Source organism: Balearica regulorum, chromosome 3, assembly GCF_011004875.1.
Source record: "Balearica regulorum gibbericeps isolate bBalReg1 chromosome 3, bBalReg1.pri, whole genome shotgun sequence".
Taxonomy (NCBI): Eukaryota; Metazoa; Chordata; class Aves; order Gruiformes; family Gruidae; genus Balearica; species Balearica regulorum.
Window position 1 is genome coordinate 88,585,424 of NC_046186.1, and position 140,657 is coordinate 88,726,080.

A 140,657-nucleotide genomic window follows, 5' to 3' on the forward strand; every position below is an offset into this window, starting at 1 on the left:
TTCCTAAAGCATATGTAAGAACAGCTGATACCTAATTGTGCAGTCTCAGTTTTATTCCCAAGCACAACCTTTTCTGGATTCACTGGAACTGTCACTGTGACAGTGATGGAGGCATTGAGTTCATGTGCTTACAAGGTGTGGTTACTCATTTGTTCAGTTCTGATGGCTGAAGTACATATTTGTAGGTTATCCAGTTTGTAAAGGCTGCAGTTATTTATCATAGTCTAATTCTCCCCCTTTTTTCAGTTTGATAACATGTCTAATAAGCTACTGGGTAATGATGAAGAAACCCAGCCCAGTCTATTCATTTGGGTAAGTACTAATAACAAGATCTAGCGTTTGAAAATACAACATTTGATATGTTGCTGACTGTTGTTGCCTGTATGCCCTAACAGCCGTAACTAATAATCCGTGTGTAACAAAGCCTAAAACTAAGGAAGCCCAAGATTGATGCTGTAAAGAACAGTCACAGAAGAGAGGAAAGGGGAGGAACAGGAAAAAGAACTAAGAAATGTTTAATTTTAAGCTGTTTGTCATAAGTGGAGTGTTGGCTTAAAAGAAATTGAAAATAATGCCTATTCCATAAAACTTCAGTTTCTTCCCATCTATCTGCTCTTAAAAGAACTGGAAATAGTAGATCTGTCCTGCTGGTTCCTGCATTTGATGTGGTGTTCAATGTTCAGTGTTTCTAAACTTACTTCTCAAATTTCAGGTTTGAAAGGTTTGAAGTTCTAGCTGTATTTGCATCTACAGTTCTGGCACAGCTTGGTGCTCTTTTTATACTGAAAGAAAGGTAGGGATATGTACCATTTTCTTTAATTTTTTGTTAGGTATGAAGATATTCCAGATTGAGCAAAAGTATATGCATTCTACAAATGCGATCTGTAGAGAGATATTGTAGAAAAAAAACTTCAGATTTTTAAAAATATTGCTAAACCTTACTGCTCACTTCTATTGATTACGCTGCATGTAGGCTTTAGATGTAATGATAGAAATTGATATAAGTAATTAAACAGCTTTCAAGGAAAAGACTCAGTGTTCTTAAGAATCATGTTTTCCAGAAAGTTAGGTATTTCATTTAATGCATTTCCCTATGCATCTTGACTTTTTAAGTTCATTAATAAATAAAACTTTTTTTTTTTTCATCAGTTACTTCAAAAAGTAAAGCAACTTCTTAATATGTGAAGAATCTGAATGTGTAAACTGTCAACTTCATCAGTCCCTCAAAATTTGCTCAAGTATTAATTTGACATACCATCTATGCTTGGAAGGGTTTGTATTTCAGGAGGTTAGCCTAAAAAATTATTTTAGTCTTCAAAAATGAAGAGGAGTTTGTTAACATCTGGAATTTAAAACTGAGGCAGCGTACCTTCCATTTTTCTATTCAAGGGCTCTATTTTCTCTCTAAAGGGCTATGTTAACAACTTAGCAATTTTGTACTAGAGGTCGATTTGTTTTCTGACAATACACTGGAATGAATTCTAATAATGACACACTGTCAAAGCCTCCATGTATTCAAACATCAATTTTTAGGAAATTCCCAAAACTTATCATAGGTTTTTCTGTTACTGCTGAAGCTTATTTCTTATTTTACTGGTGGGTAAAACCAAGATTTGTATCTCCACCACACTATCCAACATCTACTTTATTTGTCCTTGCTTAGTGAGAGGCTGTAAGTTAGGGATTTCAGACATACTCTGTTGCAGTTCCCAACATCAGTGGTGGCCGTAGCAGTATTTTTTTGGCATGTTCATTTACAGGCATCTTTTTTATTGTGTAGGTAGTATTTGTGGTAGCTAGCACCGATGTGGCACAGTTTGTAAGCAGTTGGAAAATCTAAATTACACCCTGCTTCATTTCAATGTTAAATGCTTTCAGCACTTACAGAAACTGCTGTGCTTATTTAAGCAATTTGGGTTTTTGCAGTACTGTATCTGTCAGTTTTTCTTTATGAATGGCAGCTAATTCTTCAGAACTGAAAAACTGTGCTTCAGGTATAGAAGTTCTATTGTATGAATATAACTGAAATTTTCAATTATTTTGTAGTGCAGAGCGGTTTCTGGAACAACCTGAGATACACACGTAAGAAATTATTTTGATATGTAAAAAGAGTTTTTTCAGTTTCCCTTTGTTTTTCTAATTCTTAATCTAGCATGTATTAATTATGCAAGTACATTCAACACCAAATTGGGTTTGGTACTTTGGCATTTGTTTCAAACTCTATGCAAGCTATATTGCAAACAGTTTTTTCAAGGTGCAATTGAAATGTAATACACATGCTCTCTTAAATAATGATTTAACTATGTATTGCTAGTTTAGTTACTCTCATTTTTTTTATGGAGGCCTCTTAGGTGGCCTGATATGTGGGGGAGGAGGATGCTGTGATCATGAGGGAACTGGAGGTGTTGCAAAGATGATGAAGACCATAAAGAATACGGGGAAAGGAAAAATGTGTTATGGGCAAAAGAGTGGGACATGGGATGTATGGTGAAGTTGTCCTCCTAGGAAAGGGGAGGGGCATAGGGCATTGTTCCATAGGAAACTAAACTTTTCTGGTTCTACTGCTGAGGGGACAATGTATTTGTATCTTCAAAGGACAAACATGTATGCGTGTGCATATATGCAATTAGTTAAGAACGGCTATGAAACATTATGAAAATTATGTACAGCCTAATGTGGTAACACAAATGTATGAAGTTCAGTGATCTCATATAACCCTTAAAGTGATAATACACATTACACTAGTTTATCTTACTCTTGTTTTCAGTCTCAGTGAAAGACACCAAGCAAAGTATTTTGATACTGTTACTAGTAATTACAGTTTGATTTCATGTTTTGTGATGATGTGAAATTAAGATACTTTTTTTAATTTTTCCTCCATAGGGGGCGACTGCTGGTTGGTACTTTCGTGGCTCTCTTTTTCAACTTATTTACAATGCTTTCCATTAGGAATAAGCCTTTTGCTTATGTCTCTGAAGGTATGTGATAAATTAGTGTATAACAGGAATTGGGAAAAGATTTTAATGTTCCTAAATTGTTACCTGGGACTTTTTCACTGTGAAGTAGGCTTGCAATCGTTCCCTGTAAACTGTTTATAGTTATAAATATATATTATACTTTATATTATATTAAATGTAATTGTGATGGTTATAATCTGCAATTATATTTGTATTTAATCAGTTCAGATTGTTATGTGAGATGGGCATTTTACTGCCTGGAAAAGTCAGATTTTGGGTGTGTTTTTCAAGTGACAGTGAATCTGTTGAGATACATTTATGCATTCATAGCATATTGGGTTCTTCCTTTAAAATAAAACTTTAGGTGTACTTTAAAATGGATACCTTTACTCATAGTAATTTTATTACCTTCTTTCTTTTGCAGCGGCCAGCACAAGTTGGCTTCAGGAGCATGTTGCAGATCTTAGTAGAAGGTAAAGCTTTATAACATTTTTCAAAATTGTTAGCTTCTAGAAGGCAGTGTTGTTGTTTTGTGTATAATACACATTTGGTGATTTGGATGGGTATTGAGGCATAAACTATTGTGTGTTAGAGCTTTTAAAATAGCTTTACCTACTGTGGGTCTACTGTATGAACTCTAAGGCAAACATTGTCTCTCATATTTCCCAGATACATCAATTTAATAGAAATACATCTTTCTGCATAACTTTCCCCTTGAATGTGTTCAGTACATTATATGTAATTCTCCTTGGATGAGGTGAGGTAAACTAGCCTTGTCCTGTACAGACTTGAACTTTTTCAACAATTGTTACCTGAGTGATATATTTTGTAGTAATTTGTGTTTATTTGTGGGGTGGCCAAATGACTAGGATGGTGGCAGTTTAAATGTGATACATGAAACAGGTTACTCAATGAAGCATAGCTATGGAAACTCTGCACCTGTCCAGCAGGAAACTGGAAAGTCTTCCAAGGGTGGAAGCAGTGTTGCTTATTCATCTTGTGTGTTAACTCTCTTGCTTGTGTTGGATATATGAATGTGAGATAACATTGTTTACAAATAATTTTGTCAGATGTCAGAAATGTTTATTTTGAGCCATACATGTTCTTCCAAGCACTTATGCTGTCATTATCAAAATAAGAATGTTAAAACATATTGTATAACACATGAAATATGCTGCAGAGCCCATCTGTTTCTGCATGTTGTGATTTTTGTATACAGGTGAGGAAAGCAGAGAATGCTATCTTCTTAAATGGAGTAATTGATTTTATATGGGTATAAGGTATTACATCATCAGACCCAAATTCTGCAAAACAGCTTTGGAAGACTAATGATAGGATTGCCCAAGTACCCGGAGTTTCGGTGTAAAAAAACCAAATGTCGATAGCAATCACAGACACTAGCAGAGTTTTTCTTTAACAATGTGGTAACACAGTATTACGGGGAAGGACACAAATGGGTGACCTGAAGGGCTCCTAGATCAAGAAATTAGAGTTACTACTGGGTTTTGAGATAACCTGTACATAAGTATGCCAACAATTAATTTAATTTAAAAATTAATTTAATTAATTAATTTAAAAAATATTAAATTTAGTTAGTATGCATGCAGCTATTGCCGATGTTTTCTGTGAAGCAGGGCTGATTACAAAATATCTGCACCTGTATATAACTATACTGATTAAAATTCTTACAGGAGCAGACCAGCACATGATGTCTAAACATAGGTTGGTTCTAAACAGAGCAACAAAACGTTACATGTTGTCTTTTCCTTTAAATTTTCCAGTATGTGACATGCACTTCCATTCACTGGGAAGTACAGAAACCCTTTTCTCTCTTCATGCTCCCACTGATAGGAGATAACTATAAATAAATAACTTTTCCCAATGTTCCCTCATGGGTTTTTTTGGTCTCCTCTTACTCAGCTCGCTGGTCTCCTCCCTCTTTGCAGACTCCAGAAATTAGTTAGCTTTGGCTTTAGAACACTTTTGCGCACCAAGGTGGCAGATGGATTGAAGACTAGTGATATCTAAACCCCCCCCAAGACTTACGTATATGTAATAGCAATGTCTGAGCCTGTGAAGTACTTATGTTGTGTACAGCTGACACGACCAGCTATGTTACCAGAAAACAGAAAGTAGCACAAGATGTGTATTTTAACATGTAGAAAAACTGTATAAAGATTAGTGTAGTACAATGTTTTGTAGATGGGAAAATAGACTTAAAGCAAATTTAAGGTGTAAGAGGTAGGTATCATAGAATGGTTTGGGTTGGAAGGGACCTCAAAGATCATCTAGTTCCAACCCCCCTGCCGTGGGCAGGGACACCCTCCACTCAACCACGTTGCCCAAAGCCCCATCCAACCTGGTCTTAAACGCTTCCAGGGATGGGGCCTCCACAGCCTCTCTGGGCAACCTGTTCCAGTGCCTCACCACTCTAACAGTAAAGAATTTCTTTCTAACATCTAATCGAAATTGACCCTCCTTCAGCTTAAACCCATTACCCCTTGTCCTGTCACTACACTCCCTGATAAACAGTCCCTCACCATCTTTCCTGTAGGCCCCTTCAGGTACTGGTAAGCCGCAATTAGATCTCCCTGGAGCCTTCTCTTCTCCAGGCTGAACAACACCAACTCTCTCAGCCTGTCCTCACAGGAGAGGTGCTCCAGCCCTCTGATCAGCTTTGTGGCCCTCCTCTGGAATCGCTCCAACAGCTCAATGTCTTTCTTGTACTGGGGCCCCCAGAGCTGGATGCAGTACTCCATATGAGAGAGAATGTGATGTGGATCTAAACTTGATTAATTTTTGCTGACATCAGACTATTACAAAACTTTGAGCAGAATTCGAAGGGCTTTTACAGCCCGCAGAGACGTCATTTGTTGTGACTGCAAGGTGTATTTGAAGTCTAATGCTGAAATAGTGAGTGTAACTCTGGGATTTTGAAGTAATGATGAACAGCTACCTGACAACTGCTTTTTTTTGTTTTGTTCCAGTATTTGTGGAATCATCCCAGGATTGAGTAGCATCTTTCTGCCACGAATGAACCCTTTTGTCTTGATTGATATTGCTGGAGCTCTAGCTCTTTGCATTACATATATGCTTATTGAAATCAAGTACGTACAGTTGTTGTTTAAGCAAAGTAACTCTTTTTGTATCCAGTCTATGAGAAATTGCATTTTTTACGTAGAATCATAGAATCTTTAAAGTTGGAAAAGACCTCTAAGATCATCAAGTCCAACCATCAAATGGAAGGAATGATCTCATCAAAAGCTATACTTTGTATGAATGGGATTGCAAGTTCATGAATATATTCATCTTTTTTCAAAGATGTATAGTTCAGATGAGATTAGTATGTGTAATATTCTGTAGGTACATATAACTTTAAAAGAATGGAAAAGAGTCAAAAGAAAATTCTTATGCCTTTCAAAAATATAAATACCTGTTTTTCTTTAAAATTTCTCTTTTTCTCTAGCAATTATTTTGCTGTAGACACAGCCTCTGCTATAGCAATTGCTTTGATGACATTTGGTACCATGTATCCCATGAGTGTCTACAGTGGGAAAGTACTACTCCAGGTAAGGCAATGTCACAAAACAAGGGGTTTTGTGGTTTAAGTTTTGTTAAATGTCCTTATTTAATTAAAAAAAAAAAAAAAACAAACTAAAAAACAAACCAACAACATAAAATCTGTTATAAGTATTTGAACAGGAAGTGTTCCCAGGGGAATTTGTGCTGGAAGAATTCTAAGAGCAGTAGAAATATGCATCACAAAGTCACAACAATTTATTGTTTAATAATGCCATTGGTCTCTTGTGTAGGTAGACCAGACTTAAAAGACACTTACTTAAACAGGGCCAGTTAATCTTTTATAATAACGTTTTTCTTCTTTATTTTGTCCTTGTTCTTAAAGACAACCCCACCTCATGTGATTGGCCAGTTAGATAAACTTCTTAGAGAGGTAAGTCAGTGTATAATACATAACACAGTGTGCACAGCTAATGTTAAATGAACATTCAGGAATATGAAGAGTTTTTGTGAGTAGTCCAAGAAGACTGATAAAGAAATATTTTTTTAAATATTCTTTTTTAGCTGCATGTAGAAAATACGGATCTTGCTATCTAAGATGAATAGTGTTGTTCAGGTATCTGGAAGAAATCTGTTGAAGTAGCGCAGGCTGTTGTTTTTATTAACTAAATTGGAGCTACTGTTGCAGTGGTTTACAAATGTGAGTGGGGGGAGGAAAAGGAGTACAGGCGGCTGTTAACTTACAGCATATCAAGTTGAGAAACTACTGCAATTTGGCAGCAAGAGTTACTTGAAATCTTAAATACACTTTTTGATGGATTTAGATGTTTAAGGGTAGCAAAAGTACAGTAGATAAGCATTAGGGGCATCATTAACAGACATCATCCATTCTGTGTATGGAAGCTTTGATTTCGCTGCTGAAAATGCTGTATTATTCAGCTGTGTGTCAAAGTACATTTCTAAAAGGATTTGAAACTTTATTTCTAATTTATTTTCATATTTCTGGATGTTGTGTAAAATTAGGTTTCAACGTTGGATGGTGTCTTGGAAGTTCGAAATGAGCATTTCTGGACATTAGGGTTTGGCACTTTGGTAAGTTATGTCTATTGTCTTTTTAACCTTTAAAAAGAGTTGTCAGTTACTATTTTAAATTTTTTATTTAAATTAAAATAAGATATTTCTTCTGAAATCTTAAATATAAAAAAAATTTGATGGAGTCAGTACTCAGTCCTTGTGATTTATTGCAAAACTTTTCTTCCCCCATCCTTCATATTTTTTTTAAAGCTTTGTTATTGGTTAATGTTATTTACGTATATTGCAGCTCTGGATTAAAGCATGTATTTTGCAACTGTAGAATTTCGTTTGTATTTTGGCAGTGAAGAAAACCCCAAGTAATAGTAAAGACATTTTTCAAATTGTATATTAGTGTAAATTGTCTCAAAGGGGAGAAAAAGAAAGCTGTAAATCTTCAGGTACCATAGGTCTACAGTAGAATCGTGTTTTCAGCACTTCTGGGGGAGGGGGTGGAAGAAACCAGCTACAGTTGTATACTGATATTCTGTAAGCTGAAAGAACCAAAGGGGGTTTTTGTGATACAGACTGGTCGCACAGAACTCAGTTATTCCTAAGTTGATGCAGTATGTTGTGACAGCCAGAAAATTAAAACTTTTAGAGTTTTTCTCTACTTCTGAATTCTTCTGGTATGCTACCCTTCTTAAAAAAAAGAAAAAAGCAGCAGCTCTGACTTGCTGATGTGAAAAGAGCTTTCAGTTTACTGTTCTGCTGCCCAAAATACCAGGTCACAGCATTGTTGGATTGATCACAGATGTTTATAAAACCTTTGTATGAATATTTACCTATTGGCATCTTCTGAATTGTACTAGAAACTTCCTGAGACCTGGATATGTTTTCAGCTGTACCATCTGCTGTAAAAATGGCTTATATAGCATAAGCTGTGAACCCTGTTCTTTATTAAATATGAACTGAAAAATCATGGGAGGGGGTTCTGTTTTGTGTCTTGATCTGTTCTGCAGCAGTAGTTCAAGGTAAATGAGAGGGTGTTACTGAGAGGAAGGCAGGGGCAGCCCGCAGCTATATGAATGTCCAGGAGAAGCTCTTAGTCTGAGTTCCACAAGGAGCATTGCCTCTGTTCTTGCTAATGGGTCTGATTTGAGTGTGTCTGCCATGCGTGTTGTCCTCTTGCCTGCTCCAACAGCACACTGATGACACTTTTTCCTAAATTTGGCATATGGAGTTTGTACGCACTTTGTTCTTTTGGGCCACTTTTTTTCCCAGCTGTTGCCTTTCCTTTCCTGCCATCACATGTTGTATTTCATAGTTTGGTTGTAAGAGTCACTTTTCGTGAATGATGATCTTGATACATCTGTAAGAGATCAGTGCACTAGAAAAGATCAAAATGTATCCTAATTATGGAATTACTTAATAAGTTTCTCACTGTAGTCGATAGTCTCCACGGCAAGAGGTCTCTGCAGGATAATGTACGTCGTCTTGAATGCACATGGAGGATCTTTATTGAAGTAACAGTTAACAGCCAATTTATTTTTATCGCTTTCTAGGCTGGATCAGTACATGTCCGAATTCGGAGAGATGCAAATGAACAAATGGTACTTGCCCATGTCACTAACAGATTGTACACATTGGTCTCTACCTTGACTGTTCAGATTTTCAAAGATGACTGGATCAGACCTACCTTATCAGCTGTGCCTATCGCAAACAACATTCTGAACCTTTCGGATCATCATATTATTCCAATGCCATCTTTGAAAGCTGTTGATCATTTGAACCCTGCTACATCCACTCCAGCTAAGCCCAGCAGCCCACCGCCAGAATTTTCTTTCAATACACCAGGCAAAAATGTGAGTCCAGTCATCCTTTTAAACACTCAGACAAGGCCCTATGGATTGGGCTTTAATCATGGATCCGCACCCTATGGCAATGTACTCAATCAAGGATTTGGAATACCGGGAACAGGAGCAACTCAAGGATTCAGAACTGGTTTTACAAATGTCCCAAGCAGATATGGAACAAACACTCGTGGTCAACCCCGACCATAATAAACACTGTTATTTATTGTACTTAAGGGTATTGACTTAATTCTTTTATTACCCAATTTTTATAAACATTTGGAATGTCAGATCATTCTGAATGGCTGGGAACAAGTGCATTGTTCATATTCATGAAATGGTTAAATTGCAATTTTTTTCTTTGCATCAGCAGTAGCCCGTGTAATGCCACAAATGTTTTCCGGACTTATGATACTTTACAGGTAGTTTTTATAGAGTATCTATTTCTATTCAGCTTTTTATTCACTTTTCTTTATTTTTCCAAGAATGTATTGAGATATAGCACAACTCCATATGAGAGTAAAATTGTGACCAGGTAGCATTTTTTTTTTTTCTAATGAGTTTTACATAATGAATTACTGAATGCTCCATAGCTGAGAAAATAGGAAATTGCAGAAATACAAGTCCCAGTTTTTAGAGATGTTTTGATTGCTGTATACAGCCACCTTTTGGCAAAGTCGCAATTATTTTTTGGTTGCAAAGGTTCATCAATATCCATATTGTGGCCATCATGAAGACAATCTGGCATTTCAGATTCTAATTAATTTTATGAGACCGTGTTTTTACATTTTTACTGATGTTTTATAGAAATTCAGATGGTTCAGCAACCATTTTCTAGTTGTAAGTATTCCATATTCATCTCTGATATTTCTTCCCTTTTGGTTTAACTGCAAAATTATTTAGCAATATACTGGGAAATAAAATATTTCAATCTTAAGATTTTACAAGCACCTCTTTTTTTATGATTAACCCTATTTAAGATACAGAGCAGATGGCTGTATTGTTTCTGAAGCCAGTATTTCATTTTTGACTATGGAAGATATTCTCTGATTCCATTGTGACTTTGTATTTTTCCTCTTTGTATTTTTCTGGTAGTTTCAGGGGGGAAAGTATCTATTTATATTCCTGGTTTATATCCAGAGTACAGATCAGTAATTGCTGACAGTTCTTAGTCATTGCTAGAGTGCTTAACCTTTGGGGCATGCTTGGAACAAGACTGCCTAAATTGTCTCTGCTTTTGTATTATTGTTCTACTGTATGTCTAGAAGGCCGTATTTCTTCAGGGCCTTTCTCAGAGAGCTCTTCCCTCTGACCGCTGTCTTTTTCTTCACTGCTCTGATAACAGGGAAAGGCCTTTTAGAACTACTTACATTTTTTTCTCTTCTCCTGTGCAGTATGTATCTTACAATTCCCTAGCCAATACTTGCTCTGCACTTTCTTCTGCGTCTCTTGGCTGTTGAGGAATGGGTCGCCCGTTCCTATTGTTTCACTTGCAACTCAGGGTGCTATATATTGGCTTCCACCTTGTTAATCTGTATCTGAAGCCAGTCTCTCCATTTGTGTAAGGTGGTTATATGGAGCTGTAGTATCTCAGGGACTCCAAAGATATTATGTTACCTGAAGATAATGGGTTTGATAAATCTTTCTCCTGTAGAACTGAGTTGAGAAAACAGCCTTCATTTGAATTTGAAAGATCTGTGGCCTCTTCAGACTGGCTGAGGATTTCTTTTTCTGCGTAAGGACATGGCTTTCCTCTTTTTTTTCCTTCCTCCACTACCTGTGTTTCTCACGCCAATGTATGGAGGAGGGGGGCATCAGTCCTGCAAACAAAGCAAGGTGACATTCTGCATGATGGTATCTTGCTGGGATGTTTTAGACTGAGAGTAGTGTCCAGACTGCCGCTGGTATATGGTCCATGTAAGCCACAAGTAGGGAATCTAGCTCTGTACTTCATTTGCAGCAAGAGTAACAGTTTCATTGCTGTGTTACAAAATGTAATGACCTGGAAAACTTGCATTTAAAGATTACAGTGAATTTACAATGAGTGGCTGTGTTTATATGAGGTCAGTATTCGCTCAGTCATCACCTCTGTTTCATTACTCTGTCTTTATGTGCAGTCTATGACATGTGCCATTGCTGCATGGCAATTCACTAAAGTCAAGAACACTTGAACAGATTCTCCGTACCCCTTGGGTGCTGAACTAGACTGCAGTCCACAGCATCTGCAACACCTTAGAGCCAGCAGAATGTTTACAACATATTACTCTCGTGTGGCCTATTTGAGAATTGTTCCTTACTCCAGTTTCATAGCCAAACACTTGCCCTTTTTCTGACATTTTGAATACATTGTATTATATTGATTGCATGCCTACTTGTTTTTAACAGAAAATTAAAGCTCCATTTTATTAAAAAATGAAGCTGATCTTTGATTTAAAATGGGAAGGGAGAATGAGAATCCCAGAATTCTGAGTGCAATATAATCACTTTAACAAAATTATTTTTGAGTGATTGTTTACAGTATATCTCTTATGTGCAGATGATAAAGATTCTTTTAGAGATTAGAACAGCTTTTTAGCTGCTTTATTGTTATGAATATATTAAGAATATTTGTTAAATCAGCACAGAGTAAAATGTCTCCTTTTATACGAGGAAAATAAAATCAGTGTCATACTTAAATAAGGAAAAAGTGGTAATTTTGTGTACAAGATTTTATAGTTATCTTTTTATATAAATTGATTGTTTAAGTGATGCTCTCGGGTGATACTTCAATCTCAATGAGCAGATGTGTGAAACTTCAGAACTGTTTTGCTGGGTCTGCTACCGATGTAGACTGGGTCCTTGTAATAATTCTACAGAAAGCATTTTTACTGCGTTTTGTCTTTTCTAATTGTATTTTGCTGTTAGGTGGTCACAATCTAAATGTTTCTTTGAAATGTGGTGAATAAGAATTGCTAATTTGTATTGTCTTCATTCCTAGTTGTAGGAATGCTGCCTTGACTAGAGAAAAAAAGAGGACTGGTACTTGTTATCATTTCTGTCTACCAGAGGATTTGGCATTCTTACTCCCTTAACTTGTTCCAACTGTGATTGCATAGGATCGCTTCGTTTGTCAGTAAATGCATCAAGCTTTAGAGAGTTTGAGAGGCAGTTACCATTACTTAGGCTTAATATTCCTGGGAAAAACTGCATTGTCCTGATATAAAAGGAGCTACAGCACCTACTGCAATATGAACAACTAATGTAATATGAGGGGTTTTGTAGCTTTACCTAAACAGTTCTGTTCTGCATTCCCTTCACCCAGGTAATAGCCACATACACTTTTGGGAGGACTCTGACAAGCCAGTGACAGCCTCTCATGGGTGGTAGATTGATGGTTTTTATTTTTTCCCCCCCCTTGACTGAGATGTGACAAATCCTACTCAAGGAACCTGTATAGCGATTCTGCTGCTTTGTATAATTATTAAATTAGTTCAAGTCCCTCAGTTGATTTCTGTCCCCTGCTGCCACTATCCAGCCGGGACAGAGAAACTATCCAGGGACAGGTCCTTCAGCGTAAAGCCTGTCTCTGAATTCTGAAGTGATTATCTGTACTGTGCATGTCCAGATCCTACGGCTCTGGATACTTAGTGATATTCAGTGATGAAACTGAGAGTGGAAGAGATACCAGTCTTGGTCTTTTCACTTGTATTTTTTGTTTTCTGGGTATGTTTTCAAATGGCTAGACTTTCTCCTACCCGCTTGTTCTCCTCTGCCTTAGTAGCAGTGAGAACCCACCTTGCACCATGTCTTTGCTTTACTGACTACTTCAGGTTCTTGTGCTTTGGGGAGCTTAGATGCTTGGATTCATGTGGTTACTGGGCTGATGTTTTCCTTCCAGCAGTTATTTTTTTTAAATAAATGATGGATCATATAAATTGCTAAGTTGATGACCCTCCTATCTTTAAGTAAACCCTTTCCAGGGCTCATATGAGTTAAAAGATGGCCCTCTTTTCCTGTACCAAAAAAAAAAATCCCAAGAACCCAAGGAAAAAACCCAACCCTCTCCATGTTTTCTTCATGTTTTGAGACCTATTGAATCATATTACACCAACCTGTATCTCATTTCTTTGAACTGAGTAAACAACTTGAGAACTGCATGCTCAGACAGTGCGAAGTTGGTGACAAAATTGATGTGCCTGAGATTCGGTGTACTACATGGTTAAATTATGATTTCAGCTAACTCTTAATAGAGATTTTAAAAAAAACAGACTTTTCCTGGCTCTAACAACCTTCTGATCCCACATTTTCATAATGAAGCCTATTTTAAGTTAACTTCCAAATTCTTGAGGAAGTATGTTTAATATTTCTGTATATAGCCACTTTGTTAGCTTTTTTTTGCCACTTAAGAGGGTGCAGGAGGTGCCTTATACTGCTCAGAGTATTCAAACTTCAGAAGATTTAATTTAGATGTTTTGAATGTTTTCTCATGGGCTGAATTAGAGGAGAATATGATAGCAAAGAGTTCAAATAGCTTTGATGTATTTACACAGATGTACAGTAATATCTGAAAATAAACACATCTGTCCAATTTTTAGAATTTTCATTGTATTCTATTTCAGAAGTTGCATGCAAAATAGAAACATTTCTCACAAATGTTAAAGTGATGGGGAAAACATAAAATGCTTTTGTTTCATCTTGAGCAACAAAACCAGATTGAATTTCATTTTCAGGCTATCCTATAATAGTAACATTTACAAATTTGTATTGCTGTAAATATATATTTCTATTGCAACTCTAAAATACGTATGTAAAATATTGTCTTAGGTTTAGACATGATTGCTTTAGGAAAATGGTAAAATACAGGCCAAATCTGATATGCCTACAACCTCCATACCTTATTTCCTTTTTAAATCTCTGCCCAGGATAAAATTTTCTAATGGAAAAAGTTCAGAGCAGTAAAATACTGACTTGTTCATCTTCTGCCAGCTTGATTTTTTTTTTTTATTTTTATTTTTTTCTTCAAATGCTGTCCTCTTTTTCTCACCAGTGGAAACCATAATTCTGTAGGTAGTTTTTGAATACTGTTCTTCTAGCTTCTCCTATTGATTTCATTCCAGGCTAGATTTTTGCCAGAGTGCTATACTAAATTTATTGAATAATTCCAGTAAGGAATGTAAAAGCACAGAGTTGTTTAAACTGGTAAGTATCTCCTTCTGATACAGGCTATGGCTTGTCCTTACTTTTTGATGCTTCAACTGTCTTCTTGCTTTTGACTCATACTTACTTTACTCTTTATAGATAGCACTTTGCCTTTAAAATTATTTTTATATAAAACTATAGTTTCTAAAGTGATCACTTTCCTAGTATGATTACTTCTGATGTAATCTGTATTAGAAACAGCAGGGGTTTTTTAAATTTTGGGTCAAATTGTGAATGATTCTCACATGAACAAATGGCGTGTGCTGGGGGGTTGCTCCCACACACCACCTACTCTTCTGCTTATATCTCCTGTGTTGCGGTCACAGCACGATGGACACCCTGGCATACCTTCCTCTTAGCATCACTCCCCACCAACCTTCTCCATCAAAAAGTATCCAGCAGGGAGAAAATTGAATTTGGGTTATTTCTCTGTTTCCTGGTGGCCTGCTGTCTGTGGACAAAAGCCCTTTCAGCCCTCCTTGTAGGGGAAGGGGGGAGAGGGAGCAGAGAGGATTAAAAATCCTGTCTGTGTGTCAGGAGTTCTAGCAACTCATTTCAGGATGAGGTGGTTTAGTTCAACCCAAAGTACAAGTTTATTTTAGTGTGATTTTTCTTTTTTTCTTTTCTTTTTTTTGCCTCTTTTGGTAATGTATAAATTTCCATTGCTGAATGCTGCAAAAGTTGGTCACACCTTGTAAAAACAGTAGTTAACAATTAAGTTGGGAGGCATTCCCTCCTGAGATCTTAATAGGTGACATAAACTGGTGATAACAATCTGGAAAAATTCTGGGGTTTTTTATTCAGAGGTAAGACATGGAAAGATCAAATTCTTTCCAGGCTGAAACTAATTCTTATTTAATGCTATCTTGTTTGGCTATGTGGAGCATTGGGCCAGGAACAGCTGAATCAATAATCAGTCTAGCAAAAGCTATCATTATATTTTGCTTCGCTTTAGTGTTCTCCAATGCAATTAAACAGCAAACGTGAAGGTGGGCAAACAGTATTTAGAATGGAGTATGATTTGTTGCATTTTGCTGATCACAGGTTTAGATATTCCAGCACAAACACTTGCAGGATTTTGCTGAGATTGTCGACAGTGGTTTTGTCAAGGTTTTCTTCTGTGTCTTCCATGGTGTGCCATACTGCAGGAAAAGGGGATGGAATCAGATGTAGGACTGGAACTCCTATAAGGGGGAAAGTGAAATTTGAAGAAGAGTGGCGAAGTTCTGTTAAGCCAATCTATATGCTGCCATTTAGCAATAGAGTCAGGTAACTACTCAATAAGCGTACTTTAGAGAGGAGTGTGTCACACTTTTTTTTTTTTTTTTTTTTTTAAGCCTGTGGCTGCATCCCATCCGTTTCATTGTGTGTTTCCTAAAATTGGCACCTTCCTTTCCTTTGAGTACTTTTCCCTCTTTGTGTTTGGGTTGGGTTTTTTGTTGGTTTGGTTTTTTTAAGGCATCTGTAGCTAGTAGTTTTACTGTGATACTTGGGGGTTTTTTTCTGAGATCCTTTGCATTGTAGTTGTTGATACCATGTTTAGGAGAAACCACTGCAGCTCCCCAGACTGAAAACTGATTACAATGTTCTTGTGACAGTGTTAAGATTGAGCACTGTTTGAAGCATTTTTTTTTAGTCCTCTCCATAAATGGTAAAATAGGGTGTCTTTTACTCTGTAAAATAGAACCACTGTTATTTTCATATAAAAAAACCTTCCACTTGAAAGGATCTGTATCACTGCATATGTATACACATCAAGCCACCTATACGTACTGCAACTTTTAAGTAAAAGAGGAGTTAAATCAGTCTTCTGCTTCCTGATCACTTTTTGGGGGGAAGCAATGTTTCTCTCCAGTCTCTTTCCTGTTTTACTGCTTTTCCTCTCTCGTTTTTCAGCTGCATACCACTAGGGAATCTGTGTTTTTCACTACGTGTTAATTGTGTTACTAGAAAAGGTTTTGAGGTGTAGTCATTGTTTTCCCCTATCAGCTTCTCCCATGTAGGATTTTTTATATCCCTGGATGTGCATATGATGGCTGTGTTGGTTTTGTTGGACCTGGGCCCTACCTTGGTGTGAAAAGTGAAAGATTCATGGAGTTGAAGAGCCGTTGAGCAGGAGACAGTAAGCATAGCTCAGTGAAGAGAGCACTCGCTTAGAAGTGGAGCGGTGTAGCTGCTCACGTGCCTGCTTCGAGCTGTGTGTGCATATTACGTTACTCAGTAGTTAACAGAGCATAAGCTGGGGCTGGATATGAAGATACCTCCCTCCTTTCCTAGGTAGATACCCGCTTCATTGAACTAGTGTTACATCCCTTTTTGGTTAACCCTTCTCCAGCAGTATGACTATTGTAGCCCTCGTTGTACAGTGGAAAACTTCAATCAGAAGAGTTTACTAGATCTACTACCATTCTTTGGCCTCCCTTAGTTTTGAAGATACTCTGCTGAGTGCTTGAACTGAGAAGGACATTGAATCCACGTCTTGAACTTGGACAAGAACTTTAATCACTGACCAGTAGCTCAACAAGGTGGCAGCAGTAGTACAACTGTTTTCACTTTCTTTGATTGCATCCCAAAGGAAAAGAATGAACACAAGGTCTGGCTATGGTGTAGGTGTCTGCCAGGAGAAATGCTTAGCTAAGGAATCCCAGTTTTGGGTATGTATCTAATTCTAGGAGGGATTTCAGGCATATTGTGTCCTTTGCTATTTCTGCTGGCTGCTCTACGCACCTTTACCACCCCAGAAGCTGACAGCTGTGAAATCTCCATTTTTTTTTTTTTTTTTTTTTTTAGGGAACGAGGATGTCTAATTTGAGTATGTGAGTTTTTGCAGGACTCGGTGTGGGCAAATTTAAACAGGTAATAGCTAGCATTACTGTTAACTTTGACATCAGTTCTTCAGAGATTTTTTTGGTAGTCTTTGAAGATACAACCCTTGAATGTTTCACTGCTCCTAGAAACAGTAACTAGCTGGCTAGTGTGGTATGTAGTGATATCCCACTGGATAAGACTTGCTTATCTTTGTAGGACACTACTGCTGACAGAAATTTCCATTATATCTGTTCCATTGGAGCTGTGCTTATGCAAAATGATGATGGGTGTGTTTTAGCACTGCTTTTTTTCAAAGCTGTGACTGTGTAAAGTTGCATTTGGAAGCCTCAAGTTGGGGCAAATAAGCTTGGAAAAACAGGATCGTATGCACTTGCTCATTCACTAAATGATGCATTTGTTACTGAACTTGTACTTCAAAATAGAAGAGCTTCTGGTACCTCTTAATAAAAATGGAACGTGGTCGTCTTCAACCAAGCCTCGATGTAAAGTAGTCTGGAAATACTGCCTTTCAATAAGGTGATCCTTCAACAGATCCATGTTGTGTAGCTCTTGCTCTGTAATTCACAGTGAAAGTGATTATTACAGCTTTTGGATAATATGAGGCATGTTAGCATGTTTGAATTGGTTTTCCTCTCACTTTTTCCATCAAAGAAGAAAAAGGAGTTGGTGACTGTCTTTTGCATTTGTTTAGTACTTAGAAGACCCCAAGATTGGTGCTATTACCATCATTTTACAGAAGTGAGAACTAAAACAGAAGTGAAGCAGTTCCCAAGAGTCGCAGAGCGAAAATCGGTAATAGAATCTGTTTCATGGCTTCCGAGTGTCTGGAATATTCCTTGGTTATTTTATTAATTAAATATTAAAATCTTCATATAGGATTAAGATGCACCAAATTTAACATTTGCATTATTAAATATTATAACAGTAAACCAGAAAAGTAATCTAAAAATCTGATTTATAGGATTTAATACATACAGAAACTACACACTAAATTTTCAAATTCATCAAAAACTTATTCCCCTCTGCTTACCAATTGCTTGAAGCCTCTGAAACCATCGAATAGTGTTTGGGAAATAATTGGGAAAGACTGGGCTCGGTGCACCAATTAAATCCAGTAGTACAAGCAGGTCCTATAGAAGAAAGAATATTTAATACAGAATTCTTTATGTTACTACACCAGCAGCAGCAATGAAACCTCCTGGTTCCGTAAAGGTCATGACTAGGTCTTTGATAGGTCTGGCCAAAGATCTGGCTTTTCTACCATAGTGTGCCTGAGAAGGAATTGTGTTCTGCTAATGAGTTCAATCTGATGCATTTTGCTGTCTTTCAGAGGAGGAAACAGCCTAAAGCTGAAACAGACAGCATCTCTTTGTTTGCAGTTTGTGTGTTATATCCCTTTAAAAGAAAAAACTATGGTAGGTGGGGAGAAAGAAGAGGAAATTGCTTCTTCCCCAGAGAACAACAAAGTCTGTCAAGGGAAAGACATTTTATGAGTCACAAGATACAGTGACAGAAGAAAAGTGTCTCAGCAGTGAGTAGGGAAAATAGAAGGCAGTAGGGAGAAGGGAGCAGACAACCAGAATGTTAGTAGGATTCAAAGGGAAACAGAGTTTGCTGTAGCTTAGCTCTGAGCTGGGGGAGATTTGTTCATAGACCAATACTATGTCTGTGCTCTTTCCTAATCACTTTGAATTATCTCTTGAAGAAGGTGGGTATCCTAGTCCATATTCTAATAAATCTGTGTATTTACATGTTTCTATGACCTCTCATATTTGCATGGAGAAGGTCTAAGCAGATTCACCTGGAAAGCTCTTGCTACCTCTCATAAAATTTCCACAAGCTTGCTTTTTTCTTTAACTTTGGTGGGGTTCATGGTTTCTTGGGATTTGGCCAATTACTTACTAGTGAAATATTTTAAAAAATGTATTTTACTATTACTCATTAGGGAGGTGAAAGCCACTTACTATGCCCTGCAGCTGATTTGTGGTTGTTGAACCAGGCGGATGTGGAGTAGATACCATTTTTTGAGCTAAGTGTTGAGATCCATAGAGGGAATCGGAAGGGGACCACCGGACAAAGGCTTCTTCACCATCAAAAAAAATGAGCTGAAGTGAAAGGTCTGGTCTTGATGTTGAGCTGGTCTGTTGGAGGAAATTAAAAGTAACGTAACTGATTCTGGCCAGAACATTAAATAAAGGACAAATACTGTAGTCATATAAGCAACATCAGTAGGGGTATATTTTCAAGGTACCCTATGCAAACCTTCCTATAGCTGTTAAACACATGTTATGGTGTAATAGTGTAGTGATCAGTCATTACTATTTATCTAGCACAGTGACATGTTCTCCAGTCTGGTATCATTTTGGTTCTGGTTAAAAGTTTCATTTCTTACTTTAGCGGACATGAGCCAAGTATGTTGAGACAGGTCTGCAAAACCAGGTAGCAGAAACATCATCTCAAATAATGAAGAGACATGTCAGTAACAACACCTGATGTGAGTGCTAATATTATTACTTGATAGTGTCACAAAGGAGTGATATCTCTGCTACAGTTGTACATCAGTGGAGGTGAATTACGTCTTTGTAAGATTGATGGCTCTTTGAGGGACAAAGAGCAGTCAGTCATGACGAGAAAGACCATTTCTTTTCCTTCAGGGGGACTTGCAACCATCCAGGTAACTTTACCCTAAAACCAAAGCACAGGAGTGGAGTAGATACACCCTTTGCTTTCAACAACCAAAAATATCACAGCAGTAAAACTGAGAATATATATAATTAATGTATTTAAGGTCACAAAGGAGACATCAGTGTGAAATTTCTTCCCAAGGTACAAGGAGCCTTTTTTTTTCTCTGTTTACTAACTGAAGCCTTGTTTGCACTGGCAGTGTTTCCTAATAACCTACAACATGGCTAAACTCAGCTTGGTTCCACTATATGAGCAATTTTGGGAACTGTAGTCTCAGCAGTTGCTATAAGTATTTTAACCCCTCTATGAATTAATGCTACTTCAAGTGAAATTGCATGATGTGGTTAAAAAGGTGGGGTCACTGGCAACAGTCATGTCCTGTATGGGCTACAGCTCCCAACTAGCTGGAGCTGATCCAGTATAAACAGTAGTGGAAAACTTTTATAAAATGTAGCTCATGCAGACAAGAGTCTATTGATTATGCTCACAGTGATATATGGATTTCTCTAATGGCAATGCTTTGCTGCCCTTTGTCCTTTGCATAGGACAGAGCTCTCTTGATAGCAGTCATTTTGCATTACGTTCTGGAGGAAACTATTAATGCCATTTGAATTTTATAAAGTAGTATTTGTATTATTACTGTTTAACACATTCCCAGGTCTGAATAACGTAAAGAGATGTCTTTGCCCTGTAATTTTAAACTTACTCTATATAACTGGAGCAACATCAAGATAAAAATCAGCTTCAAGTCAAAGTATAAATAGATTTGGCTGAAAACATAACAAAGTCTGTTATGCTACTATGAGCAGAGCAAAAAAGGTCATAGCTAATGTATTAAGCAGATGGATCCCAAAGTATATTTTGTTAACAGACTGTACAAACGGTAGCCTGTGAAAAGTAATCATATTGCCTTTTTGTCAAATACTGTCATCTAACATGATAAAACAATTTAATCAAAAAACGATGTATTACTTGCAAAAAATTCCAGTCTTTAAGTCAGTGTGCAGGTTGTTCCATAAATAACCATCAGAAGCTTCTAAATGAAAGCATATATATTACAGAGTGCTTTGTTTTGTCATTAAAAACACGGGCATATTCTTATTAATCTTCTAATTCTTAAATATTCTACTGTAAGAAGCACCAAATCAGTTTCTGGAAACAACTGCCAACAAGTAACCCTAATACCTGAGCTGACTGTAAAGCATTTGAGACCTTTTCCTGTGAAAGCTGTTAGTGTATGAAAAGTATTCTTCTGCAAATAGTAAATCTTGAACCAGTAGATGGCACTCAAGAATCTGTAATCCTACAAGCTTTTAGATTGTAAATTCAATAGATTTTTGTGCCTAGCAATGGCAACACTTGAAAGCAGATTTTCATAGCATAGGTAACACAGACTGATAATATTATACTATTATTTGACTGTTTTCCTGTACTCAGACATCACTCTTCTCATAAATAAACTATTCAAATTCATAAAGGAAAACAAGAAGAAAAGCTTGAAATTTTTATGGGATGGAGAGATGTGAGTGTAACTCTACTGCACAGCAATCAGTTCATCTATCTCCCAAAACAGAATACAACTGAGAGATTTTAAAAATGCAAGATTCAAAAAGCAACAAAACTTTGTCAATGACCTGAGATGCTACTGGATATGATAAGAGCTTCTGACTAGGGTTCTGTACCTTTTAGATAGACAGTAAGATGATATCTCGCCAAGTCTACGAACCATGTATTATTCAAGTATAAATTATTATTATTATATATTTTTATTAGATAATTTTTAGATAGCCACCCTTTGCATAAGAAGTTTTAATGTGATAATGTACTCTAAAGTAGTAGCTACAGATCTCTGTTCTGTTCTTGAAGTCAATGGGAGTTTTACTACAGGCACGGCAATCAGAGAATCAGGCACGCAGGCTATGGGAGAGAACATGGAAGTGCCCTAAAGCCTATTACTATTGCAAAACCAAATGAAAATCAAACAAGCAAACCACCTTGATTAACTGAAGCTTGTTATCCAGGGCACGTGCCAGCTCCAATATCATAGCACAAGGCACGGCTGAATCAGTTGCTCCCACAAACACTCTCTCCTGCCATTGTTGTCCAAAGAATTTTGAGTCATAGTGGCAAGCAAGTACTAGATGGCGTTTTGCAGAGGGGTTGAGAGTGCTGACAATATTTGAAAACGTCTGATACCCATATGGTGTGTATCTCTGAAATGTATCTTCTTCAATTTCCCAACCAGCCTGTAGTCTTTGAAGTCGGTGCTTGATATGCTGCGGTTAAAAATAATAATAATAAAAAAATCAGATTAATATTGCTTGGTTCAGAAATACGTTGCAGGCAAATTGTCGTTAGCTAATTAATAGTGGCACTTAAGCTTATTTCTGTAAGTTCATGGTATTTTTAAAAGATAAATTTTATAGCAAAAAAATGTAATGTCACTATATAAAACAAGCAACATCTTTGCCATTGACTGGCTCACTGGCTCCCTTTTGTCTCGTCATGCAGTCTGAAGGTGTTTTGAATGATTGCCCATTAATGTGACACATTAAGATCTTGATCTCCGAAGGTTCAAGGCCAATGTTTTTTCAGGTGTAACCAGGACAGATTTAATGTTTCTCTCTTCAAATCTAAACTCAGTTGTGCCCTTGAATGTCAGAACTGGCTGCAGAGAACTTGGTGTGCCTGTTTTGACAATTACCACACATAGATGCCACAGTAGTATTAAAAAAAACGCTGGGGTTTTTTTATTTGTTTGGGGTTTTTTTTTAGCTTCTATGAGAAATCTCCTTTCAAGTGATACAAGTTGTTTACAAGGCTATAAGAGACAGTCTGATTCCTGTAAATTAAAGAAAGAATTTAACATTTCAGAACAATATTTTAAAAATGAAATCCTGTAAGCATACCTCATGTAAAGATAAAAATTAAGACAGTGAATCTGTGAAAGAGATCATTCAATTTAGGTATCTTCCTACCTCAAAATAATACTTCTAACAACCCCAGTTATACTTGGTACAAAGTTCTGGCTAACTCTTATTAGAGGGCCATCTCTGTTGAGCAACTTATTTTTATGGGTCCCTAGAGTGCTTCTTCAAGGCAGATTCCTCTCTTTAAATAAACATTAGGAAAAGCCTCTAAGGGGAAAAAAAGAAAATAGACTTTGAAGACTTGTCCTGCTCTTAGCGAAGTCAGTGGGAATATTGCCATAAATTTTAGTGCTAGAACAAACTTCCATTTTGTTTGTGGTCACCCTCTGAAAGCTTTTATGGCATTGTATGGTCTATGCGCTATCTGTAGGCAGACCAAAGGATGTCTGTTATGGATTAAGGGGAATATATAAGACTGGATGCAGTTCCCAGTGTGCACTAGCCGTGACTGGCACTAGCCTTCTCCCTTAAAGGAGTCTGATGCTTTTTCTGTGTCTTAACAAAGAAATGTCATCCACTTCAAACCCCATTGTGCTTTGACAATGGAGGACTCTTCTTTTTTTTTTTTTTTTCTTCCTTCAGTGGGGTCTACTTCAGTATGTGCTGTTACCTTTTAACAGGATGATCCTATTTTGAACATGATTTGTGGTTTTCTAGCCTAGGCTCAGCTGGGTTTTTTTTGTTTTTCTTACTTTTTCCCCTTTCATTTGGCTGCCTTCCAGGGTATCACTAAAGAAGCCACAAAACTAAATCTGCAGAGACATGCGTGCACACGCACACACAAAACATATAAAAGAAGCTGTGTTTTTTCCAGTCTGCCAATTGCAGAGTGGGAAATAAACTTACTGTAGTTATGGCTACTTTGGAGCTGTTGAGTCACTGCCTAAAGGGTAGACGAAGGCTAGTGAGATGTTGTGAATGTCTTCTATAAACTCAGCTGTACCACCATTTTAGTCTCCCACTTGGCTCGTGTAACCCAGAGCCAGCATGGCATGCAGTCCTGAAGACACCCACGCTGTGAGTGCGGAGCAGAGGTGCTGGCAGGGGCAACCCAGTCCTGTGGTAACTCCTTCTGGCTCAAACGGTGCGACCTGGGTCTGTTAGCCCAGCGTCAACGCACTGCTGCGCTTGGGCCAGTGGAGCTGGCGTGGTACTCGGAGCAGTGCTGCGCTTTCGTCATGTTGACTGTTTCATCTGCCTGTCCATTTGGGCACCTCTGATCTCTTTTTTTTGTGTAGATACACCCATCTGAAGCAACACTACAGGGGAGTGTAACAGCACAGACCTCTCCAGAAAAAGGGCTCTGAAGTGTCATTTATTTCATTCCTGTGTATAGTCCCAGGGGGTTTGAATCAGTGACCAAAAACCTGCCCTTGTGAGGAAAAGGACAGCACTTGAGTTGTACTTTGGGTACCAAACGTGAGGTAAGCTTTTTAATTTGAAACATAAATCTAAAAACAAATTATTATTTTTTTCATCATGCTATGCAGCCCTAGGAAATAATGCCAGCTAAAGTGCAAGCTGTGTCACGTAGGCTCTATGCAGTCTAGACTTGAACACTAATAGAGTTCATCCTACCAAATGAAAGGAATGTGTCTGTCCCTTTAGTGGTCACTAAAGGCTCTACCAGAATATAAATAATAGATGTTCTTAGAGGTTTTCAGGAAATGTTGTCTTACCTGTCGTACGATATAATTTCCTGGTGACCCCGAGTATCTTTCTATCAGGATAGGGCGCAAATCATTCTCCCACATTTCAGAAACATCTGTGTTTGCTGCAACTTTTTGAATAGCATCAGAATTTAAAATTCTTGGTTGGTGAGAATACTGTAGAAGGAAAAAAAAAAAGGAAAGATTGCTATAACTATTATTAGACCTTTTTAACCGTAGTTTTCTTCAGAATTACGTGATATATTGTGCTACTTTGATTTACTGACAACAAAAAGTAATTTTAGAAAAAGATTTTCTCTCAAAAATGATTGGCATTTTTAAGTTCTGTGGCTTCTGTATCTTTGATTTCCATGTTAAATACACTAGTATTAAAAACACGGGACAAATTTTTTATCTACCAGCTAGCTGTGAGAACTCAACCCACAATTAGGTTCTCTCTTTTCTAATATCTTAATTCTACATGCATACAGACATTTCTGCAACCACTCCACCTTCAAATGAGGTTTCCATTGAGACAAACACCAGAAGCTTTGTTTTCAGTAGTAATAATATTTAGCGTTATGCTGTGTCTACGTTATGAGGTGCGGTACAGCAAAGAAATGTATAAGCTAGCTCTGTCCCAGAAAGAGTGAAGCTGTGCCACTGTGGCCTCTGCCCGCAGAGGTGACTGCACAGCATGGTCCAGCTCATATGGGACTAGCTGGGGTATACATCAGCTTTGTGACACATGGGTTAACCTCAGACTGGGCAGCTTGTCTCCTGTGCCAACAGCTAGCAGTACTAGCTACCTCCCACGGGGCTGCCTTTCTGTTGCCTAAGCACGGACCTTTAGAGCTATTTCAGGTGACCTAGAATACTGGAGACATTCTCACGGGCTGGCAAATGCATGTCTTTGGCGTGCAGGAGCCTTGTGCTGTTCTGGAGTGGTAGCTGAATGCCAGGTGGGATTCCCAAGGACATCTCAAATACGTCTTTGGGCACCTAATTTGAATCTATCCAATCTCTAGCAATTGTCTCCTCAGGAACTTCCTGTGCTGCTCCTGTTTTTATAGATTCCTATTTTAGGCACTATCATAGGGTTCTCCTATCATATTCATTCCTTATTTCTATCATAGGGACTTCCCTCTACTCCTCTCTTTCTCCCACTGAAAAATCCTGCTCTGTTTACTTGTTCTTTGATTGGAACTGCCTTATGTGACTGATCGGACTTGTTCTCCTTCAGTGTACCCTGTCTACATCATCCTTTTGAGGTGACGAGAGAGAAGGAAACTGCAACATGAGAGCACCATAGCTTATAGTGTAGGATAATGATATTTTCTATTTTATTCTTTTCCTTTCTCAAATCTGTTTAACAATTGACTTGCTATTCAGCTGCTACTGCATCAAACTTACATTTTCATAGATGTACTTACTCCAACTCCATCATTGTTTATGTTAAAAAAATAACCGTCTCCCCTCCTTTCCCACTCTCCTGTGTGTCATTTCACATTTGTCTGAAATGACCACTGAAGTTCATTACCTGGCCAGAAAGCGTACTGACCTTGAGATCCTCTGCAGTCCTCTATAATGACCTGTTATCTTAATTACCTTGACTGATTAATATTGTTAAAAAATGGTTTTTACCTTACTATTTGTCATCTTTTCTACTTCATTTGTATGTGTGCTGAGCAAAGCAGGCACAAGCACAAATATTTTCTAGACTTCACTGTAAACATTTAATTCTACCCTTCTCTCTTCGTTGCTGTTTATCTATGTGTGGACCTTTCCTCTAATTCCACTTCAGTTTACTAAGTGAAATTAAGTAGAGGGGAGACACAAAGACACTGAATCCTATGATGCCAATTTTAATACAGTGTTTAAAGCTGAATTTTAAGACTATAGGTACACCACATTTTACAATGTGTAGTTAACATTTTTAATGTTAGCAAATTTAGACTTGGGTTAAAGAAAAATTGCATTTCATCTGATATAAAGAAGAACTTTTACAAGTTTTGAAATTGTGTTGTAGAAGATATATAAGCTGTCTTTGGAAAGACTAGAAGTTTAATACAGTGGAATTTACACCAGTGTAGAAAAGGCACAGACAAGAGAAAATGTTGTCAGGGAGCTGTTCTGTCTAGGAGGAACAGGCTGTAAGAAGAGAGAGAAAAGCTAAAGTATGCACTTCAGAAGAGTGTAGGAGGACTATTTAATTAAGGAAGTTCAGAAAATATGCCTCCAGTTGAACAAGTGAAGGGCTCAGGGAGAATGTGGAATTGTCTTGCTTCTAACCATAGAGTGTGCCTGGTAATTGAGGTCATTGAATCACTTTGCAAAGAAACATTGTAATTATTATTATTATTAAAATAGAAATGTATTAAAATACTTCAGAAGAGAGGAACAAATTCCCATTTCTAATAATGGAGATATCTTCAAATTTGGGAAGTGAAAGGAATTACAAAAGTGGTAATGAAATAAAAGAGAAGCAGAATGAGATCTGTAGGTGACTCATTCCTTAGAGCGTCAGTCAATCTCCATTTCCTCCATGGCCACAGCAGGGAGGCAGAGTGATGTATTTATGACAGGGCTATCAGTAAACCTTTTGTACTAAGCTGCGTATAACTACAAGACTTCAACTTCTACAAGTATCCCACGCTTACCTGCCAATTTTGGTATATTTCTGCTTGGTGCCAATGGAAGTTAGCTTCTAAGAACTCTTAAGTTTAGGACCCGATACCTCCTCATCAATAAGACAAGGAGGGGAAGGTCTGTACACTGTAAGGCTCTCAACTTTTGGCTCACGCATCCCTTTAGGGAGAAGGAACAAAAGTTGTCAAGGGACAAGAATTTGGTGAGAAAAAGGAAGTGGTTCTTGGTTAGTGTCTGCATGGGCAGAGGAGTTCAGATGCTATGGTGCTGCGGTTAGAGGATGCTACTTACATCATTGATGAGTAGATTGACTAGTTGGAATGGAATGAGCTAAAGAGTATATTGGTGTGGCTCAAGGGGGCCGAAAAAAGGATCACTGGGGCTACATGCTTGTACGTTGACTAGTGTGACTAAAGATTTAGCCTCATGTATTCTTATACATCTATTATGCATACTATAGATGTATTATGTTACAGATATGTAGTCTATACATGAGCTCTATATATATAGTAAGATAAAATTAATAGAACAGAATGACAAAATTTCTCTTTAAAAAAACAAACCAACCCAACACTTACTTGAATGGGGAGTGACTAAAATCAAGGAGAAAGGGAATGACTAAGGGGAAGTGAGTGGAAAGGTTATGAGGGAAGCTTCATTTTGGCAGTTTGTCCTGGACTCTGATCTATTGGTGAAGAGAACGGTGCGCTGGATTAGTGGAGTTCAGTCAGTTCTGGCTGAACTTTGAGTTCAGCTCTTCTGCAAACACCTGGGGATAGGCCCTAGAAGTATATTTTTCATTTGGAAATTCCTGAACCCTTTAACTGAATGTAATTTGAAGTTGTATGCTCTCCCTTGTTCCATGTGGTTTAGTTCTTCATGAAGAAACTATGTTCATGTTTCATCATCGACCACTAAGAGTTGTTACACAGAGAAATGAGGGGTTTATTGCTCATTGCTCTGTCATTAAACGTTATCTCAAGACTGCTTTGCTCACCAGTTCACACACCACTTTGAATTAAAAACAACATAGTATGTCTATGACATATTAGAATACTATATCCTTTCAAAATGATTTTGCAGTAGCTATCAATCAACACCCTTCCTACTTGTTTTTCCTAGCTAAATGTGTATCACTGCTGGAAGAGCTGTTTGGTTTCTCAAACTGAGACACTGTCCTGGGAATCACTGTAATCCCATTGAAAATTGGAGTATAACAGAATGTTATACGGAATATAAATTCAGATTTTGATCCCTCTGGTCCTGCTTGGGTTTCCCCTTAAATTCACTCACTGCCCCTGACAAAGCTCATCGCTGCAGCTGCCGGTTCCCGTTCTGAGGCGACAGAGGTGCGAAGAAGACTTGTTCTCCGCAGCCATCCGCCCGGCTGAGGGGGAAGCCATGTTATCCAGCCTCACCTGCGCTCCCCGCGGACGGGACCGGCCCCGCGGCTCCCGCGCCGATCGTGGGCCGGTGCCCCACGGCTGAAATGCGTGTTCGCGCCCAAGGCAGGATCACGTGAGGCCGGGAGAGGGTTCCCGGCGGGCGGGCGGGCACCGTCACGGCCCAGCTGCTGATGCCTGCCTCCCGCGAAGGCGCTAATCTACCCCCCCCCCCCCCCCCCAGCCCCGCAACCGAGTGGAGGGGCAAGAAGAGCCTGAGAAACCCAAACGTGACCCACCTTCTCCAGGATCCAGTCTGCTCCGGTTTCCCTCCCCTGTACCAGGTGAAGGCAGGCGACAGCGGAGAGGCACAGTGCCCCAAGCAGGCGGGAAGCGATGACCGCCCCCTCACCCTCGCCTGCCCCTGCCATCCTTCGCTTCTCCCCTCGCGGCTCTCCCCGCGGGCCCCCTTCCCTCCGCCTTTCCGAGGCCCGGGGGTGGAAAGAGGAGAGCCAGGGCCGGTGCCGGCGGAGGAGGAGGCGGAGGGGGGCAGCGCTGGAGGGAGGCTGCTGCAGAAGCGGGCGCTGTCTGTTGCGGCCGCAGCTCCGCCGGCCTCTCCCAGCTCGTCTCCCCTCCGAAATGAGCCTCGTCCCTGGCACGACGTCAGCAGTGCCAGGAGGGCTGCCTGCCGCCAACCCCGGGGCCGCCGCCTCCCTCCTCCTCTCCGCCTCCCCCCGCGGCCGCCGTGTTGCAAGAGGAGGCTCGCGGTGATTTTCACCGTGAGAAAAGCCGTAGCCTGCGGTTTGCCCTGAAACCCCATTTTGTGTTCCGAGGGACGGCTTTGAAAGGAGCTGAGGCTCCCTGTGATCTCAGGGCGTTTGAGCATCGATGGGTGGCTCCAGGCACTTGAATGAGGGCTCTGTAGAGCGGCTTCGGGCTCCTGCTGAGAAGGGGCCTTGATCAGCGGTCTGAAATGAGTATTTGTGAAGGCTCTTGAAAGGTGAAGATCTACAGAATTGCAAAGTACTTTAATTTCTTATTTTATAAGCTCTTCTTATGATCTTTTTTAGGCCTAAAATTACAATTCTGTCTTCAGGCATTTTAAATTCTGTAATTATCCTATTAACGACCGATGAAAGAAAATCTGTGGTGAGGCAATGCTTTGCAGTAGACCAGTTAAAATGATTAAACCAAACAGATAAGCTTCTGAGCATACAAGGCCTTCTTTAGGTCATTTGACATCACCATCCTTGCTCTGCAGTGTTGTAGAAAACATCTGACTGTTCTGCATCACGGATATTCCATTTAAAGTCGCCAATTTTTACATCAGTCTTCAAGTTCAGATTTAATGTTAAAACAAATTGAAAGAAAAACCCCACATAAAATGAAGAAAGAAAGGAGGGAGCAGGAGTAATCATCTTGCTGCTCTTCAGCCCCTTACTGGAAAGCTGCATCCTGGAAACTACAGCTTTGCAAGTAATCAAATTGTCTGTGAGGGTAATATTAGAGAAATGGAGCAATTTGCAGATTCTTGACCCAGATTCCTGAGATTTCCTATAAAAGCTGGTGGATCTGCTGCCCAGCATACAGATGGGATCTCTGGTTGATAGTTTTACTGCAGATTCAGCATCCTTGTAGCTGATATGAAGAATATGGGTGTACCCATTTTTTTCATATATGGGGAAACAAAGAGTTAATTTAAATCAACCAATTTAAATCAACCAAAAATGCCATTTTCCCCACACAAAAGTCCACGCATTGGCTTGTTAGGAAATCATTCCAAATGCAAAGCCAAGTCACTGTTGAATAGGGAGAAATGGGCAACCATTTGATTACCAAGAAAAATCAGCATGGTTTACAGATTCTTAGGTAAAAGCCACTGCATCTCAGCAGAGATCAAGTCATGGGAAACTAGATGACAGTGATCCCGACAGGACTGCACAACAGAACAAAAATCTGTTGCCCATTGATCAGATTTCCTGTGGTGGACTATATAATCTAGAAATCAAAACAGTTCACAGGTGAAAAGAGAATTATGTAACTATTTTAAAAAAGAACCTACAATGTTTAAAAAAATTATCAAAGGTGATGAACATTTTGTTTTTCCAGGGATTTATAAAAGGAAAAGGTGTTGTTTAGTCCTACTCCATACTACCAAATTGAAAAGAAGTCAACAAATTGCTCAGTGGTCAGCTGTTCTATTTTATACAATTTAAATTATTGGTTTATTACCCTGAAAAATCCAGTAGATGTAACCAGATATCACCTAGAGAAAAAAAAAAAGGCAGATTATTTGAAGAAAAGCATACATTATGTATGAAAATATAATCCGTACGTTGCTCCTTTCCTGTAACCCAGTTGATGTGACAGTGCCATCTACTGAAGTCCCGAAGGATAGGCGTTAGAGGCAGCACTGTCAAAAGCTCTCCCTTGTGCTGACCCTACAGCATATAAGCGTTTCAGCCCAAACCACCTCTCGGAAGCTGAGGCTGACTGCTCTGTCATTACCTTGGTTATTAACTCTGGAGAAATGCATTGTCAAATGCTGCGGATTTAATGCGTGCCTCTTTTCTCAAGGGGGACTCCTGCACCTTCTGCCATTTCAAGTACAGTTTTGATGCTCAGCTCTTTCAACTGGCACAACCATGGTAGGGAGAGGAGAGAATGTGTGGTTTGTTGTGTTTTGAATCCACCTAATATAAGGCAATTCTGTGCCTGAGCTGTAGCTGATTTGCCAGCAGGTAGCAGATACAGTCTGAGATTTCCAGTGTTTGGCGGCCAGGGCTGCTGCATATTCAGAAATCCATAGGCAGGTCTTACAGCCCGGAAGGAAAGGGTAGTGGGGCTGATGTTCACAGAGAAGCACACGGGCCAGTGTTCACGTGCATTCCGTGGGCTTGAGCTCCTCTTCATCCCAGTCAGCTCGTCCACCGCTGATCTCTGTGGGGTTCGGAACAGAGCCTTTAGCAGGCTGTGGAGGTACTGCGCTTGGTGATTCAGGTTTGAGAGATTCTGTTTTCGTGGGCTAATGTATTCACAGACAAAGTTTTACTAAAGGAAATGCACAGGTGAGCCTTAAACATTTATTTAGGGAAATAACTTTATGTTTATTTCAGAGACGATACAGTAGGATCATATGTTGTGAATATGGCTACCCACCCAGCAGGTGCAAGCAGTTGTGAGATCATTCTTTAAACTAGCGGGGGGTAAGTGAATTCCAAAAGGTCAATTACATATGATTAATAATAGAAACATATATTACGTTTTCAGTGGATTTATACCAAGGTAAATTTTGATTCCATGTTTTTTTAAGCCTATACTAAATTTTTCACTGCTTTGTTGAAGGTGGATTTTAGGACAAAGTTCAGCTAAGGGCTCAAACTGAGACGATGAGGTAATTCAGAGACACATCCACATTTCAGGATTTTATCCAAACCAAACCCGAACTCCTAACTCTTTTTCAGTTCTCTTATAGGGGGCGAAGAAAGGAGACCATGAACTGAAAAAAAAAATAAAATAGGAAAATAAAAGCATTTTGATGTTTTGTCCATAGAGATATTAGTTCCTCTTTTTGCAAGCATTTCTTGCAGATCTTGCAAATCCTGAATGGGGCCATTTGCTATGTAAGATCAGTGTCAAAAGCAGTGAAAACTAATCATGGCAGTACATGCTTACGGAATTTCTCAAACAAATGCACCAGTCAAGTCTCCCAGGACGTTGCCTTCTTTGTAACCCAGTTAGATGATACGAAAATATTCCAAACATCAGATTGGTGAATAGAAATGAATGTGTTATGTTTCCGTTTTCAGATACAAAATATCCAAATGCTATTGGCATTAATTTCAAACTGGAAAAACTTGACGTATTTTTAGAATTATAAAACAGTTTTTCCAAATGCAGTTTGTCTATATAGACCTAGCGCTCCATATAGAATAAAAACCAGGGTTTTTACAAAAGCAGATAAATACAATAAAAGTTACTCCTATTTCCTGCTATCTTGTAGCTGTAAAAGAGAGCAATTTATAAAGTGCAGCTGGCTTCAGCAGGGAAAGCTCTGAGCTGTGAAAACAAGCTAACCATCTGAGGGAATGATGTGGGCTCAGAAACAAGATGAAGAACTTTGATGAAATCCACAGGAAATCACTAATTATGGCAGTCACAAAAATAACAAACCAGAATGCTCGCCCTGTCACTTTGTGCAGAGAGGGCTAATGCTGTCACAATGCCGCGCTATATAGTCACACAAAATCGGTTGTGTATACACACAGAGGTATGCGCTGCTCTGTACGTAGATGCTGAAATGCAGAGCTGCTTTCAGATGTGTTTTACTCAGAGATCTTTACAACCAGAACAGTATTTGGATGCTTCATGAGTATTTGTTTAGTAGACAGTACCGCTGCACAAATACTTACAGCAGTTTGTTTTGGTTTGGCTGATGCCATTCTGTGCTTTGTAATAAATTGATTTTAACTAATCCATCTTCTGTTCTAATTTATGAAAAAGCAGTTATTATGGCTTAGGGCAGCAAATTAAATGGCACCAACCCTATTGGATGGTATAAAGCTGAGCTTCTTTACAAAGAAGTATAATCGTTGCCCAGTGACTGTGGTAATACCTAATATCCATCTGGTATCGTCCATAAACAGCTATTTTTAGGGCTGTTACTCAGAATGTGAGAAACTCGCTGCACTTTAAAGGCTCTAGAGTATAACTTCTTGCTGTGCTAAACATCAAAAATCATGTTTATGGAGGCAAGCTCTATGTTTACAGTGGTGGCGTGTGGGAGTCCCACTTCAGAGGAAAAAGGAAACGATGATTGCTCAGTTATCTGGTGCAGAGCTTTGGCAAGAACATCCTCTATTCATGGAACAGCCTTCATTTAAAAGTCCCAGGGTGTTTTTTAGCATTCAAAAACAGTTAAAAGCAGAATCAACCATTAACTGCTACAGTTTTAAAGTAGTTCCAGATTTCGACAAGAAGCTGCAGGCTAATTATTTATCAAATAAACTGACTCTAGTCAGAACGCGGACCTGGTTACGCTCTGTATCAGCTGCACTGTGTGAAGGTTTGATGCAAAATAGGGTGAGGTAAGCGGAAAGACTCCACTCAGCTTCAGTGGGTTTTAGGCAAGGCCTGAGGAGTACAAGATGAAGGAAATGAGAAATGTACGTTACAACCAGCACTATAAATGACAAAGCACTAATCTGCTTCTCCATCTGTGTCTCGCTGAGCTGAGAATTAGAAGCCTTTGAATTTCTGTTGACAGTTTGCCTTTTCCAAGTGTTTTTGGTCTGACATCTAATTTAAACTTCAACAGCTTCTTATGGTAGTGGATATTATTTTAAGACTCGTACACAGAAATTGAATCCAAATTCAAGAAGGAAGATTACGGGTTGTCTTTTAACAGGGAGCTTTTGGGCTGGAGGGAGGTTACAAATGCAGTTTTGCCTTGTGACCGGTTTTATTTAGTACTTGTGCTAAATGTGTTTGCTTAATATCTTGCGTGCAGAGTTTTGCTGATGATGCAAGACTGGCATCATTAATGAAGAGCAGGAAGATGGGATTTGGGTGAATCAGAGTATTAGAAGGGGGGTGAGGAGGCGGGGGCTGAAGTGTAGCAGCAGGAAGGGCCAGCCATGTCTGAAAGGGCCTGGAGAACTTCTGCAGTAAGCTACCAAGATGAGGACAGGGACCGGCAGGCACGCTGTTTGCGGACAGCCCTTTCGAGCTACCAGGTCAGAGCGGCCACGAAAAAGACCAACGTGATCCTGTGACACACTAGGTCAAGTATTTCCTGTGCAAAGATGAAGTGCCTTGTCCGAGGCCCTGGGGAGATCTCCGTGGGGGTGAGCCGCGCCACCCACGCCCCGGAAAGGTGAACTGAAAGTGGCGCAGATGGAGAGACGGGCTGCGGCGGTCCCGCCTGGGCCCGGGAGCAGGAAAGCCTAGGGCGCTCCCTGAGGTACAGCGGGGAGGGCAGAGGAGCTGTCGAAACTCGAGGCCGGCGCTGGCAGAACGGCGAGCTGGCGCAGACCCAAGTTTTTGGCACGACCGGAGGCGGCGAGGGCTAGAGAGGCGAGGCAAGGGCGGCGGCGGGGCGCCAGCTGCAAGATGGAGCACAAGCAACCGCTGAAGGCGCCGCCCCGCCGCGCCGCGCCCCGCGGTCCCGTTAGCGGTTCAGCGCAGCAACCGCCACAGGCAAGAAAACTAACGGAAACTCTTTCGGCGAGGGCTGCGCATGCGCCGCCTCGCTCGCGGAGCCCCTCTCTCGCGGGGCACGCCGGGACTTGTAGTTCGCCCGGGAGAGGCGCCCTGGGCCAGAGCGGAGCGGCGGGACTACACCTCCCGGCAGCTCCCGCGCCACAGCCCGTCCCGGGCGGCTTTGGTGTGTGCGGGGAGCCGTGGCGCTGCGCGGTGGGTGAGATGTGCGCGAGGCAGCTCCGGCCCGGGGGCAGTCGGCGTCTGGCGGGGCCGCAGGTGAGGGCGGCGGGACGGGGGGGGTGCGCGCGCCGCAGCCGGGAGCCGGCGCGCGGGGGGGCGGGGGCCGGGACCGGGCCCGTCGCGCCGGGGAAGGGCGGGGGCGGACTCGGAAAGTTCCTGCAGCGGCGGGAGCGGCGACGTCGTCGCCGCTGACCCCGATGAGGGCCCTGTCCCGGGAGCTGTGAGGGGGCCCCCCGCCGCCCCCTGCGGGGGGAAGCGCCGTCGCGGCGGCAGCTCCGCCCTGGCGCGGGAGTGCTCCGGGGTGGGGGTGACGGGCCGAGGCCACATCATCTCCGGAGAGCGGCGCCGCGGGGAGCTGTGCCGGCAGGGGCGGGTCGCCCAGCGGGGATTTAAACCGGGGCAGGACAGGACGGGGCGGGCGGCTGCCAGCGCCAGCCCGGACGGGGCTGCGTGACCCGCGGCAGACAGGACGCATCCCGCCGCCCCGCCGGCGGCTCCTCCGCTGGTCCCGCCCGGCCCTGCCCGTAGCGGCGGGGAGGCCTCTCGCCTCCCGCAGCCCCAGTCCTGGCACCTGCGGGCGGCGTCGAGGTCCGGCGCCGTGAGCCCGGCAGCTGCGCGGCAGGGGCTGGAGTCCCTCCCGGCGAAAAACGGGGAAGCGACCAGCTCCCGCGGGGGGTAAGACGGGCGAGAGGAGCCGCTTGGAGCGGGGCTCGGAGTCGGTGTCGTGCCTAGCAGGGGGAAAGGAGAGCGAATTAAGTGCCAGATGTTGAAGAAACTGCCTGAGAGCTGCTTGGTTTGGGAGCAGCCCCGAAAGGAAGGGGAGGGTCAGCGCTTCTGTGGCGAGAGCAGGCTGGAAAGTAGGCTGTGAGCTGTGCAGCGGGGACGGGTGGGCTCCCCTCATAGATAGCCCTTGTGTCTCTCGGCTTTTTGAGGCTTACCGGGTTTTTAATAAATATATATGTTAAAATATATATAATCGTAGGATTCAATATGAATTTCAATACACGCTTATTTTGTTTGATGTTCAAAATCAGTTTATCCTGACTACAAGGTGAGCAGTTTCTATGGTTTTCCTTTCTTAGCAAGAGCCATTCTTTCCTACCAAGTAGGAAAAATAAACTTCATTGAAGGCTTATGTGCAAATACACTTGGTATGAAAAGGCTTTGAAAAGGCAAATGCATCATGCTTTTGGTAAATATAATTAACATTCTAATTAGGCAGCTGTAGGTGAGCTTCTGCAGTGTGTTTTCACTGTCTAAATTAAACTTGCTTAATTAATTATTTCCCGTTAATTCTTTCACATCATATGACTTCTTTTTTCTGTTATGTTGGTTAGACATTAAAGGTTTTTAATTCAAATCGACCCCTAAGGCTTGGTATTTGCTGTCTCTGGTATCTGTGAGAAGTGAGGGAGAGAAAAGCAATATGTAGAAAACAGAAATAAGTCATCTTCAAGCAAAGTTGAAGGCACTGTGAAGCTGCTTTCCTCAAATGTTACTGTTGCTGCCCTTGTTCTTATTTATGACCTTCATCTGTATTGTGTTTAGTGTGTTCTTTAAGGCAGAAGTGGTCTTTTTGGATGTGGTTGGTAAATGTTCAGCAACTCTTTGAGTATTTGAACACAACAGTTTGTAGATACCTGTGCAGAAAATTCAGAAGGTATCAATTTGTTCTCTCTTCTGGAGCCTCTGTTAGGAATTTTTATCACAGAACCAAAAGCTTATTTTGCTTCTAGTACTGCAATTCGTGTACCTCTCTTTGCTTATCTACCTTTTAGAATGCAGCGGCAGCGAGGTTTTGAGTTGTTATGCTGGTAAATACCAGGAGTGTGTAATCTATTAAATGGACTGTTTTACCAGTTGCCAGCCTTATTTCTAGTAAGGACAGTGTATATTGTGTGTGATAAACTGTGGCATTCCTTTTCTAAAATGTCATTTAATGTTAGTAATAGTCAATCTGAGATTTTTTTTTTTTGTACATAAGGCAAGGAAAAAATATGTGAGCTTATTTGGTGTCCTGTATGGATCTATGCTCCTTTAAAAACTGTTAGCAATATGTAGTATCTATGTATTTGAACCACTTTTGTATTCACAGCTAACTTTTTCTGTGGCAGAAGTTGCAAAGGGAATCTAAAAATTACTCTTTTTGAGCATTTCAGTTGCTCGTGAAATGCTTGAAGGATCAAATCAGGTAGCACAGCGTTTTGTAACAAGTATTTTGAGCCTGTCCTCATGAAATGATTTATCTTAAAAGCAGCCTTGCTTTATTAATCAGGTGTGTAAGCATTAAATGTTTGTGTTTTTTTTTTTCCAAAGGAACCAATGCTCAATTGTATGATATGCATGTCTTCTTACAGTCAGAGTTTGTGCAAGATGTCCTTCAGTTGTCTTGAATAAAAGTATTAAAATGGTATCCTCAGTACATGCTACGTAGAGGTTTTGTCAGTTTTGACATTATGTTTTTTTGACATTTCAATGCATTTAATAAACTTCCTTCCCTACTCATTAGCTTCTCAGTATACATCTACAGAGCAGAGATGTGATCTACTCCCCTTTTTCTTTCTTTTTTCTTTTTTTTTTACCATCTTAACTGTTAAGTGCTTTGCTCTGCTAAATTACCATTAATTAAAAGATGTGGTAACATGTTGTAGTATTAGGTCTGATTTGTCTCGTCTATCATACAGTGGGAAAACAGTTAAATTCCAGTTGTAAGTACAAAGTGTTACTAACGTAACATATTTGAGTACAAGGAGTTGGTGATCCTGCTGCTTAAAAGTACAGTGTTTATGACATTGCTGTGCAATCTTGTGCATTTTGTGTGAAGTAACAACTCTATCTTTTCCCTTACAGGCAGAGTACAACGTTTCAAAATGCTGGAGATTATCTGGGTGAAGCTAGAGATTACATTTAATGTGATTGTGTCTTCAGACATTCTGCTCCTGCATTTCATGAGCTAAAATATTTTATAAATATGAAATCAGATACCTTCACTGATCTCCAAGTTAACCGTGTCCTGTGAATTCAGAGAAGACTTTCTGAAGGAGGAATAGATTCATCGCATACGCGGACTTCTGTTGTTGATCAAGGATACTTTTTTTTTTCATTCTCAAAGGCTATCTATATGAAGACGAGTCTGCATTTAAGATACAATTTGTGGAATTAGGTGAATGAGGATACTTTTAATGAGTTACCAACATTTATTTCCATCTGTGTTTCCAGCTTTTTTTTTTGTTTGTTTTTTAGTACATAAAAATGAAGGAGAAGTATAAAACAGCAGAGCTGATGTATTTCTGTGAGGTCTTTATGTAAGCTTCTGTTGTCTGGACGTGGTGCTAAAGGACAGGCAATCTGCTTTTGATCAGCTGATTGTAACTGCAGAAAGAGAACCTTTAATTTAAAGTAACTTACAGCTGAAATTGTTTTACTCTTTGGCTTGCACAGAATGAAAGGGAAAATTAAGTTTTACTGGTCAGGGGTGTTTTACTGAACTAAGAAAGGGAAAGTTACATTATCCTTGTTTTCATTTCAAACCAAGAACTGACAACGTATTTTTCTTAGAATTTGACTACTAGGGAGATCTTGACAGAGTAAAGCAAGTCAGATGTCAGCAAACAACTCTTCTCCCCCATCCTTACAGAAGTTTTCCCCACCTACGTGTCATGCTGCTGCACCACAAACCCCAACTTTGTCTTCAAGCCCGCAGTCGGGACTCTCCAGTCGACTCTCCAATGGCAGTTTCAGTACCCAGAGCCTCACCAACTCCCGGGGCTCTATGCATGGTGTCTCCTTCCTTCTGCAGATCGGTCTCACTCGAGAGACTGTCACCATTGAAGCTCAGGACCTGTCCCTCTCTGCTGTTAAAGACCTTGTGTGCTCTATAGTTTACCAGAAGGTATGGTATAACACTACTGGGCTGTGCTGATGGCAATGGTTGTTTTACAGACTGCTAGTAATAACAATGTGTGACTGGACTATGCCAAGAAGTTTGGTATAGTGACAAAAATCCATGTTAGATGGTTGTAGTTGTGCACAAAGAAATTTTGTGAACTCCCAAGATAGAAGCTTCTAACTTAAAAGGAGTAAATTCTCCTTTTACTTTTTTGCTTGTGAAAGAAGATGTAGTAGTAAATTTTCTGCAAGAATCAGTTTTCACAATATGGAGAATATTTGTTTTCCTTTCAGTGATTGTCACTGATATTTAGGTTTTTACTAGTATGTGCTTACTACTGTTAAGGAGTATTCTTGGGACAGTATAGTCAGTCGTAATGAAAGGACCAATTGTGGCTACAGAAGTGCACTGCAGGCCTGCAGAGTTGCATGATACTAGCTTTTCTTTTTGTTTCTAGTTAATTATTAAAACCCCCACCAAACAGCTAATACTGTCCTAGTATTGTTTTTCCATATAAAGAATACGTGTGTTACTCTTTTATGAGAGGACTATTATCAGCACAATTTCTATTAAGAGAGGGTCAACCAAGAAATAAAAAAAATCTTAGTGTACTTTTCAAAGGTGTCTTGGTTAAGCTATTGCACATTCTGACTCTCTAGGAAGGAAATAACAGTGATCTTGCTGTCTTTGGATTTAAGTTTTATCTTTATTTGGGTTAGGTAGGTTAGATTCTACTAAGCAACCTGAAAAGTAGTTGGCATTGTTTGATAAAATAATTAAGAAATAATTGCTCTTTTCCCTCAAAGCCAGGGGTGGGTGAGAGGGAGGGAGTTGAAGGTAGATTATGTGAATTGTTTTCTCCATGTCATTGTTTGAATTGTTTTCTCCATGTCTTTTGTTGTTGTGATTGGTATTTATGATTGATTAGTTTTATTAGATGGTTCTTTTTCACTTAATTGCTTGAAAGAAAGTAAATGCGAACATTATATGAACTCTCATTTGCATATGCTTGTGTGTCTTTTGTCCCGTCTCACAACTTCACTGCATCTTTCATATTTTTACAAACTAGCTGTCAAGCAAGGTGATTTTGTAATAACTTTATGGGCTACCAAAATGTAGTTCAGCATGTTAGCTCTCCTCTGAAGAGACGAGTTATTTGGGTCAAGTTTTTTTTTCGTGCCATGCATGTTAGGTGCGCTTCTTCGCAGCCATTTTAGGGGCTGCTTTTTCTTTCTGTATCAACTCCTTTTTGCATCTGCATATTTCCTGTCTTCTGTCTTAAAGAAAGATGAAAACATTCACACTTATTTTTCTTTTTCCTTTCTGTTCTTTTGGCAGGCTCAGCTAAACGTTTAGCTCATGTTCTTGCTGTAGCTCAAGAAACTTTTTATACTGAGCCTAATCTACTGCAAAACTGATGAGGATTTCATGATCCGTTTTCTTCTTTTGTCTGGCTTTGGTTCAATTTATGCTCTGCTGCAGCTGATGCTACCAGTAAATGACTGCTCAGTGAGAACATGTTTGCAGGCAGCAAACTGATCAGGAAACAACCTTATGTGTGGGGGATTCATCTTTCATAAGTAGTTTTGCAGCCAGTGCACAAGTGGCAGCATCTTCCCTCCAGCCTCTATTTGACAGCAATGTGTCCTGCCTTGACTTTTTTTCTCTTAGAGCTGGTGACTGTTGCAAGCATATTAAATATTCTAGTATTAATATATAGAGAATTTTATATTTATGTAAAAACTGTAAACTCTGCTGTTCTGTTTACTGTTGTGCATATGGCTGCCTGTTTTTTTTCCAGTTGAAAGCTTTGAAGCTACTGAGCATGCCTTTTGCAATTCAACAGTATTAAAGCTTCCCTTTCCCTCTGGTATTTCACAGCCTGCTAAAACTGTCTTTTCTTGACCAGTTCCTTGGTCTCAACTTCAGGGTACTGTAGAGTTTGTTCTTGTGATAGTTCTGTAGTTAGCAGTATCTGTTTACTGTTGTGTTTCTTTAATGAAAAAGGACAAATAGGGTTTTTGTTTTTTTTTTTACTTGGAATCATTTGTAGCTTTTCTTCTTATTTGAGTGGTATCTTTACTAGAATTAAATGGAAGTTTCCTTACCTATTTTTAATAGTGCTTTTAAATCACATTTCAGACTTGTATTTCTCTGCAAATCTGCAACAAAAAAAAGTTTCAGGTGTTCTTGCTCATTTACTTGGGAGCTTGAACTGCCTGCTTAACTCTATTTGAGGCTATAACTAGCTTATCAAAAATGTTGATTAGGACTTAGAGCAGAATCTTGAGGAGGTTGGATTTTAACCTTTATAAAAGTACTTATAGCATCCTCAGAAGTCTTCAGAAAAATAACTTATGCCTTACCTTTATTTCTTTTAGGGAAAATGAATCAATTGTGGGGGAAACAATCCTGCAAAAGCCTGTGTAGGAGAGCAATTTAGTTAGGAAATAAGTACTGTGTTTACTTAATGCATTTTCATAGAGCTTTCTGTATTGCCAGTCTTACTGTGTTATTGATGGTCAGCTGTGCTTCCTGCTTCAGACACTGCTGTTCGGTGTAGCCTGTTCAGGTTTTGCAGAAGGGTAATTAAAAGTAACAGCAGAACTGAAACTAAAGAGGCATATGTCTGCAAGGAGAGTGAGATGAGTAATGCAAATATTTGATGTGTCTCTTAGCTCTGTTAATGTTCTAAACATCAGGAGAGGAGCAAAAACTTTTTTCAGGTTTGAAGTTAAATTCAGGGAGTACTATGTTAGGGGTATTGAATATTGGAATGCTTAATAGAAGTCCTTAGAAAACCCAAACTTTAGACTTTATAGGGATGCTTCAAAAGATTCTTGGTTATATTCTCCATCTGTCTTCTCTGTTCATTTCTTATCTAGAATGCTGTATATTAAAGTACCAGACATTCAGTTCTCAGGGGGAATCTGAAGAGGAACCAAAGCATGAACAGATATGACTGCTGGAATAGAGGGAGTGTATTTAGAAACAGAAAAAAAGTGTAGCATAAGTTGTAGATGGACACTGTGTGTCCTTGTGCAATGATCAGATATTACAGAGGCAAGTTTTTAATCTTGTTTAAAATACTGTTTCTTCGTTCCTCACATGAGGACACAAAGTAGAACATAGGGTTTATTAGCTTAAAACTAGAAGCTTGCATGTGGTGATGCCTCACTGCCTGCAAACTGAGAATTATGTAGAACAGCATGCTATAAATGCTTTATTCCAGCTTGTTTATTTTGTTCTAGTTAAACTAATAGCTATAAATGTTCTGTGCTATTACTTTTATAGTATCAATACCTGCAAGATTTATCATAACTCTTTTCTTAAACTTTTTAAAAATGATTCTGAAACTTCCCTTATCTACCTCTTTCCTCTACAAACCTGTCCTTCATCCTTTTCATTTTCAGTCATAATCAACATCCTCCTCCTTTGCATACGTTTCCTCCAATGGCTTTGCTACATTTTGGTCTGAAATAGGCCAGTTGCCCTCCTACTTTAGGGTGTTTGCCTGAAATTCTCCTGATCCTTTCTAACTGTTGCCTTCTCTTTGATTTGAGTACTGATATGCTCTTTACCTGTACAGTCTGTTTCTTAATCCTCCAAACTAGTTTTTCTTTTTCCACTTCACTGAACCCACAAAAATGGTAACCACTTAGCAAAGTCAAAGGGGTATTTCTTATGTCTTACTGATTAACAAATCTCTCTCAGATTTTTTTTTTCTCTTGTATTTTCATAACACTGTGCTCTCATATGTCTTAAATTTAAACAAGGAGAAGAAAAAAGCCAAACCAAACTTATTTTCTCACTCTCTTCCTCCTCTCTGCACTTATATATTTCTGGTGTTTCATTCATATTTGCTGCACTTGTTTCCTGTCTATTTATCTTTTTCTTATAAAATTTGATCCCGACTAGTATTTTTTGGTCTATCTTGTGTCTTATTTGACCTTGAAAAATATTTTTTCCTTCTGTGGCCTGCCTCTTTCAGGATTGTTCTTAAACCTTCTCCAACAATGTTTACAATTCTGCTGTTGCTGAACTCTTCCATATGTATTATGTGGGGGTTTTTTCCATTTCTTTCTTTGAAGTAGTGTCAAAATTGTCTTGCTTATGTATAGGCCTGAAACCCTTATCTAGCACCTGTTGGTTTCATCTTAATTTCTGTAACTCTTGTGTTTGGTGTCTTTGCTTTTGCTAGCAATAATATTTTTGTTGTCTTAATTTTTCTTCCTCCTAACATGATCGCTCTTTTTCAACTACACGTGTAATTGTCTGTCTCTCAACAGCAAATTCATGATTGTGTATAATCTCATTTCTACTTGATTACTGTCTGTCTTTGTGTGTCTTTGTTCTTTCGTATTATTTTTTGGCTATTTTTTCCATGTTGGGTTTTCTGGTCATCTTTCTCTGTAGGCAGAGTCCTTAAGGTGTCATTTACCTTAAATGTTGTCTCCTCTCCCGATAGTACTTATGCTTTCTTACTGGTATGAATTCCCTGATTGTTTCCAGCCACATTATGCTGATTTGGCTTGCCTGAATTCAGGCCTTACACAGGTACTTAACATGTACACACTCATATTTATTTTTTCAAGACTCTGAACTGTGTAAGGTGTTGAGAACACAATCACTGGAAATATAGCTGTGTTTAAAAGGAGTTAAATTTTGTGTATTTTGCCTGCTTGTGAATCTGTCTACTGTTTCTATAGTTTCATGTTTTTATAACTGTTGTAGTCCTGGTACATTGTATTCCCTGATCAATAATTTGAATAATCTGAATTGAATGTGATCCTATCTGTATGCACTTTTTTGATAGTCCTGCCTACTATTTTAATTAGACTAGGTGGGATTTCATTTTTGATAATTCGTATATGACTGAAGTCTTTGGCTAGTTTTCCAAACAATCCAGTTTCCTTTGAAGATGAAGTAGACAGGGAGGCAAGGGGGAGGGAGATGTGTTCAAACATTTTGCTTTGATAATCAGGGGGAAGAAAAAGCGTGACATGAAGAACACACAAATACATCTGTAGAATTGTCTAACCAAGTGACGATTAACTGTATACCTGTATTATTCGTATACCTAGGAACTCAAGTTTTAATGGGGCTGAATTAAAGTAGTTTAGATAGCTAGCTCTTCAGTGAGGACTGCTGAAAGGGAAAAAGGTGTTTATTTTAAAATACTTTAAATTGTCATGTTGTGAAAAGAACAAAACGTGGAATGAATATGAGCTATCTTCAAAGGTTTGGACACTGTCATGGTAATGGGGAACTATCTAACCAAATTGTGGCAGAGGTGTTGACTTGAAGCTTAATATGATTTCTCAAGTGTTAACAGATGTTTTACTAATAAAATACTGAGAAGTAAAAGACTCTTATTACAAGGATCATATTACAATCCATCCATTTTACAAATCTATCTGTACAACTCTTGCTGTAACAGCTTAATTTAGGTAATAAATAGGTAACAGTACCGCAACCATCCTTCTGGGTTTTTCTCCAGGTTAAGCTTGTAATAGTTCATGGTGCTTATTTTTGAATGGCTCTAAAACTAATGCAAATCACATTTTGTATTCATCAGCTGTGCTCAGATCTTTTCTGCCCCTGTTGGTCTGCCTTCTTGACTTATCTGCTTTCTTCGTATGAGCTAAATAAGGCAGCAGAATAACAGTATGAGAAGCAAACATGCCTGTGAGAAGATGGGAGCTGAGGAGTACTGAGGGTATGGAGCTGGTATATGTGGGGCAGATTAGCATTTCCAGCATGGTAATAGGTTTGTATGCTGGAAAACCTAGCCAAGCAGTAGTCCAAGTGTGTCTGTACTGAGGCATCTGGTGAGAGACAGATCTCATGCAACATGTTTAAAGCTGATTTGCTGTGTGATAATGTGATTTGGCACACGATTCTAAAGAGTGGGAGTGAATAGCTGGGTAGGGATGCAGGATAATAGATTGGAGTGATTTCAGTGAACGAAGAGAATTTCCAAGGTAATGGGTGTTTTGCACCATTAGACTTTGGAATTAACTTTCAGTGGTTTGAAGCATTTGTTTTGAGTTATGATGGGTCATGAGATATTGGACCTTGAAACAATATCCGCCTACGCTTTTCCCTAGTGTGAATTTTTGGCGACTGGTCCAGAACTTTGTAAAGTAAGTCCTGGAACTGGAAGTAGATGGATTTTTCAGTTACTGCCAAGATAGAAAGAAGCCTCAGTTGTGTTTCGCTCCAGCAATGCTGGCTGCTGTGTGTTGAGTTCTTCTGGGTAAAAAGAACGGTGTAATGCACTATCAATTAAAACTAGACATAATGTAATACTTATGGTATAAGCATTCTAGATAACACCAATTGTTTTTCTCTATGTAACTGCAATAATGCACTAGTAGTGCTACTTGTGCTAGTACCACCCAAGTACAATGGATTGCATACATTCTTTACATAAGTTGATGGTATTGGTGTACCAGAGATTAATTTTGGCACAGTGTGTTGCATACATAGACTTCCCGCAAGTGGTTTCCTGTAGTTAGATGCTCTTTTGGAACTGTTAACACTGGGAACAGTCTCCTTTTTGCTTTTAGGAAATATAGTAATACTGGGATTAGCAGTTTATATGTTCTGAGTCACTGTGCAGATACTTTGGGCTTTTATGCAGGAAAGTAATAGCTGTATAATCCTGTAAGATAAAACAGGCTTTAAAAAATTCTGCTTCGAGTTTTGTTTTCAAGTTTACGTTATGAGCTCTTAACACTTCAAAGGAACTGGATAGTGTTCTTCCTTAACAGCTTCATGTAATTGAGCAGAAGGAAGGCTATAAAAGCTGTGCTTTGCTGCAGTACGAGAGAGACAAATTTGGTAGTGTACAACTTGAACATAGTTGAAGCTTTGTGCAAAAATTCTGTTAAAAGATACCACTTGAAATAAAAACCTTGTTAATCGATGAGGTTATTCTTGGCCAGCAGTCCGCACATAGTCTTCTGGCTAAGGTGCTAGCAAGGAATGCTGTATTCCCGAATGTACTGGGGAGTGGAAGAGAGAGCAGGGCGCTGCGCGTCTGTAAGGAGCCAAGCTGTTTGCACAGCTTACCCGTCGAAGCCTGGCCGTGTGCCTTAGACATGGGCTCTGACGGGCCACCTGCAGCTCATCAGGGCCAGCCGTGCAGAGGGCAGCCAGCCAGCACTTCCATTGCTTGGGTGCACAGGACTGTACTGGGGGCAGAGGAGAGTAATCTGAGCTGAAGTGTGTGGAAAGGAGCAGTCAGAGAGGCATCCTTGTGTTAGGGTCTGTTCTTTTATAACAGGGAAATCATGGGGGTGGGGGTGTGCCTGTAAGGAAAGGGCAGGACTTATTCATCAAACTTGAAAAGTTTTGGGACGATTGAATCCGACAGCCTCCTGGCAGAGATGAGGGTGCTACAGCTCTGTGCCCCAGGTCCAGCCAGGTTTGAGACTGACCACATATTCCCAGTAGGCATAGGCACTCGGATGCAGGTGTGCAACACATGCATATACATACCGTGGATACACAGAGCACCTACGTGAACACAAACAGCACCAGTAGTCTCATACTGTACCCTTCTCTGGTGGTTCTGGATGAAGGTCTGTTAGTGGGAACACACACACACTCCCACCCAGCAAAACAACAACAAAGTGGATGTCTCCAGCAGCTGGGCTCGGGCACGCTCTGCCCAGTAGCAGCTGCTGGCTCTTGGTGTTTACAGTTGCTGGCACCTTGATATTCCAGCTCTTTATTTCTCTGTCTGGTCTCTCCAGTTGCTGGCACCACAGGCAAGTGGGTCCTCTGACCTGTAGTCTGGCTCCAGTTGCTGGCCCTCAGACCCCCCTATACACACGCATATGTGCTCAGAATGAGAACCCATCATCCAGGAAATTAATTAGAAATGAAATTTAATGAAAAGATAGGACAGATGGTGCTTATCAGGCGCAGGGCATGGCCAGACAATTGTTCTGACAAGCCCCTGTTTACAGGTGACCAGCCTTTTTTGTCTTCTTATCCCTCTATTTTTTCCCCATGTTTGTTTCTCCCTGAATCACCTCTTTTCTTGCCTTTGGTTCCTTCCATAAATATCCCATAATACTGGTACAATCCTAATGCCCCAGCATCTTATAATGTGGGCCATACCATTGGACAGCAAACCCTCTCAGTCCAAAAGATGCTCTGGTGCGGACTTATCTTGATGGGTTTTATGGCTGGAAACTGGGGCTGAGGCTCTCCTGTGACAGCCCTGGGAGGGGCCTGGACAGGGTATCCTTTCCTCAGAGTTCTTAATTTGGGTTCCCTACCTAACCTTGTGCCTCTCTGCTCCTCTGGCATGTGGAGATGGGCCTGTGATGGGCCTGTGATGAGCCGGGCAGGGTGTTGTATGGGCTGCCCGACCTTCGTTTTTCCTCTGTGCTCCTTTGTGGACATCCAGAGAAGCACCTGACCTAACAGGCAGGACAGTTAAGGGAGATGTTGCAAGGTTCCTCAGCTATGCTTGTCCCAGTTGTGGATTCAGAAAAACCTTGGAGCAACTGCAACTCTATTACCAATGAAGAAGTTCTCTCTAACACTTCTAGTTTTTGGTATTCTTGTTTCAGAAATGGAGATTAGGCATGCACAATGCATAGAAAAATGTGTCCTGGATGAAGTCTGTCACACATTTACAGAAACTGTATACAGAGTCTGCGTTTAATGATAGACTTACTGCAATAAATACGAGCGTAGACTATTGTTAGTCTTGTTGGGCCTGGGCTTGTGATTCTGCGTCTTAGTCTAGAAGCTACTGATGAAGCTGAAGCTTGTAAATAGAGGAATTATCTCTTATGAAGTTAAATATTACAGTTACAAAACCAGACAACCTTTCACAGTCATTTAATCCATCAGTATGTGTATTTGTTTTGAGAGAAGGTGGCAGTAAAACATGTCACTACAGTATCATAAGCATTCTTAAAAGATCAATTTAATTAAGGTAGAACCAAACGAGCATGTTGATGTCAACAGTTCTCGCAATCTACAATAAATAATTTTATTTTCTTTACAATACATTTATTCCGTAGAGATTAATTTAGCCTTTGCCTGGAATTTATTTGAAAACCAAATCTTAATTATAGGCATTACACTGTTATTTACAAACTTTGGAATTAATGTTGATGTTACTTTCTAAGGAATGTAATGTCTCATATTTTTAATGATTATACTTGCTGTCACACAGAGGATTTGAGTATTCATCTGTAACTTTTGTTTATTGTGTTAGCTAATGCTTTTTAGTCATCAAAATCAATGTGGTATGTTTAAAACATTTTAATAAATCCAAGATTTGTACATGAGACCGAGTAAATGGTACACATGGTAAATACATATGGTCATAGCATTTAAATTAAGTGCTTCTTGGTATGTGATTGTGACCTCTGGTTACTGGAGTGGGGGAGATGTTCTGGCAGCTGCTTGATAGGTTTATGGTCTCAAAGAATGAAAAAAGAGAGAAACAAAGACATATTTCTATCAAAAGAAGGAGACTTAAACCTGTGAAATATCTTAGAGGTTCCTTAAAATCTGTGGTTTGGTGGTGATTCTGTGAACTTAATACAAAGAGGCAATAGTTCATACTGATTCTCTGAATCATCAGTTGTCCCTCCTGGCAGATGAATTAATATCAGCATTAATAAAAGCGTCATATTTATCTGCAGGCAGATACATACCATATTCACGTTGATTTTCTCTCCCTTTTGTTGGAATTAAGTTTGTCAGGACCATGATGCAATTGATGTACTATAAATAGAAATTATCTATTGATTGTAACATCGATGTGGTAGCTTCCTCTTTTTGTTACTTGCATTAAGATGTGATACCTGGCTAAACAGTGTATATAGTATCAAAGGAATAAAACCTCACAGCACTTATTTAAAAAATGTAAATATAACTTGGGTTTTTTGTTAATTGAGGCACGGTGGAATTTGAAGTTAGAACTTAAAGCAGGTTTATACACTGTTTTAGGTATGAAGAACTGTCAGTTCCTGTGGAAGAATTACTAGTGTGCTGTGTCTATGCATGTTCTGAATACAAATTCAAGTTCTGTGCATACTTGCAGAGATACTGAGATGCACGTTTGGGCAGCACAGCTAATTCTCAAGCTTTTTATTTGCTTTCCTAATAATCTTTGGGAGATTGGAAAACTGTAATTTTCAGAATATTCATGGATATTTGCTATTTATCAAGATGAATGAGCAGATGGTATACTGAAATAAAGTATGATAAGAGAGGAGCTCTTACAGGTAATTCCAGATGACCTAAGGGATTTTAAGCAATAGCATTTTATTGTATAAAGGTTTAAAAAGCATCTGGTCTAGGACAATAGAGTGCTACTGTCATATCTGTACCATCATGGCTACTGTACAGAATACTAGAGAGTATCAAATTTATCTAGGGAAACTAAGAGTGAGTTGGGAGACAGAGGAAGCAGCCTACTGCTTTGGCATCAGCCCAGTAAATCAGTTTCTTGTTGCTGCGGATTAAATATCTACTGGTGTCCGAATATTTTTTCAGGTCCATCTTTTGCTTTTGCATGGGTTAAATGGCACAAATTCTGCCTCTCTTTCTGACTGTCCAAGTAGATAGTATGCTTTCCAGAACATGAGGATTCTTCTGTTTTATGTGTAATGTAAATGTGTAGGGTGTGCACACCAAAACAGAGAAGGCTAACTTAATATTTTGGCTAAAATTGCTACCGGAAAGAGGAAATTATTTTTTCTCTGAATGGGAAGGGAGTGTGAAAACAATGGGCGTGACGGATACCTTCATTATGTCTTTGATTTGGTACAAACAAGTCTTTGACTACTTTAGTTAAGGACAATTAATACACTACAAGCTTCATGCAGTTTAGACCCTGTTTCTTATTGACTGTGCAAGATCTAAATTACCAAACTGTAGTCTGTTACCTAATCAATTGAAAATTTGTTATGTGCTTTTCTATATTTTTTCCCCACATTCTTCTTGTTTTCTTCTGTGGCGCACTTCTGTGTGTGTGTTCCCACCTTGAGTTTGAATTCTGGTTTGAACAAAAAAGCTGAAGGAGCTTGTTGATTGGTACTCATTTCTCTGGGGTCTATTCCTGCTCTTTTCCTCTGTGAACCCTCTGTTTACTTTTAAGCTTTTCATTTTAAGAAGTTTTACTCACACTTGACAATATTTTGAAGAGTGGAGAAAATACAGAATAAGAAAGCTATTTTCAATGAAGTGTCATGGAGAAATGGTGTGTTACTTAGTGTATCTATTCCCTATATGGATTTGCAATACTATCTTCTGTCTTTGGGGTGAATTGAGTTTTCCTCTTCTTGCATCTGCAAATCTAAACTGTTGTAAAACAATGACATGGAGCCTCTCTTGGCTTGCCCCCAAGAAAAGCGTGGCAGGTGCTGCTGGAATGTCTTGAGCTGAATACCTACCTGCCTGACCAGAACGTCTGTGAAATAAGAATTACAGAATTCTAATTCGGTGATATCCGAGTTAGATCTACATTGGCTTTCAGGTGCCAGACTGATTATGTAGGTCTGAGAGATAGATTAAAAACCCAAAGAAACAAAAACCCTAACATTTTTTCTTTTCAGGTTTGAAAAAAAGGTATCACTGTTAGTGGGGAGAAACAGGGAAGAAGTTGGTATTGATGAGTTTTATTTGGTGGGGGTTTTTTTTGCTTTTTTTTTTAACCTTTTTATGCTACGTTTCAGTTCAGAAAATGCTTCCATTCCTCAGAGATGGACAGATCAATTTTGTTTCCATGGAACTCTTAAAACACTCAAAACACTGAAGTTCTGTAGCTGTTATTAAAAACATTTATGGATAAGATTATCAAAAAGCATGTGTTAATTTAGAGTTTGCTTTCTATTGCAGTTCCCAGAGTGTGGTTTCTTTGGCATGTATGACAAAATTCTCCTCTTCCGTCATGACCTGAACTCAGATAATATTTTGCAACGGATTACATCAGCAGAAGAGATACATGAGGGAGATCTTGTTGAGGTTGTACTCTCTGGTAGGTATTGTTGTAACAGTGGAACAGCGCTTTATTCAGTAGATTAAAAGAAAATAGGACTTTATGGAACATTATTATCATGCTTGCCTTGGCTCTTTGACTTGAGTCTCACACTGGGTCACTGTTTTTGGGTAGAGGTTTCCAAGAAAATTGAAGTGATACTGATACTTCAGTACTGAGTTTTGTTATTGTTTCTTTGTCATGTTTTAATCTTCTTCACATTTATTATTACAAATAAATCTGAATTCTAAGAACATGAATTTATAATTAAATAATACAAGTTTATTATTATAATTATTGAAACTGAAATGCAGGTAGGATTCAGGATTTGCTCTTCCAACCCTGTTGTTGGCTTTCTTTTGCTTAGATCTTTCTCTTTGTTCTGTAGCTTTGGCCATTGCTGATTTATACTGCTAAAAGGCTTCATATAAATGTACTTACTGAATCATACCTACAAGAACAGAGTCTTAAGGGTTATTGTAATGTTTGAAAACAGTTTCTTTTAAACAATAAAGTTCTTAGTGTGATGGTTATTAACCTGTAGTAGTCTTCAATAACGAGGATAAAAAAATCACCCAAACCCGAACTGATTTGAATTGTAGGTATTGCATCAATACCCTGCCAAATTCAACCAAAAGCCAGCTGTAGTTAAACTACAAATACCAGTTGGACTGGTATCAAGCAGTTCTTTCAGACTTTGAGGACTAAGTGCCTGACAGAGGTTACATTCTAGAAAGAGAGATCTCTTGGCTGCCATGGGATTAGATTTGTAAATTGGATCAATAAAGTGTGATTTCCAGAGTCATAAGGCTGAGTTCTTTGGCTGCATTTCAGGACCTCTGTTTTAGGCATGTCTAGGATGTTCAGTAGTTGATCATCTTGGTTTGAGCTTTTAATTACTTCTGGTGAGCGGCATAGTTGCAAAATCTGTTGTGTGTGCCTCTTTTTGACAATGTCTGACCATTTCCGTATGAACAGACCAGCAGAAACTGAGGCATTTTGAAGACATGTAAATCTCTGTCAGTGGGGTTTTAAAACTGAGGTATGAAAATCTGAATATGAAGTCTTAGTACATATTTGTTCAAGGAATAGTAACCATCAGAGCAAGGTAAAGTTGGTGTAAAATACCACTTTTTTTCAGCCCAAAGAAACAAGACAAAAATTCATTTAAATATATCAATGCTTGTTTAAGAAAAAGAACATTACTAATGAAGTGTCCAGTGTTCCATGGAAACTCTATCCACAGTTCTGTTTTGATAGTTCTGTTTTGATACAGAGTTCAATGTAATAAGCATTTACTGAAAAAAGTCCTTTAGAAGATAAAAATCTAACCTGTAGAAACCTTCATTTGAAAATTTTGTAGGTTGTAAAACAGCTTGAAAATTTACTCTTTCAAATGTTTACTGTTAAGTTGATTTTAGCAAAGCTCATTGTATTTGCCTTCTCAACTTAGTGAGGTTTTCAGCAATGTGACTCATATTGTCAGTTAGTTGTGGCCATTAGCCTACAAAATCTAATGGATTTTTTTCTCAATTAAAAAGCTTACTGAAAACTATATAATCTTCTAAATGCGTATTTAAATGATATACTGTAAAATACTGATGTCTAAACAGCTCATTAGTGTTCTTTGAATCTACTATTTTTTAAAACAACATATTCTTTCCATAAATCCTTGTTGATCCTGTGGCAAGAACCATAACTTACTGCAATTTTTTAAAAGCTTTGGCTACAGTTGAAGATTTCCAGATTCGTCCTCATGCACTTTATGTGCATTCCTACAAGGCTCCTACTTTTTGTGACTACTGCGGAGAGATGCTTTGGGGTTTGGTACGACAAGGACTAAAATGTGAAGGTAAGTCCATGATTTTTAGTGGGCTTTTTTTGTGTGTGTGTATCTATATAAGATGAGGAAGAAGAAAGTGTATCTTGCTTGGTATGTTAGCATGTGATAAATGCAGTATTTCATAGAGTTGGAAGGGGTTGTGCATCAGGAAACCCGAGTTCTGACCCTGGCTTTAATGCAAACTGCATGTGACCTTGGGCAAATGACTTAAGAAGCGTTCTTGTTTCCCACTTTGAAAAAAAACAACAGCTAGCTTACAAGCGTATGTTCTTTGCACAAGAAGCATGTACTTTGGAGAGACTCCCGAAGGGGAATCCCTTTCCTTATGGCCTTCATCCAGCTGGCTGCGGAGTGCTCTGCAGCCTGCTGTCAGGTACTGACGCTGCCTGCTCACTGGCTTCTCCTTGGCTCTTGTGCTCCGAAGTCAGGGAGTGATGAAAGCTTCCTGGTGAGGGGAGCCATCAGCTACTTCAGAGTCTCAGACCTTGCTTACTGGGGACCCGTATTTTAGCAAGTACTGCAAAAAAAAAGCTATTTCTGTGGATTGCATCAAGAACGCTAAAAGAAGATAATTTAACAGAACAATCTATTTCTGTCTTTACCACTTTCCTGGATCATCTTTTTAACTGCTTTATCAAAATATTAGTACTATTTTTGTTACTTTGAACGTTGGGAGTTTTTTTGCCTATAAAAAACCCCTTCTCTTTCAGGTTGTGGGTTAAACTACCATAAGCGATGTGCCTTCAAGATTCCAAATAACTGCAGTGGAGTGAGAAAGAGGCGTCTGTCTAACGTGTCTTTACCGGGAGCAGGGCTTTCAGTTCCAAGACCAGCACAAGCTGAATACACATCCTCTGCCTCTGAGGAAGTATGTAGTGTGAAAGGGGAAAATTTCTGGTTTTAAATCCTTTCACCTCTGGGGAATTAGATAGTGTTACAGGTGGCTTATAATAAGTATGAGGGAGTTGAGCTTAACCATTATGATTTGGTATAGTTAATTTTTAAATCTGGTGAGTCTTAGGCTGTGACATTTACTGATAACTATTATTACTGTGAAAAATGAAATGGGGAGTAAATTATAACTTTTATGTATAATTTTGTTATTAGCCTGTCACTCATGGTTGTATGAACTCTGAAAACTTTGGTTTCAGGAATGATAAAAACACCTTGCCTTCTTTGTAATACAGATTCATTCTGTAGTTACGGTATCAGTATGGAATAGTTACTTGGCTAAAGCAGTACAAATTGTAAGCTTTTTTGCTGGGAGAGGAGAAAGTGTTCCTGATATACTGTTAAGCTTTTCAGAGTTAATCTAGAAAAAACCCCTAAGCCCTGTCAAGGAGGGTGTAGGGAAAGATGGGCTTACAGTAAAAACCATCATCCATAATAGTTCTTTTTTATAATGGTTATGAAAATTGCTGAGAGGTTATCGATTATACTGCAACTGTACTGGGATTGTAAGGCAGAACAGGCAATGATTAGATCCATTTGTTTCATTGCTGCTTTCACCGTGGGGTAAAAGCAGTGCTTTTGACACTTAGTCTTTCCTACTTATCTAATTCTATTACTTTACGTTATAACAATTCTTACATACTTACCATATTTTAAAATATAAATTGTGTAGATTTTCTAGTTCAAGAACATATTTTTTTTTTAGCTAGAGGCTACGAAGTCTAGTCTTGAGTCATGAAAAATGCTTACTCTGTTCTTTATAACTATTGGTAAGATTTATTCATTGAATGTAGAATTGTAACTATTTCTCCTATCATAGCATTTAACTTTGATTTCTACATGAGTGTTTAATACCTGTTTGACACCTCTTCTTTGCTATCCAATTTTGAATACTTGGCTTAGATGATCAGTAATGTATTATCATATTTGCAGTTCATCTTTCAGCAGTCTTAAAATTCTTTAGGTCAGATGTGCAAGGCCATGTTCCTTTACGTATTTTTTGTAGATGGTAGGTAACTGTAATTTTATCCTGCTGAATGTTCAGTATGATACTTAATGCCTTTTTTGTTTTAATTGCCAAAGCTTTTGTTTTAACTTAATTCCAAAGATTTTTTTTTTTTTGGGGGGTGGTGGTAGTTTAATCTCCAAAATTATTTTTTAGTTTTCTAACTATTTTTACCTAACTTAGTAAATTATTCAGGCATGCCGTACTTTGCTTTTTTAAAACTGAATAGCTTGAGATAGTGATTGGTTTGCCTACCTCCACTGTTTTCCATTTTATCCCCTAAATGGGAGTCTGTATGTGCTGTCTGTGAACCTTGACAGATCACTTAAAAAAAAAATCGTAAGAATGAATTTTTTGCATTTTAGCTTCTGTGGAAATAAAGATTCATACATACTTTCCTACTCTCTGCAAGGCTTTTCCATCTGGTGTTTTCTTGATTTTGTTTTATGATACCAGAATGTCCTCTTAAAGTTTCTTGGCCAGGTTGCTTTCTTATCTGTTCCCTTTGAGCCAGCACCTTCTTCCCAGCCCCACTGCCTTCCCCCTGCCCCCCCCCCCCCCCCCCCAAAGTAGAATCACAAAATAGTTTGGGTTGGAATTGAGCCATTGACCGCTATCCTCTGGATGCAACCACCCAACCAATTCCTCATCCACCGAACAGTCCACCCATCAAATCCATCTCTCTCCAATTTAGAGAGAAGGATGTTGTGGGGGACGGTGTCAAAGGCCTTACAGAAGTCAAGATAAATGACATCCATAGCTCTTCCTGTCTTCACTGATGTAGTCATTCTATCATAGAAGGCCACTAAGTTGGTCAGTAGGACTTGCCCTTGGTGAAGCCATGCTGGCTATCTTGAATCACCTCCCTGTCCTCCACAGCATAGCTTTTAGGAGGATCTGTTCTATGATCTTCCTAGGCAGAGGTGAGGCTGACAGATCAGTAGTTCCTAGGGTCCTCCTTCTACCCTTTTTAAAAATGAGTGCAATGTTTCCCTTTTTCCAATCACCAGGGACTTTACCTAACTGCCATGACTTTGAAAAGTCATGGCAGTAGAGCTGTTTTGATGCTAATCTTATATACCTTCTTTATTCCAGCGCTGCTGCCCAGAACCTAGTAAGAGGATTCCCTCTTGGAGTGGCCGTCCCATCTGGATGGAAAAGATGGTGCTTTGCAGAGTGAAGGTTCCACACACCTTTGCTGTTCACTCTTACACTCGTCCCACCATATGCCAGTATTGTAAGCGACTGCTTAAGGGCCTTTTTCGCCAAGGAATGCAATGTAAAGGTAAATGTTTAATTTTCTGCTGCAGCGATAAATTTCGGTAAAGATCTTGTATTTAAAACTCATTTCAACTTATGTTTTGATTGCCAGAAGGTTGTGTGCTGTGTAATGGGCAGTATAATTTCTGAAAAATTTTATATTTTTGAGAGAATTACAGCAGCCCTCATTTTCATTTTAGTAGACTGTGCATTGTACGTTTTTCTGAAAAATAAGATTTAATCACATGTAGATTGGGAACAACTTAGTTCTGGAAGGATAATTCTAAATTAATAAAAATGGGAAATGCTTCCCTTTGTTCAATATCTGTCTTCTAGACTCACCACTAAAGAATTTGTAAGTTTTCATTATATTATTCAAGTACAGAATACTGGTTATTATCTTTCAGAAAAAAGTTTGTACAGGTAGTTGCTTTTCCTAAACTAGCTTAGGCTTCATCAATTGCATAGTTTTTATTTAGCATATGTTAAGATGCATGACTTTGGTTCTCAGACTCTTCCGTGCAATTCCCATGGCATAACTATGACACTGTGATCTTCTTCTGGCTCTTTTTTGCTGGGTAGTGCAGATCTGTCAGCTTTGTTGCAGGAAAGAAAACCGTAGTGATGAATCATAAACACTAATATGGAAAGGACTTTCCATTTCTGTCATGTGAATTTGTCAAATGTGAGTACCAAAGGTCAACATTTTGAAAGAGATCCCTTAATACATTTTCAATTTCCTGTAGTAGGAGAGAGCAAAAATTGTAAGTTTATAACTGTTTTAACTTTCTTTTGACTAAAAATACTGCTGTCTCAAGTAAGGATGTAGTTTTATCTTTCATTTCTGTTTTTATTAATTTGCAGTCTTTGTAGTCTGCATCCTGAACTGTTTGATTTTTTTTTTTAGTCAGTGTCTCTTGGATACATGTAATACATAAATAATGAAGCCTAAAAAAGATGCTTTGCAGTTTTAACATATAGAGGCTACTGACAATATACAGTTGTGACTGTATATCCAGCTGAACAAATGGGGTTATCTCATCAGTTTCAGGGAAGTGAATGACACTAGATAAAAATAGCATTTATGTATGGAAAACAAGCCTAGAGAAATGTTAGGCATATGCACAGGACAGAAATAAGTAGATTAATAGGCCTCCATTTATGCAGTATGATCCTATATGTATTTTTAATATATCAGGAATTTACATCAAACAATCAAAATATTTTCATACTGCTTTCTCCTACAGATTCTTAAGGTTTCCCACCAACTTCCTTGTGCACATTCCCAAAGCTTGGGGTCTTTCAGCAGTCCCATGTTCCTGAGTACCTGTAAGAGCCCTGGATTTCTTGAATCCATCCAGGCTTCTACTTGGACTCTGAGGATGATCTTTGGGATGCTAAGGCTATATTTGTGGTAATAAATTAAATGTGCCCAGGAACTTTCCTGGACACTGAAGTCAACTGGGACAAAACAACCTGTGCTCGTGAACAAGCTTTCTTAGCATCCCAGCCTGCGTGGCTATATGCAGACTGCCTGTTGGGAACAATTTCATGGGATGCTCTGATTTATGAACTAGACCTGGGAACTGTTTGGGATTGCGCTAATGCTGCGGGCCAAAAACATGCTAGGGGATGTTTGGAACTGTTTACTGAACTAGAGAGTTGCACTGCAGTACCCAAGAATGTTTCTGGATGTAGTTTAATTTATTAGGATTGACTGACTCTTAGTCTTTCCAGTTCTCTGGTAGGATTTGAAATTGTGTTTCTTCCAGCCCCCTTCATATTCCATAATATGGACTGAAAATGCCACTATAGAAAGGACAGTTCATTGGTCTCCTAGGATACTTCCTTGCAGGCACTCGGAAGCTGAACAGGATTGTATTTTGCTCCAGGGTTTGGCTTCTCTGCTACTGTAATGGGGAGATAATGATTTTTCTCTTGTCTGGGCTTAAAAGGAAAGCACGATGAGCTTTCTTTGGATAGCAGAAAGGGGCTAAATTATTAGCCTGAAAGCAGTTGTGGGAGCAGTAGGGAGTTTTGAAATTCATGATGTTGATACGGAGTTGAAAATTACAGCAATGGTGCTAATAAAGGAAATTTAAATTCCTGTTAATACTACAAATGTTGTATGCTAGACTTTGTTCAGTAGGCTGCATCTGATGCAGAAATGGCACACATCCAGGTTAGACTTCATCTCCACATCAGGCCAGATCTGGACATAACATTATTCTGCCTGTCCTGTGCCAGCAGGCAGAAATGGAGCTTCAGTGTTCACCCAAATCTGTAATCTGAATGATGGGGGAAGTGGACTTTGGGATTTACTGCAGAGCATATTTGCTCCATGATATAGGTGTGTGAGCCTAGGGGCTCTGATGGCTGCAAATCTTAGGCAGCAGGTGGGGAAAAATGATAGAGATGAGACATTTAAATCATATAGCAATGGAAAAAAGGGTGTGGAACAGATGAGGGGATGGGAAAAAATTACATCATAATGGAAAAAATAACTACAGAGAAAGCTAGAGAAGTTAGAAAACTGTTTTGTACTGGAAGAGGAAGTGCTGACATAATAAATGGTGGGGCAAATCAAGATGTGGCATCAGGACAAGATTGTTAATTTCCTTCTGGAGGTGACCTCATTGGTGCTGTCTTCAGTTTCATGAAAATGTATCATTCTGAACTGAAGCTTGTGGTGGAAGTAGTGAATGATAGAATATTGGTGTCTGAGTAGGAATAAAATTCTGGTATCCTGGGCTTATTTATCTTCTGTTTTAGATTGCAGATTCAACTGTCACAAACGCTGTGCATCTAAAGTACCTAGAGACTGTCTTGGAGAGGTGGTTTTCAATGGAGGTAAGATGAGAAACATGCTTTCAAATACTGACAGATATTTGGAGGCTTAAGAAGATGCAATAGCTTTTGGTTCCCTCATCTTTGAATATTTTATGTCTTTTTGTTCTATCTTCCCATTTTTTTCACCTGAGATCATTGACAGTTAAAAAGATTCACTGTAAAACTTATACTCTGGTGGCCCCAATTTTACTTAATCAGTCTTGGCAAGTACAGTATGCTTTGCTTGAGGTTACTCAAGGAAAATAAAAAATCAAGAAGCCTTCTCAATGTATAAAAAATAAACATCTGTTGTGATCAGTCTGGTCATTGTTCACCATGAAATAAATATTTTTAAATGTTAATATCTGAAGACAAGTATCATTTTTTGTGACTTTCTTATATCCATGATTTTTAGTGGCCAGAGCTAGCCCAGCAGTTTGTGAGGTAAAAGAGAAAGGAGAAAAACAAGCTAAATCAAAACAAAAAACCTCACTCTCGTTTTTTGAAACCTCAGTTAAGTAAGACTATTTTCTGAATTGACCTCACAGAGTTGAAAGGGGAATATGAGGAAAGATATGTGGCAGAAAGTTTTCTTAGAAGTTCTAGATGAGTGTGTTAAGCTGATGAAATATGGGATGGATGAGCAGACAGTGAGGTGGATTGAAAGTTGGTTGAATGGGTGGGCCTAGAGTGTGGTGATCAGTGGCATGCAGTCTTGTTGGAGGTTGGTAACTAGTGGTGTGCCCCATGGGCCAATACTGGGTCCAGTCCTATTCAACATCTTCATTAATGATTTGGACGATGGGGCAGAGCGTACCCTCAGCAAGTTTGCTGATGACTGGGAGGACTGGCTGATATGCCAGAAGGTTGTGCTGCCATCCGGAGGGACTTTGACAGGCTGGAGAAATGGTCTTATGAGGGTTGCTGGACCAGGTAACCTCCAGATGTCCCCTCCAACTTCAACCATTCTGTCATTGTGTTGATCCTTAGCATGTATATTTTTGAGGAGAATAAAATTGATGACATGCAGCAGATCGCACCAAACTCTACAAGCTGATTCAGAGGCCTGGGCAGCAGCCCTGTTAGCCAGTGGGTCCGTTGCCGTTGCACAGCATGTCCCATCCATTCATGCCTGCCTTCTACAGCTCCAGGGCTCATGCCCGGGTCTTGAGATTGGTGGCCATGAGCAATAACGTGCAACATGTTGTTGCTGCAGCCTGCTTTCACCAGCCTTGTGATGCTAAGCTGCTAGAGTAATAGTTTGGGAACTACAGTTTCAGACAATTTTTCCGTGGACATAAGGAGTCACTTATTTTTTTTGTTCTTTCTCCCACCCTTAATTTGAGCTCTCCTCAGACAAAACAAAAAAACCCAAACAAACAAAAAGACCAAAAAAACCCCGAAAAGGCTACAGTTGAAGGTATTCGTATGTCTTAATTCTTTGTTTTCCAACAAGCGCAAGTTGTACAGCTTTTGGAAACTTTAAACTTCTGCCAGCAGAGAGTTAGATGCAAATAAGAACTGTTGTGCTTTTCTCTTTTCCTGCAATACCACGACCCACTTTTTCTCTCTTACTTTTGCTGTTATGGACTACAAGGGCAGTGAGAAGAATTGGGTTTCTGTTGTTGGAGAATTTCATTTGCACAGGAATAATTCTCTGGGTCATTTGTAGCCATCGAAAGGTTACTTTGTACTTTTGTGGAATGGTATTACTTAATGATGTTTAGGTTTAGGCCTTAATCTTTTCGCTCCATTTCTTTCAATATGATTCTTGTTTTGGTTGGGTCTCTCTTGCCTTGGCATTTAGCAAAAACGAACTGATAATGTTCATTAGCACACTCTGCATCATTTGGCGAAAAATTGAGGATTTTGTGTATTCTGATTGTACTTTTATGTTTACTTGCATTAATGTGAACTGAAGAAGCAATTTTGTGGAGTTTTTTGGGAGGTTTTTTGATTTTTTTAGTTGTGTATTTGAAGTAATATCTAAATCCTGTGTTATTTCCAGAACCTGCTAGCCCAGGCCAGGACTTGGACATGCCAATGGAAGTTGATAGCAGTGAAATGAACAGTGATGGTAGTCGGGGTCTAGATGATGCTGAAGAGCCCTCTCCTCCAGAGGACAAAATCTTCTTTATGGATCCATCTGACCTTGATGCAGATAAAGATGAGGAAGCTGTCAAAACCATCAGGTAAGTCATAAGGTAGATTTCTTTGTTCTGGATGTACTTTACTCAAAATTTTGAAGTAAAACTTTGAATAAAGCACTTCTGATTAACCCGGTTTTATAGCTTAAAGTTACTTTTTTTTTTTTTTCATTTGTGTTTGGGTTTTTTTAACTTGAAAATGCTTTGTAAAGTTATCCTGTTCCAAGCAAATCTGAAACATAAATAAAATAATATAGTCTCTTCTAATTGGAAAAAGTGCTGTGCTATGACTATTATCAAAGAAATAAAGCCAGATTATCATAACATGGTAAAATTTATGGCTTAACTTAATATGGCTAAGACATGACTAAGATCTTTGACTTTAGCCTGATTTAGTTACTGTTACACATGTGTTGATTTAAAAGGAATTACTTGAGATATTTTAATGTTCACATCACAGTTTATACGTGTTTTAGGCAGAAGTTTGATTTATATAACTTGAATGTGATTTTTCTGAAGTCTTCTATCCGATAACTGTTAGCATAGTTCGTTTAATCAAATTTGATCTTTTTACTTTCTGTATTATGCTGAATAGTGTTACCCTGATTTTCTTAATTCATTCTTAATAATGTAAGAGCAGTTGTATTAGCTCAAACCAAAGGTCATTTTAGCTCAGCGCTTAATAGCAAATATGTGAGGAAGGGCATATAGTGATACCTTCTCAACTTTCAGTGATTTATAGCTCAAGGACTTCCTGAGTTGGAAGTAGCATCTTTTTTGTGTTCCACCTCTAGGTAGGATTTTTCTATTTATTTCTAATTGCATTTGAAGCAATTAAAAGTTGGGGGTTTTTGGCATGCACAGTATCCTGTGGCAGCCAATTCTACAGTGTACACAACTGTGTGCTGTGTTAAAGCATCCTTACGTTTTTGGTTTTGAATCTGCATGTGATTTTGTGCCATGTGTTTACAAACATTTCTGTTAGTGCCACATGTAGGAGCTCTAGTGTTAAGCAGGCAACTTAGTGGTTCACTCCATCTTCAGCGCTATTAAAACCAGTATGTTTAACTAATGACTATGTCAGAATGCTAGAGATTGTCAGATCTTTGACTGCAGGACAGTTAATATCCCTGAGCATTGATAACATTTCCTAGTGCAGCTGTGATTTGAATTAAGATGCCCCTGTTGATATTTTCAAAATTAAAAGTATGCTTAGCTAGAGACCTTTAGTGTAATAACAATATGAAGTAGCAGCATAGTCAGCTGACACAGACAAGAAAAAATAATAGCAATGCTGATGATGTAATTACATTTTTGTGCTGGATTAAGACCAGCAGTCTCAGCTAAATGTTTTGAGAGAGGGTGATTTCTGTAGGTGTCCTCATTCCAGTGTGTTTCTTCTGTGTTGCATAGAGTAATTTAAGCACTGCAATACATGGACTAGGAGAGGTAGTGGAAGCTCAGATACCTTATCAATTTCATCTTTCATTGAAATAATTTGTATGGGAAGAAAAGGTTCCTGAAAATTATGGGTTAAATGTGTAGTACCAGTATAACTGCAGTACTGTTGTATTTTAACTTGTTAAATATTAACTGTTCTATCTTTAGTCCTTCAACAAGCAATAATATTCCTCTCATGAGAGTTGTACAGTCGATCAAGCACACAAAGAGGAAGAGCAGTACAATGGTTAAGGAAGGATGGATGGTCCACTATACTAGTAGAGACAATCTGGTCAGTGACTTTAGTTTCTTCCTACATTAAGTTAAATTATTTCTCCAACCAAGTGTATTTTATTTCTTTTATTTAGATATTTTGATTTACAGGATCATTTGAAAGAACTTACCTGTTATGTTCATTATAAAGAAATCTGGTGCAAAGGAGAAACTGTAGTTTATTCAAATACTTCATGTAGTGATTCAACAGTACTTTTTCTTCTCCCTTTTAAGAAGGAGAAGCATCTCTAAGTTGTCTCAAATGAATTGCATGTTTAAGATATCAGCTTTCCTGAGATAATACTTTGGAATAATTTGCTTATGTCTTCTTTCTGTTTAGCAATTGAACTAAATATTTGTATTAGAGTTTTGATTCAACTACATGTAAAGGTGGAAATCATTATAAAATGCTGAGTACTGAAATGCTTGACACTATTATTCTAATGATCTAGGAATGGGAATTCCATTTAGTTAAATCCATTCATGTCCTGGCTTTCTGTGTCTAACTCCTACAGGTAGTCTTAGATTCCCCATAATTGAAGTGATCTAAGCTCTGCTGCTTTATGTGTCAAACTAGTGTCATCCCAGGCCAGAGTTAAAAGTCTTGGATTTTTTGTCACAGAAAAATGAAAATTGTTTTCTAACTATAAGTGCATGGTGCAAGCAAAGTAAGTTAGAGTTATACAGCCATATTAGCTTTCTAAAAGCTGCTTTGTTTTGAGGAACGTTCCTCTGCTTAAAATTACAAGAGTTATGTGCAACAGCTTATTCATACTACTTTTAAGTGGAGACAATATTTCTCACTGGTGGAGACTTCCAGAAAATGGCTATTTAGCTTGTCTTGGTTTTTATTTTTCCCCAAGACATGCTGTCCACTTGAATCTCATAATCTGTCTTGTCACTGTGTGCTTTTGACTTTCTAGAACTCTGATGACAAAAGAATTAAGGACTTTTAAGGCTTACTTAGTCCTTGAACTCACGTAATGTTGGTGTGAGGGCACAGAGGGAGAAACCACAACTCCCTCAGTTGTTAATAAATTAAAATAATTCAGGTTTTGTGAGCACATGCACCTGGAGTGAAACTTGTGTGGGTAAGTGTTTTTCTTGTATGCGATAACAGCTGTTGTCACTGCTGTTGCTGTGAAGTGAGTGATATTTTTTTCTGGTTTGTGGAAATAATTTTATGAGCCTCTTCCTGAGTTCAAAAAAATCTTTATTCCCAAAGTGTGTATTTTCATGTGTCTAGTCTAAGATGCAACTGTAGATTAACATGAGTTGATTATTTTAGTAATTTAAAGCATTTCTTATTTAAATAATCAGATAACAAAAGCCATACCAGTGATTTATTCCTTACATTATTATGCTGTGCATGTTGTAGAGAAAAAGACATTATTGGAGACTGGACAGCAAATGCCTCACGCTATTTCAAAATGAATCTGGAACAAAATATTACAAGGTAATGAACGATGAGTAATAATTATGTTGCATTTGATTTACTCGGTACTTTATAGATCTGAAATCTTCTTGTGAGCAGTTTAAGTATTATCTCCATTTCTCCATCTCTTTTTAATCAAAACTGTGACAGGTTTATGATTGGCCAAAGCTTGTAAGTGAGAAGGACTAACTCTGAGAAGTTGCTTGCAGTTCCTGTTCTAATCCTCTTGAGTATGTCTCTCCTTACATTTTATGTGTACTGTACTCTTGAATTGCCTAGCATATTAAGCTTTCTTCACAATTATCAGAGAATTTGTTTGGCTGCCAGTCTAATGAAGGCTAGGATTTTTGCATTCTAAAAATAGTAGCTGAAAGTTTGCATGCTTATGTATTTTATTTCGAGGTTCCCATAATTAAATTATTCCCAACTGTACAAATGAAAATTGCAAGCAAGATTTAGAGGAAAATTTACTGTGCAGCCTGGTGTTATATGAATGGAACTTAGCAATAAGTTTAGTATATTGTTAATACAGTAATGTGTTCAGTGGTGGAATATTCAGAAAATGTGTTCAGATGCATAAACAGGATTTTTCCCTTTCTTGTCTTACACTTTTAGGTGGGGGTCCAAATCTTGCAGCTTCTTCCTTTATAACATCTCTAAGATCAAGCCTTTTCTCTGTACACCCAGCTAAACTTGCCCAGATCCTTTTCATCCCTATCTTGACCAGTGCAGTCTCTTCTTCTCAGACCTCCCTGATATTTGTATTGCCCTGTGCATTCAAAACACAGCTGGTAAAATATGTTCCTTGCTTGTTGCTCCGTTATGTCACTGCTTTTAGTCCTTTGACTTGCCCCTTTGTGCCCCTCTTTAACTGCTTAAATCTCAGGTTATTTGTCTTTGCTGTTAGAATCATTCACGGTTGCTGCCTTTACATTTATTTGCTCTTCATCTTAATCGGCTACTGTCTCTTACCCTCCTAACGCGAGCCTGGTGTTCACCTGCTTGTTCACTACTCTTGCAAGTGATGTGCACCTGTACACCTTCCCATGTGTGTGGAATGTCCTCCTCCAGCTAGCGTGAACTTGCAACCGTTTCTTCCTTCAGATCTGTTCTCTAGTACTGCTTGTACCATGATCTTAAACTGACAAGGTAGAGGAGTCAGTAGAAATTGTTAATATCTGTATGAAAGAGAATCTTTACCCAAAATGATTCAGATGTGTGGAGCAGTGCTTACTGACTAGCTTATAAAACCACATCCTCCTCTTAATGTTGTCTTGTTTCCCCTGTCATGTTCTTCTCTAGCTAAGCTGCATAAACTACAGGGGAAAAATGGTTGTTCTGTAGTTGTGCATCATTTGTATGTGATGGGGGCGTGTCTCATGCTGAATGTAAATGGAGGTTGTCTGAGTAGAGGATAACAGTTGTATAGTGAGAACTGTGCTGGGGCTGAAAGCCTTTCTAGGCTTGTATAGAGAAATTCAGAAAACTATGGGCAGGCAATGGTCATGCACAGTTTGACGTTAGTTATGAAGCTTGGTGTTTTGTTATTTTGATACATTTGATTTCTTTGCATACACATTTAAGTTTTGAATATCAGTATATTAAAATATTGCGTGCATTTTCATTTTTTAATCTTTAATATTTTTCTTCAGGAGATTCCACTTTCAGAAATTCTCCAGGTGACTCAGCCTCGAGATTTTTCAAACGTGGTGCAGGGCAGCAACCCATACTGTTTTGAGATCATCACTGACACGATGGTGTACTTTGTTGGCGAAAACAATGGCAGCAGTCATCACAGTCCTGTTCTTGCTGCCACCGGAGTTGGACTTGACGTAGCTCAGGGCTGGGAGAAAGCCATTCGTCAGGCTTTGATGCCAGTCACTCCTCAAGCTAGCGTTTGCACTGCTGCAGGACAAGGAAAAGATCACAGTAAGCAGGCAGACAAGGCACTATTATTCATATTCTGAAGCTGCTAATGGTAGAGATTCCTTTCAGAAAAGTGCTTATGTAGAGTGAAGTATTGTCTGTCTATTCTCTGCTGAATTGGGTCCATCGTTTTCCACAAGTCTCTAAGAAGTGACATTCAGGTTCGAGGATGGTGGGCAAATCCTTTAATTTGTTCTAGCAGGAAACAGTAGTTAAGAATCAGATTTACAATATGAACGCATATTGCAGAGCTTTATTGTAGGAGCATTAAGAACTTGCACATGGTTGCTGGACATAAGAAAGGACCATAGTTCAGATATTTCTAATATACTTAAAATATATATATTCATATATATATATTTATATATATATAAATATATCTTATATACATATACTGTGAAAGAACTAAATTTGGATGCTTTTTGATGTTATCCCCTTTCTATTTTTTTCTTAATCGGTGAGATGTCAGTAGCTAAGGAGAAGAAAAGGAGTTAGTGATGCAATGTAAATACTGCCAGTGATGGAAAGAACTCTTGTTGAGCTGTGGTTAGTAATAAAAAGTACCCTGTTCTTCTTTTCGTGCACCTGTCCTCCCTTTCTTTCTCTGGCATAGGATCATATTCATTATCAAGGCTCCGCTAAACTATATATTGTGTTCCTTCTCTTCAGATATCTTGTTCCTTACAATGACATTCATTCACTTTCTGTACTGAGATTTATGCTTTCATTCTTGAGGTTTTCTTTCATCTTCCAGCTACTCCTTAATCTTCTTTTAGTGACTTTTTATTTTGCAGGAGATTCTGAGATTAGTTTCTCTGTCTCTGATATCTGGCTACTCTGCATCAGCAAGAGTTAAGAATATGTAAATTCTAGTCTGAGTTAGGGGCACTTTCTGAAAATGCAGCCATGGTCTGAAGTGGTAAACTATAAAATGCCACTACTGGTATCTGTATTTCATTACAGTGAAGAAACATACCTGTAAGATGATACCTCATAAGTAACCTTATACATATGTAAAAAGCCACTTTCAGTATGAAATTCTAAGTTCCAAATATATATACACACACACCCGCCCCAAAGGTCTCTTTGTTCTCTGGAACCTAAGGCTTACTGTTGCTGAGAGACTTGCAAAGACAGTTGCTTTTTCCAAAATTAATATTTTTTCAGATATAAATAATAACCTTTTTATATTAAAACTTGACAGTGGTAGGGAATAGAGCTGCAGGTGTAGATACAGAGAGGAAGTATCTTGGCATGTTTAGGGTTCTAGGAGTATAAGAAACTACTGTGAGTTGTGGAGCGGCGTTTACATGTTCTTAGGCAATGCAGGTTGGTTTTTAAACTCTACAAAGCCCATAAAATGTCCATTCATCCTTCTTCTTCCTACACACTGTGAGCCATGAAATGTATCCCAAGAGCCTTTAAGAAAATTAGACTTTTAGTTAAAAAAACCAAAACCCCCAAAGCCTCAAATATGTTAAGACCAAAAGAGGAGGGAGACAATGCTAGTGCTTGAAATACTTGCAGCAGTGGGAGTTTGTAGTGTCAAAATGTCCACAAGACAGTAGCTAGTCAGTTTATACCACGCTCTAGCCAGAAGGTAGCTAGGAATGAAGTTGTTCTTCCAGTCTGACCCATGGGAAAGTGTCCTTTTTGACCTCATACTTCGTGGTTGGGGTGGGATGTTTCTTTCCAGGATGTTTTTGAGCTGAAATGATAAAGAGGAAAATTAGTAAGCTGATACCTGGTATAGATTACATATTGAATCCTGGCATCACTGACTTCTTCAAAAGTGACAGTTTTTCAGCCCTTATGCGTTTCAGACACTAGAAAATATTTTTTTGGGAGGAGTAACCCAGTCTCTATCTACCAGATAGTTTATATTCTGTAGTTATCTGGGTTCAGTGTGTTCTCTTTAAACAGTTTCAAAAACTGTATCTTTACTTTCTAGTTACCTTGTTTCAACCTTGTTCCAGTTTGTGTTGACCTTAGTAACTTTTTTGTCTGCTGCCTTTCTTGTTTTCCCTTGTGTTCTGTACTGTTCCAATACAGGCTTGACCTGTCAATAATCAGTAGACATATGCAAGGCTGTAATTCCAGTTCATATTTCAGATGCAGTATTCAGAGTGTCTTTGAGAACTAGTATTTGTTGCTATCTTAAGCCTGTAAATTCCTTCTTTGAGATAAAGCACAAGTGGCAAAAATCAGATACAAACATTTTCTTTGTTCTCTGAAATAGTGTTTTTAAAACTCAACACTCTTAGGATGATAAAGGCTCTTTTCAAAGTGCTAGTAGGTCTATAGTATATCTTCTATCTATCTTGCAGGTAAATTTGTTCTACTTTTTTTTTTTTAAGTTAACATAACAAATGATAGATGTCCATTTGTCTGAGACACTTCACCTCTGTCTTGGAAGTCAAAAGAAAAGGATATTTTTGCCTTCCTTGATGTATCTCTCTTTGTCCATGCATCATAATGTTATTCTTGTAATGAAAACTTTGTGTCAACATCTGCCGCAGGCTGAAAAATTCTGTGTCTTTATCTGGTACTTTTACTTGCAAATCACACTTCCTAGATGTGCTCTGATATTCCAAAGATTGATATACTTCTGTAGATTGTCCATGAAACAAAGATTGTTTATATTGTGGGGTTTATTGCTTTTTTTAATTATTAGATCTTCTGTTGTTTTGCTTGATTTGTTTCCTTTTCTTATGCATTACTTCTGTGTATCTTGATGCCACAGAAAATTAGTAATCATATTCAGGTTATATGCAGGACTAAAGGGATCTACCTGGTTCTCTTCCCTGTATTTTTCTATATTGCTACCAGAAATTTGTAGTAGTTTAATGAACTCTGGTACAATTGACACATTACTATTGCTTTTGGTTCTCCAGCTCTCTATTGTGTACACACTCATACTGTTCTACTATTTTTGTAATCACCAATATGACAAAAATAGACAAATAATGCCAGCAAAACTCCCAGGGTTGTTTATCTAATCAGTCAGTGAAATTTGAGTTCCAGGGTATGATGTTTCTGTAGAACATCAATAAAAATTGTTTTGCCATGACTGGGTTAGAAGTCAGTAAAGGTTTTTTTGGTTTTTGTGGGGTTGTTCCCCCCCCGCTTTACTAGAAAAAACCTGCTCTTCCTATTTACTTACTCAGTTGTATCTTCTTTATTGCAGAGGAGTTATCTCTAAGCATCTCTGTTTCAAATTGCCAGGTCCAGGAGAATGTGGTGAGTCATATGCATTGTATAATAATAGTGTTTATTTACGTGGGTATTATAGAGTAATTGGTAGTAACGGTGTTTGGATAAGAAAGCAACACCAGAGTATTGTAGCTGTGTTATATACAGGAAATAATCTACTTACCTGGCACAGCTGTTAGTTTGTATGAATGTATGTCCCTCCTTACAGTGCTGATAAGTGGATCCTTTTCAGGAAAAGTTTGTTGTGTTTTTCCACTCCATTCCGGGTAATGATGGCACCATTTACAGAATTCGATTAATGTCAAATGTAAATATAGCTTAACCAGTACTAATTAATATACTCACGAACATTGTGATTACTCCTGATATTTGTGATTTCTTTTTTCCCTGCATTAGGATATCAGCTCTGTGTACCAAATATTTGCTGATGAAGTGCTGGGTTCTGGTCAGTTTGGTATTGTATATGGAGGTAAATTTACATTAGATTCCATTATGTGTTTATTAAGGTAGAATGTCTGTCTGCTTGATGTAATTAGCCTTTTCATATTTGCTTAGCTATATCTAGAATGTCTAGGTGAAGTTTATCTTGTTAAAAGTTCTGTTTGGATTACTGTGTCTCTTTGCAGTTTTATGTACTGTATTTCTTGCAATTAATTTTTTGCATTGAGAGTTTTGCATTGGCATCAAAATCAGTTTAGAATATACATTGCATTTTGACCACAGTAAAATACAAAGCAATCTCTAGTCTGAATTTGGCCTTGCTTAACTCTTTTTTTCTTTTTTTTAATTGCAAATTCTAACACTGTTGTCTGTATTGTACAGTATTAGAAGTCATGTATTTAAGGAGACTGTCAGTTATACCTGCTTTTAATGATATGAGATGTGGCCAAAGGCAATTAGAAAAATACATAGTTTATGCTTTGACAGTATTTATGCAAGCATATTATTGACATTTTATACAAACAGTTTTGCTACAAATTTCTGTCAGCAGGATAAAGTAGAGGGAGATTTGGTTTAGGTTTCAAATGTAGTTTTATCACTTCTAGTTTTTAAAAACTTCTATTGCAATGTATAACTTGTTTATAGTACGTAATCACAAAAAGAAGTAGCACTGGAAATGCATCAAATGAACTGTTTCTCCTTTTTTTTTTTGTTTCCTTTTTTTTTTAATCCCATGTGTTATGTATCTCAAGTATTGAGAAAACCACAGACCATAAATCTGGAAAGAAAGAAAGAAAAAGTGATAACTAATGATTTAAAAGTGGTAATGTTTCTGCTTCTGTCATGTTGTCTTTCTAGACAGGAAGTATTGTGGCTATGATTTTTCTGTGTGCCAAATGTGTAGTTAAATACTTTTGTCTACTACTTCTGAACTGCTTGATGGAAATGCAGTTTGATGGTCTGGTTTTACATCACTCTTTAGAGGGGTCTATTTTTTTTCCCCTCTGTATTTCTTAAAGCATAGTGTGAACCAAAGCGTGCTCCCTCTCTTATGAACAGAACATGCACAAATGCAGACAGTAGTTTAATGTTTTGATTTTATTTTTAGATATACTCTCCTAAATTGCCTTTTGGATAAATCTCAGCTTGGTATTTTTCATTCTTGAATGCTTATAAATGCTTATAAAAGGCTTTTATTATATTAAATCTTTTCACTTAAAGATGCCTTACAATATATAGGGTATGCATACGCACTTTCTTAAGATAAAATCACAAGCTGAAAGAGCAAGAAAAGAGACTATAAAAGAATATTCTTTTGCTGGCTCTGCACGCTATTTAATTGTTGCTGGTGTTTGGGGAGACTAGATGTGGTAGTAACTTCTAATATTGGCTTCTTCCGACCTGTGTAGTCTTACTGAAATAATGGTAATCAAATTTTTTATTTAAACTAATAAAGGTAAAATTAAAATTAAGTTGCTGACATTCTTGTGGGGTTTATTTTTTTTGTTGGGTTGGTGGTTTTTTTGAGGTTTGGGGTTTTGTTTTGTTTTTTTTTTTCTTTGGTGTGTCCTCTATTCTAGGCAAACATTTACAAATTGTAAATCAAGAAGTTAACAGGATATTGATACCCAGCTCCTGGGTTTTTTTCAGTAAGAACTTTTCCCCTCTGCTTTTCCTATTTTGGTTAGTTTTGAAGGGTCTGAAAAATGGAAACAGTAAAACAAAAATTCCTGACAGTTTCTTACTGATGTAAAACTTGCCCTGAAATGTAGTTAGTTGTGTTTTACTTAGGAAAAGGAATTTTCAAGCTGCTTTTCTATTAATCTTTCTTCATGTTCAATTTTTAGCTCTAGTCTAGCTTCTGTAGTTAAGTATTTTGTTAGTTTGGCAGTTTTGCTTTATGTTCTCTTGCAACCTAGCATTTGTCTTTGGGTTTTGCATCTAGCTCATAATTTATGGTATTTCTGGTACATTTCATTATAATTTGATGTCTAGTGGAGCCAGAGTTATTTTCTCTGAATTCAGATTATAGCTGGGTGTTGTGATTTCTAATATTTTGCCTAAAAATTGCTGATTTGTAACAGACAGAATGACAAAACTTCCCGGAACACTCTTTTGAGACTTCTGGCTTTATGCTGTTGTCTGTGACTGTCCATTATACAGCGTATACTTTCGTTAGGAGTAACGTAATCTTTTTAAAATTTGTTTTGCTCTCCAGTTTTCAGTTCTGTCTGGTAACCTTGTAAACTCTTTTGGACCTAGAGTGATGTCTCCGTTAGCGGCTTTACTTCGTCTGCTGGAGATAAGCCTGGTTTTGGCCCTTCATTTGTGATGGTGCATTAGTTGCTTGGCGCAGCAGCCTTTGGAGCAGTCCCTGTGCGCTGCCTGAGCCCTGGCCACCCGTACTGACTGCAGAGCCGCAGGCGAGGCCTGGCTGGACACTTAGCGAGGTGTAGCAGGGCTCCCCGCAGCAGTGCCAGCAGAGTCCTCTCTGCCGCTTGCACCATAGCTCTGTGTGTCGTCCCTTTTACTAAAATGGCTTCCAAGCTTTTCACTGAGCAGATAATGCCTTTTTTTTCCTTTGGTGAAGACTTATTTGTTCTATATTAGTTTAGTGTTAAATGTCTTAGATTATCAAGGTCTTGCAGTGTGTGATCCTGTTAACCTCTCTGTTGTGAATGTGATAGAAGTCAGTTTAGCAGTTGTGGAGAAGCTGGGTAAGCATTTACACCTACTCACTTTAGCCCTTGAAACATCCTATCTGTGTATTGCAGAATGCTTCTCATTTAGCTGATGCAGGTTGCAGTGAGGAATAGCATTTGGCGCTATCAGCCCATTTTTTTTCTTAGCACAACCTTTTAGAGCTTTTTGATCGTAACAGACTGCCTTTGGGTGTTAACGTGTTGTTGTTCATGGCACATAATTACTCTCACGTTCCCGTAGAGTATTAGGTATAATTTCCTGTGCATGTGGAGCCCATGAAAGTATGAAACCACTGGAGAAGACTTGTAGATCTTCCTTCACATTTGTCTTGAATGGTTTTGTTGTTGTTTGTTTTTTTTTTTTTTTTCCCTTTACATGAGAGGCAATATTCTGGGCGTAGGTGTTAGTTGCTCATGTACAAGTCCTTTGCACAAGCTAAAACTGCACCTAATACATCTAATGTCAATGTGCATACCTGATAGCAGAGTAGTAACTAGTTTAAATTTATCTAAAACAGTCTGAGGCTGATCACTTCCTGTTATTCACATACCAGTTGCAATTTAAAATGTAAATATAGTGATACCATACACTTTGTACAGAATATACTTGTTTCCCCAAAAAAGAATTTCTGCTGTAAAGTTGTATAGGTATGAATTGCTTCTACCTCTTGATAGCTGATGTTGACTGTCTGTTTAGGAAAACACAGGAAGACTGGAAGAGATGTGGCTATCAAAGTCATTGACAAGATGAGGTTTCCAACTAAACAGGAAAGTCAGCTTCGTAATGAAGTAGCCATTCTCCAGGTACAAAAATATTTTTGGAGCACATTGGAGTTTTGTATCAAGCCATTAATAAGATTTTTGTGATGTGTGTAAGTGCTCTGAATTGATTTCTAAATCTGAGTGCGTGATTTCTGAGTCTTTTTATAAGAGGGAGTCTTAGAAGAGAGGGAAATCTGAGCGTTTGGTAGAATTGATAACTTGGGGGTGGTTTCTATCCCCCATTGGGGATCCACTGAAGATGTGTACTTTGACTCTATGTTGTCTCCTGCAGGTAGCAGGAAACTCTGTATTATTTTTGACTGTCTTCAACTCCTGGCTCCTCAATCTATGAGTGTTATTCTTGTGTGTTCCGTACTCAAGCTACTGAGTGTATCAACTGTAAAAAATAATCATTACAGATAATTTGTGTTAAAACAAATTAGTCTCGGTAGTGATAATATGCATGTTTTGTAGGTTGATGTTTATGTTTCAGGCTAGTTTCTTGCCTCAGACATTTTGGTTTTTTCATCCCTAACTCTCTGTTTAACTGCTTTTTGATTTGAGGTACAATATTTCTGTGTAATTCAGCATATTTCATACCGTTTTATTTTAACGATGAACCTATACTACTTTATTTTAGAATTTGCACCACCCTGGGATTGTGAACCTGGAATGTATGTTTGAAACTCCGGAACGGGTCTTTGTTGTGATGGAAAAGCTGCATGGCGATATGCTAGAGATGATTCTTTCCAGTGAGAAAAGTCGACTTCCAGAACGAATAACTAAGTTTATGGTCACTCAGGTTGGCATTCAGTCTCCCTTTGAGAGGAAAAGCTAGATTTGTTTCCTGTAATTATGTGAGAATAGAGTTTGAAGAAGGGGTTTTCTGTGTTGTTATTGAAAAGAGACAGCAGTGAGGGCTGTGCATCTAATGAAATTTGAATAAACAGGGAAAGAATTTTGAATGTTAATTGTGTTAAATTTTTTTGCCCTTCTTTCCCAAGACATAACATTGCGGACATCCAAAGATGCATGTCAAAACAGTAAGCATTCAAAGAGACAGAGAGGAAGGAGGGGGGAAAAAAAAAGGGAAAATCAAAACCAACAGTTCCAAGTCCTGGTAGGCTGGAAAAAATAGTACTTGCACAGTTTATACAGGTTAAGTGATGAAGGCTTTCTGTGTTAATACAAATTACTGTATTGCTTAGTGTGTGTGGCTTTTGACACTTCTGATCCACTTTAATAGTTCTGAAAATGTTCTTTACTTTTTGTAGATACTTGTTGCTTTGAGGAATTTACACTTCAAGAATATTGTGCACTGTGATTTAAAACCGGAAAATGTATTACTAGCATCAGCAGAGCCATTCCCTCAAGTGAGTGAGGATTAAAAACCATTTCTTTCATCACTTTTCATTGTTTTTTGTTTTTTGTTGGGTTGGTTTGTTTGTTTGTTTTTTAAAGAAATACAGGCATAGTGGCTTAAAAGGTGACCTCTTGTGGGACTATTCAACTGACTTAGTCTAGAATTGTGAACTACATGCATTATAGTTGTCTGTCTTGGTTCTTTTTCTAGCTCTTAGCCTGGCTTTGTGCTCAGTGGTCTGTTTCAGTTTTTCCCCTCAGACGTGGATCACATCTCACGGTGATGCTGTGCACCAGCATTCTTTCTTCCAAGGAGCCCGAGAAGTACAACTACTGCCAGCATTTAGCAAAGGACTGTGTAGACTATTTTTATGGTTGTGAAGAGTGTGTGGAAATCTGTATTCTGGATTAGTGAGAATAATCTTGTACATTTTTCACTGGACTAGAAGCTTCAAGACCAGTCCTCATTTCTGTTCCAGTGCTGTTTGACCTTGGGAAACAATTTCTTCCCTGTTGTGCATCTCCTCCTCCTCCTCACTCTTGTCTGTCTTGCTTATAAGCTGTTGTAAAAAGGGTCTGACTCGCTTGTCACGGGACTTGCTCAGGGATCTTTGTCATCAGTTTGTGTAATATTGCATTGTAATATGAACTAAATAGCTAATTTATGTAAGAGAAATGCTGTTTGGCGATACTGAACAGTATTTATGTACTGTCAACACATACCCCAGTCAGCTATTACCTTAGATACCTTGGATTCTATGGATTTTGTGGAGGATATACAGAAATTAAAATCTGCTAGGTGGCATCAGGGAGTTGCTTCCAGTCCTGCAGCATTAATGCAAAGCGGAGTGGCCTTTTGGAGAGTCACTTCTATGCTTTTAGTGCACTGCTCTTTCTTACATCCTGAGGACTTACTAACTTGAGGTTAGTGTTGAACTTGATTTGGATCCTTTTTTCTGTACAAGTGTCTGCTGTGTTCAAGCTAAGGAACCATCCTAGAACTGTGATGATTTGACCATCAGTGCAGGTTCCAGCTGTTGATGCTTTTTACCTGGATGACTATTGGACTCTTCTGCCCAGAGCTGGCTGGGTGTGAGTTCTGGCTAAAACTCATCGTTTGATTTCTGTGTAGCTGAAGCTGCCAGCTTGAGGAATATGATTAAGATGAATGTGATCTGACTGGGATTCATGTGCTTTTTAAATTTTGGTTCTGTGCCTGGTGAGGGTGTGGATTTGCCTCTGAAAATGAGTTTGGAGTCAAGTTTTTTTTGTCCTTATTTGCACACTTGTGGCCATGTACTACACAGACTGCCTCAGACCCGAGTCTGTGCAAGGCCAGTTTAGGTTTCAGTCTGAAGCATGGTTGGTCTGCAGTCTGGAAAACCAGCAACCTAAAATCTTAACTGACTGGCTCAGGTAATGCTTTGTCTCTGTTTCAGTGCATACAATGTTTAAAATGATGGCAGTACTTGATGGTATCAAGTACCGCTCTGGTTTTGGGTCTTGGCATGCTTTGGAGATCAAGCAGAGATTTCTCAGTTTAAGATCTGTTTCTTTTGCAGGTGAAGCTGTGTGATTTTGGCTTTGCACGTATCATTGGTGAAAAGTCTTTCAGGCGCTCTGTGGTGGGGACACCTGCTTATCTTGCCCCTGAAGTGCTCAGGAGTAAAGGTTACAACCGCTCTCTAGACATGTGGTCAGTAGGAGTTATTGTCTATGTGAGCCTTAGTGGTACATTCCCATTTAACGAAGATGAGGATATAAATGATCAGATTCAAAATGCAGCATTTATGTACCCACCGAATCCCTGGAAGGAAATTTCTAGCGAAGGTAAAGAAATTAATTTTCTCTATTAGAAAGTCTTTATATGTAGATAATGCATTCAGATGCTTAAACCTCAAGATTTATCCAGATGGGAATGTGAGAATTATTGATAGTTTGAGTTTAGACTCTCCCAAAATTGATAAATATGAGCTGGTATATATTTGTGAAAGATAAGTTGTCAAATATGATGTTTTAGATAATTTTCAGGGTAGGAGTAGCCAATAGATTTAGCAAGGAAAATTAATTGCATGCATAAGGAGTGGGATTAAATAACCTGAAACTTCCCAAAATTCCCAATGAAAAGTTAAATCGCGTGTTATCATTTGCTGAACACTGGTCTCAAAACATACTTTATCTAAACTATAATTACAGACATGATTCAAAGTTGAATCTGCAATTTTAGTTTTGTACATCAGCAAGTGAAACAAAACTTGGATCTAAATGTCAGGTCTGACCAATCTAGAAGTTTACGAGGTTGGTCGCTAGAGCTTTTCAATACCAGCTTTGTTATTAGTAATGTGTATATGATTAACACACAGGTGGATGTGGAAGGACATACGCAAAAGTATACAACAGTGGAAGTACCTACATCATTTTGGAACACAGGATTATGCTCAAGTTATTTAGGCACTTTTGAAAAACCACTAAAATCAGTAGTGAAAAAGATTAACAAGTAATATAGTAAAGCTTTTAATGTTTCCATCAAAGCAGGGGGAAAGCTAACCTCGTACCTATTTCTTAGCCTCATTTAACATAAGCAAAGCTAAATATAAAATTCAGGAGCTTGATTAAGCTTAAAAGTTCAGTACGATATACACATAATTACTTTCACTGAAGCATATGAATTATGATAGAGGTGATTAGTAATTAAACAATATAATTTTTGTTCCTCTTTGTCAGCCATTGATTTAATAAACAATTTGCTTCAAGTGAAGATGAGAAAACGTTTCAGTGTTGACAAGTCCCTTAGTCACCCATGGTTACAGGTAAACCCATCTGCCTTTTTCACGTTATAATGGGCGAATGATGATTGTTTTTGATGAAATCCTTCAGAAGCTTATTAAAACTGCTACTATCAAAGTCTGTCAACAAGCATTCATGGAGGCTTGAGTATGTCTGATTTTGGTTTTACATTTTATGTGCTCCAGGATTCTGTCCATCTGTTAATGTGTCCTTTCCTCAAGGACAATTTTGTCTTGCTGTCTCTCCCACCCCTTACTTTGTCTGACATCGACATAAGAGTTTTACTCTTCTGGCACCTCTCCTGAATGTGGGCAGTGATAAGTGCATGGAGCCCAACTGAAATCTACATCGAGACAAACATTGTTTGATCAATGCTGAAGCGGGCACACAAGCTGGTGTGTGCTGTAACTTGTAGTCATTGTAGAAGAGAATTGTTTGGAATGGAATTTATCCGCTTGTTTGACGGGGGTTTCTTTCACAGTGGTTTCACAGTACTGTATGCACATATCCGTGCACACAAATAACTTCAAAGACGTTAAAGGGAAAATCCGATTAATTTGGAGCACAAACAATATTGTAACGAATCTAATTTCATGTGTGGGTCTATATACAATTAATTTTATAATAAAGCTAACATAGCTGTCTTGTTACAAAAGGTCTTCATGATATACAGTATTACAACCTTAGATGCTAGCCTATTGAATTTTGAACCGTTCTTTGTGGACCCTCTGTTAGGATATCTTGGGGGGCGGGGTGGTTAACAGATGTTGAATATATCATGTGGCTATTTATACTAAAAGTAGAGACAAACTGCAGAAGAATTTATCGGTGAGAATGTAGTGCTGCTGTTTCTTAAACTGCTTCCTTAAATCTCTTTTACTCCTTAGGATTATCAGACTTGGCTTGATCTCAGAGAATTTGAAACGCGCATTGGAGAGCGTTACATTACCCATGAGAGTGATGATGCACGCTGGAAAGAACACGCTTATGAACACAACCTTGAGTACCCCCAGCATTTTATTATGGCTCCTAATCCAGATGACATGGAAGAAGACCCTTGATTTATTCATTATGCCAAATTGCGGCAGAGAAGGACACTCCAGACAGAAACTGAAGATAAGTTTTGGAACAACTGTTGCTCTTTCTGAATGCTGTACACAGCGTACAAAGCCCCAAAGGATCCTGCATTGACATGGGAATAGACTGTCATCTGACAAGCTTTTCTCCATCTCTGACTTAAACTATGAGTAGTTACTGGACAGTGGGATAAGCCCTGTTGGGTAACATTTCACCAAGCTGTGTGGCTACAAAGCCATTACTGAGGTGTAATGTGTACAGATTGAGTGGTTTGTGTGTTTTTCAAGGTTGTTTTGGTTTTTTTCATAGCCTACACAATAAGAATTTTGTAATGGTTTTCTAATCCCTATTTACTAGGCCATAGAGGACTGTTTTCTGTTACTTAGATACATCTCCCATTTCCTAAACTGTGCATGGTGAAAAGAGATTGTAAAAAGAAATCGGTGCAGAATACCTTGGCTAGTAGCAAAACATGATGGTTTAGGTCGAATACAGCTTCATAGATGAAGGAATAATTTGCTGCTGTTAAGACAGTTAAATATGTGTGTCTTTGCCCTAATTGAACTTTTCTCGGATACCCCAAAACAGAAAAACCCGTAACTTCTTACATTCCTCTTGAAATGCTAGCTGACAATCTAAAGAGAGGACAGTCAAAGCTATGCTAGTCCTTTATTTTGTCTGTTAAAACAGAGCAATAAGCCACGACAGAGTGTTGCTGTGCAAGGCTGGCACACATCATTGATACACACCAAAGGCATTTTGCCTTAAAACTACACAAGTATTGCACAGAGCACACAAGACTTGATGTAGCATATCCTTTCACTCTGGAAAAACAGCTTCTAGCAGAAGGATGTGGAAGAATAGGGAAAAACACATGCAGCTTTCTTCTGTTGTTTTGAGTAATTAGATTTTTAAATTTTTCTAATATTTTTCTAATTTTTTTAAGGTTCCCTGGACTTAACATCAGGAGTAGTTTGTAGCCTGCTAGCTTGTATCTTAGCTCTGCTCGAAACCTAGGAGTAACAGCAGATTATCAAATCACCTGTTGCTTCTGCCAGGGCAGCTGGACTGTAGGAGAAAGGGCTTTGCCTTCTGACCTTGACCTGCATCCCCTCCCTGTACTGTGCTCAGTGTTGGTGTTTAAGCTGAAGGAAGAGTCCAAACCCAACTCCCAAGTCAGGTTTTTATGCAGAAGCCTCGTGTTGATGGATTCCCAACCACTTACTGGACTTGTGGCATAATAGAGAGGAAGCAGCAGTTTTCTGTGGAAATGATTCCCTCAGAGAGTGGTGTAATGGTTAAAGTTCACGATATTTCAAAGAAATTTGAGGCCATGAATGCTAAATGCAAATGGAAGAGGTTTTTTTCTTTTTTCTTTTTTTTTTTTTGGCCCTATTTTAAAAAATAGAAAAGGTGAAATCTGTCCTTTTGTGTGGGATAACAGCATCATGCTGCTGGAAGGTGCTGGATGGCTGTACGTATGCCCAATGTGCTGAGCTGCTTAACTGGAGCTGGGTTTGAAATACTTTTAAAAATACCAATACAAGCTTGAACTGCAACATCAGTGAGAGGCTTTGGGGTAGCTCCTCTCTCTCCTACAAAGATTTTTGTGTGTGTGTGTGTAGATAAGTGTGGTTTTTTTCTACTGTTATTCAGGTAATGAAGCAGGTGGGCAGACTCTTCTAAGTTTAGATACGTGTGCATCAAATTTTACATGGTTATTTCAGGGCTGTCAGCTGGTTGCAACGACAGAGACGTGGCAGTAAAGTCAGTGGCAGTTGCAGAAGTATGTACCCACAGGTAGGTTTGGGTCTCTAACCCACCATTTCTTTTCCTATTGCCCGTAATCTAACCACCACTGCATTTTGTAGGTGTCTAAGTTGGTAAAGGCTGGACTCTGGCTTCCCCGTTAGGATACATCAAGCTTTGTACAAAACTTGTGTGCAATCTGTAGGGCAGTTCCCTATAGTCAGCAGCGTGCAGAGCGTTTCAGCCCTTCAGACCACCCCGCATCCTCTCTCTTAGCACGTGTTTTTCTCAGGTTTGTGCAAGGGGACTTGCCTGATGGCAGTCCCTGCCCCTCCTACACTGGGCATCATACTCCCCCTTCCATCCTGTCAAGGCAGCACAGAGGAATTCAGAAGGGGTGGAATTTGTCCCTTAATCTTGCCATCCAGTTAAGGCAGGGTTTCCAGACTGGTTCTTTGGAGAGACGCTATTTTTCATCTTTGGAACCAGAACAATCACCTATGAAGTTGGTAGTCTAGCACTTGCCCAGGCTTGGCGAGGGAAGCAGCCTTTTTTTTTTTTTCTACTTCCACTGCTCAAGTGACCAAATTTCAGTGATGCCATTGCTATCTTCCATCCTAACTGTAATAATGTAGATACAGTCTGGTTTTAAACTTCAGATTTTATACATCAGCTGTCACTTCAGGTTTTCCTGTGCTTTGGGGTTGGGTTTGTTGTTGTTGTTGTTTTAAGGGAGGGGAAAAAAAGCCAGCTCAGTCGCTTGAAAAAGCACAAGAGGAACAGAGGAAGGAGGGGACAACAATGAAGTAGAAGGCCTGGCTGGTATCTCTCCCCATAGAGTCTGCTCTGCTCCAAAATATTAAGATCTATTTATTCTTCAAATTTTATTAAAAAACCAAAAATGCTGTTGGCCTTTGGAGGAGATTGCCTGATCATATGTGCAGACTTATGGGGCCAGACAATAGAAGCCACAAGTGGCTAGTAGTTGAGGAACCAAAAAATTGGACATAATTAGAAGTAAACTTTCTTCAGAGTAGTAAAATTAGCTGAGTTTTTTTTATTCCCTTTTTTCCTACCTTTACTGCAAACTTTGACAGCAGTAGGTTACAGCGTTTAATATCCTTACCCCTAGATGAATTAAGTTGCGTTCATTCAAGAAATAGTGCTATGATGATGTTAGAAAAAAAGCTCATGTAAAATTTATAGGCTCAAAAGGACACTGTCAAGTACTTTTATATTTTTATACATCCCATTGTTTGTAAATATCCTCTGATAAGCTTGAAAATAAAATTTATTTCCCTATCAGATTTGTTCTTTTTATTTACATGAATTCTCTATGAAATGTTCTTAGAAGTAAATGTTTCTTTATGCTTCCTTGGCTGTGGATCTGTCATTAGATATGCCTTGCTGTGAGAATTCTGTTAGAAATTAGATTTTTAAACTAATAACTCTTTTTGCATGGTTCCTGTCACCATTCTCTTTATAAAAATACCTTCAAAATGTCAAGAGATCTGGTGGTTTCAGCAAGTACCAGAACAAAGTTCTTCTTTGAAATGTTTACTAGTGGAAACAAGTTAAAACTTGTCAGCAACAAACAGATGTGCTAGGGGTCTTATGATAGAGCTGACTGAAAGTCTCCTTGAAACATTGTTCATTCTCTGCTCTGTGTATGCTGGTTCCTGTACCTGCAGCGTTTGATTTCTACAGGTACAGGGTAGGTCAGTCAATTGGTTTAGTGTGCAGCACTACAATTACTCTGAAATAGCACTCCCTACCAAAACGTGGCCAAGCCCTGAAGCATAGATTGGTGTGAGAAAACCGCCTGGAGCAGTAATGTGACATTCCATGTGCTTTCAGTTCAAAGATAGCTACATATGCAGTATTTATATGCTAAGTGAATTACTGCAAAACATTTAGTTTGTGAAATCATAAAATTTCCATTCCTTTTACTTTTTTATTTAGTAAGTTGCTATTGAAAGCTACTACTATTGGACTTATTGCTGTAGTACTTAGAATTACTTCAGTAAAAGCTCACCAAATCCAGCAACAGGTGGTAAGGGAGACTTTGATTCTGGCTTATGTTTCTTGTCAGGATGGACAAGTCTGTGGTGAGGCAGCAGGGCAAAGAAGTTAAAACAGTCCCCCATCTTCTTGGGATTCATCAGCATATCATAGCTGTGAAGTAACTGCTCACGAGTGGCTGTGTCACATGAATTCTGCAAGAGCACCTAAACAAACAAACACAAAAAGAATGTAGGTTGTAGCCCTTCCTGCTTTGCTATGAATTCCCTCATACCTGCAATCGCTTGCTGCATCCTTTTCACTTATACTAATGTAACAGTGCCCTAGTGTTCAGCAGAACTGGCAAGATCCCTGGTGGAGCTCATACATCAATGTATATGTAGCCACGTATTAGGTTAAATACTCCTAAATATAATTTGATGTTTACTTTGAGGGATCCAGCGTAACTTATGTCTACGAGAAGCAACTCTTTGATCTCGCACCTATGTGTTGTTTTAAACAACTTTCTTTTAAAATCAGATTTTTATAAAAGCTCTTGCTGCTTGTAGATTAGGAGAGCTTATGTACTTGTAAACGCTATCATACCTGCAATCGGAGGTCAATGCCCATGTTCTTTAAAAATTCCCGCTGTTTTATGGGGCCTAGTGTGGCTGTTCTTCCCTGGGCCATCTTTCGAAGATAGCTGAAATCAACATCTGCTGTCAGGTCTGCTGTACCTGGAGCTCTCAGCACATCATGAAGTTTGTGATTCTGGAAACCCTGAAAAATTAAATTGGAAGATTATACTCAGCTGTAGTCCTAGCTACCACAGCTGGTGCCAGCAAAAGACTAAATTGGGCATGTGAGCAGCAAAAATAGCAAATTATACTTTGAAAATTTGAGATAATCTGAGCACTTGCAACACCTATCTTACCTGTCTGGCAGAAAACCGTATGGCTACTGATGAAGCAAGTACTCAGTTTTGTGACTGCAGCATAATATGGGTTTTGCTATTATGGCCACCCAAGATCTTTGTCTTACAAGAACTTAATGATCCAAGTGACAAATAAGAGAGTATTTTGGCTTCTTATTTCAGGGTAAATGACCTACCCGGAAAGTGTCAGTTTTGGTTCCATCATGACCATAATCAGCAACCAGCGCAGCCCCGCCATCCTTTTCTATACGACAGGCAAGCCTCTGAATGATGACCCCAGCCTCGGGACACACTTCCACATGATCTCTCCTTTCTTCAGGCTAGTGCGGAGTTCAAAGATCAAAACACCTGTATTAGCAAACAAATACAGGCCAAGAGATCTTCACACTTGATGTCTTGTGATTGTTGTCACTTCACTGGGGCACAGAGGGCCAGGAGTGCATTCTAGGCTACCTAGAGCTTGAGCTAGCTTTTGCTAATTGTCATGTTCAATTAGTGACTGCTGGATTTCAGTCATCTCTCTTATTAACTGAAATGAACATTTTTGTAACAAGAATATTTGCATCAGGTGAAACTGTGTTAATGAAAATAGCTCCAGCTGTGTACACCCTGCAAAAAAGCCTTTCTGTAGGAAACTTCATAGTTGGTTTTAATCTCAACTACTTCATTTTGTAACTTTAGAAAAATAAAGTCTTAGACACTTCCAACTGAAGGTCAGTATAGCACAGAAGTACCCAGCTGCACCAAGTACAGTACACAGCAAGCTGAGAGCTTGGCTTAGGCAGGGCCACTGTGGAGATGATGTGACACATGCAGTGCAGGACCTGCCCTGTCACTCGCTGCCTCAGTTTGCTCTCTGAAGTGTTTTGTCTGTTTAAGCTCTGATTTTGCAAGGTTTGATGTACATGTTTATTTTTGTGCTCAATTTAACAGCATACAAAGTTAAATGCTTATGGAAGTTTTGCAGAATGGAAATGGTAAGTGGTATTTACTTATTTATAGACTGAGAACCCTCCTCTTGCTGTCAGAGTAACTGAGAAGTGGTAAATGTAATTGAAAGGGTCAGTAAAGATCTAAGTACAAACTCTGGTAGGCATAACCGTACCTGAATAAAGTTTTCTGTTGCAGGGGTACTGGATGGTGACAGGACAAACCGCAGCTGGTCAGGAACTTCTGGATCTATATCAACCAAGACCTCACGCCAGCCTTTCTCTGTTCTCTGTTTAATGAATGAACCCAGAGTACTCATTTTATGCTCTAGTGGGCAGACACAGTATCTTGGGTTTTGAATTGAACTGATGTGTCAAGCATTTTCACAAAAGTTTTAAGAACATTGTATGCTATTAACAACTATTCACTCCTATTTAATTCCAATAACTGCCTTGGAAAAAGTCTGTGGCAGAGACTGCTCTGCAGAGTCAACAAATACGGGTTTAACTATACTTGAAAGGAATGAATGATGCTGTTAAGAAAAATGCTGCGTCTTCTAGTGGCAGTGCAACGTGTAACTTAACAAAATAAAATCAACTTATCCTACCAGTGATTTTAATAAATTATCAAATTGAAGTTGAAAGGTTCTTCTGAATCCTAACTAACCTTTATTTTGCTATTCTCATTACCATTCAAATGGAAGCCCTTCAGAGCATTGTCTTTGTTAGTAGTGGTATGTAAAATAATGTTGAAATTAAAAACCGATTAATGTGGCATAAGAAATAAACTTGAGACTTAATTAAGCAAAAAGAAATCACTTGCTTTCTACAAGTTTTTCCATTCAAGAACAATTACTAATTTTACAGTTATCAGCTGCATTAAGCCTTATTTGTCCAAGTTCAGTTACAAATATTTTATCACCATAGACAACGCATGTGTCTAGTTTGGAACTCTAATTCTGTTCTTCCTCAAAGAGCAAAGGCATCTAAGTAGATGGTGGCAATTACAATAATATTTTTGCTATACCTGAAACTTATGTATTGGCAGGGCATCAAAAAATTCATGTGCTAAGTAAAAGCTGTAACCTGCGGGAAGGTAAAAAAAGAATGTATTCAGTTATTAACACTCCCATAGCAGCTTCCATTTGAAAATTAAAATGTTTTTTATGAATTTTAAATGAAGCTAGTTAATGTGGTTGTGAAATAATTATCATTACTTCCAGCTTGGATACATCAAAGACAGCATTTCTACAGCTAGCTCTAGCTTCTAGTCCATGAATTTTAGATTGGTTTCTCATGAAAGGAGATTCAGGCAAAGCCAGTAAATGTCTTCCCATGAAAAGAAAAAGTATATATGAAATTGGGTAGCTATCCCAAAATGAAGGTAGTCAGAATAAGTAGCAGTTACGAAAATGAGTTAAGATCCTACCTCAGACTCATACAAAACCAACAAATATGTACATTAACTGCTTTTCTACCAATTATGAAGGCTAGCAGAGATGTCCTCCATTATCAGAAGCTGCAAATGGAGGAAGGGCAGCTTCTTACCTGGTGGTACATCTTGAATGTCTCTATACCAGAAAATAGGAATTCCAGTCTTGCTAACACCTTTCATGTAAGCAGACATGTCCTCGGGGTTTGACTGCACCTTCCCTCCTGTCAGCATCAGCGCTTGGGTCTCACTGAGTTTGGGACTCACTTCTACCAGATGAATAGAGACATCAGATTTACTAAGTAAAGAGGCAAGCTGGTTGAAGACCTATAAAGGCAGATGATTTCTATTAGGCACAGTCACATGCTGTACACTTTAAAGGTTTAAGATTTAACCTTTAATCTCATTATTTATATTCAAGATGAAAGATTTAGTTGGCTTTCATTTAACAAAGTAGTCTCAGTGAAAGAGACTGCAGTTTGCTCCTCCAGGAAAAAAGTGGAGATTTCTCCATTAATTTTAATAAAAGCTGCTACCCTTCTAATAATGTTGGCAAAATAGAGCACACATTACATAGTTGTAAGGACAACAATGTGAAATGCTAATTTAGAATAGTAATAGCCTGAGAGTAACTCACTCCTCTAATACCTGCAGAGGAGCATTAGGAGAAAAATGGTTCTATTTTCCCAGACACCATAAACAAAAGTGCTTGACATCCTACATTTCACTGTGCTTATTAGAGTTATTTCGTTAATGTATGTAAATAGAATAAAAGTTCTTCTAAGGTACTAAATCCCATTAGCAATCTGGTTTTGGGTCAGTATTTTAATTAAGACAGCCATGCAAGCATGACTGAACGTGAAGAGTTAACTCAGAAGAAATAAGCCCCTTAAATCCCCAAAGGAACTGACACAATTTCACTCCTGTATTATTCTCCCCCCGCTTCCTCCTATTGCTTCCACTGAGGCCTCCCTCCCAGTTACACACAGCAGCACCTTCCTAAATGGTTTCCAGTTTGGATGCTGATTTCCTATATAGAAGTAATTTGTAATGGAATATTACCACCCTCCCCTTCTGTCGAGAGGTGTTGAAAAGATTACACGCGTGTCTGCAGCGTGCACACACTGGCCCCTGTTCCGCTTTAAACTCCGAGACCTTGTCTCGGAACCATGCCTATCTTTGAATTAGAGTCGAAGCTGGAAATCTCCTGACTGAAATTGTTTGCTTACAGCAAAACCTCATTCCTTCAGATTTCAGTGTAGCCACAGAATAAAACCAGAAGTAGAGAACAGTAATATTAGTTTTCACCTACCCGTAATATATCATCAGTAAGAGTGCCCCTCCCTGGGCCCAGTTCCACCAGCTGGAACACTTTAGGTTTGCCTGTTGCTATCCATTCACTGATATACCATATTCCTATTAACTGACAGAAACAACACCAAGAAAGAGTTACAGTAATAACCTGAGAACTTGTGAAAAGTGATAGCTGCCTTTTTCCTGATAAAAACTAAGAAATTATGCAATACTCTTGCTCAGGATTTTAAAGTTACAAAAAATCATTACGATACACAACTTTGACCTCTTTAGGTATTAAAATCATGCTTGTTTGTTGTCAGCCCAGCAGAAGCAACTCTCCACCAGTAAATGGGTGGGACTCTTTTCCGGCTGGCACAAGAACTTCTTGTACTTAAGGCTCAAATGCAGGTCACCGTCCAGCTGCCTCTGAGCAGCTGTTCTTCACGGCAATGCATTTATCATCACGGCACTGAGAGCAGCCTTTAGCCAGTCTTCACTACTGGAAATGGTACACAAACCCGAGTGAACCAGACCAAAACCTGAAAGTTATTTTTGAGAAGAGTTTTCATATTGGGGAACTATCCTAACTTTTTTTATTTATAAAAGAGTTCTACAAAAATGTGTTACTAAGCACAGATGGTGTCCCAGATTATAACACATGAAAGGCCTCCCCCATCTTCCAGAACAACAAAACACTCCTTCCTCCTCCAAAACCATTTTTTTTTTTTCATTTGGGAAATAACTTGAAGCCTCGTGTCTATTGCTCATCGTTGCTATTCAAGTATTTTGACATCGGTAACACACACAAATACCGGCTTGGAAATCGCAGCTAGCCCCCTGTAGCTCAAGAACGAGAAAAAGATACTTCGGACACAAGGAAGTACGCGTTACCTCTCCAAACACCTGACTTATTTCAGGTGAGGTGACAAAATCCCCGGTTTCGCCGATGGCGCCGCGGTGCGTGTAGTAACCCTGCGGGGGGAGAGGGGAGAGGGGCCGGGGCCCGGTGAGCGGCGCACGGCGGGGCCGCTTTCCGCCCGGCTGCGACATTACGGGCCCCGGGTGCCCAGGCACAGCGCTCCCGGCCCGCAGGCCGCGGCGGAGGGGAGCCCCCGGCCCGGCCCCGCCCGCACCTGGCCGGGGTTGGTGAGCGCCTCCCGCATGTACTCGGCCACCGTCACCGGCCCGGTGGCCCGCAGCTTCAGCAGCAGGTGCCGCAGCAAGGCGGTGGCCCGGTTGGACCCCTCGGCCTCCGGCCCGCTCCCCGCGCCCGAGGAGGGTCGCGCCGCCGCCGGAGCTGCGGGGAGAGGAGGGGGGAGCTCAGCGGGGCGGCTCGCGCCCCGCGGCTCCGGGGAGGGGCGGGGGGGGGGGGGGGAGAAGGCGGAGGTTACCATGGTGACGGGGGAGCCGACGGCGGCCGGCAGGGCCCAGGGCGGCGGCGAGGAGCGCGCGGCGCGCGGGCAGCGGGACCATGACAGCGGCGCCGGCGTCTGTCACCCGCGGCTGCTCCTCCTCTGTCCTCCTCCCCGGGTCCTGGCCGCTTGGTGGCTGCGCTACGTTCCACCACCTGCGTGAAGAAGAAACAACGGATAACCGCCGCTGAGAGCAGAGGAAAGACCGGCTAGATTTGTCTGAGACGCCCGCTCTCCCCGTCCCCCTCCGGCGAGGTCCGTGCCCGCCCCCCCCCCCCCTTGCAGGACCTGAGGTCCCGCGGACGCGCGGGGCCGGAAGCGCGCGCCGCGCATGCGCGCAGGAGCTTCCGGCGGGCAGCGATGGCGGCGCTGTGGGACTTCGGCGTGAGGGACCCGAAGAAGGTGGGTGGCGACAGCGGCGAGGAGGAAGAGGAGGACGGTGAAGAAGGAGAAGATGGAGATGGCGAAGGGTTCACGCTGGACGAGGTGCTGCGTCTCGGCGGCACCAAGGTAAGGAGAGAGGCGGGAGGGAGCGGGAGCACGTGGCGGCCGGGCTCCCCCCCCCCCCCCCCCGGGACGGGCCCTTGTGGGGGGCGAGGTGTGGGGGGTGGCGGGGGGCAGCCGTTGGGAGCGCGCGGCCTGGCGCCGGGTCAGCCTGTAACGGCCGTGCGGTGCCGCCCGCAGCAAGACTACCTGATGCTGTGCGCCGTGGACGAGGCGGAGGAGATGGTGGACGGCGGCAAGAAGGACGCGATCGACGACCTGAAGGAAGGGGAGCTGGAGGCCTTCGTTGGCTCCCTGGGGCTCGGCAAGTATGCGAAAAGTTGCCTTGTGGTGGAGGGGGATGAAGATGACGGGGGCAGCGAGGAGAAAGAGAAGCCCCCAAAGAAAGAGAAAAGCAAGAAAGAAACTAACCCTCCTTCATTAGAGGGGAAAAAAGAAAAAAAAGCCAAGGAAAAGGCCAGCAGTGTGAAAGACAGCAAGAAGAAGGAAGCTGGTGGTGATCAGGACCAGCACCTTTCAGCAAAGAAAGAAAAGCTGGAAGACTATTTTGAATTTCATGCTAGGCAGGTGATACTGATCAAACCAGGGGGCAAATGGTATGATCTAGAATACACCAACGAATTCTCTTCAGAGCCACAAAATCAGATCCTTCTGAGCAAGTATAAGGCCTTGGCCCAAAAGCTGTACCAGCATGAGATAGATCTGTATAAGAATAAGACAGATTATCAGAAGGGGGCCTCTTCGGCGTGGATGAAAACTGTGGTGTCGTCAGGTACGTTGGCTGACAGGATGGCAGCGATGACCCTTCTCATTCAGGACAGTGCTGTCCACAGTCTCCAGTTTGTTGAGAACTTGGTAAACCTCATAAAGAAAAAGGGCAGCAGGAACCAGAGCCTCATGGCTTTGGATACTTTCAAGGAGCTTCTCATTTCAGATCTCTTACCAGACAATCGGAAATTATGGTCTTTCTCCCAGCGACCATTTAACAACGTAGAGAAGATGTCAAGTGGCAACAGGGATTCGAGAGACAGACGATTAATACTGTGGTACTTTGAGCATCACCTGAAACTGCAGGTGGCAGAGTTTGTGCAAGCGTTGGAAACACTGAGTCATGATTGTCTTACGGCAACGAAATCCCGAGCGCTGGCAGTTTCCCACGAGCTTCTCTGTAACAAGCCTGAGCAGGAGAAAGTTCTGCTTGTTCAGCTGGTAAATAAATTGGGAGACCCTCAGAATAAAATCGCCACTAAAGCCTCTTATCTTTTAGAGACGTTACTTCACAAGCATCCAAATATGAAGGGAGTAGTGTGCAGTGAGGTGGAGAGGCTTTTGTACCGGTCAAACATTAATGTGAAAACTCAGTATTACGCCATTTGCTTTCTAAATCAGATAGTCCTCAGTCATGAAGAAAGTGCATTGGCTAACAAACTGATAACTTTATACTTTTGCTTTTTTCGGAACTGCATAAAGAAAAAAGATGTTGAATCCAAAATGCTCAGTGCTCTTCTTTGCGGGGTAAACAGAGCTTACCCTTACGCTGAGACTGGTGATGAAAAAGTGAAAGAACAAATGAACACGTTGTTTAAAGTTCTGCATCTTGTGAACTTCGGTACCAGTGTCCAGGCCCTGATGTTACTCTTTCAAGTGATGGACTCTCAGCAGACTGTATCGGACAGGTACTACGCAGCACTATACAAGTAAGTGAGAGGTTTGCATTTTATGCATTTCATTTTATGAGGGAGTCACCGTTAATTTAAAGTTGTAGAAACACTGGTTTTGCTTTTAAGATCTTGCGAGTGTTGCGTCTCATTGGCTAAAAATTTCTGATGTTTTGTATGAGCTAGAAGAAAAAGCGTATTATTTCTTTGACTTAACGTGGGGATAAAACAAGTGGTAGTGATAGGTTCTGAGAACACAACGTAGGTGTTTCATCCTTAGCACTGTTTTCTGGTGGCATGTTTTAATTCCAGATATTATTTGAAACTAATAACTACTTCTGAAGTCATTTGTACAGGTGCAGTGGCTTAGTCACATAACAGCCTAAAATCTTGTTTCCTTTCTTTCATACAGGGGATGGGGAAATATTATGTTGACAAATTATTTAGATGATTTAACTTGTATGCTTGGAAAGCTTTATGTTATAAAAGTATCTCTTTTTTTTTTTGTCCCAACTGATTGTTTAGACTCTTTGTAGGATCCTTACAGGCTTCTGATTAGTTGACCAAAGGGAAGTCACTGATTTTTAAAAAGGGAACTCAAGTTCCCCCAGAATGTGCAATGTATTTAGGGGCCTTCCTGTGCCTGGTAGTCTGGGAAAACAGTGGAGTAGAAAATGAACTTGTCAACACACACGTCCGGTCTTGATTATGAAGCATGCTAATTGCTAACCATTTTCTTTCTATGTTTTTGAACATCTGAATAAATCAGATAAGTTTTTTTACTTCGAATATCTCAAATTTTGAAACTGTTTTCAGTTGACCTCCATTTCTTTATATTTTCTTACAGTTTTTTTGCTTACTAACACAGGTGGTTTTATAATCTTCAGTGTCTCATATATATCTAGAAATATTTCACAGCCAGTTGACAGTTGACAGTTGACCGTTGACAGTTCAGGGTTGATTGTAATAGTTTTGAGTATCAGGGAACAAGCTGTCATTGGTCTTTTCGATGGTGCTCTGAAAAATGTGGATGATTGTTGTTAATAGCAATTATTCTCTTACGTGTGTTATGACAATCAGCAATATTTTCTCCTGTGTGTTCTACAGGAAGCTTCTAGATCCTGCTTTAGCAACCTGCTCCAAGCCATCCATGTTTCTTAATCTTGTCTATAAATCTCTGAAGGCAGATGTAGTGTTACGGCGCGTGAAGGCCTTTGTGAAGAGGTTACTTCAAGTCACTTGTGGACAAATGCCACCCTTCATTTGTGGAACCCTGTACCTTCTGTCTGAGCTTCTGAAAATAAAACCGGAATTAAAGCTCCAGTTACAGGATCATGTGGTATAAGATGATTTATTTATCTCATTGTTTTTTTCAATAAGAGCTAGTTTCATAAGCACCTTTCCTTAACCTGTTTATTAACAACCTGAGGGTTTGCTAATGTTGTGGGAGAAAGCACTTGAACAATTAAAAATCTGCATAGATGAGGGTGTTTTAAGCATTCTAGCAGGTCCTACGGGCTTCATTCATGGAGAGAGGATTATTTTGCTAAATGCTGTATAAGTAAGCAGGTAAACATTCTTCACTCAAAAGCTTTGTCGAAACATGGCCTGTTTGTTTCTTCTGTCTGCAGTCTCTGAAGTGTAGCTAGGCAGGACAAGATATTTTTTTTTTTTTTTTTTCTTTCTTCAGGCAGGGAGGGACCATTACACTTGTGTGATCTAAGCTGTAAAGTTCAATTTTAAGTCCTGTATTAACCCCGAAAATCTGTATTGCTTAAACATTGGCCATAATTTGTTTGTATTTTTGTAAGCAGCTTCTTAAGTGCTATATGTGCATTTTTCTAGTACATCAGAATAAAACTGGAAAGGAAAAACTGGTAACTTTTTTTTTGTTGTTTAGGAGTCAGATGATGAAGAGTGCTTTAAGGATCAAGAAGAGGCTGAAGAGGATGATGAAAAATTTGTGGATGCAGACAAAGAAGTAGAAGGTGAAGAGAAGAGCACAACGGAAAATTCTGCTAAAACAAACGACTCTAATTCAACAGCCTCGTGGGTGCATCATCTGAATATGGGAGGTAAATTAGCAAGAAAATGTAATTCATTTAACTTCTAATACTCTGTAACAGTGATGTGTTGATCAAGACTTGTAAAAGTAAGTAATTAAACCGTTAGTTTTTCAAATTGAAGTTTGATTCAAAGCAGTCAGTCAGAATAATTTATCTGTTCGCTCAGGAGTGATGAAGAGACCATGAACCTGCTAGTGTATTTCACTTTAAGCGGTTTATCGTGTTTGTGCCTAAGCAGTAAACAGGCTTGGGATTTTTTGCTTCCAAGTTCATACACCTTCAGAGCGATGTAGCCAAGGTTAGGACATGTAACTGATCATTCACTTGTGAAGCTTGCTAGAGCAGTTTGTTTAGCTTTGAACCTGCTTCTAGCTTCACTCTTTCTTGAGGACCTTTTGGGACAGAGCAGAGCTTTTCAGGAGCTTCCTTGGAAGCACGTAGAACTCACCTGTGCGCCTCATCATACACTGGGGAAGGGCAGCTGAATATAACCCTTACTTGCTACTGAACAAATCTGTGGCCTGTCCAGCTAAGAATGATGGGCAGCATTACTGTCATGGTGAAATGAATACAATACTCTCATAAAGTTGCCTGAGGAAATGTAAGTTGTTTTCATCTCCTCTGCCCTCAGGGAGGAAGAGTGGAGCTTCATACGATCCTATGCACCGAAGTCCTTTATACTGTGGTGCTGAAAGAACCAGCCTTTGGGAACTGAAGAAGGTAAAGCAGTCTTACTTTGCTGATTATAGTGTTTCTTAGTGTGGCCCTTGCATTGAGAGAAGAAAATTAACTTGGTTATTCTTGGAGTAGCTACCTGAGTAGCATAACAGAAAGGTTAAATGACACAGTCTTCAGCTTTAAGCTTGTATATGTTACATACAACGCTGATATTCCGGAGTAGGGAATAGGAATTCTTAAGTGGAGATTTGAACAATAATAATCTTTCTGACTTTTGGATCTTTGCTTTGTGTCAATAAAGCTTTTTAGCGTTCAATTAAATAAAATTGTAAGTGAGGATGTGTTTAGTTAACGCAAACAAAAGATGAGAACTGGAAGTTCTTCAGTGGTTCAAGGGCAGAACACGTCAGCCTTGCACTACTACCTGCATCTGCACGTTATCTGTTGATTTATAGAGTGTTCTTATGGCATAATGGTGTTGTCAGGAGTTGGATATGTTAATGTGAATAAGGATTGCATTTATTTTTAAAGTAGAAATAAATTATTCATGTTTTTTCAGCTTTCTGAACATTTTCATCCATCTGTGGCCCTCTTCGCAAAAACAATTCTAGAAGTAAGTGCTTTTACTAGTCTGTAGCTTCGAAGTTTGACTTTTAGGTTACTTGTCTTTTGCCATTCGAAAAAGTACTTTATAAAGCCTCCTTGCACATTGCAGGTAACTAGCAGCTCTGCAGCACTGTAACTTACACTCAGATGCAAAGCTTTTCATGGAATTAAAGTGTTTTAACTAAAGGAGACTGCTCATGGAAGTAATTAACTTGGTAAAAATGTGGTTATTACATGATTCTGAAAGCTTTTTTAGAGTTTTGGTCTATCTTTTTATTTAAAATGGGTTTTTTATGTGGGGAACGCTGCTGTTGGAACAAATTATTTTTTAATACTGTTGTGGTATCATGCCAAAAATACTCAAACCTACACAAATACGTATTTAAAATACTTGCATTTGAATATATGGTATCCAATTAGTACTGAGTATTAACTGCTATTAGCACAGTACATTGCAAGGCAGTTCATCACTGAAATGAAGTGAAAGAGGTGTTTATAGTTAAGAAAATACTGAAATTCCAAAAAAATAAGAACCTGTACAAGAGTGTATTATGTGATGAAGCATCTCCAAGTCTTTGTCTTTTTAAAGTGTGGTTTAATGTTGTTCTTGGACTGAGTCCTCTGTGTTTAGTTGCTGTCTTTCTAAAATGAAAACCTTAATGATTTTTTGTTTTTTTTCTTCCTCCAGGGAAATCACATTCAGTACTCTGGTGACCCTTTGCAGGATTTCACATTAATGAGATTCTTGGATCGCTTTGTGTACAGAAATCCCAAACTCCACAAAGGCAAAGGTACGAACTTGTCTGTACATATTAGCATATGATATTGATTATTGATGATGACCTAACTCTTTTTCTCTCAGATTGCCAAGTAACCCTTTGTGCTTGTCGAGTTATTCGGGGTGCATGTGGCGCAACAGAGGAGTGGGATCAGTCTTGAGGGCTGCAGGAGAGATGTCTGCATGTCACCTGATAGTCACATACGGCTGCCTCTCACGTCTTCAGTGCAGAAATTGCTAACCTAGCAGGAATAAGCAAACTGATAGGGGAATGTAAAGACTACAGAATGGTTGAGGTTGGGAGAGACCTCTGGAGGTTGTCTGCTCAAGCAGGGCCATCTAGAGTGGGCTGCCCAGGCTATCCAGATGGCTTTCGAATGTCTCCAAGAATGGAGACTCCACAGCATCTCTGGGCAACCTGTGTCAGCGCACAGTTTCCCTCACAGTGAAACAGTGTTTCCTGATATTCAGACAGAGCCTCCTGTGTTTCACTGTGTGCCCATCACCTCTTGCCCTGTCATGGGCACCACTGAAGTGCCCACCTCTGTCTTCTTTACACCCTCATATACATTGATGAGATTCCCTGAGCCTCCTCTTCTCCAGGCTGAACAATCATAGCGCTCTCAACCTTTCCTCACAGGAGAGATGCTCCAGACCCTTCATCATCTTAGTGGCCCTTTGCCGGACTCTCTCCGGTATATCCATGTCTGTCTTTACTGGGGAGAGCACACCTGGAGTGCCGTGTCCAGGATCACCTCCTTCCACCTGCTGGCAACACTCAACTTAATGCAACCCAGGATACTGTCAGCCTTTTGTGCCGCTAGGGCACATTGCTGGCTCACGGTCAGCTGTGGTGTCCAGCAGAACACCCAGGGTCTTTTCTGCCATCTGCTTTCCAGCTCGGGAGTCCCCAGCACATGCTGGTGCATGGGGTTGTTCCTCCCCGGGTGCAGGGCTTTGCGCTTCCCTTTGAACTGCAGGAGGTTCCTGCCAGCCCATTTCTCCAGTCTCCTGAGGTCCTTAGGGATGTCAGCAAAATCCTCTGGTGTATCAGCCACTCCTCACGGTTTTGTATCAATAGTAATAAAGTAATTGGTTTCTAATTTATGTTCTACCACAGAAAACACCAGCAGTGTGGTAATGCAGCCAAAGAAGAAGCAGTTTATGAAGGACATGCAGAATCTTGCAGGTAAGCCAGCCCCTTTTCAGTTAAGATGATGACAGCTAGACATGTAGACATGTGTCATCTATGCAGTCTATACTGTTTCTTTTAGCAATAAAAGAAAGTCTTGTCCATCGGGAGTGCAGCAGGGGTGTCTGATGTTTGGGATCAGGTCTAATCTTCTTGTAAGGGTGCATGAAATCTCCACAGCTGAAACTTTGGATCCATTGAATCATTTTAAGAACAAATGACATAAAGTTAGTTACCCCAACTGTTAGCCTATGAGTAGGAAAATGCTTTGTCTTCTACTCTAGCATTTGGCTTTAAACACCACATTTTTTTTTAAGACCTTTCTTTTCTCTCTGTTTTTCCCCCTAATTGTCAATTAGTTTCTATGGTAGCAATTCCTTTTTCTCAGGCAGCGCATGGTGAAGATTGTACCTTCTGTTTAGCCATCCCATTCAGAAAATGTATAACAGCAAGGTTCAAAGCTACTGAAAACTGCATGCCTTGTTTTATGTGCTGTTTTTGCTATGACGTGCGTATGCTTCCTATCCTTCTCTTATGCGAAGTTGTCTTTTTCTTGCATCCCGGTAAAAGGAAATAGGCTCCCTGAGTAAAGAGTAGATTTGCAATCTTGTATAAAAAGTTAGGACCTTGTTCCAAATTTGCTTCCAAATTTGCTTCCAAACCACTTGGGGTGTGTGTGGGGGAAGGCTAAAAAAAAAGCCTTAGAATTTATTCCAGCTAATAATATTTCTAGTTAGAGCAATCTGTTAGGCTACTAACCTCAGAGGAATGTGAATTTATAAAATACTAACTAAATTTTCTACTCACAAACACGCCCTTCTTATGCCTGACATCCTAGTTTTACAACTAATTTTTTTTTAAAGTTCTTAAAAATATCTGAAATTATATAAAATCTATAAAATGTATGCTGATGTAGCGGTAGTTAATATAGTAGTATTGTATGGTTAATGTTTTTATTTACTTCCAACTTATCATATAAGAAGTTCTATTCTGCTTGTTACGATCAAACAATGACTTAATCTGAGAAAATGGATTTATATAATGATATAAATCACATTAAGCTCTTTCATTAAATGATATGGATTATCCCATACAATGCCACAGCTGCAGCTATTGTTAGGATTAATGTAAGGTATCCTTGGCACTGTTATTTTGCTAAGAGTCTTCCTGCCCCCAGAAAGAGGCTGCCTTTTGTCTAGTCCCGCTGGGACTGTTTCCAGTGATTAAGGGCAGGATTTGGTGATAAGAACCAGCAGTTAAAATATCAGGGTAAACCATCAGCAAAACATGCTGCTTGAAGACAGAAGAGGTACCATCTTCAGTGGTAGAATCTCTGTAACATTCCTAGGGATGTGCTTTCCTCTAACTGTGGGTCTGTTGGGTTGCACAGAGGTTTTAGTTATACAGATTAGCTGATGTACCTTTACTGGAGTGGCTTTATGGCTATCAAAGTTTAAATTAGGAATTTTTACCTAGAATGCATTTGAAGGTACAGTTTGTTTATCGTATTCTTTACTTTATTCTGAGTTGAAGGAGCAGACTGAGCATTTAGAACTGGATTTGAGGAATATAAGCGTTCTACAAATGAAACATCTGATATAAAAATACGGCTATATTAACGTGGCCACAGAAATCTGCACTTGTATGTAGCTGGTCTCTGCTGAGGCTTAGAGAACTGAGATTGCCAATCCTCTGGTACCTTCTACCTTCTCTTCATTTGAAGAGTCCTTCTGTGAGTCTGCTGATCTGGTTTCAAAAACTTGGGCCCTTGTTGCTTAGAAAATACTATAATCTGTGCCCACTGAGATAATCAGTAGCTTTTGCTCCTTTGATTTACTTCTGAGGTGGAGGAGGGAAGAGGAGTGTATGAGGGTAAAAAGCTTCTCCATAGGGGACCTGATCAATACCCTAGTCGATCTGCTGTCACAGTGTCATATTTTGTCTCAGTTCCAGGGTGAGGCTTGCTCCCTTCCTCAACACGCTCAGCTGGTGTATGGTCCTGCCTTGCAGCTGCTGATGAGCATTTCTATTGCCATGAGTGCTGGGCAGAAGTGGTTCCCAATGATTTAGTGCATGACAGCGAGTTTATCTTACTGCCCTTTTTTTTTCCTTCTTTTTTTAAAATGCATTCCTGCTGTAGGTGACTGAGAACTGTTGGTTTGAAGAGGTTTTGAGATGAGCTCCACTTTATTTAATGGATGACACTAGATACCTGTGTACTTCTGTCTGTGAATGCTGTTTAACCTTTTAAAAGAATAACAATCATTTCAACTTGAGGTAAAATCAAGGGTTTTTTTGTTTTTGCAGTTAACAGTAAGGAATTCCGTACCAAAGATGAAAGCAAAATCCCTGTGGATGAAGTGTTTTTTCACAGGTAATTAAATACTTGTGAACATTTCATTTTAAGTGTTGTTTTTTAATGCAATGCCATCAAAATCCATTACATTTCATAAGTATTATCTGGTATTCCAAGTGTTGGCAAAATTTGATTGAGTGACCTGTGATGATATTACTTTCCTTAAAACGTAATTTCAACATTTGTCGAAAGTGCTTAGGAAAGAATATCACTTATGAACAAAGGCAATCAATGCTTGTAGTCTAAAATTAAGTAAGGTGACATTGTAATGAAGAAGCCTTAAACAGTGCGTAATGATGAATGTCTTGTGGGTTGTAATTCTTATGCATTAGAAGTATATTTATAAAAACCTGGAATATACCCTACTTATGTTATTAGCATCGAAGCTTATTAGAATGGAACAATGCAAAAAAAGTCAGAGGAGCTAGTTTTCTGTGTATTTATTTTTTTATTATTCATAGTTCTTTCCATTTAGTTGGCTTTCCTTTCAGATGATGATATAAAAACGCAGCTCTAACACGAAAATTGAAGTGATACATATTTGGCAAAGATTTGTTCTTTAATTAGATCAAAAATACTGGTTACCTGTAAGTGTCTTCTTAGGAAATCAGTGTTTGAATTAATTTATTTTATTTAATTATTTTGTTTGTTTGTTTTTGTTTAATATATTCATTGCTGTAGGGACTTTAAAATTTTTTTGAAATATCAGGTTAATGGAACTTACAAATTTTGATTAATTGATATTACAATAATTGGGGAATATAATATTAATAAATAAATAGTGGTATTAATTTTGAGGTTAGAGAAAAGCAGCTTCAAAACATGTCCCTGCCTGAAAAGTCAACAGTCTTGTTCCATTAAAGATGATTGAAACTGAGATTACACGTTTAAAGTCTTCCATACAAAGCACTGTACTCTTTTGCTCTTGTATATGATCAAAATTGCCTTCTGTGTTTGGTGATTCTTTAATATGAAATGAAGGAGAGAAAGTAGTTTAAAATGACTGACACAACGTAAAACTAAGCACACAAAAGAGCAAGGCTATGGGGAAATTTAATAGAACTTCATGGGCAAATCTCTTTTACATATTTCCTCTCCCCCCACCCCCCCAATTAGATTCAAGTTGAACTTGATCATTTCTTCCTTATCATTATAAGGCAGATTTTCACATCTATCTTGTGCCCTTTTATAAATTCGCTATGCTTCACCTTTGGCTGTGAAATTTCTTTGGTTTAAATCTTACTGTAGTGGATTACTCTTTGAAAAACAAAGAAAATACAAATCTCTGATTTGAGATGTGTTTGAAACCACTGCAATTTTCAACTGGCAACATACATGTAAAACAATCTGCAGGTTGGTTTGTTTTTTTTAAAAACTTGTCATCAAGATCATCACCTGTAATTTTGTGTCTGAGAGCAATATATTATTTCAGATTTTATTCAAAGTTCGATAAGAAGAGAGAGAAACAAAAGCGTCAGGATGATGAAGAAAGCGTGGAAGATGTAGATGATGATGAATTTGAAAGAGCATTGGGTAAGGTTCTGTTTTTCCTTGCAGTAACTATCCTAATATTTTCTGCAGTTGCAAATTATTATTTTATCCTTTTTGTAGTTTATATTGTATAAAAGAGCCAGATACAGGAATATGGAAGTGGAAGAAAACTGGCTTTCCAGTTCCCCTTCTGTGCTGCTATGGGCAGCAGTTCGTACTTCCCCTCCCATAAGCCAACTGATGGCCCTCTTGTAAAGAGGTCTGCCTCTCACCGCTCTGGTATCATTCAGCTTGTTCACATGGTTGGAAATTGTTGATTTTGAACACAAGCTCATGAGTGGCAGTTCATGCCTTTTTGTTCTTTTCCTAATGTAGTCTCAGAGTTAAATAACTTTTCCTAACAGCATAACATTTGCTTCTATTCTTTTCCTTACTGCTTGGCCTTTTTCAATCTTCCTTGCAGTTTCTCTTATCATTCCTAACATCTTTCATGAGGTTATTTGTTCAGTTAGGTCCTTGGCAAACTTCTGCGGTAGTCTTAGCTCTTCCTGTAGCATGTACTTTGTTTGCCTTTTTTTAGAAAATGTCCAGTTGGCTTTAGGTAACTGTTTTGTGGAGTGTTTTTCTATAGGAGTAAGGGCCCTTTGGTATCAGCCCTTTTTATATGATCTGCATCAGTAATGCTGTGCAGGTAAATGATACCTAAAGATAATGTATTTTTAATGACTTCACATTTCTTTGTTTGACTTCGTTTTGTGGTAATAAACATTTTTTTTCTCCCTAGATACATTTGAAGCTGCTGATAATGCCATTGACGTTGGCCAGGATGACCTTGATTTTGCTGGGTAAGTCTTTAAATTGGTTCTTTCATCTCTTGTTTTAATACCTATATAGAGTTTTAATCTCAAAATTGGATAGACATTTTTCAAAAATACTCAGAATATCACCTTACAAAACAAGGCACTAGCAGTTGAACGCTGGGTAATGCTGCTTTTCTGCATGTCTCATAATGGAGCATCGTGATCCTGTGGTGCTTACAGTCTGCTGGCTTGACACGTGAGACGTAGTATTTTACTTACACAATGCAGTGACCCAGTAAGCAAGGTAAAATCTTGTTTTTCAATGACTCAGGTTTCTGTTTGAGAATTCCCAAGTACGAAAGTAAGCAGTATGAGGCATAATGGTACTGCTGCTGTAACGTCTGGCTGCAACTAGACCTAATGCAATAAATAAATTTTGTGGAATCCAGAATCACAGAGCTCAATTCTCAGGAAGTCAGCAGTTTCATTAATCATAGAATCATTTAGATTGGAAAACACCTTTAAGATCATCGAGTCCAACCATGAATGATTAAGTAGCCTCTTTTTTACTTAAAGTATCTGCAGTACAGCTTTTGAATCAGCACAGAAACTTTTTTTTCTTGAGGTGAAAGGAGAATTAAATTAAGCTTTAATTAATTAAAACTTAAACTTCTAGTGAAACCTGAACATTTTTGTGATCTAGACTGGTGTAAGTAAAAATTAGCAAAGAGGAGACAAAATACAAGCAACCATCTAGTACATAAAAAGCCATGTTTCCTTTCTTATTAAAAAAAAAAAATCGTCTTATTTCCTCATTGAGTAGACTTGCTAGAGGTGCCAGCAGGTTGTGTGTTTTACAGAAAGACTTTCTGAAAAGGAGCAAAGGCACGTAGGAGATAAATACTGAAGCTGACGTTTCTATTAATTTCAGAGCAGGATTCTCTCCAGGACGTCTTAAAATGGTTGACTTTTAAGTTCCATAAGCTGATGTTGAAAACATACCTGAGTGCATAATAAATGTTTCTTAGGTCTCAGCCTACATTTACAGTAGTTTGCAATGATGTTGAACTTCTCTAACATAGTGTTTGCCAGTAGATAGATGTTATCTGGATGCAAACAGTATTTTGCCAGATGAAATGCTAAGCTTGTTACGTATTTTTTTAGTAATATAAAAAAGAAAACAGAAGGTGGTAAGAAAGGCCAAAGAAACAAGGAGTCCAGTGCTGACTGGGAGGATTCTGATGATGAAGATGAATTCAGCGATCTGGATGATGAGGAAGTCTCCTTAGGAAGTATGGAGGAAGACTTTGGAGAAGATATGGATGAAGAGGGAGGTGTATTTATGGATGTGTCTGATGATGATGATAACAGCCTAGGTAAAGTATCATTTATTACCAAAAAACAAGAAGAAAAAGCTTTAGAAATAGGTTATTTAATGTCATTACATGTATAAATTCAGGTTTAGTTCCCTAGGTGGGAGGTTTGGCTTTTAAGTATGAAGTGACAAGTCCTCCTCTGGACAGTGAAGTCTGAAGAGAAACATTTCCTGGCACAGCCTCCTAAGTGAGAGTGGGAATTGGGCATCTGGGTATAAAAACTTGCAAACAAGACACATTTCTTTCATTCCAAAAACATTGGCAGTAACTTAAGTAGCTTTATACACAAATAACTGGCTACAGTAGGCAGAAATATTAAAAGATCTCAAAAATCTGGTACTTGGTAATTTTTTTAATTTCTTTAGACCTAGTTAATGTTGATTTTTTTTTTTTTTAGATGAGGTAACTTTTATTTAAATAGCTGTCTCATAAGTAACAGCTTATTCTTCGAATACAGCTATGCACCCAGATTTTTATTATCACCATAATAATAACCGGTCATTGCACTTGCGAGGTTTATTATCTTTTCAACTAAAAGTATACACTTTATGTGGCTGCAAAAGCACAGATCAGTGGAGTATTTCAACTAGTAACTTAAAGTTGCAGGAAAATGATTTGAGGGCAGAGGAGATAAGCTATTCATACAGCTGTTAACACATTAATCTTTCATTAGATGATTATTTCACCAAACTTGCCAAGCAGACATTCAAGGTTTACATAACACCTGCTTTTAGCCTTCGTATTTTATGTTTCTTAGTATCATATTTCATTCCTTTTTGGTGCTGTGGGAAAAAAAAAGCCTAAAGAATGGCACACCACTGACCAATTTTTAATTGTCTGGGTTGAAGAAATCCCAGATTTGGTTGTGTGCACTGTGTTTTAAACTTTAAAAAGTAAAGACTCGGACCATTATGACAAATATGCCTAAAAAGAAGTTTTAGTCTCTGCTTTAAATAGATGTACATGGTGTGAGAATGAGGGATTGATGTATCTCTTTTTTCTTTCTGTCAGACCCAAACAGTGACAAGCAATTGAAGGGCAAGAGAAAGAAAGATATGAATTTTGTGGGATCATTTGAAGGTAAGGACACACTGCCATGATTTACATTTGAGAAGGTTTAATACAAATAGAGGGTCTGAAAAACTTTGGAATCAGAGGGTTTTAGTACAGCAGTACAGTAGATTATCTATGCTTTTGGATCTGGGTTCACATAAATGAAAAGGAAGGTGACCTAATTCAGAGTCACAATCTGCTGTTGAAGGACTGGGAATTGGAGGAATTTTGAAGGAAGCATGGAGTTCTACTGGTGGTTTGTGCATCTCTTACTAATGTCTGATGTACACATTTGTGCTATTCTTGGTTGGAATCTTTCCTTTTTTTTTTTTAGGGGAGGTTGCAAATAAAAGTTTCTACCACAACTATTTTAGAAGGTCTCATTAAATAAATAAATAAAAAATAAAAACATGTTTTAGTGTCTTTGTGAACTTGAAATTCTGTCTTGTAAGAATAATACTTTTTGTTTGAAGGATCCAACCGAGGAAAGAAGAGAAAATTCAAGGATGCTGGTATACTGGCATCTGCAGAAGAGGTGAGTTTGCTTTTTTGCTCAGGACTGATCAATCAAGCATTTTACCGGTTTCTTCGTAATAAAATACTAAAATTTCTCTCTTTAAAGTTTGGCTATCTGCTGGATGAAAATGCTGGGTCCAAGTTTGACAATATTGGAATGAACGCCATGGCCAACAGAGATAATGCAAGTAAGTACATGCTACAAAGAGCAGATAGCTGTAATGCTGTTTTACTTCTTTCTCTTCAGCTTCTGTACTTAAAAAGATGTACCTTCTTTACCTGAAATACACACGTGGCCAGAAATCGCACAGTAGGGCCAGTAGCTTAACATTGGTAAGACATGACTTAGTCTTCTTCGGTTAGGAGAGATGTCCAGTGACTACTGGAGCGAATACGGCTTTGGAAAAGAGGAAGAGGCTATCATGTCGCCCTTTCACACTGCAAATAAGGATGGGCAGTATGCTGTTTGTCATGTGTTCGTGGGAATTTTGCTCTGATAAAAGCACGTCCTGGATTCTTGTGACGGCAAGGCATAAGGCACAGCTGTCTTTACCTACCTACCAGAGTATTTCATTGCAGTATCAGTGAAGCAAAAGTAGTTTCCCAGAAATAATTCTAACAAATTAAATGTGTATATATCAATTGATTTTTACAAGTCTTGCCAGTGTCACCTGAAAAATGTTAACAGCAGCACTCAAACACTGTGTAGTCCTAACACAAACATGTCTAGCATTAGTAAAATACAAAGCAATGGCAAGAGCAGTCTTAAACTCTGAAATGGTAGGGCATGTTTTGTGACATGAAAAAAACCAAAACTTTCTCTGGTATAAAAAAAAATAATTGGCAGCTTGCACTTTATTAACACTTATAAATACAGTAGCCAAGTTGTAACTTTTATATGATTCATCTGTATTCTATGTCATGGTCAGAAGTATTCATCGGCTCCTTATTTCTCACCTTTCCTCTTACAGATGTCAAACAGATCCAGTGGGAAATAGAGCGTGACAAGTGGCTTCACAATAGGGATGTGAAAAGCATCATCAAAAAGAAGAAACAGTTCAGGCACAGAGGGCTGAAAAGCAAGTTCAAAGGCAAGAAATCAAAAAGATGAACTGGATATTTTAATGTGGACATTTTTACAATAATTATTTTAGAAGATAATTTTTTAATTAATCACACATCTTTCTTACTTCAGTTCTTGCTGCTTAACCATGCCATTTGGTCATTCTCCCTTATGCCGTGAATTCCAGACCACTCATTGGATTTGTAATACACTGAAAAATAGGAAAATCCATGTCAGCTGTAAGTTGGGCATATCTGAAGGTGAGCCACTCTGTGGCTAGTTTTGTTGGATCTATAGTCCTGAGTACTCTACCCAGAAGTCTGACACTCCAGCCACACCTATGCATAACAATAAACACTTCTACAGCATTTCCTGGGGTAAGTTTTAAGCAGTAATAAAATCAGCTTTATAGGTGAGATGCAACAGAAGCTTCAGCCATCCTTCTGAAACCAACAACTACAAACCTACCTTCCAGAATTGATGGAAACCTCTTCTGCATTTTATATCTGAAATCTGACAAGAAAGATAAATCAGTTACTCTACCCAACATATTTTAAGACAGATAATTAAATACACTATTTTTCTAACTAGATTAGTTTTACCAAAATTTGTCTGAGCTCCTTCGTTTACAGCCACCACTAAATAATGTGATCTGGCTTTATGTTTTTTTAAATTGTATCACAGACTGTATTCAGGTTACTCGTGTGCAGCCCTGTCATCATAGTGTTTTCTGAGCTTCCTCACAATTGTTATAACCAGATACAAACTACAGATTCACAGGAAGCTGAATGCCTCTCATAGGTTGACATGCAAATGAAAATTGGGAAAACTACTTTGCTTCCTTATGCAGCTTCAGGTGTTCATTGAATCCTTCTGTGGGCTGCTCTGGCAACCCAGTAGAAAAACATGTAATGATAGCTTTTATGCTATTTTAATGATTTACTGCAGCTCATAGAAGGATCTTATCAATACTAATACTAGCACAAAGAAAGTGGTAAAAGTCTCATTCTGAGCACACTGAGCTGTTAGATGAGCTCACTGCACTTTACAGAATTACAAGAACTACAGCTTAAGAAAATCTTCTGCAAAGGCATGAGAACTAGGATCTACAACTGAAAAGAGGAAAGAAATGAGAAGACATTGAATGTTCAGCACCAAGTTCCCAAGACAGGCCAATACATCTACTCTCCAAATTTTGGAGAGTAAAAATGCAAAGAAAGATAGCTTAAGTCTAACAGCCTGCCAGCTTCTGAATCTGGGATAACAAATGCAAACTGATGTAGTGTTGGTGCCCTCCCAGCTGCAGTAGCAGGTGCCTTTTGGCTCGCCCTGACCCAGCAGGTAGCAGGACTGGCTTCTTTGTCCTGCAGGGGCACAGGTCTGTCAAACCAGTGCTGCACCCTGCAGAGCCCTGACTCCAAAATAAGGCCATTGCTCTGCAGAGCAGGTCTCCTTGCAGTAACTCGGTTGGTGCCTGATTTATTTTTGTGTTACCTAGGAACTGAGTCCTAAGTCTGAGAGCCTTGAGGGCCCGAAGCCAAATCAGCTGGAAGATGACGCTGGCTGCTTCATGCCAGCTGGGTCTGTTGTCTACCTGGGAAATGTCGAATCCCAGAGGCAGTGAGACCTAGGCGTGAGCCAGGGGATTGCTTCAAGGGCTGAGCACCAGATGCCTGAAACAGGATCGATCACATCCTGCCTTATTTGCTGACAGCCTCTCCTTTTTAAGTCCTTATTTGAGCCAATGCTATTACTATAAAAACACACAGGGTTCAGCTTTGTTCCTCGTGGTCGCGTGCTGCCTTTCAAAAGTTTCCCCGCGGTTTTGGTTTTATGAAACTAAAATAGGAGCTTCCCTTCAGGATCTGCCTAACAAGTGACTGCTGTGCACCTACGCTACTGCTGACCCTCACGCGGCAGGTTTTCTTAAAACACCCGCGCGAGCACGCAGCGCACGCGCCGTGGCGGTGTGAGGCGACACCTCAGGCGGCCCCCGCGTGGAGGAGCTCCTCCCGTCACGGCGGCACCGGCAGCCGCCCCCTTCCCCCCCCCCCCCCCCGCACCTTGGCTGCGGTCCATGGCGCGGTAGAGCAGGAGGGCGCCGAGCAGCCCCGCCGCCTCCAGCAGGAGCAGCCCCGTCACGACGCGCCGCGCCATCGCCGCTGCCGAGGCACAGCGCCCTTCCGTTACTGCCGGTAACGGCTGCACATGCGCGGTGCGCTCGCGCCGCTTGCGGTCTGCGCACCTTTTCTGCACATGCGGTTCGCGCATGCGCATCCCTTCCTCTCGTGGCCAGCCAGCCCCACCCACCGCCCCCTCCCCGCAGCCAGCCCACCGCTGGTTCTGGTGGTGGGGCTCCGCCGGGACGCGAACCTCGGCCGGGTCGCAGGCAGGCGGCCCGGGGCTGTGGGGGGTGGCAGAGAGGAGGCAGAGGCGCGTCTCGGCACCCCGCAGCTTCCCCCCCGCTCCGCTGCTGCCTGGGCCGGCCTAGAGAGGGCCGTTACTTAGCACAGTGATGGTGTAGGGTGCAGGTGGCAGTCCTTGGCCGCTGCCTCTCCCTCGGTGGCTCGCTCGGGTTGCTGGCAGCAGGTCCGACTCACCACCTTTCCCTGCTGCCCAGAGGGACCCACTGTCCTCGCCTCACCATTTCAGCTGTGAGCTGGCAGCATGTGTGCCCAGCACGGCTAAGAGGCCAGGCCAGGCCTTGCTGCCCGGTGTTGAGGCTCTTGAGCAGGTGCCCGCTGTCAGGCGAGGGAGCAGGCCTGCGCTTCAGTGCTGCTGTTCTGCCTCAACTGGTGGAAGGGCTCCTCTGTTCCTCCTGGCAGCCAGAACTGGTCGGTCTGTATTCCCGCTAGAGGAAAACTGCTGGATACGTAAGGCTTATGGCTGTTAAAAACAGATCCTAGCTCTATCATGAGGATGCTGACAAAACCTGTGCTATGCAAGATCTCAGTATTTGTCTTTTTAACATGATAAAAGGCATCAGTGCAGCCTACCTCTCACAGGGGGTATTTAGAACATAAAATGTCAGCATCCCTTCCCTCTTGGTATTGTTCTGTTTTATGGTTTTGATTTTGTTGTTTTCTATGACTCACTATGTATTTCTCTCAACTCATAGTAGAGAGCTGACTTTATTTCTGAAATAAAACCTCTTGGGATTTTTCTTATTAGGGACTTTCAATTCTATGTGATGCTTTTTTTCCTATTGTTATGTAAGATTAGACATAATATTTTGTTGCTCATTCTTACAGGGTGATTCATTTTCCAATTATCTTTCCTAGTGGCTGAGCTTGCAAGTATTACTTGCCCTCAGTGGGATTTCTTACTAAAGTAGTTCCTGCTCTGTAGATTATAAGTGGACAGGATCAACCCAACTTCCTTTTCCAGAAAGGTGGGAAGGGAGGAGAGAAAGAAACGTATCAAATTTGAGGGAGGGCAGAAGTAATGCAAAGGATTTCTACTCCACCACTTAGAAACATCTATTTAAAGGCACTTACTGCATTAGACTAACAGCTTCACACCCCAAAGGTGGTAAACATGGCTGAGGATAAAAAAGCCTTTGTTGATGAGATAAATAAAGCCTTGGCAAAGTCTGAAGGGCTTACCTTGAAGGATCTGCTGTTCTCCTATGGGGGGACCCTGTATCCTGTCACAGTGTGCAGTGCGGAAACGTTCCAAGCCCTGGAGAAGCTGGAAGCCAGAAGAGATGATATGGTGCTGGTGTCCTACCCCAAATGTGGTGAATACATTATAAATTGCTTGCTGTAGTGTACAATACTGTAATTAGCTGACACAGTAAGAAGGAAAACCAATTGATTGTGGTTGTATGTTGTGTGAGCATATCGGGCATTTCTCCTGCAACCGGAGGCAGCAGGTTTTTGCCCTGCTTTGTTTTAATTATGCAGTCTGTTGTGCTGCTTTTTAATATGGTTTGTGTTTCTGAAAAGAAAAGAAGTTTTAGTGTTCAAAGATATTTGGCTGAAGAAGTAAGAATAAAGTACACATTGTTTTATATATCAGTGGGACAAGAACTCTGCCAGTATGAAAAACTGTATTCTGAAAAGCATGTTAGTAATGTAGTGTAGTGTGCAAAAGCAATAAAGTTATGCATTAGACAAAGGTGTAGAAAGTGACATGGCACAGCATCTTTACTTGCGAAATTATAAGCTGTTTCTTGGCATTTTTTTAGTATCAGCATTGGCTTTTGTTTTGTTACTGCAAAATGGTATTGACATCCTGAAAGTCTAAATCTTTTAGTCAGAGGTTTGCAGAAAGAAGGAAAAGTGCAACAGGAGCAATGAAAAAAACCCAAACAACCAACTAGTTGATTTTGATCAGTTTTATTAAATGTCAGTTGTGACATGGTTGCTTACTAGGAAAGCATGGGTTTTGCTAATCTAGGAAATTCTGTCCAAACATATGTTTCTTCTTTGAGACCCAGGCAGCAGAAGCTTAGGGTTGCCGGTGGAGATGTGTGTCCAGGGAAGGATTTCATTGCAGTAGCATGGTAGCAGGTGTGGTCGAGTTGGGCTCTAACCAGAGAGTCCTAGGTTAAGCTCTCATTCAGCACATAGAATTCCCGTTGGTGGGCAAGTTCTGATCTGGAAAGAAACTGTGGTGTATTTAGGGGCTTAGGAAGTATGCCTGTAGTATTTAGGGTGAATTTATAGCAGCTGTGAGACAGAACCCTGAAAGAGGGCAAATACAAAAGGAAGGAGCTGTCACAAAATGTACAATGTGCATCTTTATTTTAAGGAGCTTGTAATTCCGTTGGGTTTGGGTCCAGAGTTGTGCTGGACCCTCCAAAGGCCTAAAAGGTCATTGCCGTAACTTGGCACTGGCTTTGATTTCTCACAGAGTTTGGAAGACTTCAGACATGGAGTCATCTGAGGTTTAGTAACTCGGTAAACCTCTTCTGCTCAGGGAGAGGGATCAGCGGATAAAGAAAGAGATCTCACACTGTTAATATCAGGCAGTTTGTGGTAGGGCAGCAGGGGGAAATTTTACCAAAGACCACTGCCAGTTGCTCAGTGGCAGAGCAAGTTCACAGCTCCCTGTGTTTTGCTGGGGAGTGCAGCACCCTGTTACCTGGCAGGCACTGCTGGAAAGGCATGTACAGGAGGTTGTGCAGAAGAAATGGGAAAGCAGGAGGGAGAGAAAATGCTGTGCTTGTACAGTGTAGTTACAATCTGCAGGTAAATCTTGAATTTTCTCCCATCTGGATGTTTTCTCTTACACTCTTAAACAGTGCTAAATAGATTTCTTGTCCTAATTTCCTATAGCTTGCAAAGTAGGAGGGAAAAAGGCAAGAGAGGAGGTTAAAGAATGAAAAGGAAAGGTTATCTGACCCAGTTTGAAACCACAAATTGCTGGGCTCCCTCTTGCCCCTTGATGTGACACTTGGACCCACCAAGCCATAATGTCACCAGACAGTAATAAAAATCTCTCTCCAGGCCTCTTTCCTTCTTGAACCAAGGCAGCCTGGTGTCTGGCTTCCTCTGCCAGCTTCTCAGGTGCTTTCTATGTAGGGCTCAAACTCTTAGGCATTTGCCAGGTTTAGATGGTCATGAACATGCCTGATGAAAGACTCACACTGAGGCCCTTGAAGACCTTTGTCTCTCAAAGCTTTAATATTGTCCCTACTCCTTTTACTTATTAGGTATTATGAAGGTTAAGTTGCAGTAAAGTCTCCCAATGTGAAAGGCTTCCCCCAGCTCAGGTGTGTGCAGTGGAGAGAAAAACTGATGCAGAGAGCTCTATATGAGGTAGGGGTAAAGGACAATGGAGCTCCAGAGATGGGTCACATGGTTGAAAAGCCAGTAGGGGATTTAGAAACTAGGAATTTTAGGTTTATCAGTTGTAGCTTTTTGTTAAAATAAAATTTGTATTTGTGCCCATGTAGTTAATACTGGGCAGATGAGGATGTAGATTTGGAGACTCTTAATGCTTTTGGCTCTGGTCGGTACATAAATGGGAGAATGATATAAATGATATACATCATACAATGTCATATATAAATATGATATTGGGTGGTGTATAAATGTAATATTTGCATTATAAGATGATGTGCACACATTGTATTCACATTACTGTATGAATGACATGTGTCAGCTGCTTCCATCCAAGCATCCTGAGGCACTTTATATAACATAGGGTGGAAGTTACTCCTTTCTGGGAATAACTTTGCACTGAAAACATGAGAGGTTAAAGCTGTTTGCATTGCGTGTTCTCTGTTAGTGCCTCTGGCAGCTGTGTTCACAGGGGACTCACAGCATTCAAGGAGGCGTCAGCAGCTCCGCAGCTCCATCTCTGTGGGCCTGGTGGGAAGCCTTCAAAGTGCCTCCCCACAGGGACGCGGGGAGGGTGCTGCAGGCCAAGGTGAACACGCTGTTCTTGCTCAGTCCTGCTGGCAATCGGCAGAGCATCAGCAGAGCAAATGTGATTCCTGGAAACTCTGGGGAAGCTCCAGGAGCTGGCCACAGGCTCACGCTGGAATGGGATGCAGTATGGGGGAGGCTTTGCTGCAACATCCCTCTCAAAGGGTGAGGAGTGGGGAGGGATGCAGGTGTCCAGTGGGTAAGAGCTGTTCTAGCACTTGCTCTGGCAGGCACTTCATGGAGACAACAACAGGCGCAACTGAGCACAAGCACTGGCAATGACATTGAATAGATGACTCTATTTCGTCCTCGACCCAGGGCATTAGAGAGGCAATGGTTTCCTTGGCAGAATGAGCAAAACTCCTTGCTCGTTCCTTCCGTCTCCTATCCAGACCCTTCCCAGGTGATTCTCTGTAAAAGCCAGGAAATCTTCCTTTATTGCCTGTCACTGCCTGTTTTATGAATATATTAAAAAGACGGTAAGTGCATCATTGAGTCAGTTCTGCCCCCAGTGCTTTCCACATCCCAGTTAGAAGTGAGCCAAGAAGGTCACAGAGTTAAGAAGCTGTTGAGGATCTCACAAATGGAAAACATTATTTTGTTTATAACAATTTGAGAACTTTAGTGTTAGTTGATGACTGTCTATTATGCTAAGTTAAGCCATGTAATGAGAAGGCTCTGAGATCTTATGTAAACCTCTGATTTGTTTTATTTTGTTCTCTGGGTTTCTTGGTGCAGGTGTGAACTGGCTTATCCAGATTTTAAGTGATTTGATATTTACAACTATCCAGAGTAAACCTGTAAGCACAGAACTACCATTTATTGAATGTGGAGATCCAGATAAATATCAGGTTAGTGAAAAGAAACTACTGAACCACTTAAAGTCTATTGTTTTCTCTCTCTTGCACCCCCGCACACAAGTTATTAAAATGAAGTCATGCAGCAAGTAAAGATATTTCTCCTGAGAGGGGAAAAAAGATAATCTTGGATGACTAATGCCTTTTGATTAAGGGCTGTTTCACACAGGCGATTCTTAAAGATCATTGCTGCACCCATGTGATAAACCTGTTCTCACTTATGGTTCTGTTTATTTCTAAAGAGGATGAAACAGATTCCATCTCCGAGGATTTTGGCAACACATCTGAATTATGATTGCCTTCCCAAGTCTATTTTCAAGAACAAAGCCAAGGTGGGCTTTTTTCTTTTTCAAATACAAGCTTCATCTCTCTGACAGTACCAGCATGCGAGAGTAATTTTGGGGCCACATCCTTTTGTTGCACCCAAGCAGGTGGCACTGGGGTAAAGCAACTTGGAGATAGTTTGGCTCTCATGATGCCTGGGCTGGCTTTGCACCCCCTACAATTTACAGTAGCCTTAGGGGTGCTGTAGTTGACATAAGCGAGCAGAGATCTAGAGGTTGTTGCAGTGCTCAGAAATGGCTGGAGCGTCACTCTTTCCTCTTTTGTGCTATTCTTTTCCATGCATGACTGTGGTGGGAATGAATGTGACAACAGTATCTCTGGGACATTGACTGTCTCCTTGCAAAGAGTCACACTGTTAAAACTTTGATATTTCTGGTTCTTGGTCACTGAACAATGGCGGATACATAGCACTTAGGAAATGTACCACAGATGAAGGAAATAATTGGTTAAGGGATGGGGATTTTTTTCTATGTTTCATTGGTATTTTTTCCTGTATGAGACAGGAAAAAACATATAACATGTATAACAAAAATTTAATGTGTATAACGTGTTTTCAGAAGTGTGTACACTTCTCTGAGGATTTCATTCTCTTTGAATTTCAATAACTTTATTGCCATGCTTTGAAAAATGGGAGATGATTGTAACAGTTGCAGTTTCCTGAAGGAGAATTGAACAGAGCTTTTCCTGTCAGGGGGTCAGCAAATGGTTCCTTGCAATTTCCCAGGTCTTAAGTAGTTATGGGATAGTATTCAATGACAGTACTACAGTTTTTCCAGTTGTTTCTTTCTACAATTGCTTCATGACATAAGCAAATCTTAGAAGTGGTAACAAGGTCTTTATTATGATCACATTATAAGTTTGTTCTCCATGCCTTAACTAATAAAATATTTTATAGCCCCCAGTATGTTATTGATTGCAGAATGTTTGGTTATACTCTCATTTTGGTTGCCAGGGGAAATAAGTGATATAAAATTGTTGACTTCTTTCTCCCACTCCAGATACTAGTACTGTTTCGAAACCCTAAAGATACAGCTGTTTCATTTTTCCATTTCCACAACAATGTGCCAAGCGTCCCCAGTTACAGCTCCTGGGATGAGTTCTTCTCGGAGTTCATGAATGGGAAAGGTATTTTTATAGTTACTGAATGTAGCTGAAGAAGCAACAGAAAAAAAAATATTTAAAAACAACTAAATGGGGCCAGTGGGAAAACAGCTGTGCCATAATTAGTTTACTGATGGCTGTACATCATGATAAAGAAGGCAGCTGAATGCCAGAATGGGGAGAATATCCAAAAGATTCTTTGCTTCAGGGTATTTTGCTTTTCCAAGCGAGGGTGAGGGAGTTGCATGGCAGCTTGACAATAGCATTGGGTCAACGTTCTGCCACTTAGTGGTGGAGGAAGAGCTACAGGTCTGAAGCGGTAGTGAAATGGCAGTTTGTTGTCTTTACTGTTTTTGCATGAGGCCAAACACCTAATTACCAACCCAAATTTTAGATTAGACTGATGTCTGCCTTTGGATTTTAAGAGATGTTTAAATAACAATATAGTAACAGAGGGGAAGCACATAGTGAAATTCATATTTCTGTGTGGAAACCATTTACCTACCAAAGTCCAGAGGAAGTCTCTGTTGTTCTGTTGTACAGAAAGGCACAGGCTGTTCTGTTTGCTGGCATTGATGTAACCGATAAGCAACAGAAGGCAATTCTTCAGTCAGAGAAAAATAAGTACCCAGTAAGAAAAAGAAGGTCATATTGATGGTTTTTTCTCTTCATTACAGTTGGCTGGGGATCCTATTTTGATCATGCAGTCACCTGGAACAAACACATTGAGGATGAGAATATTATGATCATAACATATGAAGACCTGAATGAGGTAAAGCAGATGCTGTGTACTGACAGGCAAAACACATCTGAGCAAGGCAAAACAAATCTGCTGAAGTGAACAGCAAAAGGCATAGGTTTCTGAAAGAGCAAAATCAAGTTGATTTTAGTGACAAGTTGAATCTGCCTATAGAAAAGTTGAGCTCCAGTGTAATGCAGAAAACATACAGTGAAGAAAAAAATATATTGTTAATAGAAGATGGCAATGCACATCCCAAGTGGGCAACTGCTTTTTCAGAGGAAGTGTATTGCATGACTCCCTTTCACTGTATTGCTTTCAGAACCTGACTGCCAGTGTAAAGCAGATAGCTGAATTCTTTGGATTCTCCCTAACGGCAGAGCAGATCCAGTCCATTGCAGACAGGGCCACTTTCCAGGCAGTGAAAGACAAGGCTCAGGAGACTCATGGTGCTGTTGGCTCAACTCTTTTCCGCAAAGGTAAATTGGTTTGTATTTTGCCAGGGTGGTGAATGGTAGCACTGCATCTTGGGCAGACAGGAATTTGGATCAGTAGATGGTTCATCTTCCTGTATAATTTTCAAGGTTGGGAGTTGTTTAAGAAACACTGGTTGTGCTTCAGGACACCGTCACTTGATTTCATCTCAAGGGCCAGTACCATTTGGTAAAGCCCTGTATAATGCAATTAGCAGAAGTGCCCTACGATTAGCACACCCTTCAGTTGTGGTATGCAGTGAGCACCAATTAAAACCACAAAGAGTTTTATTTTGGCTTCTGTGAGTACTGGGGATAGCCTGGCACTTGGTCTACAGAGTACCTCCACAGATTTTCCTTCTTGGGTTTTCTAAATAACCCTTGTGATTGCCTAAGAACCTCGGTCAACACATGGAATCCAGACACTCCACAGACTGAGCTGTGTCTTTTAGCCATGGATCAAGCTAGAGCTGCAGACTCAGACAACCCCAGACTGTGGACTCTCCAAAATCTAGATTAAAGGTAGACTGCAGCTTAGGGCAGTGTCTGATTGCAGTGCACAAAGCGCTTGCAGTTAAAAGCCTCATTTTTGAACTTTCTGGGTTGGTTTTACAACGGCTAGTCACCTTTTATAGTCTTCTGCAGCTGTACAAGACACATGCCACAGCTATGAAGGCAGACCAGTAGCTTCCTATGTTCGCTTTATGTTCACATTCTGTTAAAACACCAAACATAAGGCAAACATAAGAGTGTATTCTTGGGCCAGAGATTCTTTTTTCTTGAAGGGGAAAAAATAAATGAATAAATAAAAAATTATTATTCTGAAATATGATAATAAGAGAGACAAGGTAGGTTTTTTTGTTTTAAATTATACTCCTTGGTCCTTACAGTCAAGGGTAATATTTTACTTTTCTTTATACTCCAGGTGTTGTTGGAGACTGGAAAAATCTTTTCACTGAAGCTCAGAACCAGGAAATGGATGCCAAATTCAAAGTGTGCTTAGAAGGAACTAAGCTGGGAGCGAAATTAAAATATGATGTCTACTGCAAGGCCTGAACCTCCTTCAGAGAAAAAACCCATGTCCAGGCTGCTTTTCACTCCCTTTTATGAAATAAAACAGAAACCAGGACAATATCTGATTTAAAAATTTTGAAAATCCATGCAGTTTGCAAACCTGTTTCTGCTGCCTTAACTTACACAAGCAATCCTTGCTCGTGCGTTTAGTATCATTGACTTCACTGGATTCTCTTAAATGACCTGTAGTTCTTTGGCCTCACTTGTTTTTTAACACTGATTTTTAGCTATGCTTTCATGTTACATGGTAGAATCCTATGTGGAATATATATGTGGTAGTTAAGCCTGCAGAAATCACAGGAAATGTATTCAGTATGTTGGAAGTGATTTTCCGTGAGATTTTAAAAAAACATCCATGAAGTGTCATTTTGATCCTTAATTTCTAAGTTCATAGTATTCATATATGATTTTAAATTCTAAGTTCATAGTGTAAAATGAAATTTCAAAAGGTCTTGTTGTAGTTGTCTTTTGCCACTTTCTGTGTGCTGGTAAACACGTGAAAAAAAGTAGAGGAACTCAGTAGTGGAAATTTTCTTCCCCTTTCCGTGATAGTATTTTTCTTTCCTTTTGGTAGTGTGAGATCTCATCCTGAGCAATTGAAGGAATTCCCTTGGACAGAACTGGCTCATGGAGGTTGAGTCCCCCTCCTGGTGGTGGCTTGCTTTGTTGCTTAACCTCAACACAGGGTTACCCATGGTGGAAATTGGAAACACATGTTGAGAATACCAGGTTTTGTCCACATGATTGTCAGGACTCCTGAGCACCCACCCTGCTTTGAATGTTGAGAAAGCACATGAAGCAGCTCCTGGCTGAGCAGGACTGGGAGGAAGTCACTTCTTTATGGCATCAGGGCAGGGGGGTGGTAACCATCTGGTTGACTTGTTTGGAAGAAGGGACTTCTTAGACATGAGAGAAGGAAGTGTGCTATTTCTGGAAATGGAGCCTTTGCCTGGGCTGTCTGGGTTTGCCTGGGTTACGTTATGCCTAACAGTATTACATGTCATCTCAGAGCCAGGATGTTTTTCTGGACATCTGGGAACTTTGAAGTGCTGCTCTCGAGAACAGAATGACTCTCCTTTGGTGGAGCCAGAAGACCAGTGTGCACAAGATGGTTGAACATTGAATAGTCTCATAAAGGGCTGACTTTTTAGGCTGCAGTTTTCCCTTGGGAGGCTGATTAAACACATCTTTGTCTGCTGGTTGTTTTCCCTACCAGAGGCATTTCTTTGTCTCCGAAGACAAGGAATAAAAGGGAAAAAGTACTCAGAGAAGGAATATGCAGGTAATGGGCACACAGTTGCTAATTTAGCCAGTAGGGGACGTTAAAGTCTTCCTCCTCATAGTTTGTCACCTTTTGTCTGAGAAAGAATTGGCTTAAGTGTGGTAAATTACTTGGCAGAGGGAGTGTTTGTTACAGATATGTTGGATAAAGCATGTACCTTAGCCAGGCTGAAAACTCAAGCATTGTGTTACTTGAGGCCTTGACACAGATGGACTCTGTGAGACCTGCTGCTGCACAATTTGTTCACTGCTGGTAAACGCAACAAACTCCCAGTCATTCAGTGCTAATGAGAATCCTTTTCTAAAAGTCTGCCAGTGACAGGGGAGTGATTAAGACAGGTTAACCTCAGTGCAGAGTTAGGAACATCTTGTCATTTTATAGTCAGGTCTCCACAAAATCTTGTTTGTTAGTCCTTCCTGGCATATTCCCCTTTAATTTTCTTCTCCTGTTCTAGCTGTGTTTGCTGTAGCAATGAAAACTGCATACAGCTCACCGATAGTGCAAAAACCCTCCAGCTGTTGGTACTTTAGGTTGACTAGCTAAGATGTCAGTGTCCCAAAGACTGGCATTCATGTGGTGGGAAGAAAGGATCAATGCAGACACGAATTTTCTTTCAAAATTAACAGCTGTAATAATGGCCATTTAAAATAAGTAAATCAAAACTGGGGTACCAGTGAGGGTCGAAAAGCAAAATAAAACACATAAAACCACACCGTATCGGAATGAAGTCAGTTAATACCAAACAAATGGAAACTTCAGGTCGCTAATGCTATCTCAAACAAATCCGAGGTTCCCTTTAAGCTTTACATAGGCACTGGAAAAAGGAGCAGCATTCCTTGAGTATTCGCCTCAGCTGTACCTGCTGCAGCAGCAGGTCAAGATCATTGCTAAGCAATTAATAAAAGGAAGTTCAAAAGGCATTGGTTGAGGATAATGTTGAAACAGGAGCACTACTCCCTATTACAGTAGGTTGCCTGAAATACTGATAGATCACTAATAGCCACCTGTCCACTTAAAACGCCGTATTTCTCAGTTTAAGATTACAATGAAGTATTCCAGGGCAGTTCAAGAGGAAATCCTATCTCAAGATGCCAAATAGGCTACTCTTAAATTTTCACACCTTTTGACCAGCAAGGTTATTTAAGCTGAGGTTGTTTAGCTATCTGACAAAATATTTTATAGGTGACGTATTAAATTCCTTCAGTCTGATCTGCACATTCCTCTCAGAATGTATTTGCATACTCAGTAATTGCCAGCTAACAATGAGCATTAAATAACATCGAGTATAAGACTAGTAAGTGTGAGGGGCGATGGATTGTTTGGCAGCTTTCTGTGTGTTGTAGGTTCTGGTAAAAATGAGTGATGGGGTAACAGGGAAGAAAACTAGACATAATGTCACCAGAGAAAGGGAGAATTGTACCCTCCTCAAGCACATAAGCACATTCAGGATGAAAAAGCACTGTGCAGTGCTTTGAGATAGTGGCATTGAAGGTCAGATCCAGTAGCCCACATTGATTGCCGCTATCGACAGCAGCTAAACTAAACAAAAGATTCAAACCCAGCAGAAAAATTAAACTCCTCATTGTGTAAAATCACCAGCCGTATATTCTTTCAGCCATACATGAAGGGAGCAATTTTGGATATATATTTTCCATTTCTATTTTTTATACTTTAAATATGTTTTCCCTTTTATACTTACTACAGTACTCAGCAGTAAAACTTTTAAGTTGTATTTTTGACACACATCACTTAGGGAATATGTTGGATCATTCACCTTCTAAGGAAAAGGGTTTTTCACTCCCTGACCACAGTTTTGATTTCATTTTTGCTGTATTTGTGACCTGTTTCACCCTTACTATTTTCCAGCAGTTGTAGGTATTTATGATGTCTACATTTATGGTAACTGGTAAATGCTGCCCTATTAGTACTTTTGTCACCTCCATTTCCCTTATGAGCTGTTCAGTAACAATCATAAGGCAGGAAAGTATATTAAAATGATATTGAAAAAGAGAAATTGGAGGTCTTATCAGAAAAGAGAAGCATAAATATATCTTTTGTATGCAAGAGATGGCTCCCTTGTGTGTGTTCAGGGTGTCAACAATCCAACCAAAAAGGAAAAGAATTCTGGTACTGAATTATAATAGAAGTGAAATAGGATCAAAGCAGACAGAACTGAGCTCAATTTTCTCATTTACAAAGTGAGAGCATTTCATATTGCAGCATTATGCAGTACATTAATTGGAAAGATAATTAATGTTGAATTACAATAGAAGTGCTGTAAAAGTACAGGGCACATATGACATCCACAGGAACATCAAATAATTTTTTTCTGAGGGTAGGCTGGCTATTGGAAAGGATGCCAAATGGATTTATAATGAAGGGGGACATGAAATACAGTCATCACAATCTTGTTATGACAGCAAATAACTGGACTTGTATTCTAATGTTGGGGGTTTTTTCTGTTAAAGTCCTAACACTTTGATCTGAATTTTGGCTGGTGGGGATTAGCACCTTCTGTTTAACTCTTAACACACTGCAGAGCTTGGCAATGTACACTGGAGAGGTTGAAATGAGACTGGTCAGTGATTGCTACAGATGTTAGTATTGTCGGGATTGATGCAAAGGGAAATAGAAAACAACATTATGAATGAGAGCCTACTGTGTCAGTGTTGTGTCTGAGTGCATTGCTAGAGCACTCTGCTAAAAATTTATTCATGTTCAGATGTTTATGGTCATGGATACAATTGTCCTGTATTGCTATTGCACTTGTAGATTGGATAATATGAAGTACTAGCCAATAACATACTCAGTTTGCATCTGAATGGAAAAATTTTTGCATGATCATTTGGCTTCCGCAAGAACTTTGGAGGCTTGAGGAAGATAGAAAATTAGTCTTTGACTTTGCTCAAAACGTGAGGCAGTCAGGAGCAGTCAGGAAATGAGGGGAGGCTGGGAAACTGGTGTACTTGTGAATAATGTAAGCTTATTGACATATGCTTGTGGGGTCTCCAGCGAGTTCCCTGCTGTTTTGCATTTTACAAGCCAGTGAAGCTGTTTTCGTTACTACAACACTCATTAGTGTTCCCCCAGTGGGTAAATAAATCATAGTTTCATTATTGTGTATTTCTGATATATCCATAGGCAATGTATTTATATTCAGAGGAAAAAAATAAATACAAGATAATATTAAGCATCAGCCAAATGTACCAAAAAACCCAACATGAAAATGGAGTGCTTATATTCTTCCCTCTTCTTCATTTCTTTTCTGCAGGCACAGAGAGTGATTGGAATAACTTCTGCAGATGACCTGGCCGGTCTCTCCTTTCATTCTGTGGGCAAGTATTTATACCATCTACAATTTTCATTTTTTTCCTGGTCTCCCAGCACAATCCACCCTGTTTTGTCCTGATGGCATGGATTTGTCACCCTCCATCCCTGCCCCTGACTGTTATTTATTTAGAAAACTGTTCATTTTTCTGTTTTTTCCCTGGCAAGCCACTGTGTTTGTCCTCACTTGCAACGTGTAAGATTCTGGACATCTGCCTTTCTTGCTGCCGTGGTACCAGAGGCATGGTCAGCCATTTATGCATAACACCATAGGAAAAGGTACCTTAATGTTGTTATCCTGATGAAATATAAATAGAAGCTTTATGCACCAAGGCTGTAAAGTGGTGAGACCTTGTGACAGCAGGTGAGGGGGGCCCTGGGAGACCTCTCTGCCTGTGTCCGGGGGAGCTGGGGCATGGCCTGGTGGAGGCTGCCTCTGTCAAGGTGCCATTAAGTAGTCTCTGTTAACAGGGTAGCCCTGCCTCAAGAGGACGGGACATTACCTGGAGTAGGACAAGGAGCAGCTGTGCAGGCTTCCGTGCACCTCAATCCCTCCGAGGTTGGGTGGGGATGCCTGCAGGTGTCATGTCAGATGTGAACCTGGAGCCCTTGCTGTGCTGAGGGAAGGTTGCGGAGGGAAAACCCTTCTCGCCTCGCCTCAGGAGCAGTGGGAAGGTGGGGTCTTCCATGGCTGTCACAGCCCACCAGCCTGGTGGCTCTCCCACCACAGGAGCTTTCTCTCTTGGGCTGTCCAAAGCTACACAGCCTCCTTTGAAAGGTGAGAGGAGTTGTTCTCCCGTGACTGAAAAATACAGTTCAGCTCTCAGATCGCCTTGGGCAAGTACATGGGGGAGTTGGTTCCCCTCCTGGTGACACACGTCTGTCCTACAGACCTCATGTGCTGGCCTGCCTAGGGTGAGTGGGCACAGGGTGGTGGTAAATGCAGTTCCCCATGCTTTCTAAAGGATTTTCTAGCAGTAAAGCCCGGCTGTGGTCTCACCAGAGAGAAAAACCGGCGTGGGAGGATGTGGGGGAATGGGAGCATGCAGCAGGCAAGCGTGGAAAGGAGAGCGGCTCTTAAGGCTATACATGTTCCATGAGTGTGTTGCCCATATGGCCAGAGGTTATCGTTTTGAGCAAAAAGCCTTGTGAAATGTGCCTGCGCTGCAGACCCTCAGCAGAGCAGCAAATGTGTCCGAGTGCTGGGGTTTGCTCAGGCCTCTTGTCCTACCATGGAGCACAGTATTCATGGTGGAGGAGTAAACAGGGCAATAAATAGTCTTTTGCTGTTACCAAATGTGAATGTTTCTGTGGCACTTAATTGCTTTTGCAGGCCATTTTATGCCTCTCCAGAACCTGTGCCATCACTATCTCCATTTTAAATGAGCAATCTGAAGCACAAGAGACAGTGTATTTTATACATGCGTCATTTCAAATTTTCCATGCAGTGGAGGACAGGCCCTCTAGGCCTCTCTCGTGTTGCATTTTTCACTGCCAGTGTTTTGTGTGGTTTACGATACAGGGCCATACAAGTGCTTTGTCCACAAATGAATTGTGTGCTGAAAGCCCAAGGGCACTGCAAGAGATGAAAAATGCACTAATAGGGAAAGACAACTATGTAATGCAGTAGAATAAGTATCATTATTAACTGCTGTAAATACAAAGCTGTTTGCCGGCATGATAGACCCTCCAGAATAACAATAACGGAAGTAGCCTGAGTTTGCTTCAGGAGGAAAACTGCTGAAAGTCCAGAATTAAGTCAAAATCACTGAAGGTAAAAGGAAGAGATGAGACACTGTTAGCTTGGGTACAGCGATCCTGCAGCCTTTCAGTGGCACAGAAGCAGAGAGGAATGCTGACGCACCAAGGAAAGTGTTTCAAAGGAGACAATACAGCAAATCATGTTCATTGAGTAAGGAGCAAGGGAAATCAAACCAAACGCAGCATCTTATTGCAAAAGAATGAATGTAAGTACAGAATGAATTAAAACTAAAGAAACCAAAAGTTAGGCCAAGATCCCTTCTGGCAAATTGAGCTCCTCTTGCCTACCAGCCCACAGATTACATTTACACTCATTTACATCAATGTACATGAAGTCCTATTTTAAGATATAGAAGTCTCCAGGACCAAATCCTGCTCGTTGCCTGCGTAACCCACCCGTGGCAGCACGTATCTCCCCTGCGGGTCCCACTGGACTCCACTGCTGCCCTGCTGTCCCCTGAGGCAGTGCCAGGCATCATGTCCTGGGCATGGGAGCTACTGAGATGCTACAGACATTTTATGGTAAGCTTAAAGAGAGGAAAGGAGCTTGAAAAGAAACACATTGAATGGTTTTTTTTGTGTGTTTTGCCCATAGACATGATGGCCAGGCAATCTGTAGCCTGGGAGCTGCGTAGCCCTAATTACTGCAGTCCCAAGGACTCACGTTAGCAAGGGCCACAGGCCAAGTTTATCAGTTAACACAGTCATTGGGCTACTTGCACACTGTCTCCAATGGTGTAGACATTGACAAAAAAGGATCTAAGAAAGGATTTGCATATGTAAAACAAGATGTGTTTATTTAAAATAGCACCACAAATCATCTGCCAGAGGGGTTGTTTTGAAGGAAAAGCTCGTACTAATTGCTGGAAGCTAAAGGGAGAGGTAGACCTGAAACCCAAGAAGTGCCTTCAGGCTCTGCATTCCGGCTCCCCCTCTGCCTGCTGCTGGGGAGGGGGAAGGTGGGTTTTCAGATGTGCTACATTTTGCAGTCTTTTCTAGGAGTTAACTGCAGTGATGTCTGCCTTCCCTCTGCTGCTCCCATGCACCGCAAGCCTTGTTCTTGGGTGCTTTACTTCTCCTCTGTCACTGTATGGATGATGTCAGCTTGCCAAGCTGGGCTGTTTGGTTTGCAGATCACCTGCTCTCAAGTTGCTATCCTTGAGGGGGCTGTCAGAGCATGTGCATGGTTTGTTTAGATCTTTGGTTAGGACAAGTGGCTCTCCGTAGCAAGCAGCTCTTGTGCGTTTAGTCTGGGGTGCTGTAGTTATGGCCCTCCCCAAGGAAGCTGCCCTGACTGACTCGTTGTGGGATGGGGAGAGTCTATTGGTTTGCACTAACAAGCTTGCGCGTTGCTCTCTTGTCTCTGGAGACCGTATGCCAGCCAGCTCTATCTTCTCTTTGCCACTTTTCGGTCCTGTCACAGTCTTTCCATATTGCTTCTGTTTTCACTGAAAGCCCACATTGACTACATTTCTCAATAACCGTGAAAGAATAAGCATTTGGGCTCTTCATGCTGTCTGGCAAGGGGTATGCCATGCTGCAGGCTAGTATCCTGTCGATGCCGTCATCTCTGTCTGGGGGCAGGCAGGAGGTGCCTGGCCAAGCAGCGCAGGGCTTGACTTTCTGAAGGTATGGAAATCGTGCACTCAAATGGCACAGCCTTTACCAGTGCCTGTGAAGTGGACCTAATGCGTGTGCAGTCTGGTAGTACTTTTTACCTGTGTAGCCAGAGCCGCCTTTACACAAGCAGTGGATTGAAGATGGGTGCTACCAGGTTCTTCTATGTTTAAAGAAGCCTGGGCATCCTTGGTGTCTACAGTATAAGGGAGGCAGAGCTACAAGACGGTGTCATGCTCTTCTGCTATGCTGCTGTCAGCAGTGGGCTGCCTTGCTGTGCCAGGCAGTAGGGATTTGGCAGTAAGCATTTGTGGCACAGTGGCAGCCGCTTGGCCCACATGACTGTGTCGGGAGGAACAGCTATTCCCTCACCACTGCTGAACGTGGTGGGACCCAGACCTGTGTGCTGGCTGAGAGCCTCAGTGCAGCCCCTCTGAGCAACACTAGTGCTCAGCAGCGTGACCCAGAGGAAAGCCAAGTCCTGCAGCGTGGATGCAGCAGGCTTGAGTAACCCAGCTTGCCAACCTTGAGCCAAATTGTGGCCCAGTGGCCAAAGGCAATGTCAGTGTATCCCAAGGTGAATGTAGGGGGTAAATGCATAGTGCCATGGGGCTGCTTATGAGCGTACTGCTGGGCACATGTAGGTGGCTGCAATATCGGTGCACTGGAAGAGTAAAGCAGCGAGAGTTTGTTTTGGGGATGGTCTGGAAAATGGTGGCTGTTATTTGCATATTTAAATATTGATACATGCACTCACTGATCTTTTTAGTGGTAAAACTGAGTGTGATTTGATTGTGTTCTGGGGTGATTATATATGAATCACTTCCTTTTAGAAATGGTTATTTAGAAGTAAATGAAATATTGCTGGGGTTCACAGACTTTTGCTAACTTATATGAACATAATAGTTAGTTGGCATTTAATTATGCATTTAACTAATCCAAAGCAATACAAGGTTTTCTAAGAATAATTGGTAAGTTGTCATGTAGGTGCTTTCTCTAAATGGCTTAATAGCATTTAGAAGGACAAAAGAAATTGCACATAAATAATAGGTTATTAGAAATAAATGGGTACGCAATTATTCATAGCATCAGAAACGGACAATTCAGGTCACAATGGAATTCTTCAGAAAACTACAGCTACAGTAAGTGTATAAAATAACATCTGAGATTTGCAATTGTCTTTGTTTCCTGTTTAGAATGTCTTATCTAATTATTACAGCAGTTCCCTTTTGAAGAAATCCATTATAATTTGAATTATGTTAATTCTGATGCTGTGAATAATTGGGCATATATTCAGTAAAATGAATTTGGTTTTTGACTCCTTAAATATGAGTGAACCATCTTATGGGGATAGGTGCTTGACATCTTTTTCTGCTTTATCCCATAAAGTTGTTTGCATGAGAGTGTCATACAATTAATTCTTTAATCAGGAGCTAATTTGGGGATGGGGAGAAAGTTTAGACCTATATTTACCTTTGGAGAGCATACCTGGATGGTGAGGATTGTTACATCACCCCCCCCCCCCTTTTTTTTTTCCTTCTTTGGACCATAAATATTATCTGAAATTAAATATAAGACAAGAGCAGTGCCACATTCTGGATAAATGCTCTCCTTAGAAACAGCTGCTGTCATGGCATCAGCATCACTCTATTGGGGTTGAGTCTGACCTTTTTAGTGCTTTCCCACATGTACAGGAAAGTGCTCCAAGTCCCTTTCTATTGAGGGAATCAGGAGGGAATTCATATTGTGTTCTTGTTTTGTGCCATGGGAACACAGTCAGATTGCTGAGGGGCTGGCACTGGCTTAGTCAGTAAGTATTAGTTTTATTCTATCTATTTGATTATCAGGTTCAGGCAAAAGCAATGTATGAAAAGACCTATCAACATGCCCTTCAGCAAAACATGGCATGATCCTGTTCTGTAAATGTCAGATTACTGTTTGTATTGTGACAACCTATTTTTCTGTGCAGAGTAAAACCAAAACGCCCAATATATTTTCACACCATTACAGGAGAGAGATGCCGAATTACAGGGAAGATCCTGAGGGACAGTAAAGTCTCTTTAGTTGTAGATAATTTCTTCACTTCTTGTCTCAAGGCAATCGTCCTGGGAATGAACCATCAGGATCTAGGTACTGTCAGTGGTTACAGGATACAAGGAATGTACTAGACTTCTCATTCGTTCTTTACACTGCTGTCCCTAAAATACTGGCTTGGGTTCCTTCAGGCTTATCCCCAGGGGATTTTGATGTCTCAGTGCCCTGAGGTCAGACATTGATTCCTTCTCTTCCCTGCTCCCCCCAACCCTGCAAAACAAAAAAAGTGGCAGGGACTGGCCCTTTCTGCTTGTTTAACTGCAGTGATGATGCCAGTGTCTCCTTCTTGTCTTTATAGTACAACCTGATGGTGAGATCATACTCCATATTCCTTCTGCAGTGGAGGGATCAAACACATGTCTTCCAAGACAGAACAGAAGTGCCAGGTTGCAGGCTCCTGTGATATAAGGGGACTTCAGCTATTCTCCTGCTGCAGCCGTTGCACTTAGTTTAAGACAATCAGAATTAATTGGGCAAGACAGAGGGAACGTAACACTGACTGGGCCAGCGTACATGGTGTTGAGAGATGGGAAGTGAGGGGCTGAGACTTGAGAAGGAAGGGAAATTAGTTGTCTCTTGTGTTCTGTAATAGTACATTAATTGCTGAACTCTGCATTGTGCCATATTTCTCAAATGGAGATAGCTGCTGCTGCTGTGCCTGGTATAGAGAGCAATCCCATGGGTGTGCATCAGGCAGGCACACGAGGTCAGAGGTCCTCAGGGAGGTGGAGGAATGTCCATCTGCTGATTCTGGCAGGTTTAGACACGAGAGAGTGAACGTTTATGGACATACGGGCATGAAAACAATGATCCCCAGGTCAAATGGAAATTTCTGCTGTCAGAGTAACACTCATCTGGGCAAACTCCTCTGCCTCTCTGCCCTACACTCACTGGATATGAGCACAGTACCCTGTCTCCATCACCTCCGTGTCTCTCAGGGCAAGCAACAGGACTGCTGGGAAATAAATGGCAGACAAGGAAGGCTGGAGCAGCTTGGAAAAGGGAAGTTTCTGACAGATGAATGATGCAAAAAAGTAGATGAGGACTGTTAAAAAATTCTGTACTGCTTGTACCTTTTTGTCCAACTGTCTTGTGGTTTTCAGCCTCCAGCGTGACTTGCCTATGCTGTATCCTAACCCTTGTCTGAAGATACCTGTTTTGGCATGTGTGTGACAGCACAGTATGGCATTACTGCTGCTTTGTCCCACCTGCTCCATGTCAGTGTGGACACACCTAAAGCAGCACAGAAAATACAAGAAAAAGAGGTGGTTTGTTTGCTTTTGATGGCACTTTGCCACTGGTGCCTAGGAGAACAGGTGGGTAATCTCTAGTTTGCAGTGTCAGTTCTAGCCTGGGCTGTCTCTGCAGCTCTTCCGGAGAGAAGGGATTAAAGGGCTCCAAAATGTGCCAGCATTACGTGGAAATCTTGGAATACAAGAGCCCTGGGAACATCAGTGTCATGGTTCTCAGCTTCTGAAGTATCTTTTTGTTCCCAATGTTGTTTCCAGGGAACGTATGCAACAGCACAAGCCCTACTTGCCCCTGATTCTCTAGGGAAGGCCTGCTGAAGAGGTGAGCCTAAAGTTGCAATCTGCAGGTGTCAAAGATTTGTTAATCAGCTTAAGCTAGCTGCTTCAGAAGGGATAACTAAGGGGAGTAGCAAGGTGGAGAAGGGGAAAAGGAGACAGTAGGTAAGAGAATATTTGTTTTTTTTTTTTAATGTAGCAAAAATGTCAGGGCTATCAGTACTTTATAATCTATTTATTCACACCATGGACTTCTCACTCTAAGCTACATGTCCTTCCATGTAGTTACTGCTATTTTTACACAAAAGTACTTTAAGAATCAATTTGTGCAGGATTATTGCTCTTGTAAATGTCTCACTATTAGTCCTGCTAATCCCCAAACAAAAGCTGAAACTGCTGTAGTTACTGTTTATTGACCAGCTAAATAAGTCTATTTCCAGCACTGAGTTGCTGATTTTTTTGTTTGTTTGTTTGTTTTACTGCTAATGAAATTTGACAACATTTTAGTTGTAAGGAGATTTGGAAATTTATACTGATGTCAAAAGATTGGTGCTAAGAATTAGCTAATTATATTACATAACTTTCCACTACAAATTTTAATTCTGCTTGCATAGAAGGATGTACTCTGAAACTAGTTTGCCCACAGTGTTCATTTTAAATCAAAAGTAACTGATTTTTACCTTTTCCTTATAAATGCTTCTATTGATTTCACTACAACTTAAGCCCCTGCTTTAAGAACAAACACTTGTTTAAATCAATACCCATTCAGAAAAGCATGTGGGAACAGGCTTAGTTTAAGGTCCTCCATAGACCACATGAGAATTCTCCCTGCATTTTGTATTATGTTTGTATTATGAGCCTGTTTGGGTTAAGTGTATTAGTCATGGTCTCACTTACCCTTCATCTACCATTCTCAATCTCAAATGGTAATAAAATATTCCCTCCAGATAAATGAGTGGTTCGAAGGTGGGTGAACCATAAAGTCCTCCAGAAGACTGTCATGCAGACTGCCCTCTTTAAAGCTGACACTGCCTGTTCTCCTTCTCACCTTTGCTCTGGGCTCCTTTGTCCCAGAGGGCTGAAGCTGTTCTGGTGGGTTCAGGGTGGAAGTAGTCACTGCTGCTCCTGGTCCAGTGATGGCCTTCCACAGCAGGGTGAAGGCCACAGGTTTTTTGCAGAGGAATGTCTCTTGTTCCTTGTAATATCCCATTAAAATATTGTATATTCTGCATACAAGACATTGCTGAGCTAATGAAACAAAGTCGTACCATAGTTTTCAAAAGCAAATTCTGCCTGTAATTTAATGTTACCTGAATTATAATGCCCTGGATCCCTAATTAGGAAAATAGTCCAAATGTTGAATTTCTTAAAATGTAGGTATACTTATATTTGGGATTGGTCTGTCCTGTTTCAGATAATATGACCAGCTGAGAAATGTAGATCCGGAGTTTTAACCATGCCCACTCTAACAAAGTGCATTTGTAGTTAGGATTCAGATTCAGGCCCTAGTTTGTCAACAGCCACTCTTATTGTTAGGCTGATAATTTCTCTTGCCTAATAAACATTGAGACATTTAGTAAAATAATATGTATTTTTATATAAGCATCTTTCATGTTGAGCATCACAGAGCGTTAATGAGACTGAATGGAGGGGAATGAAAAACAATTTCACAGGCTGAGGGGTGTCTGCAACAGTAGAGTGCTTGAGACAGCAGCTATCAACTCTCTTCTCAGACCTTTAGGTGAAACTACAATGTAACTAAAAAGGAGAACCATAGAATGGTTTGGGTTGGAAAGGACCTTAAAGATCATCTAGTTCCAACCCCCCTGCCATGGGCAGGGACACCCTCCACTAAACCAGGTTGCCCAAAGCCCCATCCAGCCTGGCCTTGAACACTGCCAGGGATGGGGCAGCCACAGCTTCTCTGGGCAACCTGTTCCAGTGTCTCACCACCTTGACAGTGAGGAAATAAAAATAGTAAACAGTCCCTTTCCAGCTTTCTTGTAGGCCCCCTTTAGGTACTGGAAGGCTGCTGTAAGGTCTCCCTAGAGCCTTCTCTTCTCCAGGCTGAACAACCCCAACTCTCTCAGCCTTTCCTCACAGGAGAGGTGCTCCAGCCCTCTGATCATCTTCGTGGCTGTCCTCTGGACTTGCTCCAACAGCTCCATGTCCTTCTTATGTTGGAGACCCCAGAGCTGACACAGTACTCCAGGTGGGGTGTCAGGAGAGCGGAGTAGAGGGGCAGAATCACCTCCCTTGACCTGCTGGTCACACTTCTTTTGATGCAGCCCAGGACACGGTTGGCTTTCTGGGCTGCAAGCATGCATTGCTGGGTCGTGTTGAGCTTCTCATCAACCAACACCCCCAAGTTGTTCTCCTTCCTTCTTTCCTCCTTCTTCAGTTGGGGTTATTCTAAAACATTTTCCTCCAGTCTGCTGTATGAAATGCCAAGATCCACCTTCTGTGAGGTTTTTCATACTTATGTATGTGCCACATTTTTGGGAAGCAAAAATTTATGCCCTACATTCTGTCATCCCTGCATTAACTACTCATAAAATGAGTTTGACTTATACTGATTTTTTTTTTTTTTTAACTGAAGAGCCAGTGTAACAAAGACACAAAGTACAGTATATTTCAGGTGGAAATTTAGGACCAAACTATTGCCTGGGTGCAGATCTAAAGAAGAAATTGGCTTATTCTGTTGCTTGAGATCTAATACTGTATGAGACTTAATGTTCATGGCAACAGAAACTTCTGTTGTCTATCTTCAGAAGATATCTTTTCTTTTGTTGTCCTTCAGAAATATAGGAATTGCCCCTAAAGAGTTAAACATGGGATCAGGTTTAGGGGAATTTACAAGACCTGTGGGAGGGCATTCATCTTGATAAAAGTTTCAGTCTAAGCTCAGTACACAGTTAGGGGTTAATATCAGGTATATGGTACTAAAACAATTCAGATATAGTTATATTTGTAGTTAATGTAGTTCTAATTCTCCCTCCTTAAGTCATGTACAGGTGGGCCTCACTTCAGATTTCTTATGCAATTGCTTTGTAAGTTTGTAAAAATATTTGCTGTTCCTGTGGCTTAAAGGGTCAGCTATAGCTTGGGGTTCAAATGCAGTTTTGACACAGCCTTCATGTGTACTGTCAAAGGTCAAGGATTACAAAAACCTTGGTTTATCACATGCATAGAATGATGTATGGGGTTTTTTTGGACAAGATACAGTTCATTTGCTGGAGTAGTGTAAAAGCCTTGGTGACCTTTTGAAATTAAGTGTAACTGAACTCCAGTATTTATTGAACTTCATGAAAAACTTCTAAATACCTCAAAGTGCTTTGTGAAGTACTCCTGCCTTCTGGCATCATGTGAATATTGAGCACTAAAATGTATTTTAGTTATGCATTTAAAAATATCTGTGACAGAATAGAGAATGTATGAATATATATTTCTATGGATTCTGTGGGATATAATGAACTCTCTGAGAGTGCTAATGGCAGGCTGCAAAATTCATTTTGATTGCAGGATCAGTCCTTGCCTTCCTTCCCTCTGTTTACCTCCAGTATGGACAGTAATTTGAAGACATGGCAGTACAGGGTTGCCGGTAGAAGGCTGTCAAATTCAGAGTTGTTTCCCTGTACGTACTATGCTGAGCAAGATGAAGTGGGTGGTGTGTCTTCTACATCAGTGCGTTACATGACTGAGCCCTCAGAGGCTTCTAACCCTCAAAAAAAATGAGTGACACCTCTATTTGTTGTATAGTGCAAAGGTGTAGGAGGCTGAATTTGGAATATTTTTCTTAAATTTTCAGAGTTATTCAAAGATTAGGGTTCCATGTTATTGACCAGTGTTTCTAGGCAGTACACAATAGCCTGTAAAAATAAAAGGAGGTTTTTGGATTTTTAAAGGTACCATGACATGAAGAGCCACAGAACCACCAGTGGGCCCTCATTAAGTTTTTGGCCTCATGACTTTGTCAAGCTGTATTCCTGATCCAAGTAGGTTGTAACACTTTTTCTATGGTTGTTTTTTTTTTTTTTAACATATCTTGAGGACCCATTCAGTCTCTGCCAGCCTTTTATGGAAAAGCCACCATACTGCATGCTGCCAATGGTCTTAAAACCAGTGACTGCCCTTCTTAGCTGTGCTGCTGGTTTGTGGACACTCCTTACAGCTCTGCCATGTGGCTTCTCTGAACAAGAGCGAATCACTGCTTATGAGCCCACAGCAGAGGAAGTAGACAGTGTGTAACATGCTAACACAAAATATTTTTGGGTTGTGCTGAAGAGATGCACAACCAGACAGTCTCTGTGCATTTCTCTGTATGAAGTTTTTCATTGTTATGCTGTGTTCACGGTACTCCTCAAAGGCTTTGTGTGGTATGCAAGGACAGCACATATACTATATGAGCAGTTGTAAGTTACGCCTAGTCAATTCTTGAAGGAATTTTCTTTGTATTTGAGTGACCATAGCTTTATTTTGACTTTGATATCATGGAATGAGATTGCTATCTTAAGTGTTCATGGAAACCTTCAAATGGGTTTGAGCTTCAGTAATAACATTGTAAGATGCCCACACCAGTAAAGGCACTACAGACCTTCTCTCCTTTTCCCCTTATCTATTTTTTTTTTTTTCTTGGCTATGGATTTTATTTTGAAACTTTAAGTAAAGCTGGTATTAGAAACACTTTCAGTTTAGATCACACCAAGTTTTTGGTGATATTTACTCAGCAGACTATCCTGCACTGGAACTTCAGCAGGCCACTGGGGTGGAGTTTGGCAGATACAGGGCCAGTTCCATAACCCCACACCACATAACTTTGGAGACAAAACAGTAGAAGGCAATCTCAGGCTTGCATAGAGATCCTAATCAATTTACTTTGTAAATAAAAATTATACATCTGTGTAGCAGCCTGTGGTGGGTTGACCCTGGCTGAGGGCCAGGTGCCCACCAGAGCTGCTCTATCACTCCCCTCTTTCATTAGACAGGGGAGAAAAGGTACAATGAAAGAAAACTTACAGGTCGAGATAAGGACAGGGAGAGATCATTCTCTAATTATCATCACGAGCAAAACAGACCGAACTTAGAGAGGGAATTCATCTTATTTATTACTAAGCAAAACAGAGTAGAGGAATGAGAAATAAAATAAAATCTTAAAACACCTCCCCCCACCCCTCCCATCTTCCCGGGCTCAACTTCACTCCCGGCTTCAACCTCCGCCCCCCCCAGCGGCACAGGGGGACGGGGAGTGGGGGTTACGGTCAGTTCATCACGCGGTGTTTCTGCCGCTTCTTCATCCTCAGGGGGAGGACTCCTCTCATTGTTCCCCTGCTCCAGCGTGGGGTCCCTCTCACGGGAGACAGTCCTTCACGGCCTTCTCCAACGTGAGTCTCTACCATGGGGTGCAGACCTTCAGGAGCAAACTGCTCCAGCGTGGGTCCCCCACGGGGTCACAAGTCCTGTCAGCAAACCTGCTCTGGCGTGGGCTCCTCTCTCCACGGATCCACAGGTCCTGCCAGGAGCTTGCTCCAGCGCGGGCTTCCCACGGGGCCACAGCCTCCTTCAGGTGTCTCCACCTGCTCCGGCGTGGGGTCCTCCACGGGCTGCAGGTGGAATCTCTACACCCCCTCATCCTCCCTCCATGGGCTGCAGGGGGACAGCCTGCTTCACCATGGTCTTCACCACGGGCTGCAGGGGAATCTTGCTCCGGTGCCTGGAGCACCTCCTCCCTCTCCTTCTTCACTGACCTTGGTGTCTGCAGATGTTCTTACATCTTCTCACTCCTCTCTCTGGCTGCAAAAGCGCTCTCTAACTGTTTTTCTCTTTCTTAAATATGTTATCCCAGAGGCGCTGATTGGCTTGGCCTTGGCCAGTGGCGGGTCCGTCTTGGAGCCAGCTGGCATTGGCTCTGTCAGACACAGGGGAAGCTTCTGGCAGCTTCTCACAGAAGCCACCCCTGTAGCCCCCCCGCTACCAAAACCTTGCCACGCAAAACCAACACACAGCCATCTTAACTTTCCAAATGTGTGTACCTGGAATTGCAGTGGATTGTTCTAACTAGATTCTTTCTAGAAAGCAAAATCTTCATATATATATATATAAAAAAAATTAAAAGTGTGTATATATATATAAAAAAAATATCTTGAGAACCCCATCTGTGGGGAATCTGAATTTTATGTGTAAAAGGCTCATACAAAGACTTATGAGGTGGTATAGAACCACCCCCACCTCCCCCATCTGTTTGATAGAATTGAATTACAGAATCTTAACTTGTAATCTGGAGAGGAGAAAAATCATTAGATACAGCTAGACCAGTGTCCTACTCTTATCTTATGAAAAGTTTTAAAATTCATTATTTTCAGATAAATAGGTTCTCTCCTGTGAGTAATAAACTAGAAAGGTGGATAGAGGCTGTACTTCATCTGCATTAATCTCAGTGACTAATACAAAAGATGATGGATAGTAATGAAAATATCTGCTTTGAGTTGTTTTTAAAATTGAACCAGATGAACAATCCTTCATCAATTTTCAGTCATTACTCTTTTCTAAGAAAGACATTTTAGAATTGCATCATAGCTACAGCCTTGGACTCCATGCTGAGTATCATTTAATAGAAACTAGGTAAATTGCAGAAATGTAGTACCACTAGCTAAAGCTACTGCATAAAGAAGAGCTAAGGGCTACTAGAGACTTGAAATGTGGAATCTGTCTTTGAGAGATTTGTTTTCCTGTTTGATTGAATCAATAGCAAAATATGAAATAGACCCTGAAAACTGGCTTTTAACAGTATTTTCTTTCTTGTATATGTCAAAATCTGTCTAAAATATTGGGATCCAAGTCTCATTTTACTCAATTCTTTTTCTTTGGTTAATATAAGTCATATTTGCTTTGTCCTTAGCTGCCATGTGATTCTCAGAGTCACCTTTCTTTAGTATTTCTTTGCTTTGATATTTTGAGATGACTGCTAGATGTTACGGCTGTTTTGTCCATAGAGAAGATTTATGACTAAGTTGAGTAGAGACATGTCCTAGGGAAAATTGTATGCACTCTGAACCAATGTTAGAAAAGTTCGTTCCCTTTTGGAGGTGTATATTCTATAAAATTATTTGCCATGTGTAACTTTTAGTAGACCTAGTATAAGGCAGAGACAGCATCTCTTTTAAACCTTTTGTATAATAACCTTAATATGGGCCGTTACTTTTCTGAATTCCCCAGCAGATGTTCAGGTTGATGAATGCCTCAAAAAGCTTTTTTTTTTAAATTACTGACATGCCAACATTTGTTCCATGATTGAGGAAATTAGTGGATGCTTAACTGACCAATGTGAGCATGTTTCATCCTTACAGATTAGCATGGATAAACCATAAATGCCGTTTGCTTGATTGCCACAGTCTTTTTTCTTGGACAGTCAAGCAATCCAACTAATAGCTCAGAAATACCCCTGCACCAGTAGTGTTAGCCAGGGAGGCTGGGCAAAGCATAAAATGTTCCAATACAGGAGACAGAGCTTGAAGTTGGGAGATGAGCCACAAGAACTGGATTCAGACAACATGTATAGTAATTCTGATTCTGCTATGTAACCTTAAGCAAATTGTTTCTTCTTTTGAACTTTAATTTTCTCTGAGCTGCAGGCAGACTGTTTCTTGTTCAGATGCACTTAGTGCCACAGGTCCAGCTTTATTCATGCTCTCATCCTTTAGGCAAAGCCTCTACATGGGCCTCGGGAAGCTCGTGTAACTCATTGGGTAAGCTAATCTGCAGCTCCTGAACTGTTTCTGTCAAGCTGGGGCAGCTCTATCTGGTTAAACACTGTATGCCTGCAGGGTGTCAGGTTTGATCCAAAGCCCTGTGGGTCTCTCTTCACTAATTCCACTGAACTTTGGATCAGAAATTTAATGCTTCGTGGGATGTTTTCAGCGTGGGAAGCATGCACTCATTCCTGGTGTTTCAGTACAGTTTTAAGCTTCTGACTAATTCCTATTTACAGGTTTTGCATTCTAATGATTTATAAATTTGTAAAATGAAAGTAGAATTATTTAGGTTTCATGGGGAATGCAATCCTAGACACACCTGGTCTAATTAGAGGTTTAATTTCTCTCCTGAGTTAAGGGCTAAATCCTTTTAACTCTCTGGAGAGACAGAGAACAAAAATGATTGTGAAGTACTGAGCAGAGCCAATTACAGAAAGAAAAGAGTATTGTTGGATGGTCATAAAATCTGCAAAGCACTACCACAGATACAGAATACGATGGCCCAGAGGTTCTCAATCTATCTCTGTGGCAGGCTTGTTAGGGCAAGAGAAGCAATTTTGAGGCATGCGGTTTTGTAGACTTGGCTGTAGATTAATACCTTTTGCATGTGAATAGTTTTGTTTTCTTGTTGATGCAGGGTTGTTTGAGTTTCATGTCCCTCTAAGTGACCCTATCACAACTCTTGACTGCGGTTACTGTGGTGGTGGTCCCACAGAGTTTAGGAACCTCCCTTACAGCTCAGGGCTCGTTGTATGGAGAGATGGTAGGGACAAGGCTAAGTGGAAGTTGGAATTTATGTGCTTGAGATTAGATTTAGGATAAATTCAGGTCCTTGCATCCTAAATTATGACCCAAAGAGCTTTGTATAGCTACTGTTCAAACAGTTTAAACAGTTTCTAACTTACACAGGGGCATCTGTACCTGACTGAAGTTCCCCGTGTCTGCACTGTCCCTCTATACATGTTAGGGATATCCTTGTCTTGACAAGTGAAGCAACTCAGGTATTAAATGATGTCTGAACCCTCTGCAGGCACAGAAATTGATCTTCTGCCTCTGGCTTGTGGGCTGCTTGATTCTGCAAGTGCTCATGGAGTGGGTCTGTGGTAGGAGACCCCCTACAAAATACAGTGTTGTGTGACTGATTTCTTTTCAATCACACTAGGAGAAGGGACAATGTTGCTGCCTAACATGGTATGTTAGCTTTAAAGTTCTGTCCCAGGATTGTCTTTTTGTAGCTTAGTGGTTAAGATATGTAGCTGTGAGGAGGCAGACTTGGGTTCCAGTCTTCATTTCTGGTTGCATTTTAGTCAGTACTGAATCCAAAATATGGACTTGGTTTGTCTGAAAAATCAGCTTAAAAGAAAGAGCCCACTTGGCTATAAGAATGAAAAAGGAAGTAAATAATGATTAAAGTACAGCTGAAAAACAGTTCTACTATGTTCTGTGCTCAGAAACAGTAAGCCATAAGAAACAGTATAGTCAGTCCTTGTTGCATATTTTGGATTAGGCCCTCAGCCAATAGTGCTTGCTAGTTTTCTGAATCTTTCTCCTACAGCACCAAAATGCATCAAAAAGTTAAAATCAAAATGCTGGCAACAGAACAGTATTCAGAGGAGCATAAAAAAGTACAAAGGGAGGATAACTCATTAAGTCTGTTCTAAATTAACTTCTTTCCCCAGGTCAGGGAAATAGACAACACACTTTCATCAACTCATGATCTGCGTTTGGGTAAATTTTTTAATGAGAAATTTGTGCTTAGACTGAAGGGAGAGAGAAAAATAAGTATCTGCTGCTGTTGCTCTATTGTTGTCTTCAGAGTACTCGGCTTTTGTGAGCAGCGTGCATCTTCTCAAGTGATAATTATAGATCTTTTCAGTACATCTTTGTTAAAAAGGCAGACAGATGATCATTTTTATTCCCCAGGTTATTTTGCTTGTGGTTAGTATTTGTTTCTGAAGAATACTTATGCTTTCACTATAAGTGCTCAGATTATGGGGAGGGAGGATAGCAAGTTCGAAGCCTGTGTAGAAGGAGCTGTATGCACATGCAACTGACCCTATAAATGGATTTTCTGCTGAGTGTTTACAAAAATCTCATTAGTTATTCTTGACATTTTAGTATGATGAGTTTCCTCCAAAGGATGAAAAATTAGATCTTGTCTCCTGGAAGACATAGAAAAGTGCTAAATGTTGACAGTAATTGCCTTGTCAAATAGTCAAATAACAAGACATCATGTAAACAACTTTTCATTGTTTTATCTATATCACTGTACTATCATGCTCACATGCTGCCTTTCTCTCCGAGTCTTTCCATTTTGATGGCTTGGACTTGCCACTAATTTGGCTCTTTTGGTGACTTGGCCTTTCTAGTTCTGATTTCTTCCAGCATATTTTAAACCATGTATAATGGTCAAAAGTAAAACCTTATCATCCAACTTTGTCTCACTCCAGTTTTTGAATTACTTTTTAAATTTTTTTTTTAATTGAAAGGAAGTGCTATGTGCCAGTAACCCAGCATTTGGCAGGGGGCAGTACGTAAGTCTGACTCCTTTTGTTTTCTCCCTGTGAAGCTGTTTAGACCTGCTGTTTGCCCAGGCACAGCAGAGTTTTACATTAGCAGTAAATTTTTTGAGCGGCCTACCTGGAGTCTCCCAAACTCCAGTGATCTTCTCCATTGATCACCATCTGAGTCAGAATAGGCAGATCAGAGAGTAAAAGTCATCATTATCATCTACCTCTCAAAATATCCTGTGATGCAGATACACTGCCAGTACCACAGAAATATTGCCTCTCAGACTGCCCAGTGCTGGCACTGCCAGATATTCCAAAGCTCTCCACATTGAGTGGATTCTGGTGTGTTTTCATCCTTAAAGGCTTTTCCCTGGTTGTTTTTTTTCCACTTGGTGATTTTTTTTATTGTTGCCTGCTATTCTCCCCCTCCCCTTTTTAATGTCTCAGCTATCTGTATTATTCCTGTTGTGGAAAACTGTTCTTTAGCCAAGGGTAATCATAGGGAACGATTATCTGTTGAATTTTCAAACCTGAGTATGGAATAAGTGTTTGTTTAATTTTTTTTTTTTCAGTAGTTACCGTCACTGTTGACTTGCAGGCAATTTCTTCTATTATCTCTCTCTTAATAGATTACCATTAACTTTGAGCCTTAAGTAGGGTAAGCAAAATCTGATTTGACTAATGGATTAGGAGCCAGCATTTGGTCTGTATCAAGTTGCCCTGAAGATTTCTATATGTGCAGCCTATATATACATACACGATGTCTCTCCAACACTGTTACAAATTGGTTTGACTGGCTTTTGTCAGTGAGGACCGAGTTGCAGTTGTGAGGTTCCCTGGTGATTCAGGATAAGGCTAGGAGATTTAAACACAACCAGGTGGGCCCTCTTGTGTGTAACCTCTAGAGATGATCACTAGATGGCAACGTTACATAGCTGAAAGGGCCGATCTTGTCTTCTATTGCAAACTTTTTATTTATTTGTTATAATCAGAAATGAAATGGTCTTTTTCACTCAGGTTTTTAGTCAAGGTGGAAGATTTCCATGAACCTGTAGGGTGAAGAAGAAAATTATCACTGCAGATTACACAGCCATCTCAGAAATAAAATAACTATTTAGATCTTGTTAATCATTCTCAGGTAGTCTAAGGACAGGCCATTCTGCATCAATGAAGAGCTGCTGTATTTACTGTTCTTTAGGGTAATGGCTTGCATTCTGGATAAAGATACTTTAAAAAAAAATAAAATAAGGACCATTACTGCATTTTTTTTTTCTTAATGAAAATACGCTTTTGAAGTTATAATGATCTCTGATAACCCTAAGCTTAGTTTGAGATAGTGACCTTCTGCACTGAGGCAGTTTGCCCACTCTGTGGTTGATGTATGATTTTTCACGTGACTTTTTTTAGAACAAAGCGCTGTCTAGGTTCTGTACAAGTAAATGAGTTAAACATGAGCACCTTGCACTTCAGACTGATACTCAAACTCTGACGTGATAATGTGATATGTTGTGTGTGCCAGGAAGAGTAAATGTTATCTTCCAGCACATGCCTTGTGCTGAAAGCAGGCAATGTGGATTTCCTGGAAGGTGTGAGCTGGAGGGATGAGAGGCCAAGTGTGCACTGAGATTTCTTTGTCGTCGAGTTCTGGTGAACATCACAGGTTGTTCCAAAAGGAAGCTTGCTGGGGCCAAAGTCTGTCCATAAGGTTTCTTCAGCTCCTACCACGGCAGTTTCCAGTGATGAGGACATAGAATCTCTTTGGAGTGCATAAATAAACTATTGGAGGGGTAGATTTCAGAAATCACTAGTGAAGTCAGGGAATATTATTTCTTAATTATAGTAGATCAAAATGACATTGATCATTTGTGGGTTAAAGAAATATATTCCTTTAAATACAGTATGAATGTTGAAGGCTAACCGGAATAACAATCCTTGCCTATGACAGAAGAGAAACAATTTTCTGCTGATACAGTAGCAGATGAACATTGTAAAATGGTGATTTCGATAACTTTCATGAGGGCAGTGACTCCTGCATCAGGAAGATGTTTTTTCCAGATTCACTATATTGCACAAGAATTTATTTTGCAAATTGGACATTGCAGACTGGGAAAAGACCACATGTATGCATCAGTATATACATAGCCATGACATCCTGGTAGCAAGAGTAAGTGTAGGATGTTTCTGGTAAGGTATTCCTACTGAAGACAGGAAAGAATTAATGCTCTGGAGAAGTTAATCTCTGATCCTGATATATATCTCTCTGATAGTTCTGGTCACCCCATGTTCAAGGAGGATAAACTCAGACTAGAACAGGTGTTAGTACAGCCCTGTCTATTGAGCCGTAAGGTACAAGACGAGACTACAATAACTTTTCTTGCTTAGCCAGGAAAATGAAAACTAGGAGGCTGAGTGTTTAGGGGTGACAATGATAGGGGGAGAAGGGGAGGGAGAAGCTAAAGAACCATGGTAGCAAAAGACCATGTGGATGTATATTAGGCATACATTCTGGGTGGAAAGTATGTCTTGCCATCAGAACAGGGAGGTCTACATGAACATCTGATAGGCACATTGCAGGCAAGAGAAACCTAACTGATGCTTTGCTTGAATGAATTATATGGCTTGGTTGACTGTGGGAGGACTGATCCCTTCAGCTCTTTTCATTCCTCACATATACAACTAAAGTGTTTGATGCTCCAGTGAATAATCATGCAACAGTGGACTATACTGTGGCTCTAAACCACACTGCTTTGGGGAGGGTTGCATGCTGGATAGCTCAAAGAGATGTGCTTGAGATACCCACTGTTATCAGGATTGATGTGGGAATATTTACTAGTAGCAGTAGTCTGAGTCTTGATATGGGGATTTCAAAAGCTGAACTGCACCTCTGCCCATACTGGCATGGACTCAATCTTCACTTTTATCTCTGCCAAACTAAAGACCTGTCAGCAATAGAAGCTTCCTTTTTGGACATTAAGATTAAACGGGCAAGATCTTAAATCTCCATTCGCTTTCATGCTGCTTCATTGATGGTCCTGAGATCTGGGGCAGATAGAAACTAGTCTGAAACACATAGAACGGAATGTATAAAGCCAAGATGTTATATCTCCCTCAGATCTGCAGGTATGTGTCTTTACCTGTACACCTGAAAAGGTAATGTCTGGTCTTGTCCACTTCACAGTCTATATAGCCCAACATGATAACACCAAACAGCTGCTGTGGTGTTACCTTTCCAACGCTCTCATCCTGAACCCCACAGTAAGGAAAAATTCCATGAAGATCAGCCAGCTGATCTGTCCTGCCTTGTTCCATCAGGGAGAAGGGCGGAAGAAGGGGACACATGCAAATATGTTCACATATTTTTAATTTAACTAACAAAGGTAATGGAAATTCCAGGTATATTGACACATGACTTCAGTTTCTTTTGTCTTTTCATGGGAATACGTGCAAAGCGCACAATTTTGTGAAGACATCCACAAGGAGGAGCCCCGTGC

The 140,657-nt window shown here is 40.1% G+C and overlaps 7 protein-coding genes across 17 annotated transcripts in view; 4 read left to right on the top strand and 3 right to left on the bottom strand.

The window, feature by feature from the left end:
• The window catches only part of SLC30A6 (solute carrier family 30 member 6), a 17,988-nt gene extending 6,235 nt beyond the window's left edge, over positions 1-11,753 (top strand). For 2 of the 3 annotated variants that reach the window (XM_075748841.1, XM_075748843.1), the window contains exons 5-14: positions 247-312; positions 713-793; positions 2,047-2,082; positions 2,884-2,978; positions 3,382-3,430; positions 5,945-6,064; positions 6,424-6,526; positions 6,862-6,909; positions 7,500-7,568; positions 9,053-11,753. In XM_075748841.1, coding sequence (XP_075604956.1) covers positions 247-312; positions 713-793; positions 2,047-2,082; positions 2,884-2,978; positions 3,382-3,430; positions 5,945-6,064; positions 6,424-6,526; positions 6,862-6,909; positions 7,500-7,568; positions 9,053-9,550 — 1,165 coding nt within the window. In that variant the 3' untranslated portion in view covers positions 9,551-11,753. The remainder of the gene's footprint in view (positions 1-246; positions 313-712; positions 794-2,046; positions 2,083-2,883; positions 2,979-3,381; positions 3,431-5,944; positions 6,065-6,423; positions 6,527-6,861; positions 6,910-7,499; positions 7,569-9,052) is intronic. The other variant, XM_075748842.1, reaches the window with a different exon arrangement.
• Positions 11,754-15,294: 3,541 nt separating this feature from the next.
• QPCT (glutaminyl-peptide cyclotransferase) lies at positions 15,295-29,325 on the bottom strand. Its single transcript, XM_075748844.1, has 7 exons — positions 28,942-29,325; positions 24,642-24,788; positions 22,027-22,308; positions 19,312-19,488; positions 18,378-18,477; positions 17,785-17,901; positions 15,295-15,702 (listed from the first exon to the last, which is right to left on the bottom strand). The coding sequence occupies exons 1-7, from the start codon at positions 29,071-29,073 to the stop codon at positions 15,557-15,559; spliced, it is 1,101 nt and encodes a 366-aa protein (XP_075604959.1). The 5' UTR covers positions 29,074-29,325; the 3' UTR covers positions 15,295-15,556.
• Positions 29,326-34,458: 5,133 nt separating this feature from the next.
• PRKD3 (protein kinase D3) lies at positions 34,459-81,496 on the top strand. 6 transcript variants are annotated; one of them, XM_075748851.1, is made up of 20 exons: positions 34,942-35,119; positions 37,934-38,246; positions 38,721-38,975; positions 50,853-50,991; positions 52,712-52,843; positions 53,545-53,702; positions 55,887-56,076; positions 58,824-58,901; positions 60,889-61,072; positions 62,636-62,759; positions 64,119-64,196; positions 65,828-66,104; positions 69,289-69,341; positions 69,711-69,783; positions 73,155-73,261; positions 73,860-74,021; positions 74,494-74,592; positions 76,144-76,411; positions 77,306-77,391; positions 78,256-81,496. In XM_075748851.1, the coding sequence occupies exons 3-20, from the start codon at positions 38,856-38,858 to the stop codon at positions 78,427-78,429; spliced, it is 2,502 nt and encodes an 833-aa protein (XP_075604966.1). In that variant the 5' UTR covers positions 34,942-35,119; positions 37,934-38,246; positions 38,721-38,855; the 3' UTR covers positions 78,430-81,496. The 6 variants fall into 6 exon arrangements, with proteins under 6 accessions (XP_075604961.1, XP_075604962.1, XP_075604966.1 ...); XM_075748846.1 differs by lacking the exon at positions 34,942-35,119 and adding an exon at positions 34,459-34,840 and having other exon boundaries at positions 37,934-38,975; XM_075748847.1 differs by lacking the exon at positions 34,942-35,119 and adding an exon at positions 34,466-34,604 and having other exon boundaries at positions 37,934-38,975.
• Positions 81,497-81,838: 342 nt separating this feature from the next.
• On the bottom strand, positions 81,839-88,441 carry NDUFAF7 (NADH:ubiquinone oxidoreductase complex assembly factor 7). Of its 2 annotated transcripts, XM_075748853.1 has the most exons (10): positions 88,178-88,441; positions 87,920-88,083; positions 87,678-87,758; positions 86,803-86,913; positions 85,607-85,817; positions 85,086-85,144; positions 84,235-84,348; positions 83,306-83,449; positions 82,802-82,975; positions 81,839-82,422 (listed from the first exon to the last, which is right to left on the bottom strand). In XM_075748853.1, the coding sequence occupies exons 1-10, from the start codon at positions 88,257-88,259 to the stop codon at positions 82,210-82,212; spliced, it is 1,353 nt and encodes a 450-aa protein (XP_075604968.1). In that variant the 5' UTR covers positions 88,260-88,441; the 3' UTR covers positions 81,839-82,209. The 2 variants fall into 2 exon arrangements, with proteins under 2 accessions (XP_075604968.1, XP_075604967.1); XM_075748852.1 differs by lacking the exon at positions 87,920-88,083 and having other exon boundaries at positions 88,178-88,440.
• A 77-nt stretch (positions 88,442-88,518) lies between these two features.
• Positions 88,519-104,925, top strand: CEBPZ (CCAAT enhancer binding protein zeta). Its single transcript, XM_075748854.1, has 16 exons — positions 88,519-88,708; positions 88,883-90,399; positions 91,468-91,699; positions 92,261-92,435; positions 93,058-93,146; positions 93,664-93,717; positions 94,399-94,501; positions 95,609-95,677; positions 97,988-98,054; positions 99,469-99,569; positions 100,312-100,372; positions 101,492-101,703; positions 102,715-102,783; positions 103,230-103,291; positions 103,379-103,460; positions 104,244-104,925. Exons 1-16 carry the CDS (start codon positions 88,559-88,561, stop codon positions 104,381-104,383), a joined length of 3,183 nt encoding a protein of 1,060 aa, XP_075604969.1. The 5' UTR covers positions 88,519-88,558; the 3' UTR covers positions 104,384-104,925.
• CEBPZOS (CEBPZ opposite strand) lies at positions 104,100-106,612 on the bottom strand. Its single transcript, XM_075748855.1, has 4 exons — positions 106,399-106,612; positions 104,804-104,848; positions 104,463-104,546; positions 104,100-104,344 (listed from the first exon to the last, which is right to left on the bottom strand). The coding sequence occupies exons 1-3, from the start codon at positions 106,610-106,612 to the stop codon at positions 104,464-104,466; spliced, it is 342 nt and encodes a 113-aa protein (XP_075604970.1). The 3' UTR covers positions 104,100-104,344; position 104,463.
• Positions 106,613-106,621: 9 nt separating this feature from the next.
• SULT6B1 (sulfotransferase family 6B member 1) lies at positions 106,622-116,200 on the top strand. 3 transcript variants are annotated; one of them, XR_012834621.1, is made up of 8 exons: positions 106,692-108,074; positions 111,451-111,563; positions 111,812-111,901; positions 112,913-113,039; positions 113,693-113,787; positions 114,077-114,233; positions 115,153-115,613; positions 115,876-116,200. XR_012834621.1 is itself a non-coding variant. In XM_010310265.2 (7 exons), exons 1-7 carry the CDS (start codon positions 107,873-107,875, stop codon positions 115,281-115,283), a joined length of 915 nt encoding a protein of 304 aa, XP_010308567.1. In that variant the 5' UTR covers positions 106,622-107,872; the 3' UTR covers positions 115,284-115,807. The 3 variants fall into 3 exon arrangements, 2 of the variants coding, with proteins under 2 accessions (XP_010308567.1, XP_075604971.1); XM_010310265.2 differs by lacking the exon at positions 115,876-116,200 and having other exon boundaries at positions 106,622-108,074; positions 115,153-115,807; XM_075748856.1 differs by lacking the exons at positions 106,692-108,074; positions 115,876-116,200 and adding an exon at positions 108,111-110,877 and having other exon boundaries at positions 115,153-115,807.
• Positions 116,201-140,657: the final 24,457 nt, after the last annotated feature.

Bases quoted from the DNA above. Each gene is read 5' to 3' on its own strand.
- NDUFAF7 (XM_075748853.1), bottom strand. From the start codon at position 88,259: ATGGTCCCGCTGCCCGCGCGCCGCGCGCTCCTCGCCGCCGCCCTGGGC. The intron at 88,084-88,177 runs GTAACCTCCGCC...CTCTCCCCGCAG, and splicing joins TCGGCTCCCCCGTCACCATG to CTCCGGCGGCGGCGCGACCC. The intron at 84,349-85,085 runs GTATAGCAAAAA...TTCATTAAACAG, and splicing joins TGCCAATACATAAGTTTCAG to AGAACAGAGAAAGGCTGGCG.
- CEBPZ (XM_075748854.1), top strand. From the start codon at position 88,559: ATGGCGGCGCTGTGGGACTTCGGCGTGAGGGACCCGAAGAAGGTGGGT. The intron at 93,718-94,398 runs GTAAGTGCTTTT...TTCTTCCTCCAG, and splicing joins TCGCAAAAACAATTCTAGAA to GGAAATCACATTCAGTACTC. The intron at 99,570-100,311 runs GTAAGGTTCTGT...TTTTCTCCCTAG, and splicing joins TGAATTTGAAAGAGCATTGG to ATACATTTGAAGCTGCTGAT.
- CEBPZOS (XM_075748855.1), bottom strand. From the start codon at position 106,612: ATGCGCATGCGCGAACCGCATGTGCAGAAAAGGTGCGCAGACCGCAAG. The intron at 104,849-106,398 runs GTGCGGGGGGGG...CTTTCTTGTCAG, and splicing joins CGCCATGGACCGCAGCCAAG to ATTTCAGATATAAAATGCAG. The intron at 104,547-104,803 runs GTAGGTTTGTAG...CCTATTTTTCAG, and splicing joins GTTTCCATCAATTCTGGAAG to TGTATTACAAATCCAATGAG.
- PRKD3 (XM_075748846.1), top strand. From the start codon at position 38,685: ATGTCAGCAAACAACTCTTCTCCCCCATCCTTACAGAAGTTTTCCCCA. The intron at 66,105-69,288 runs GTAAGCAGGCAG...TCTTTATTGCAG, and splicing joins AGGACAAGGAAAAGATCACA to AGGAGTTATCTCTAAGCATC. The intron at 74,022-74,493 runs GTTGGCATTCAG...TACTTTTTGTAG, and splicing joins CTAAGTTTATGGTCACTCAG to ATACTTGTTGCTTTGAGGAA.
- SULT6B1 (XM_010310265.2), top strand. From the start codon at position 107,873: ATGGCTGAGGATAAAAAAGCCTTTGTTGATGAGATAAATAAAGCCTTG. The intron at 111,564-111,811 runs GTTAGTGAAAAG...TTATTTCTAAAG, and splicing joins GAGATCCAGATAAATATCAG to AGGATGAAACAGATTCCATC. The intron at 114,234-115,152 runs GTAAATTGGTTT...TTTATACTCCAG, and splicing joins CTCAACTCTTTTCCGCAAAG to GTGTTGTTGGAGACTGGAAA.
- QPCT (XM_075748844.1), bottom strand. From the start codon at position 29,073: ATGGCAGGGGCAGGCGAGGGTGAGGGGGCGGTCATCGCTTCCCGCCTG. The intron at 24,789-28,941 runs GTGGGTCACGTT...TTCCTTCTACAG, and splicing joins CAGACTGGATCCTGGAGAAG to TATTCTCACCAACCAAGAAT. The intron at 22,309-24,641 runs GTAAGACAACAT...TTTTAACCGCAG, and splicing joins GAAATTATATCGTACGACAG to CATATCAAGCACCGACTTCA.